This window comes from Hibiscus syriacus, unplaced genomic scaffold (assembly GCF_006381635.1).
Source record: "Hibiscus syriacus cultivar Baekdansim isolate YM2019G1 unplaced genomic scaffold, ASM638163v2 tig00111095_pilon, whole genome shotgun sequence".
Taxonomy (NCBI): Eukaryota; Viridiplantae; Streptophyta; class Magnoliopsida; order Malvales; family Malvaceae; genus Hibiscus; species Hibiscus syriacus.
The window spans coordinates 505,402-649,580 of NW_024062980.1; the positions used below are offsets into that span (position 1 = coordinate 505,402).

At 36.1% G+C, this 144,179-nt stretch overlaps 2 protein-coding genes, 3 long non-coding RNA genes, 1 other non-coding gene and 5 pseudogenes across 9 annotated transcripts; 8 read left to right on the forward strand and 3 right to left on the reverse strand.

The window, feature by feature from the left end:
- Positions 1-845: 845 nt before the first annotated feature.
- Positions 846-33,089, forward strand: LOC120152756 (annotated as a pseudogene).
- A 5-nt stretch (positions 33,090-33,094) lies between these two features.
- Positions 33,095-33,932, forward strand: LOC120152736. The gene is made up of 2 exons (XR_005518716.1): positions 33,095-33,167; positions 33,648-33,932. It is a non-coding gene; the product is annotated as an uncharacterized LOC120152736 (long non-coding RNA).
- A 5,157-nt stretch (positions 33,933-39,089) lies between these two features.
- Positions 39,090-40,622, forward strand: LOC120152757 (annotated as a pseudogene).
- A 4,884-nt stretch (positions 40,623-45,506) lies between these two features.
- Positions 45,507-46,975, forward strand: LOC120152758 (annotated as a pseudogene).
- A 2,228-nt stretch (positions 46,976-49,203) lies between these two features.
- LOC120152759 lies at positions 49,204-50,620 on the forward strand (annotated as a pseudogene).
- A 3,396-nt stretch (positions 50,621-54,016) lies between these two features.
- On the reverse strand, positions 54,017-55,809 carry LOC120152750. 2 transcript variants are annotated; one of them, XR_005518722.1, is made up of 5 exons: positions 55,703-55,809; positions 55,126-55,213; positions 54,824-54,899; positions 54,339-54,743; positions 54,017-54,256 (listed from the first exon to the last, which is right to left on the reverse strand). It is a non-coding gene; the product is annotated as an uncharacterized LOC120152750 (long non-coding RNA). The 2 variants fall into 2 exon arrangements; XR_005518721.1 differs by having other exon boundaries at positions 54,017-54,271.
- Positions 55,810-55,976: 167 nt separating this feature from the next.
- On the reverse strand, positions 55,977-66,907 carry LOC120152749. Of its 2 annotated transcripts, none has more exons than XM_039164904.1 (7): positions 66,673-66,907; positions 66,103-66,208; positions 57,498-57,584; positions 57,324-57,370; positions 56,812-56,869; positions 56,400-56,512; positions 55,977-56,103 (listed from the first exon to the last, which is right to left on the reverse strand). In XM_039164904.1, the coding sequence occupies exons 2-6, from the start codon at positions 66,182-66,184 to the stop codon at positions 56,412-56,414; spliced, it is 375 nt and encodes a 124-aa protein (XP_039020835.1). In that variant the 5' UTR covers positions 66,185-66,208; positions 66,673-66,907; the 3' UTR covers positions 55,977-56,103; positions 56,400-56,411. The 2 variants fall into 2 exon arrangements, with proteins under 2 accessions (XP_039020835.1, XP_039020834.1); XM_039164903.1 differs by having other exon boundaries at positions 66,103-66,215.
- A 14,782-nt stretch (positions 66,908-81,689) lies between these two features.
- Positions 81,690-90,534, forward strand: LOC120152748 (sodium/hydrogen exchanger 1-like). Of its 2 annotated transcripts, XM_039164901.1 has the most exons (15): positions 81,690-81,709; positions 81,961-82,260; positions 82,343-82,461; positions 83,201-83,298; positions 84,012-84,071; positions 84,159-84,205; positions 84,385-84,579; positions 84,663-84,709; positions 85,220-85,286; positions 85,379-85,479; positions 88,294-88,395; positions 88,473-88,611; positions 89,290-89,352; positions 89,669-89,752; positions 90,058-90,375. In XM_039164901.1, the coding sequence occupies exons 2-15, from the start codon at positions 82,084-82,086 to the stop codon at positions 90,373-90,375; spliced, it is 1,617 nt and encodes a 538-aa protein (XP_039020832.1). In that variant the 5' UTR covers positions 81,690-81,709; positions 81,961-82,083. The 2 variants fall into 2 exon arrangements, with proteins under 2 accessions (XP_039020832.1, XP_039020833.1); XM_039164902.1 differs by lacking the exon at positions 81,690-81,709 and having other exon boundaries at positions 82,084-82,260; positions 90,058-90,534.
- Positions 90,535-97,860: 7,326 nt separating this feature from the next.
- LOC120152844 lies at positions 97,861-121,931 on the reverse strand. The gene is made up of 3 exons (XR_005518733.1): positions 121,769-121,931; positions 121,640-121,645; positions 97,861-97,975 (listed from the first exon to the last, which is right to left on the reverse strand). It is a non-coding gene; the product is annotated as an uncharacterized LOC120152844 (long non-coding RNA).
- Positions 121,932-124,603: 2,672 nt separating this feature from the next.
- LOC120152680 lies at positions 124,604-129,061 on the forward strand (annotated as a pseudogene).
- Positions 129,062-136,960: 7,899 nt separating this feature from the next.
- Positions 136,961-137,032, forward strand: TRNAD-GUC. Its single transcript has one exon. It is a non-coding gene; the product is annotated as a tRNA-Asp (tRNA).
- The last annotated feature ends 7,147 nt before the right edge of the window (positions 137,033-144,179 follow it).

Sequence of the window (144,179 nt, forward strand, 5' to 3'; positions counted from 1 at the left end):
TATTACGATCACCGTGAGCCAATCAAGTTATCTGGGAGCGTTGAAGCCAATAAGCTTCCCTGGAGTTTAAATTTTGATGAAGTTCATGGTTGAGAGCAGCAAACTTGTTTAAATTATCATCCGACATTGGTCTGCAAAGTATCCGATTAAGCTGCGACGGTAATGCTCAATCCCACATAGTATTAGAAATACTATTAGGAATGGGTATTTATGGTTTGGATTTCCCACTTCCTTGTTGAGTGAAAGAGAACAAGAAGGACTCTCGCGCGCCGCCGCCATCTCGTCTCGTCTCGGCTGATTTATGAGTTATCAGAAATTAAACAACTTTTTCCTAAATTAAATCAAAAACGTTAAGATGTATCTGGACTGATTTTTAGCTTTGTACAAATGGGAGAGCTGAATAATGATGCAATGAACATGTTGTTACAAAGAATGATTTTAATCCTGGTTTTTTATGGATGATTTTAACTATATTTCTAGCCTATAAATAGAGAGCTGAATTCAGTTTCTCAACTCACTCTCAACATTCAGAATTCACTCTCCAAGTGTTTTCTAAATATTTTCTCTGTGTACTTTTCGATCAGAAGTTCAATACCACCAGCAGTCCTCTCCGGTTTCGGGTATACGAAATTCGGAGCGACCTTGTTAATCTCGGGGGACGGTCCACCTACTGCAGTGATTACACACATCGGGGTGAATTCATTTCTAAGACAGTGGTTATACCACGATACGATTTACGAATCTGTTCCTTTTTAATTATTGTTTATCTTTCCTGTCAGTGCTAAAGTGTGGTTTTGCAGTCTATTTTACCAACAATTTAGAAATGAATTCTATATACTGCAATCATGACAACACCTTTGAGCAAACTGATTCCCGATCTTTTCAAGCTCGATGCACTTGATGGAAAGAATTATAGAAGGTGGTCCCAACGAATCCTGATATTTTTAGAGCAGCTTGATCTTGACTACGTGCTGCTCAAGCCACCACCTACCATGCTGCCAACTTCAGCTGCTAGTAATGATATGGATGCGGTCTTGAATGATGATGCCATAGCAACTGTCGTTGCCGCTCTCGCTACCTACGAGAAATACGAGAAAGATAACAAAACGGTGCGAGGACATCTGCTCTCTCACATGTCAAATAAACTATTTGATATGTTTCTTAGAGAAAGGAGTGCCAAGGCAATATGGGACACACTCGAGAAAAAATACGGTGCGGATGATACGAGCATCAAGAAGTACATTATCGGCGAATGGCTCAAATTCCAGATGATAGACGACAAGCCGATAATGGATCAAGTCCATGATTATGAGAACTTAGTCGCTGACATCATCACCGAAGTGATACAAATGTGTGAGGTGTTGCAAGCCAATGTTCTCATTGAGAAACTGCCCAAGTCCTGGTCCGACTACCTCAATTCTCTTAAGCATAAGAAGAGAGAAATTTCGCTTGAAGAACTGGTGGGCCATATGAAGATTGAAGAAGCCAATCGTATAAAAAAATAAGCTTACTAATTCTATGAGTAATTTATCTTTTAGAGCTAACTTGGTTGAGTCTAAATTTAAGAAGATCATGAAACGTAGGAATCAAGACAAGAAGACAAAACCTCAGAAGGCTACCAACTTCAAGAAGTCAGGAAAGGCCAAACCTGAAGCAAAGACGCTCAAGTGCTATGTCTGCGGTTTACCCAGCCACAAAGCTTACCAATGCCAACACCGCTCAGATCGCCATAATGATAACAAGCCACAGATGCACATTGTAGAAGAAGATGATGAAATCATTGTTACGATGGTCTCAGAAGTTAATCTGGTGGAAAATAGTTCGGAATGGGTTATTGACACTGGCACTTCGAAGCATTTCTGTGCAAGGAATGAGTTTTTCACTGAATTCGAGGATGGAAACGTAGGTGAACATATGTATATGGGGAACTTTAACAGCTCTGAAATGCAAGATAAAGACAAGGTTTTACTCAAGCTGACCTCTGGTAAAACTCTGGCTTTAAATAATGTTCTGTATATACATGTCTTGCATAGAAATTTGATAAGTGGTGGGCTTCTGAATAAAGTAGGCATTAAGTTAGTTTTTGAGGCAGGTAAACTTGTACTTTCCTGAAATAGTGATTATGTTGGGAAAGGGTTTTTAAGCAATGGTTTATTTGTCATAGAAACTCAATTTAATGAAAATAAAGCTACCACTTCTGCTTATATTGTTGAATCCATTGATATGTGGCATGCTAGATTAGGACACGTGAATATTCATGCTTTAAATAAATTGATAAATATGAATGTTCTGCCCAAACTAGACACAACTAGCTTTAACAAATGTGAAATTTTTGTAGAAGTTAAGCATACTATACCTCACTTTAAGACTATTTCTAATAGAAAGACTGAGCTGTTAGAACTCATTCATACTGATCTAGCAAATTTTAGAAACATTAAAAGTAAATGAGGAAAAAACTACTACATAACTTTTGTAGATGATTATTCAAGATATATAAAAGTTTATCTCCTAAGGACTAAAGATGAAGCTGAAAACTTCTTTCTTATTTATAAGGCATAAGTTGAAAATCAGTCAGATAAGATAATCAAATGGGTTAGATCAGATAGAGGTGGTGAATATGGATCTAATTTCTTAAAAGATATTTGTGAAAAGAATAGCATAATTCATGAAACTTCATCCCCCTATTTTCCTCAACAGAATGGTATAGTCGAAAGGAAAAATAGAACTTTAAAAAATATTATGAATTCTTTACTAATAAGTTCAGGGTTATCTGATAACATGTGGGGGGAAGCCATTTTATCGGCAACTCATATCTTGAACCGAGTTTCTCATAAGAAATTAGATTATACCCTATATGAATTGTGGAAAGAATACTCTCCTAATTTACAATACCTGAAAGTGTGGGGGTGTCTAGCCAAAGTGGGCTTGCCAGACTTTAAGAAGTCCACCATTGGACCTAAAACCGTTAATGCAATATTTATAGGGTATGCTACAAATAGTGTTGCATATAAATTCATGCTTTTACAAGTTATTCTATTTGTGAGTCAAGAGATGTTGTTTTCTTTGAAAATACTTTTCCTTTAAAGGAACCGAGATTAAATGTCGAAACACAAATAGAATATATTTCATCCACTTCTTCTAGTATTCCTGCTAGGTCTTCTCAAGAAAATTATTTCGAGCATAGAAGAATTAAAAGACAAAGAGTTGAAACCTCTTTTGGTCCAGACTTTATTACTTCCTTTCAGATCCGATAGCTCAAATTTTTCTGTTAGATGAGGATCCTAAAACCTTTGAAGAAGCTATAAGATCTATCGATGCTAGTTTCTGGAAAAGCACTATTAATGATGATCTAGAATCGATAATGTCTAATCATACTTGGGAATTAGTTGACTTGCCTAAGGGATTCAAATCAATCTGCAATAAATGGGTCTTCCAAAAGAAACTGAGGCCAGATGGTTCAATTCAACGGTACAAGGCAAGGTTAGTCGTCAAAGGGTTCACTCAAAGGTTTGGTTTAGACTACTTTGATACATACTCTCCCGTTACAAAAATCTCAACGATTCGTGCATTATTTGCGTTAGCCTCTATTCATAAATTGCAGGTACATCATATGGATGTTAAGACTACTTTCTTGAATGGGGATCTAGATGAGGAGATTTACATGGAACAACCACTAGGTTTTGAAGAACCTGGTATGGAAGGAAAAGTCTGTAGACTTAAAAAGTCACTTTATGAACTTAAGCAAGCTCCTAAACAGTGGTATGAGAAATTCCATAAAACTATTCTTAGTTTTGGTTTTGTTGTGAATGGTTCGGATGCTTGTGTGTATTCGAAGATGTTTGACACTGAATGTGTCATCATAAGTTTGTATGTTGATGACATGTTGATTTTCAGTTCTAACATTGAGTCCATTAACAAAGTTAAGAATTTCTTGTCCACTAAGTTTGAGATGACCGATTTAGGAGAAGTAGATGTAATCTTAGGAGTCAAAGTTACCAAATCTGATAAGGGATTTTCTTTAAGTTAAGCCCATTATATAGAGAAAGTGCTAAAGAAATTTGACAGTTTTGATGTCGTCCCTATTCGAACTCCTTATGACCCTAGCATACATCTTGTTAAGAATAAAGGAAGTAGCATTTCCCAAACTGAATATACTATGTTAATTAGAATCTTAATGTTCTTAATGTTCTTAATGAACTGTACTCGGCCTGATATTGCTTATGTTGTGAGTAGATTGAGTAGATATACTCATAATCTGAGTGGTGAACACTGGATTGCACTTAAACACTTACTGAAGTATCTTAAGGGTACTTTTGGTGTTGGCTTTCCTGCGGTACTAGAAGGATATTGTGATGCCAACTGGGTTTCTGATAATGATGAGGTAAGCTCTATGAGCGGGTATGTTTTTATTTTGGGTGGAGCAACAATCTCATGGAAATCATCAAAGCAGACTTGTATTGCTCGTTCTACCATGGAGTCAGAGTTTATAGCTCTTGACCTAGCTGGGCAAGAAGTCGAGTGGCTCAGAAGCTTGTTAGCAGATATTTTGTTGTGGGGAAGACCGACTCCTCCAGTTTCATTGTTATGTGATTCACAAGCTGCGATATGTGTGGCTAAGAACTAAGCTTACAATGGTAAGAAAAAACACATTCGCATAAGACATGAATCAGTTAGACACTTAATAAAGAATGGAGTGCTCTCTTTAGAGTATGTAAAGTCGAAAAAGATATCCACTTACCAAAGGGTTAAGTCGGAAGTTGGTCCTAGATTTGTCGATGAGGATGGATCTAAAGCCCAATGGTTGAGGAATTCATGGTGGATACCCAACTTAGTTATCTAAGTTCCATATGGTCAAACGAAACCATTGAAAGACTCATAGTGCATATTTCTACTGCCTATCCCTATGATGAATAATGTGCATGCCCAGGATGAGCTTAATTGCTCTTAATAAATTAATATCCCAGGGTTTGGGTGGTCTTAGTGAGAAAGACTTGATGAATTTAGCGATTTTGGCTGAATATATATTCTTAATAAGTTAATAACCCAGAGTGAGTGGGTATTCCTAAACGAGAAGGAAATAATGAACTTACCGACAGAAAGGTTGAGTTTGTTAAACTCTTAATAAATTCAAATCCAAGTATTTGGATGGTTCTAGTGAGAAGGACTTGTTGAATTTACCGATAAATGAGGTTGAATATTTATTCTTAATGATTTCTTAGCCTAGAGTTTGGGTGGTTCATTTACAATGAACTCGAAGAAAATCATTGTACCCTTTGTGAGGTTGAGCTATTATAAAAGCTCTTAATTATTTCATATCCCTTTTTAAGGGTGGTTTATGTTGAGATAAACTTGATGAAATAACTTATGTAAGTGAGAAGGGTTAGCTGCCTTCTATGAAAAATGTTAGGCCATTTTTCTAGCACACTTACTAAAATCATGAGGTAAGATGGCCAAATATATACTTTTGTATATATATATATATATCTTACACATCGAGGACTCAGGTGGATGAAGGGGTTAATTATGTGTGATGAGTTCACCCCTATCTTAGAAAGTTCCAGACTAGTTTCACTTATCTAACAGAAGGATTGCTCATCATCATTATGTACTAGTTTTCGAGTTTCAGAAGAATTCTTTCGCATTAGTGGGGGAATGTTGGTAATGCTCAATCCCACATAGTATTGGAAATACTATTGGGAATGGGTATTTATGGTTTGAATTTCCCACTTCCTTATTGAGTGAAAGAGAACAAGGGGGACTCTCGCGCACCGCTGCCACTCGTCTCATCTTGGCTCGGCTCAGCACGACACGACTCGGCTCGGCACGACATGGCACAGCTCGACTTGGCTCGTCTCGTGGTCGTGGTAGTGGTAATACGTGTCTTCGACACGTCCGCTCAGATACTATCTTTTAAGAGAAAATTCTTGAGGAATTTCTCTTTGAAAGAAACAAATAAAAAAATGTGAAAGATTTCAACTGATATTTATAGGCTGCTAAGGACTGTTTAAATTCAAATGATAACAGCTAGTTTATGAGTTATCAGAAATTAAACAGCTTTTTCCTAGGAGTTACATGATATAATTTCAGGAGTTATAACAACTGAATAATGATGCAATGAACCTGGACTATTTTTTGAGTCAGGTTCATATAAACGTTTTAGTTGTTACAAAGAATAATTTTAATCCTGATTTTTTATGGACGATTTTAACCCTATTTCTAGCCTATAAATAGAGAGCTGAATTCAACTTCTCAACTCACTCTCAACATTCAGAATTCACTCTCCAAGTGTTTTCTAAATATTTCCTCTATGTACTTTCCGATCAGAAGTTCAATACCAACAGCAGTCCACTCTGGTTTCGGGTGTACGCAATTCGGAGTGACCGTGTTAACCTCGGGGGACGATAATGGGGATGTATTAAGTAAGAGATAGCAATGGTCCGAGACGACAGTGAATTCGATTGTAGCCTCCACATGCGAGAACAAATTCCACCAGTCACAGTTGGCAATGAACCGATCTAATCTCTCACAAATTTGGGCAGTTGTTGACGATCCCTTATTCCAAGTAAACCAGCTACGAGAAGGACGAAGGTCCCTGTTGAAAACATTTTGATGTTTCGATATAACAAATTAAATTAAATGAATTTTAAGATTTTACAAAAGATTTTTTATAAGTATATTCGACTTAATTAATCGAATATCAATTTATTACCCCAAGTCTTTCAAGATCAATTTCAAACCTTACTAAATGTGTAAATTTGTGTTTTATACTTAATATATTTTTGAAAAAAATTTCATAAAGTATTTTGAACCAAAATCAAACCTAAAATCAATTTTTTATAGTGTATGCATCGATGCATTGACGCTCCCAACTGATTTTATTAATTATTTTCACACTTAAACGACTCTATTGACTCCACTAATCGTCCCCAACGTTCAGAATCAATTGAAGGAGTATTTAAACAAGCTTAAAAGCCATTGATCAACAAAAAGAAAATACAAGAAACATGAATCAAGAGAGAATCAAAGAGAAAACATCAAACCTCAAGTTTGAGCTTTTCAAGCCTATTTTTCATTCAATATTCATTTTACTTTCAAGAACACTACTTGTACTCAATTGTATTCATTTTTTAGTGTTATTTTCTTTGTTCTAGAATTGTGCAAACACATATGCCTTGTAAGGTTTTTCATTAAGTTTGCGAATTTGTAATATTCTCTTTGAGAAAGAGTGTTCTCAAGAAATGGGGTATATTCTTGAGGGAGTTGTAAGGTTATCTCTTTGGCCTCAAAAGAAAGAACAAATTATTGAATTTGTTGGAAAATCCTTAGTGTGGATAACTAAGGTAGTGGACGTAGACTTTGGTTGAGAAAATCGAACCACTCTAAATCGATGTGCAATTTCTTTCAATTTTCTGCAAAAGCTTCCACCAATTTTTTAAATTTCCAATTCACCCCCTATTGGCCTATTCCATCAATCGATTAACTCAAAATTGGTATCAGAGCCTCACTCATTTGAAGGTTTAATCGCCTCTTGAGTCGATTCGGGAAGAGTTACATCGATTTTCAAAGTCATCAATGGTCGGCACTATAAACTCTGACTTCGGTCTTGATTCATTGCCCGTTAACAAGCCTCATTTCTTCAATGGAGCTAATTATTCTTATTGAAAGAATAGGATGATGTATTTTATTCAAGCAAGTGACATGAGAGCATGGAATATCATAGAAGATGGATACATTAAACCCTCCACTCACCCGAGGTTGTAGAGTGAAGAAGAGACAAGAATGTTCCAGCTCAACTCCAAAGCTATCCATATTATCTTTTGTGCTCTTAGAAAATATGAATACGGGAGACTTTCATCTTGCACAACCGCCAAGGAGATATGGGACAAACAACAAGTCACTCATGAAGGCATAAACGAGGTAAAAGAATCTAAATTAGTCTTCTAACTCATAGCTATGAAAATTTCAGGATGAAACCGGATGAAGATGTCAAAGCTATGATAGATTCTCCCCGATTGTCAATATTCTCAAATCATATGGAGAAATCATTCCAAATGACAAGCTTATAAGGAAGTTAGTTTACTCTCTTCCAAAAGCTTGGCAATCAAAGAAGACGACAATCATCGAGGGTAAGAACTTGAAATCCTTGACCCTCGATGAACTTATTGGCTCTCTCCTCCTGTATGAAATGATTCTTAAAGAATAGGATGATCTTGAGAAAAGAGACGAGCCAAGGAAGGAGACGGAGAATAAGAAGAACGTGGGAGTTTCTCTCAAATCAACAAAAGATTAGAGTGACTCTGAAGAAGATGATGATGACGAGGAAATGACATTGTTTGCCAAACGGTTCAGAAAAATGATGAGGCCTAACCAAGGAAGAAAATTTAAATGAAATGAAGGCTTCAAAAATGAACCAAAAGAGAAGGACCCGATAATTTGCTATGAATGTAAAAAACCGGGGCATGTCAAATATGATTGCCCACAATCGAAGAGAAATGGTCAATCAAAGAATAAGCACAAGGCTCACATGGCTACATGGAGCGATGAAGAAGGTTCCGATGAAGAGGAACAAGAAGTAGCAAACTTGTGCTTGATGGCATTCGGGGAAGAGTCTAAGGTAACCTCTAACTAATTTGATTTAGATGATTTATCTTATGATTTAAATGATATTTCAAAATTGAAAAATGAAAATAAACTCATATCCAAAGCCAACAACGATCTTGAAAGTAAAATCAAAGATTTGCAAATCAAACTAGAAGAGTTTGAAAATAAAAATATGGATTTGCAAAATTTACTTTCAAAGGTCAATGATGATCATCAAAAGAAAATTGATGATCTTAAAGCTTCTTTTGATAAAGTTAGAACAAAACGTTTTGAAAATGGAGAAAATTCAAAATCCAACTTTGTTAGAAAAAGTTTTAAAAAACTACAATCATAGAGGTCCCCGAAGAATCTCTAATGGAAAAATCGTTAGAATTATATGGGTTATTCCTAAAGGAATCGTTACTACTAAAGATAAGGATATCCTACACAAATAGATACCTAAGGGGACTAGGATTTTGGAAACTAATGAATATGTACCCAAAAGAATTTAGGTACCAAAAATTAGAAATTAATATATGTTTGTAGGAAAAGGAGCATTGCTACAAGGCACGGGAAACAAATTCAAACTCATGGTACCTTGATAGTGGATGCTCAAGACACATGACCGGGGACAAAAGCCGATTCACAGAGCTTAATGCCAAAAATAGAGGAGAAGTGACTTTTAGTGATAATTCAAAAAGTCACATCGAAGGTATAAGTACAATAGGTAATACCTCTTCCATACAAATTAAAAATGTTTTATATGTGAATAGATTAAAGCATAATCTCTTGAGTATTAGTCAATTATATGATAAGAGATTCAATGTCATGTTTGAAACTAATGGTTGTAAAGTTATTGACATTGCATCTAATCGGATTATGCTTGTTGGTCATAGAATAGGAAACATTTACATGGTGCATTTAGACTCTATTGATATGACTAATTTATGCCTAGTTGCTAAGGATGAGCATGATAGTTGGTTATGACATAAGAGACTAGAACATGCTAGTATGAGTGTTTTGCAACGGCTAATTCAAGGAGACTTAGTAAGAGGGTTGCCTAAACTAAAATTTGATAATGATAAAATCTGTGATGCTTGTGCTAAAGGAAAACAAAAGCGAGTTTCTTTTAAATCCATTAATGGTGTATCAACTAGTATAGTATTACAATTGATCCATATAGATATTTTTGGGCCAACTAGGACTACTAGCTTGGGTGGAAAACAATATGCATTTGTCTTGGTAGATGACTATTCTAGATATACTTGGGTTCTATTTTTAAGTACTAAAGATGAAGCATTAGAACATTTCATCACGTTTTCAAAAATTATCCAAAACGAAAAAGGTTACTCTATAACTAGTGTTAGGAGTGATCATGGAACTGAATTTGAAAATCTTGGATTTACTGAATTTTTTAATTCTAATGGTATTAGCCATAATTTTTCAGCACCTAGAACCCCTCAACAAAATGGAGTTGTTGAGAGGAAAAATCGAACTTTAGAAGAAATGGCTAGAACCATGCTTTGTGAAAATAATTTGCCAAAATACTTTTGGGCGAAAGCCACAAATACCGCTTGTTATGTTGTAATTCGAGTAATGATTAGGCCAATTTTAAGGAAAACTCCATATGAAATTTTAAAAAATTAAAAGTCTAACATTAGCTATTTTCATCATTTTGGATGTAAATGTTTTATTTTAAACAACGATAAAGAAAACCTTGCCAAATTTGATGCTAAAAGTGAAGGAATTTTTCTGGGTTATTCCTTAAATTCTAAAGCTTATCTAGTATTTAATAATAGAACTTTAGTTATAGAAGAGTCTATACATGTTGTTTTCAATGATAATCCCCTTCCAAGGAATGATTCTTATGTTAATGATGATGTAGGCATTATACAAGCAAATGACGTTAGACATAACGTTGGAGAATCATCATCAAAAGAAGAAACAAAAGATGAGGAAACTCATGATCCTCTCGAGAATCCAACCATTGAAGAAGGGAAGTATCTTACCCAAGAGAGTACAACTATGTCAAGGATGGTGAAATTATAAGTGATCCATCCAAAGGGGTAACAACCCAATCTTCTCTTAGAAATATTTGTAATTATGTTGCATTTATCTCATGCATAGAGCTTAAGAATATTAAAGAAGTATTAAATGATGAACATTGGATTATGGCTATGCAAGAAGAGTTAAATCAATTTGAGAGAAGTAAAGTATGGACATTAGTTAAAAGACCTAGTAATAAATCTACTGTAGGTACTAGATGGGTATTTAGGAATAAGCTTGATGAAAGTGGTAATATAGTGAGAAACAAGGCTAGACTTTTTGCTCAAGGGTATACTCAAGAAGAGGGCATAGACTATGATGAAACATACGCTCCCGTAGCTAGGATGGAAGCAATTATAATATTATTAGCATTTTCATGTTTTCATGAATTTAAATTATATCAAATGGATGTTAAAAGTACATTTTTAAATGGTTTTATAAAAGAAGAAGTGTATGTGGAACAACCTCATGGTTTTGAAGATTTAAAATTTCCAAATCATGTTCTCAAATTGACAAAAGCGCTTTATGGTTTAAAACAAGCTCCTAGAGCTTGGTATGAAAGATTATCAAACTTTTTAATTGAAAATGGTTTTTCCAAAGGAAATGTTGACACTACATTGTTTTAAAGCATAAAGGTAAAGATTTATTAGTAGTTCAAATTTATGTTGATGATATAATATTTGGTTCTACTAATGATGTTTTTTGCCAAGAATTCTCTAAGCTAATGCAAAGTGAATTCGAGATGAGCATGATAGGGGAGCTCTCATTTTTCTTGGGACTCCAAATCAAGCAAAAGATGGATGGCATCTTCATCAATGAAGCTAAGTACATCAAAGATATGCTCAAGAAGTTTGGACTAAAAAATGGGAAACCACATGACACTCCAATGAGCTCATCAACAAAGCTTGACATAGATGAAAGAGGTAAATGTGTGGATGTTAAATTATATAGGTCAATGATTGGTTCTTTGTTTTATCTAACTGCAAGTAGACCGAACATTATGTTTAGTGTTTGCTTATGTGCTAGATTTCAATCATGCCCTAAGGAATCACATTTACTAGCTTTTAACAGAATATTTAGATACATTAAGGACACTCCTAGTTTAGGACTTTGGTATCCTAGAGACTCTAGCTTTATCTTGAATGCCTTCTGATGCGGATTATGGAGGATGCAAATTAGATAGGAAAAGCACCTCCGGTACTTGTCAATTCTTTGGAAATATGTTGATTGTTGGTTTTCAAAGAAACAAAATTGTGTTGCATTATCTACCACTGAAGTGGAATACATTTCAGCCGGTAGTTGTTGTGCACAAGTTTTATGGATGAAACAACAACTTTTTGATTATGGAATTAAAGTAGGTACCATTCCTATCAAGTGTGAGAATACTAGTGCTATTTGTCTCAATAAAAATCCCATCCAACACTCTATACTAAGCACATTGAAATAAGACATCATTTCATTAGAGACCATGTCGCTAAGGAAGATATAGTTATAGAATTTGTTGATACTTTGCACCAATTAGGATATCTTTACAAAACCTTTAAACAAAGAAAGATTTGGACACTTAGGAGAGAATTAGGTTTAACTAACCTATCTTCACTTAGTGTTTAAAATATTTTTAGCACTTTTACGAATAAATGAAAATATTATAATAATAATTTTTGATTGCATTATTTGCTATTAGTTAGAGGGAGTTTATGTTCTTTGGTGAAAATTAATTTTATGTTCAAATGTAGTTTAAGGATTAAATTGATTGATTGAACATGATTAATTTTCAATAAATGAGTTGACAATACCACTACATCTAATTAATTTAGCATTTTGAGTGTTTAAAACGGATTTTTGACATTTTTGTGCTTAATGCATCGATACACCTAATAGTGCATCGATGCATCCCCTTGAATGTACTTCGATACACCATGAAGGTGAACCGATGCACGCCTTGAATGTGCATCAATGCACAAGGCCATGCATCGATATATCCATCGGGGTTTTGGTTAAAAACTCTGATTCTCTCTTTTGTTTCAAAACCCTCAAAAACACTCCCTTGCCGCCTCTCTCTCTCTAATTTCTCCTCTTACTCAAAATCAACGAAAATTTGTCGGAATCTTCAAGCTTTTCATCTCTATATCCTTCTACTATCATTAAATTGTGGAACACAACATCATTCTCATCAATCCGAAACTTTCAAGGTATTTTTCTAAAACTTCTAGTTTATCATATTTGATCTTAGGACTAGTTTTAATTAGTTCTAGAATGAACATTATATCGGGCATTGATTGTTTGATGATTTCAAACTAGATTTACAACCAATTTCATCAAAAACTCACAAATTGTCAAAGAATTTTTTAATTTTCGAAATTAAAAAAAATCGAAAATCTGAATTTAATTTTTAAATTTGATGTTTTTGATTTAATTATGTTGTTTTCATGAAAACTATACATATTATTATTTTCCAAAAAATATTTCAAATAGTTTCAAAACCTTGCCTATTAGGATTCGGTTTAGAGAACCTTGAATTATTGAGGACTCAATTGAGTTTTGGGATTGATTATTGTGCATACATGTGTTTCAAATTGCAGGTTTCATTCCTTATTCCGATACCTTAACCATGTCCAATTCTAAACGTCCTATGACTTCATCGAGTCGTTCAACCCGACCTCCTAATCCCGTTCCTCCTCCACCTAATAGTCTTGTAGATCATGTTTTAATATGCCTGAACGTCATAGAGAAGAATTGTACTCTAGTACATAAATTCTTTCCAATCCTATAGAATCCGAGAAGAGCATATTCCTTCTCTTCAAGCCATGATAGATATTAACTTCGAATACCTTCCGATTCTTTAAACATGGAAGTTTGATAAATGTTTCACCTCAAACTTACGTCTATCATCAGTTAGTCCACATTTTCTACTCCAATACGATATGCATTCAAAACCAAACTCAATGTGGGACTATAGCATTAGATCATATTTTAGGCCATATTAATATGACCCCGAGACTATAACTTTCCGTTTGGGCTAGATGATGATGGATTATATAATGAGAATAAAACTGGGAATATCCCTATATTCCAAACTCTAGTGTTAGTACTCTACGATCTCATCGCGATCGTTTTTTCATTTGATGATCTCTTGGTGGTTTAGACATCCGGAGGTAGGTACTCCACTTTCGTACTAGGATTTATGGTGGATACATTGTATCAAGAATAAGAACAAAATAAATCTGCCCCACATTATATTTAGTCAACTAGTGGATATCATAAACATTGTTCCTTCAAAACATGTCGAACTTAGTTTATGGATGTCTTCTTAGTAAACTTTTTATCAAACTCGATCTAACATCTCTCGAAATCCCATCCCTCTCTAAAATCAAATCAATCTCACCTCGTTGAAGAAAGCATATTGGAAACAAGATGAGGAAACCGGTCTTTGGGTCTTTCGACCCGGTAAGCAAACTCTGGGATCGAGTTCTTCAAGAGCTATTCCTAGCTTCTCTCGTGTTCCTCCTCTCCTCCGGCTCCGGCTGCTGACGATGATCCCAAATTCAAAAGCTTATGCAAGATCGACGATCAAGTACCAGATAATGAGCCTGCACCAGAACCAGCTCCACAAGAGGATCAAGTGCCTCCATATTTTTGTTCGTTTTTTGAGACATTTGATCTACGATATGCTTCCATAGAATCCCACTTGATTGCTACTCACGAAGCGGTAAATCATCGCTTAGACACTTTGAAAGCTCGAATGGAATTTCAAAGGGAGATGCTTGCACGTATGGATGCTCTTACTCTTGAGATGCAAGCATGATTTCCTCATCCTCCTCTCGATCCTTCTATGGATGAGTAGACCTTGTTTGTTTTGGATATGTAAGCTTAATGTTTATTAATTTTGCATCATTAGACATATATGACCAATTATGCCATTTCACATTTGATTATATTGATTTTAACTAATGGCTAATCTTTCTTTTGATATCTAGCAGTTAAGCTATATATAATCATTCGCTATGATTCAAAACCTTGTTTAAAATTTAAAGTCTTTTGATTTAACAAAAAGGGGAAAAGAAAAGTTTAAAAGGGGGGAGAAGTGTTAGAGTAAGGGGAGTAATTTCAAACTTGATTCAAAATTATTTTCAAATTCTTAAAATTAAACAGATGTTTTGTTATATCAAAAAGGGGGAGATTGTTGAAAACATTTTGATGTTTCGATATAACAAATTAAATTAAATGAATTTTAAGATTTTACAAAAGATTTTTTATAAGTATATTCGCTTAATTAATCGAATATCAATTTATTACTCCAAGTCTTTCAAGATCAATTTCAAACCTTACTAAATGTTTAAAATTGTGTTTTATACTTAATATATTTTTGAAACAATTTTCACAAAGTATTTTGAACCATAATCAAGCCTAAAATCAATTTTTATAGTGTATGCATCGATGCACTGACGCTCCCAACTGATTTTATTAATTGTTTTCACACTTAAACGGCTCTATTGACCCACTAATCATCCCCAACATTAGAATCAATTAAAGGAGTATTTAAACAAGCTTAGAAGCCTTTGATCAACAACAAGAAAACACAAGAAACAAGAATCAAGAGAGAATCAAAGAGAAGCATCAAACCTCAAGTTTGAGCAGTTCAAGCCTATTTTTTCATTCAATATTCATTTTGCTTTCAAGAACACTACTGTACTCAATTGTATTCATTTTTTAGTGTTTTTTATTTGTTCTAGAATTGTGCGAACACATTTGCCTTGTGAGGTTTTCATTAAGTTTGCGAATTTGTAATCTTCTCTTTGAGAATGAGTGTTCTTAATAATTGGGGTATATTCTTGAGGGAGTTGTAAGGTTATCTCTTTGGCCTCAAAAGAAAGAACAAATTAGTGAATTTGTTGGAAAATCCTTAGTGGGATAGCTAAGGTAGTGGACATAGACTTTGGTTGAGAAAGTCGAACCACTCTAAATCGCTGTGCATTTTTCTTTTCAATTTTCTACAAAAGTTCCACCAATTTTTTAAATTGCCAATTCACCCCCTATTGGCCTATTCCATCAATAGATTAACTCAACAGTCCCAAAGATCATAAAATGATCATCTTTTAATAATTAAAATTACCAATTATTAAAAAAATCCTTAAATTTATAAAAATTTATATATTTTATAACATAAAATGATCATCTTTAAATAATTCAGTAACATTTAATTATTATTTTATAATTTTTAAAATTTAATGATAAAATTTATTTTAACATAATTTAGTTATAATTTATACATTATCCATTATAGTATAATAAAAATATAATTAATATAAAAACATCCTAGGCCGCTTTTTCCCTCATCCTCTCTATTATCTCTTTTTTTTCTTTACAACTTTTCAATTTTATTGATAGATCCAACTTTTGTTCTTTAATTTTGTTTAACTGGCGGTGACACATATTTCATAAGGTCGATTTATACAAACATGTCGTTAAAATATGAACACTACCCCCATCGATCACAACAAAATGTGTAGGTTCCCCAGACCATACAACCCCACAACAGTAAGCCCTGAGCACAAAACCGAGGAGCTTGCATATATTCTTCCCCCAACATATAAAATCGAATACATAATTACAGAAAATAAATAAAATCGAATCATTAACGTACAATAAATCATATCAGATAAGCCATATTCAGAAATCATGTATAAAAATATACTGTAACCAGATATCATATCATAAGTGTGCCATAAATCGTATATCAAACAAACAATATTCGGATCGATATTTTAAAACAGTAAAGTAACACCTTCAGGAAAACACACCTCTAACAGTCAGAGAATTCAGATATGGAAGCCTATTACTGGGTCTGTCGATCACGCTCTGCTGTAGCGCTAGATCATACGAATTAGAAATTCATATTGGAATCCTAATATAAATAATCTAAATCTTATTTAAATAATATACGGAAACCTACGGGTAATTCTTGTAGTACGCGGTTCGGGCTGATCTGACGAACGGACAACTCTAGACCTAACTGATCCTCGCTCAAATGAAACACGAGTACCTTCATAAAATATTTATTGAATCAATTCATTAACCAAATCTCAATAAATAATCAAAATACTAAAATATTAAGCCTTTTTGGATTCACATGCTCGATTCGAGAATTTCGGGTCAGAATTTGGCAAAACGAACTTTGAAATCAGATTCAGGACGTCGAAAAATAAGTATGACCTTCCAAAATTTTGAATTTTGGTCAAAATCAAAGTTAACGGGTTTGACTGATGATTTGGAGACTTTCGAGTACGAATTGGCAAACGGAACCCAAAAACGGATCGAGAAGTCAAAAAAGTCAGGATAGGTATACTTGGGAAATATTAACGGTCGTTTAATGGCCGGTCAAAACTGATCAAAGTTCTGGTCAAAGGTGGTCAACAGATGATCAATCATTTTACGAAATTAACACCTTTTTTTAAAAAATTTACAAAATATCACCCTTTTCAAAATAATTACTAAAATATCATTTCTTAAAACAAAATTATCACTCTTTAAAAAATACGAAAATAGCGCTATTTTCAAAATAATTACCAAAATACCACCAATTTAAAATAATTACTAAAATATCACCCAGTCAACGATCAACGGGTCGGGTTACAACCAGTCAAATCGGTTCAAAATCGGTCAAACCGGTCAAAATCTGTGTAAAATTCACATAAAAATTCCTAAAAATTATTTAAGCTATTTTAAGGCACTTACAAAGCTCGGTTCAAAATTTTGAATGGCGAAGAGCTCGATTTCAACGAATCAGAAACTTTGACCGTTTTACCTCCTCACGCGAGCGGCCGTCAACGGAGACCAAGGATGACACGGCGGACTCGAAACGGCACAAGGAACACGATGGTGCAAGAGGTGTCAAAAACAAACAACGATTGGCGATGAATTTAAGATTTTCTTGGCGATGGTACTAAAAAAATGTCGAGACTTTGACTTGAAATTCACGGCGTTTGGCAGCGTTTACTTCAATTAATTTAAGAGGTTTATTCCTCTCTCGATTATGAACACGATGGTGTTTTCAAATCGACAATCGAAGGTCGGACGGCGTCAGAATCGGGTTTTAAAGGAGATTTTGGGAGAGCAAATTTGGGAATGGTTTTCTGTTTTTTGGAAACAGAAAACCCACGTATATAACATGGTTTTACCGATAATTCCAGGTAATTTTAGGGCTTGGTCCCTGAATTTCCTTTAACTCTAAAATATGCAACAAGTTTTAAAAACTTTCCAATTAAATATATTTTTTTCAAAATTCAGGGTTGTTACAATTCTCTCCCTCTACAAGAAATTTCATCCTCCGAACTTTGACCATTGGAATAAGCCTATTCCGAAGAACTCGCTCATCCCTCTCTAAAACCTGAACAGGCTCCTCATCATATGACAAATCAGGTCTCAGCTCTACCTCATCAACCTGGATGATGTGATCTGGATCTGGACGGTATCGCCTCAAAATAGACACATGAAAAATCATGAATACGACTGAGCTGGGGAGGCAACTCGAGCTGATAAGCAACAGGTCAACTTTCTTCAAATATGATACAGCCCAATAAATCGCGAACTCAGTTTACCCTTACGTCCAAATCTCAATACCTTCTTCCATGGGATACCTTGAGAAAAACCTGATCTCTAACCTCAAACTCGATATTCTTACATCGCTTATATTTGTATGCTTTCTGCTGCCTATCAAATGCATCTTTTAAGCGATCACGGATCAATCTGACGGTATCTTCAGTCTCTTGAACCAAATCTGGATCCAAAGTTTTTTATCATGCAACTCTGTCTAACATATAGGAGTACGACATCTCCGTCCATACAGAGCCTCGTACGGTGCCATGCGAATACTCGCTGATAACTATTATTGTAAGCAAACTCAGCTAACGGCAAGAAATCTTCCCAACTACCACAGAAATCAATCACATAACCCCGTAACATATCCTCCAACACTTGAATAACTCGCTTAGACTGTCCATCCGTCTGAGGATGAAAGTTATACTAAAATTCAAACAAGTACCCAAAGCCTCGTACAAAGCCTTCTAGAACCTGGAAGTGAACCTCACATCTCGATTAGATATGATAGACAACGGTACATCATGAAGTCTAACGATCTCAAAAATGTACAACTTAGCCAGTTTGTCCAGAGAATAATTAATCCGGATAGGAATAAAGTGCATTGACTTGGTAAGTCGATTAACAATCACCCAAATAGAATCCTTTTTGGAAGGAGTCATAGGAAGACCAGAAATGAAGTCCATCGTAATGCGCTCCCATTTCCATTCAGGAATCTTAATTGACTGTATCAATCCAGATGGATGTTGGTGTTCTGCCTTAACCTGCTGACAAGTCAAACACCTCGCTACAAAATCTGAAATATTCTTTTTCATACTAGTCCAAAAGTAGCACTCCTTGAGATTATTGTACATTTTTCCCCTCCAGAATGCATAGCATAAGGACTACTTTGAGCCTCTTGAAGAATAATCCCTCTCAACTTATCATCTTTAGGGACGCAATAACGACCGTGAAAACACAAAATACCATCATGATCCACAGTATACTCTAAACTCGATCCCTGCTTAACTTGTTCAATAATGGGAAGTAATGAGCCATCCAGAAGTTGTTTGGCCTTAATATTCTTGGCCAAAGTGGGTTTAACCTGCAACTTTGCTAACAGACTGTTATCATCAAATAAACTCAAGTTGGCGAATAAGGCTATGAGATATGTTTTTGTTTTAAAGATGCTGTCTCAAATTCAATTCTTTCTGAGTAAGCAGATACTTCAGACTCTTATGATCAATATAAATATAAACTTTCTCCGTATAGGTAGTGTCTCCAGATCTTTAAAGCAAAACCGCGGAAGCTAACTCCAGATCGTGAATAGGATAGTTACGCTCATACGGCTTTAACTGACGCGAAGCATAAGCGAAAACCTTCCCATCTTGCATCAAAACACATCCTAATCCAGAGTGAGAAGCATCACTGTAGACATAAAAATATTTCCCATATTCAGGCTGAATCAGCACTGGGGCTTGAGTTAGAACAGTCTTTAACTTCTCAAAGCTAGCTTGTTGGTTCTCAGACCAGACAAATGGAACATATTTCCTCAATAGTTTTGTCAGAGGAGCTGCAATAAGGGAGAACCCCTCAACGAAACGACGGTAGTAACCAGCTAAGCCCAAGAAACTACGGATCTCAGAAACATTCCTGGGTTGCTTCCAGTTCAGAATAGCCTCCACTTTGCTCGGATCCACCTGAATACCATCAGCAGAAACAATATGTCTAAGAAAAGTCACTTCGCTGAGCCAGAACTCACACTTGCTCACTTAGCGTATAGCTTATTCTCCCTTAGAGTCTGTAGAATAATCCTTAAATGCTTCTCATATTCTGCTTCACTTCTAGAATACACCAGTATGTCATCAATGAACACAACTACAAACTGATCCAAATAAGGTCGAAACACCCTATGCATCAGATCCATAAAAGCAGCAGGGGCATTTGTTAACCCGAATGACATCACTAAAAACTCATAATGCCCATACCGAGTACGGAAAGCAGTCTTCGTAATATTTGAATATTTCACTTTGTGTTGATAATAACCAGACCTCAAGTCTATTTTTGAAAAGATAGAAGCCCCTCGAAATTGGTCAAATAGATCATCAATTCTGGGCAGAGGATATTTGTTTTTAACCGTGAGCTTCTTCAGTTTCTTATAATCAATACAGAGTCTCAATGTCCCATCTTTCTTCTTGACAAGAGAACTGGGGATCCCCACGGTGATACACTGGGTCGGATAAATCCCCTGTCCAACAACTCCTGGAGTTGAACTTTCAGTTCCTTAAGCTCCTTTGGGGCCATACGATAAGGAGCCATTGAAACTGGAGTGGAACCAGAATAAAATTCAATCTCAAACTCAACCTCTCTATCCGGCGGTAATCCAGGCAACTCCTCGGGAAAAACATCAGAAAATTCCTTGACAATTTGGATGCCTTCAATATCAGATTGAGAACTCCTAGTATCCAATATATAAGCAAGAAATGCCTCGGGACCTTTCCTGATCATCTTCTCAGTTACCAAAGTAGATACAACATTCGTCAGAAATCCACGGCGTTCCCCGATCATTACAATCTTTTGATTATATGGGGTCTTCAGAACAACTCTCTTGGTCTCAAAATCAATATTTACTCGATGTTTGTCCAACCCATCTATGCCGAGAATCAAATCAAACTCTTCCAAAGGTAACTCCATCAGGTCAGCCAGAAAAATTTCCCTATTGATCTCTATAGGGCACTCTTTAAAAATACGATCCAATATGACGGACTTGCCTAAGGGACTTTGAACTATCACTGAATTCTCAGTATTCTCAACATGAATATTTAGACCCTCAGAAATAGAATGTGATACATAGGAATTGGTAAAACCATTATCAAATAATGCAAAGTAGGGAACTGAATGAATAATAATAGTACCTGCAGTAACATTAGGCCCATCACGATCCTGTCGAAATCTAACAGTGTAAACCAATGCAGGTTGTCTAGCTTCATATCTGAATGGACCCTTATTCTGAGATGCTCGGCCTCTATTAGCCGATCTATGTGCTCTCTCCTGAGTACGACCCCCAGCTGAAATCTGAACTGTACTATAAGAACTAATTGGAGTTCGAGATGGTGTCTAAACTGTAAGACCTGACCCTATACATCCTTTACAAAATGATCACCATAACCACATTTAAAACAGGTACCCAATTTTCTTCTGTATTCCCCAGGATGAGGTTTCCCACAATAATTACATGGCTGCGACCTAGAATCAACAGGTCTAGAAATTGAAGAACTAGATGCCACAGGCCTGGCACTTGCACCGCATCTCTGAAAAGATTCACCCCTGCCTCTCTTGCTGGGGGTGCAGATGAATAAATAGAACCAGAAGGCCTCTTGAATAGGGTTTGAGCTCGAACACTATCTCTCTTGCGCTCTATACCCAATGCTCTATTTCCTCAGCAGTCTTGGCTACCTCAACCAATGCATCAAAATTCCTCTCTCGGTGGGTAGCGTCTCGACTCCTGATCTCATACCGGAGTCCATTCTAGAATCTCAAACATTTATCTGTCTCTGTGTCAACAAGTCCATGAGCATAATGGCTCAATCGGATGAACTCAATCTCGTAGTCCTAACAGACATATTACCCTGCTCTAGATTCTGAAACACCTAGCGTCGCTCCTGCAGATATCTCTCTCCGATGTAGCGACTCCGGAAACGTGTCTTAAAAAGATCTCATGTTAACTGGTTTCTCAAAATACTACCAGAAATCGATTGCCACCATCTAAAACTTTCTTTCTTCAACATTGTTAGGACCCCCTTTAACTTCTACTCATGTCTCAGATCCATCTCATCCATAATCCTCTCTGTGTCCTCCAGCCAATACTCAGCGTCTGTTGGAGGTCCACTAGTAATACCCTCGAATGGAACTACACCAACAGCGACCAAAGAATTCGAAATCTCCACTGCAGTCATATTACTAGGGGCTCTGGCAGCTCTTTAAAACATACGGAATATAGCTCTATTAATGGCGTATTCGTTTATGTCAGTATCCTCATCTCCAGTGACGGAAGGGTCCCTCACAGGAGTAAACTGATCATCATGAGAAAGAGTTGGATTTACTTGCGGAACATCGGATCACGTGTTGACATCGGATCGTCTATCGTAATAGAAGGTCGAGTGACTCGTCCTCGACCACGGCCACGTCCTGTTCTACGACATCTAGCAACACTCATCGTTGGATCTATAAGGCTCTACAGAAAGAATTTGAAACATATGTCAGATTAGCATCAGGGATCTCGAGAAAACTTTAAATCATAAAATAAGGTGATATTTTTTTTTCTTTCAAAATTTCTTAAAAATCCAAAGTTTAGGACCCATATACAGTCCGAGTGTTTAAAACCTGGCTCTGATACCACCAAATATAACCCCTCAGACTCGGTCTGTAAGTTAGACCCAAACCTAAGTGGTCACATATCCCATTCAGAGATTTTTTTTTAAAACAACTTATAATACATTAATTATAATACAAAACAAAATTATAATACAGATATATCAAAAAAGATAGCAATACATGTCACCAAACACAATTGAAAAAATATAGAGATATACGTTCGTACAAAATAAGTAGTTGATCTCCCCTGATGCCAAATCTGCTAGCTTACGGTCTGTTGTTATCTAAAAAAAGGTAAAAAACTATAGAATGAGCAAAAATGCCAAGTGTGCTCCGTACAGTGTATATAAAAACATACTGATAAAAATATTTCAGTAAAATCGATTTATGCAAATATGTCGTTAAAAATATGAACACTACCCCCATCCGATAACAACAAAATGTGTAGGTTCCCCAGAACCATACAACCCCGACACAACAGTAAGGCCCTGAGCACACAGCCGAGGAGCCTGCATATATTCTTCCTCCAACATATACCCCCAATGATATTAATAACATGAATGCATCCGAGTGAAAACAATGATTAATCCTTTAAAACGTGAAAATGTTTCATGCTTAGAAATCATATAATTACATAAAACAAATAAAATCGAATCATTAACGTACAGTAGATCATATATCAGATAAGCCATATTCAGAAATCAGGTATAAAAATATACCGTAACCAGAGATCATATAATAAGTGTGCCATAAATCGTATATCAAACAAACGGTATTCGGATCGATGGTTTAAAACAATAAAGTAACACCTTCAGGAAACACACCTGTAACAGTCAGAGAATTCAGATAAGGAAGCCTATTACTGGGTGTCGATCACGCTCTGCTGCAGCGCTAGATCCTACGAATTAGAAAAATCCATATTGGAATCCTAATATAAATAATCTAAATCTTATTTAAATAATATACGGAAACCTACGGGTAATTCTTGTAGTACGCGGTTCGGGCTGATCTGACGAACGACAACTCCGAACCTAACTGATCCTCGCTCAGGTGAAATACGAGTACCTTCATAAATATTTTATTAAATCAATTCCTTAACCAAATCTCAAATAAATAATCAAAATACTAAAATATTAAGCCTTTTTGAGTTCACATGCTCGATTCAGGGATTTTGGGTCAGAATTTGGCAAAACGGACTTCGGAATCAGATTCAGGACGTCGAAAACATAAAGTATGACCTTCCAAAATTTGAATTCTTGGTCAAAATCAAAGTCAACGGGTTTGACTGATGATTTGGAGACTTTCGGGTTCGAATTTAGCGAAACGGATCCCAAAAATAGATCCGGGACGTCGAAAAATGTCAAGATAGGTATACTCGGGAAAGATTAACGGTCGTTTAATGGTATGTCAAAACCGGCCAAAGTTCTGGTCAAAGATGATCAACCATTTTACGAAATTAACACCTTTTTTTAAAAAATTTATGAAAATATCATCATTTTCAAAATAATTACTAAAATAACTCTATTTTCAAAAAATTACTAAAATATCATTTTTTTTAAAAAATTATAAAATTATCATTCTTTTAAAAAAATTACAAAATAGCACCATTTTCAAATAATTACCACCACTAATTTCAAAATAATTACTAAAATATCACCTGGTCAACGGGTCGGGTTAGAACCGGTCAAATCGGTTTAAAACCGGTCACAGGTCATTTTGACCTTCCCCACGCTCAGTGGCGGCGCGGGGGCGAGTGGGACCTCTTTCGTCTGCGTAAAATTCACATAAAAAATCCTAAAAATTATTTTAAACAATTTTAAGGCACTTACAAAGCTCGGTTCAAAATTTTGAACGGCAGAGAGCTCGATTTCAAGGAATCGAAAACTTTGACCGCTTCACCTCCTCACGCGCCGTCAATGGAGACCAAGGATGACACCGGTAAACTCGAAACGGCACAAGGAACGATGGTGTGGGAGGTGTAAAAAACGGAGTAACGATCGGCGATGAATTTAAGATTTTCCCGGCGATGGTACTAAAAAAAACGTCGAGACTTTGACTTGAAATTCACGGTGTTTGACAGCGTTTCACTTTAATTAATTTAAGGGGTTTGTTTCTCGCTCGATTATGAACACGATGGTGTTTTCAAATCGACAATCGGAGGGTCGAACGGCGTCGGAATCGGGTTTCAAAGGAGAGGTTTTGGGAGAGCAAATTTGGGAATGGTTTTCTGCTTTTTGAAATAGAAAACCCACGTATATAACATGGTTTTACCGACAGTTTCAGGGTAATTCAAAGTTTGGTCTCTGAATTTCCTTTAACTCTAAAATAGGCTATAAATTTTAAAAACTTTCAATTTAGTCCCCAAATTTCACAAATTTACTTAATTAACTCCTCAAATTCCAATTAATATTTTTTTCTTTCAAAATTATGGGTTGTTACAATAATTATATCTTTATGACTTCTTAGCCTTTATGACATGTTTTTTTGCCTTTGGTAGTTTACAGTTTATTGTTGTTGTTTTCGTTTATATTTTCTTACAATGTTGGATTTGACATCGCCACGACTGATCAAGATGGTGATTATTGTTTTCATACTTATCTTCCCTACTTTGGACCATTGGATTGATTTGGATAGCCGTTTGTGCTCGTGGATAGTTTTCTCGCATTGCTCGACTCTGATTTACGATTTTTCGGTGGTCTTTAATAGTTTCATCCCATTTTGCGATTCATTTGCCGATGTAGTCAGATTTATTTGTATCTTTATTTATTCGAGCATTGGTTAGATTTTTAACTTTTTCCTTTTATGGTCTTTGTGTAATGTAGGTGTCTAGTTTTGTATTAATAGTTAAGAAAATGTTCCAATTATAATTTATTTACGTTTATGATTATGCTCATAATCATCATTGTAATTATGAATATTTTTATTTTTAATAAAACTAGCGACTTTCTATAAAAACATAATTAATATCCGACTATAGCAAAATACACAAATAATTTCAGTAACAACACAACTATAGGTGATTCAAATTCATATTTAAATAAAGAATAAAATGTCACAAGAAAAAAAGCTATAAGGGTATTTATGTAATGAAATGACAAAATAAGGAGAATCAAGGGGGTATAAGGGCATTTAAGTCATTCGGACAACTTCAACACCGACTTCCAATAATTTGAAAAAACACTTACCCGAAACAATCAAATCCAAATTAGCAAACTAAATATATATATATTTTAAAAAAAATCCAAACTCTTTTTCTTTACTTTCATTTCTCATCAATTTTTGTTATCAATTTTCTTCAAAAATAAATAAATAAATCGCAGCGATCATTCCATCAAATTGAGTAACTGTTTATGCTTTTTTTTATAATTTTGTTTCAGTTTCAGATCTGATCGCAGATCTTGAATCTCCGATTAATCTCTTCATTTTTCGGATTTTTTTCCTTCTCTTATTAACTATTTTGAAAGCGTGAATTTGAGTGAATTTTGTTGCTAGTGTGAAAAGAATTGCACCACAGCTATTCGAAATCGAATTTTCCAAGGTCGCTTTTATGTTCTTCCTTGAAAGTGAAATTCTGTATTTTGTTTTTTTATGGTTATTGTAATTACACTTACGAAGTTTGATTCTGGAGTTATGGTGTTTTCTCGTTTTTATGGTAGGTTGGTAAACAGATCTTTAAAGTTGGCTCCTCAAAGGCGATCGCAGGCCACTTGGGTGGCCAGATGCAGCAAACCAATGCTGCAGCGACGGCGCTCTACGATCACACTGACGGAGGTGGTGGCGTGTCCTTCCATAATGGGGATCCTTCCGCTAGCGATGCTGGTGATGCCGTTATGGCGCGGTGGTTGCAGTCTGCTGGATTGCAACATCTGGCCTCTCCCTTGGCATCTAGCGGTGTCGACCAACGCCTCCTTCCCAATCTCCTCATGCAGGTAAACCATCGATCTCTTTTTAATTTCCAATCGCATTTATTTATGTTTTCTGTTGTTTTCCATTAGTCACAGTAATTGTTTTGTTCCAATGCATGCAATTTGAATTCGGTTATGTATATTTTAATTTTTTATTTTAAATTGTCATTTTTATGAACTTATTTGGTGACGGTGAACGAAATTGAATTCGGTTAATGTAGATTTTTAATTGCTAATTTGTTTTAGATTTTCATTTTTATGAACTTATTTGGTGAACACTCTCCTGTTGCATTCGAATGATGGAAAATTTCCTTTAAGTTTGTACATTGTTCTTCCCCCGATAATGTGTCCTTTTGAGATTTATTTTCCACTCCGTTTGACTGAATGCATAATTGTTTTCTCGTTTGCATGTAGAAAATTCATTTTTAGAATTGAAAAGTGTCATGACTTATGAGCCTGTTAAGAAAGTCAGAGTCCATCATTAATTGATCTTTGCTTGTTTCCTTGTTTTCTGTTAATTTAGTAATTTTCATTTCCTTTCAAACAAACATTCTGTATTTATATACTTTCTCATGCAGTTAATCGTTTTGTATTTTTGTATTCGGTGATGATGAAAAGTTACTATTACATTAATAAAGGGTTATGGAGCACTGCGGAAGAGAAGCAGAGGCTTTTAAATTTATGAGGAACCTCAATTTTAACGGGGAATCTGGGTCAGAGTCATACACACCAACTGCCCAAAGTTTGGGAGGACCTGGAACATCTGATGGTTTCTACTCTCCGGAGTTCAGGGGGGACTTTGGAGCTGGGCTTCTTCTTCATGCTATGGATGATACAGAGCTTCTCTCTGAGGTATGGTTATAAGGCACTGCACATAGCTTTCATGGGAGTTACATAATTACCATTTTTCTTTCAGTTTTTGTGGGGATATGGTTAGAACATTTTTGGACGTTGTATCCTCTTTGTGTTTTTTAAAATTCATTTTATAGTGTACTCCAATTTAAGTTTGGTGTAGCATCTTCTTTTATATGTTTTCGCTTTGGAAATAAATTTTGACTTGATTTATTTGCAGCAGTTATCTCAGAACCTTTGACCCATCACCATTCATGCCTAGTTTGAATAAAGAATTTGAAGATGGATGTAATTTAACAACCAGCCGGCAGCAAAGAGCTGAGTGATGCTGATGCCTCCACTTCATTATTCTCTACCAATGAAAAAGAGATGAGCTCGAGGGAAAACAATGTTGCCAAGATTAAAGTTGTGGTATGTTGGTTTCTGGCGATGGTGCTTCTTCCCTCTCATCTCTCTCAACTTTCTATGGAGATGGGGATATCCTTATTGCTTTTCTAGGATTAATGTTTATGCTCTCCAATTTAGAATCTTTTTATTCATTTCAATGTATATGCGTGCATGTTCATAGCACAACATAATGAGGCTTTCTTTTTAAATTTCCTGGAACTAAATTTGTCTTATATGTGGTATAAGGTACGTAAAAGACCATTAAATAAGAAGGATTTCTCGGAAGGAGGATGATATTGTAACTGTGAATGAGAATGCTTTAACTGTCCATGAACCCAAGCTAAAGGTTTGTCTTATTTATGGTTGTTAATGTGAAGCCACTATGTATTGAGATGATCATTAAGAACCATTGGTGCTTCTTTGATATGCCATTTCTTATATATGTTTTGATTGTTATGTAAAGGTGGACCTAACAGCATATGTAGAGAAATGGTTTTGTTTTGATGCTGTTCTGGATGAGAATGTTACTAATGACGAGGTAATATTTGGTTGAAAGTATTTCCATCCATATGTGATTCTTGAATAAACTTTAAGTACATTATGACCAAAGTTTTATGTTTCTTGATTTGTGAAGAAAAGGATTTATTTATTCTTTGTTTGTGTCAATAGGTGTACCGTGAAACTGTGAGCCGATTATTCCCATCATCTTTCAACGAACAAAAGCCATGTTTTGCATACGGGCAAACAGGTGCGAAGTTTTTGAACCTTCTTCCTAAATGGCGGTTGTAGAATTTTGAAATAGAATGCTTTCTCGTACATTTATTCATCAACATTATGGGTATAAACAAGTATAAAGGTCTTATATATGTAAAGTAATATCTTACATTAACTATTGTAATATCTTACATTAAATGTCATATATATTAATCCTAAGATATAGCCTACAAATTTGTAACACTTCCCCACAAGTGGAGCATTGATATTATTCACGCCTAACTTGTTACATAGTAATCAATTCGGATCTCTTTAAGAGCCTTTGTGAAAATATCTCCTAGTTGTTTCCAATTTTCACATAGGGTAGTAATCGAACCTTGAATCTTTCACGAATGAAATGAAAATCAACCTCTATGTGTTTAGTTGTCATGAAAGAATAGATTAAAAGCAATGTGAAGCGCAACTTGATTATCACACTATAGCTTTGCAGGTACGAAAACCTTAATTCCTACTTCATTGAGGAACTAATATACCCATATGATTTCTAACAAAGACTTGGCCATAGAACATAATGTGGTTTCACAAACCAATGAAATCAAGTTTCCTCCTGGTTCTTGAGACCACATTTTGCTTCTTACTTTTCCCTGAAATTAATTTTCCTTCAACAAACACACAATATCCTGAAGTAGCTATCCTATCTTCCATACATCCTGCCCAATCCGAATCTAAAAACATTCGATCCTAGTATGGTCATGTTTTCCATATAGAAATCATGTCCAAGTTTGGCCATGTTTTCCATATAGAATCTCATGTCCAGAAGCATTGTAGAACTTATTCTACTGCCTTCCAATAATTAAAAGTTGGTGATGACATATACTGACAGCGCACACTTATCGAATAAGCAATATTACGACATGTCACAATAAAAATAATTCAACTTTCCAATAAGTCTTCGGTACTCTCAAGATCTGCAAATAATTCTTTTACTTGGTTAATTGTAAATTGGGAACCATTAAAGTACTACATGGTTTGACATCTAGTTTTTCCGAATCCGATAGTAAATCAAACACATACTTCCTCCGAGATAGGAAGATTCCATCCTAACTTCTGCTAACTTCAACTCCTAAGAAATATTTTAACATCCCTAAGTTTGGGTATGGGATTGAGTATGTAGAAAAGACTTCAGAGATGAACTTCAACTAAAGTCACTCGTGATACAATATCATCCACATATACAACTAATCGAATAAAATGTCCATCAGACTTAACACTGAATGATCTGACTTGTTCTTCTGTATCCCAAACTTCTCAATAGCTTGGCTAAACTTCCCAAACCAAACCAGGGACTCTAATTCAAGCCATATAGAGATTTTGTTTTTCAAACGACATGCTTTCCCATACTTCCTTTGAGCAACAAAACCATGTGGTTTCTCCATATACACTTCCTCCTAAAAATCACCATGAAGAAAAACATTTTGTCTAATTGATGTAGAGGTCAATCAAAAGTTGTTGAAATGGAGATAAACTATCTGCCAGAAGCAAGTTTAACAACGAGATAGAATCATGATAATAGTCTGGGCTTATCCTTTTACAACAAGTCTAGCTTTAAAAAGGATCTAGACATATATTATCTCAGTTTCTTCCAACATTAAGATTAATTTATCATACTTTGGTGGAGATTATATTTGGATGTTAAAGTAAAAACATCTTTTTAGCTATGTTTGTTGTTTTCTATTCCATTGGTTTCCCCTAATGCCATACTGGGAATTACCGCTTGTTTATATAGATCATTTCAAAACCCAAAATCATTTTACAATATTCAAAGATCTAGGAAGAAATTAGATTCTAGTTTAGAGCCATAAATGTTTGTTAAATGGGTACATGGTATTGAATAAACGGATAAAACTATTTGGGAGGATTAGAATTATTACTTGAAAGTTGATGCATATGCTGGTCTTTGGATAGATGCTGCAAATGTTTGCGTGTGTTTCTGAGAAAATTAGTGCTACGAGAACATCTAATTCCTGAAAAAGAAGACATCCTCTGTTCAACCAAAGAAATCAAAAATCCGATACATGATGGTCATTTTCTCATTTTCCTTGTCCTTTCTTTGTGAACAACTCCTTACCTTTCTAGTTTATGGGTTATGTGGCATTGTTGCTAATTTCTGTTCTGTCATGACATACTTCAATTCAGGTAGTGGTAAGACGTTCACAATGCAACCATTACGCTCAGAGCAGACAAGACCTTGTTAGATACTTGCATCAGCCAGTTTATCGCAATCAGAGATTTAAATTGTGGCTTAGCTTTTTTGAGATATATGGTGGAAACTCTTTGACCTTCTGAGTGATAGAAAGTATTTCCCTTCTATTCCTTTGATTATTATGTGTGTGCATGTGTGTGTTTTTAACCTTAAGACAACCTGATTGGTATTGATGTGCATATATGTACTATAACAGTTGGGTCACTCAATAATCTAAATGTTCTCCAATAGGAAACTTTTAATGAGAGAAGATGGGAGACAACAAGTCTGCATTGTTGGATTGCAAGAATTTGAGGTGTCAGAGTCCAAATTGTGAGGAATACATTGAGAGGGGAAATGCTGCTAGAAGCACAGGATCTCTGGTGCAAATGAGGAATCTTCAAGGTCACATGCTATTTTACAACTTGCCATCAGAAGCACCTGGAGAGAAAGGATTCGAAGCGGAACAAGATGGGAATGAATCAAAACCTGGGAAGGTTGTGGGAAGATTTCCTTTATTGATCTTGCCGGCAGCGAAAGAGGTGCAGATACCACTGACAATGATAGGCAACTAGGTAAGCTTGAATGTTTCTGTGGGAAAAAGGTTCAGAAACTAATCCAAAGGGACTATCTACGGATTAGCTTTATTTGTCAGCTTGTGACTAGCTTAACATCTGGTGTTTTTTGGCTTGTTCTGATAGAATGGTTTTAATTCCTAGGATCGAAGGGCTGAAATAAATAAAAGTCTTTTGGCTCTTAAGGAGTGCATTCTGCTCTAGACAATGATCAGATCCATATCCCATTCCGTGGGAGCAAACTCACCGAAGTGCTCCGTGACTCTTTTGTCGGCAATCAAGAACAGTTATGATCTCTTGTATTTCTCCAATGCAGGGTCATGTGAAACATACTCTCAATTCTCTGAGATATGCTGATAGGTATGCTTGATTTTACAACAAAGTTCTACAAAACGGACTTCCTTTGTTTCTGTAGATGTGTTGTACTTTCGATTGAAGAAAGGTTATTACTCTCCAATGAACAGGGTTAAGAGTCTTTCCAGAAGTGGTAATCCAAAGAAAGATCAGGCTGGAAATCCTTTGCCACCTAAGGATGCTCTTCAACATCTTCCCTGTAGCTACTGCTGATGTAGAAGATGCTTATGAGCAACAACAGGAAGTAAAATTTGTTGATACGGGTCGAAAGATTGTAGAGAAAGATGTTTTGCTGCAGACTTCAACAAACGGCCCGCAAATTTTTCGTCAAGTTATCCGTTCAATGGGAGGGAGGAAAGTGTAATGGCTTCTGGCCCAGTGGATAGGGATAGATTTGAAGTGAATGGTAATTATGGTGGTTCTACAAGTCAAGAGTTTACTCTCAAATTCTGAAGATTCAGCTGATACAGAAGAGAAAATGCGAAGGTGTCACCACCTCGTAGAAAAGCAACAAGAGAAGAAACACCAGAGAAGATGAGGAATATGGCCAAGAAAGATGGTGGAACTTCTGATTTGTCCACTTCAAACTCTAGGCGAGCGAATGCTGTTAATAATTATGAAGCAAATAACTTTGGATATAGACAATATGATCCTGAGCCTTCCACTGATGATACAGAAGAGAAAGTAACGAAGGTGTCGCCACTCGTAGAAAAATAGAGAAGAAAAACTGGAGAAGATGAGAAATATGGCCAAGAAAGATGGAGGAGATCTGATTGTCCTTTCAAACTCTAGGCAGGTGAATGCTGTTAATAATTACGAAACAAGTAACGTTGGATATAGACAATATGATCCTGAGCCTCCCACTGATGAGAAATCAATGCAATACTTGAGGTAGGCATCAGTTATGGTTCATTTTGTTTTCTATGTTTATAATCTTGGGAGTTTCTTCATTCTGAGTATATCTTTGGTTTGTTGTAGGAGGAAGAGGCTCTAATTGCTTCTCACAGAAAAGAAATTGAGGACACAATGGAGATTGTTCGTGAAGTAAGTAAACTTACACTTTACCAAGGGTGAAAAATGCTCGTTTTCAAGTAATTATGTTGTGAGGCATTTACATTCATTATACTGAGCCCACATCAATAAGTGGACGTGTTCGACACTCCTGTCCAATATGTTCTTGGACAAGAGTATAGGATATGGTCAATCAAGGACCCTCCAAATATATATTGAACTTATTTAAAAATTTACATGTGTTGGACACATGCTGGTACCCAACACTTGCAGTTGACCGAGCATTACAGATTCGTACAACAATTGAACCACTGTTGATCTTGTTTTGTATCTATACTACAGGAAATGAAGCTTTTGGCAGAGGTGGATCAACCAGGCAGCCACATTGACAATTATGTGACCCAGCTGAGCTTCGTGCTTTCACGCAAGGCTGCTAGTCTGGTTAGTCTTCAAGCACGCCTTGCCACTTCCAGATCGACAAAAGAGTTCTGAGTCGTTCCTCGTTGATACAGCCATGTGTTCTGCTTTGGTTGCTGCATCAGACACTGTCCAGTAATTTTTTCTCCTAAGATTTTACTTACTAGTCCTGTTGTACATTTACATTAATATTTTATTAGATCATCTGATGGGTTGACCATAGGCGTAGGTGCAAATTAGTCCCTCTACCGTAAAAGCGAGCAAGTTAGTTAATTGAATGTTTAACTTTGAAGTGAACAGGTAAATTTGTAAATGGTGATAAGGTTAAACGTTAAAAATACTGAGTTGTATTTTTTAAAGTGGGGAGTATGAAATAAGTGAACAATTTTGCCTTCATGTTAAAGATGCTACATTTTGGTTCTCTCCACCCCCCCCCCCCCCCAAAAAAATCACATCACTAAACATGATAGGTTATAGTACAAGGACTTGATTGCTCACTTTTATTGTAGTGGCACCAATATACCCTTTTGCTTATAGTACAAGAACCCGCCTGGTAGTTCAATCTTAAATGTTTCTGTATACGGATAGTTAATTGAATTCACTCGGTTCTGGCAGCCGATGCACGGAGTTTCGATTTGGGCTTGAGAGGAAATTCAGCGGTGGAAAGATCCTGATCTTATTTCCTGGCATCAATTGTTGCCATGCTCATACATGTTTCCGGCAGACGCATCGGTGACGACGATTCAGGTGCCTATACTTATGATGCTTGGTTTATGGAATTGTATTGTTTAGATGAATGTGATGATGTTCTTGTTGAGATTGAATGGCTTGTGGTGGCCTTGTGTTGTTTAACGGGCGACAAGAAAAATGTGTTCTTTAAATCATTTCTAGGAAATGAGATAAAAAGGAAACTTATATTTGTTGTTCAAAACCACCTTGTGCATGTTATATATAGACCCAAGTGTTTAAAGCAATTTATATTTGCATATTCCATAATTTATATTATATCGATCTGATATTTGTGTTTGTTAATGTCTTGAAATATTTCGTGATGCAATAATTGTATTTGAAATAATATTTTTTTATTTTTGATACATTTGTTTATTTTTGCCATGTTCATGTTTTTCAATCTCATCTAACGTTTGTTTACGTTTTCATAAAATTAAATTTTTTATTACATAAATTTGGGACTTTTTTTTTTTTAATTTTTTAATGATGTTCATATTTTCAATAATATTTAGAGGATATAGTTAAAAGCTGTCGATTGACATTTCTTCTGTGTCATAGATTGGGGGTTCAAAACCCATCATAATAAAAAATAACCTTCTCCTCTATTCAAACATCATAAAGTTGAAATAAGATTTAGTGACACAATTCAAATGACTAGATAATTTTTTAACAGAAATAAGATTGTAAACCAATTTGGAAACATAATGGGCAAAGATAAAAGCTCCTCTGTTAATGAACTGATCTAGTTACTTTACAATAGGTTTCAATTCTTTGACCGTACGAACAGCGGGGGGATTATGCTGTGCTAAAATACGAGAACCCCCACTCAGTGGGAATTTTTGTTAGATTTTTACTAACATCTTCGGTTCAACTGAAAATATTAAAAATAATTAACATTTTAGATTGCGTCTAACAGAATGTCATGTTTTTTCATCACATTTCAGGTTACGTATATTTTCCGTCGTTCTTTGACCTAATTAGACCATTCTTCTGGATTTCCCCCGTCACTTGGTCGAAAACTCCACCAAGATTTCATTCTACCGTTGTCAACAACATAGATATAGTGGTTGATCTTTCAGGCATTACGAGGCTGAGAGATTCACCGGCGTCAATTCATTTATATATTTATTGTGCTCCAACTTCAGAAGTAATAATACAGATTTGTTAGCCAAATCTTAAGATTGGTATGTGTGGTATAACACATATATATACACACATATATATATTACATATTAATGTAGGATACTATTTTACATAAATAAAATATGACCCTACGACCCGGAACTCATGTCTTATATATATATAAACAAGTGTCTGAATTTTTCCTCAAAAAATAATTTAATGTTTAAAGATTTTTCGTAAAAATTGGTGCCTAAGTTTTTTTAGTTATATTTTTAAGTGTCACCGTTATATTTTTCAATATAAAATATTATTTTTAAAAAAAAAATTTTTATAAAAGAACCCTCAAACTTTTAATGAAATTATAAAAAAAACTAAAATATCATTTCAACCTGTTACCGTGGTGGAAAGCTGGAGGAGAAACAACGGAGCGATGGCGAGGATGGGTTTGAGCGGAATTGGACGGTGGTTCGAATGGTGACGGCGTAGCATATGGACTTCAGGATCGCCAAAATCGACGAATAATAGCGACGGTTGCTTAAAATCCTTGAAACTTTGAACGCTTCTCCACGACAAACTGTGGTAACTTACGATGAAGGTCAATGCGAGTTTGATAGGAGGTCGACACTAGTGTCGATGATAGTGACGGTGATGGTCACCACCGACCAACTGATGACCTATTGCAGGCGGCAGGGAAGGGGAAAGAGGAGCTCGCGGGAGCACTGTACCTTTTTTTAAACAAAAAATATTTTATTTTTTAACTAAATTCTCAAAATTACCATAATTTGACATGTCACTTAATGATTATTTTTAACGGCGGCACCTAAATGTATACCTTTAGAAACTTTAGGCACCAATTCGTTTTTTTAGACAAAGTTATGACACTTATTTTTGTATAAGTCTATGTAATATATAAAGACATGACCCTAACGATACTCAAAAAGACAAAAATATTTAAAAACATCTAACCACATTATAGGCTTATAAACAACTGAACATCAGTGAACCGTTCGTGAACCATTCGACGGGAAGTTCGTTTATGTTCTTTTATTTATTAAACAACGAACATGAACAAGATTTTATGTTCGTTTATTAAATGAACAAACACGAACAATGGCTCATTCATTCATTTACGTTCGTGAACGTTTGATAATATATCGTTTATGTTCGTTTACTCTCGTTCATTTATGTTCGTTCACCTTATGTTTAGCCTAATCTCTCTAGACCCATTTAAAGTATGAAGGCCCAAAAAACTTTAATTTGATACCCATTAATATTTTAAATTCAATAGATTTTAAATACAAATGAAAAAACCAAAACAATTAATACAATTAACTATAAAATTACAACTTATACTAATGAATTTTATGATTATTGTTGTTGTGGTTTATGTTCATTTATGTTCGTTTTCGTTCGTTTATGTTAATTTATTATGTTCGTTTACATTCATTCGTTTGTGTCATTTACATTCGTTCATTTGTATTCGTTTATCATTTAAATGACGAGCATGAACGAACACGGACAAACTACATTCCTTAACGAATGAACACGAACAAGAATTTTTCGTTCGTTTATGTTCGTGTTCGTTCATCTGTTCGATTGAAGTTAAACGAACGAATATGAACATACATTCATTCGTGTTCGTTCGATTCGTTTACAGGCCTACACTTTATGCTGGAAACATCTGTATACGACAACACACGCCTAAGTACAAGTCCGAGCAAAAAAAATGTCAAATTTAATTTACAATGACCACAACACTGCCGAAAGGATCCAAAAAGAGTTAATAAGTACAGAGTTCAACACACACCTTAATTTGATTAAGATAGTTAATGAACACAAGCTTGCAACAAAGCCAACATCTAAACAATGTTTCTCAAGTACAGTGTTCTACAAAAGCAACCAAGAATCAGATATAGGCTCTATAAATGAAATCTATACAGAGCAAGCAAGAAAAATAATTTCGAGTCTCGGAAAATCATATTAAGGTGGAAAAGAACAAACACAGATTCTAGATGCAATGCGTCACTATGCTGCTTAACTTTTCATTTTGCTTCAAATACCCTTGTCTGACACTTGTATCCAACACATTCAGACATGGTATGGAGATATCTCACTCCAAGGACCCTCTACACAAATTGAACATAGTGTGTCAGACACATATCCATATTCAACACTAACACCCAAGTCAGAGTGACATATGCACCATGCCCAAGAACCAGGCGTTTTGGTTCCATTAGGATTACTATAAGAGATTTACTTAGTTAAGAGGTTTGAGTCAAAGGCACGCTGATACCTTCACTCCACTGAAGTTGATAACATGGCTCATAGGAGGACACACCAATAACCTTGGATCAAATGCATCCACCACAGGCTGAATGAAAGGAAAACGTGTTAAACCGAAAGAAACATCAATGTAGTGCCCATAAACACATGAAGACCAGTACGGAGAATGCCAAAGAAATTTTAAAGGCAAACATCGAGAAAAACCGATTGCAAGCCTTGCATTTTAGAGATAATTCTATTTCAGTTCCGGATTTTCGCCCAACAGATCGATGCGACTGTATGAAACAAACCTGAGAGAAGTATCCCCGGAGGCCGGAATGCAGACCCATATAACGGTGTCAGATCCACGCTGTAATAGTTTTGTTGCTGCCAAAAAAGATCCTGCAAGTTCTTCCAGGTTAGGGAGAGGGATAGAAAGGATGAACCAGTAGGGTAATAGCAAATCAAGGAATGCAGAATGGATATTGTGTAACATCCATGCCAACAAGTCATGAGATTTTTAGATCAACAAATATTTTAAAAATTAATATTACCTTGAAAACATTAACACCAAATAAAAATTAGTACTCTTTATAGAAACCACACCTATTATTTGTCCTCATTCACTAAAAAGTTACAATCTTTAAATTTGGACACGGTAATTTAAAAAAATTGTATTTTTTTTTTCTAATAAAATCCTTAGTATTATTAAAAAATGAAATATCCGAAATTACATAAGAGTTATAGCTATCATCATAAATTAATACATAATTGTATTTTTCTTATAACATTAAAACTAGCCACTTTAGATCATATAAGACCATACATGGAAAATGTTAAAACCCAACCAAGAGACTTGAACAAAATAGATACGAATAAATTTGATTGTATCGGCAAACGAACAACAAAGAGAATTAAGCTATTAAAAGACCACCGAGAACTGCAGATCAGAGACGAGTATCGTGAGAAACTATCCACAAACGCAAAATAACGCATCTAAACTCAATCCAAAGGTCCATAGCAGGGAAGATTAACAAGATTTCAAATAAGTGCCATCTTGATCAGTTGTGACGTCGCCAAATCCAATCATGAGAAAAATAAATAAAAGATCGGACAAACGACTGAGAAAAAAATGAAAAACGTGCCACAAATACAGAGATAAACGTGCCACAAAGATAGAGATAAATGTGCAACACATACAGAGATAAACATGCAACACTGACAGAATTATTCTTATTAAAAAAACCAAAAAAAAACAAAGAAAAGAGAATTAACGGTCGATAACTAACGTTAAAGTCGATGCCGTCGTCGACTAAAGAAAACCGAAAAAAAAAAAATTGATCTGACCTATGAAAACGTACAACTCAAAGGAAATAAAAGGGGGAACAAGGAGAGAGGCTAAGGTGAGCGGATATGATTTAACATTAGTATATTATTGAGTGTTTGGTTGGTATATTAAAAGAATCAATAAACATGGAAAAAACTAAAGTTGTAATAGCTTATAAATTAATACGGGATCGAACGACTAATAATGATTAATCATTAATATTAATTATTTTTTAATAATTAAAATTTGATTAATAAAATTTAATAATTATTATAAAAGTTAATCAAATCATTTAAATTAAACTATACATTAATCAATCTTGAACACCTCTACTTGCTTGCACATGTACATGGTTAAGATGTAGTTATAGTTAGGGTATGCATATTCGATATCAATCTGATTCGATCTAAAAAATCGAATATTTAAATTTAAATATCCCGTGAAAGAGTTATTGGGCCTACGGTAAAAAGTTCATTCATGTTCAATATTCAGATCGAATATCCAAATATTTAAATCAATTATTAGATAAATAAATTAAATTATTCGAGATCAGATATTTTACACACCCCTTTATAAATTTGATACTTCACATTTTCGTTGTAGAAAAAAAGGAAGTAATGACTGAAGAGCCGAATAACATGACGAAGCCGTTAAGCCAAACTCTCATTTCAGCCGTCAGCTCCCATCATCTTTCCGGTCCAACCAAACCGAAACTCCCTACGAAAACCCGATTCACTCAAACCCTTAAGCTGCAACGACCTCGTTTTAGCAACCTTAACCCACTCTCAAATCCTTAATCTGGTCTCATTGATCACACAGTCATCACTAATCATCTCATCCACTGCTATGTGAGGTTCCGACAAACATCCTGAGCATATCAACTGTTCGATGAAATGCCTGAACCAAATGTTGTCTCCTACACTTCACTTATGTCGGGTTATGTCACCCTGAATAAACCTCAAGTTTGTCTTTGGATCTTCAGAGGAATGCTGAATACCACGGTTTTGGCCGAATGAGTTTACGTTCGCGACCGCGGTAAATGCTTGTTCGATAGTCGCCGACCTTCGAATAGGGAGACAAGTTCACGGCCTCGTGGAGGTTTTCGGGTTTCGGTTTAACCTCGTGGGTTGCTCTTCGCTTGTTGATATGTATGGGAAATGTGACTGAGTCGGTTTAGCTCTGCGGGTTTTCGATTCGATGGACAATAAGAATGTTTCATGGACTTCAATGATTGCTGCATATGCTCAAAATGGAAGAGCGGGTGAAGCACTCGAAGTTTTTTAGAATTCAGCTTCTTAGCTTGGGAGAATCCGAATCAGTTTATGTTGACTACCGTTATCAATGCTTGCGCAAGGTCGGGGAAGTTGGTTTCGGGAAAGTTTGTGCACGGTGCCGTGATACGACGTGGCCACGACTCCAACGATGTAGTTGCTGCAAAACACGGACTTGGGAATCCTTGTGTGATCCCATATACTTCCATGATTGTAGCTGCTGCAAAACACGGACTTGGGAAACTGTCTGTTGAACTGTTTGAGGAAATGATTGATAAAAGAATAAAGCCTAATGATGTTAGCTTTGTTGCACTTTTGCATGCTTGCAGCCATTCCGGACTTATCGAAGAAGGCCTCGGATACTTGAATTCAATGACCTGGAAACACGGGATGGTGCCAGAAAAGCATTATACGTGCATTGTTGATATGCTTGACCGAACTGGTCGTCTTGACGAGGCATATCGGTTAGCAAAATCGATTAAAGTGAATCCCAATGAAGGCGCTTCGTTGTGGGGGACACTTCTCTCGGCTAGTAGACTTAATGGTAGGGTAGACATTGCTGTTGAAGCTAGCAAAAAGCTAATAGAATCCAATCAACAAGTAGATGGTGCTTATGTTACATTGTCAAATGCTTACGTTTGGGCCGGTGAGTTGGAGAATGCTAATGATCTTCGGATGAAAATGAAACAAACCGGAGTTTACAAGGAACCCGGCTGCAGTTGGATTGGGATTAAGGACTCGACATACGTTTTCTATGCCGGAAACGTCTCGTTCGAGAGCGGGACCAAGGTATTGAGAACATCAAAGGAGTTAGAAAGGGAAATGAGGAAGCCATGGAGAAATATAGATGACCTTTGGGTCGATATCAATGTTAATTGATTGAAGCAGTTGAATAGAAGACTAATAATCCATTTGGTGTAGTATATCATCCAAAAGAAGATTTTCAATCCACCTAAGAACCAAATGCTTAGGCAACAAAAGAAAAAAACATCATAGGTTCATGTATTTATGAAATATTTTTAAATTGGTCTTTTAACTCAAAAAATAAATTCATTGTGATCTTTTGATCAACGTTTTTCTGTCGTTGACTGTATAATGTTGTTGGCGTGATAGTTCACAATACTAACACGACGGTCCACGATGATGACGTGCAATCCATCTGTAATGTTTGAGTTATCAATTCAACCTATCTGTCATGTCATCCAACTACCGTGAACTGTCAGTAAATTACCACTTCAGCACCGTAATGGTCAACGATAGAAAACGTTGGTCAAAGAACCACACTATATTATTTTCTGAGTTAGAAGATCAAATCAAGATAGAGAAAATTAATACGAGGGCCACATCAATTTTTTTAAAAGTATAAAATTAATACGATGATCACATTGATCTTTTCATCAATAAAATTATCATGGGTTAGTTTGTTCATAACTATATCTTCACAAATAAAATATAATGCATAGTACAATCGCAATGGAGGTAAAATTTTATCTTTATTATTTTGAATTTATCTATAAAATTATGAAAAAAATAATTTTATCTTTATTATTTGAATTTATGTAATAAATTGAATTTTCTTATTATTCTCAAATTCGTTATGACTATAATTAACTTCTATTTTACTTTTTAAATTTATTATGCTCAAACAATTGATAATGCTTTTTAAATTATGTTCATGATTTTTTGTTTACCATATTTTTTAAATTTTTATTTAATTAAGATAATTTTATTAGTAAAACCGTCATCAGACACCACACAAAAAATTAACAATTGCACTGCCTAGAATTATTTAACTTGAAAAACATAAATTTAATACATTTTCTCTATTATTTCATCATAATGGAAATATTCTTATAAATTTTACAACTCTATTTTAAGTATATAAAAAATTATTTTTTCAAATATAAAATGGTTGTCCCTCGTTCCCATATGTAATGAGATAAGGGAATGTAAGATAGTAGCTGCCCCCAACACTAGGTTGAGAACAGTTTCCGTAGGAGACCTCCAAATTATGAAATGCCCTTCATGAGACTCGATCCCCGACCTCAAGATTAAGAACCTTGTAGTCTACCTTCAAATATGAAAAGTACATATGTATAAAGTTTATTTATAAATAGTATACATTATATTTATAAATGATAATAATATTTTTATTAATTAATAATAGAGTACAAATTAGTTTACCGGAGTTGACTCGGTTGGATGTATGCTACACAATATTAATTTTTTACAAGTATTTATTATAAATTACTGTGAATTAAATGAAAAACGAGTAAACAATTTTTATTAAATTAAAAAATTATCTTAAATTGAGTAATTATTGGAAAAATAAATTTACGTACCAGGTCCAGTAAAGGAAATTAATTTTTGGCCTCCGCTTCTTGTATTCATTAAATTATAGTATTTTCTTTTCTTCTTTACTTTGTTTCTCTTCGTCTTGCACAAAATAGTCTTTTTTTTTCTTCTATTTGTTGATCTGCCACTTTGGATTCAATCTTTGTCGTAAATGAGAATTTTAGATAATCGAGGGAAGCTAAAGGAAAGAAGATTTTAAGGCGATAAAAGTGCTGCTAAATATAGGATTTTTTAAGGGAAATTTTGAGTTCCTTTTTTGGGGTAAGGTGTGAAAGTGAAGATGGTTTGTCGTAATCGTTGAATAATTGTGTAAAAATTAGGGTTTTCAATCCTGGGTTTTGTTTGATTTGGTTGGATTTTGATTATGGGTGGGTGTTTTCCCTTGTTTTGGATCATCAAACAAGGCTGCCAACATGGTGGAATCATGTGAAAGAGCTGCAAAAGAAAGATTCTGCTAAAGATGGCTCACTTGGACAGTTTCATCATGTTAATAGAGTTAATTCAGGTATTTTTTTTCATTTCTTAGCCTAATTGTTTTTTTTTTTGAATTGTTGCAAACTGTTGGTATTTTATCATCTGGAACATGTTGAATTCTGTTTTATTTTTTTCAACATTAGAATATGTTGCAAGTTTGATCTGATACAATTTACGAACTTAGGTACAGGTGCCGTTGCATAGCCAGATTCTCTAAGGTTTATAACGTATTTAGAGGATCCTAGGCGACATCTACTCATATATATGTGTCTGATACGAGTGCAGGACTCGGATAAGTTTAATTTGGTACATCTGTGGTCTATGCCATTCTAGTTTGTGTCCGATGAGTTAAGTTCGGTACTAGTATTGATTTTATTTTTTCAATGTATTGGAGGATTCTTAAAGGTCATATCCCTCTATCCATATGTCTTGATACGACTGCAGTACTTAAAGGAAAGTAAAGAATTTGTGATATATTCATTATAGTTGTTTGAGGTGTTTTGTTGTTGTTATTTGATGAATTGTTAGGTAGTGGATTTTTTAGGAGATCTACTCTTGGTTTTACTGTTTTAGGAATGTGGATTTTCCCATTTCCTAGTAAAAACTTGTTTAGGATGTTACCTAAACTCTGATACAAGTCTCCGATATATATATGCATCCAACTTGGGTATGTTTAAGTTTTTCCGTAGGTTTTTTCATGTATTTGGAGGATCCTTAAAGGGTCATATTCTCTCACATGCGTGGGAATATGTGTCCGAACAGTATGTTAGGCAAAATTAGGAGTCAAAGCAACATAGCTTGTTATCAGTAATTGCTACTCAGATTTGGCTATAGCTTTGTATATGGATGTGTCTAACATAGACATGTTCAATTTTTTTCATAAGTTTCCCATGTATTTGAAGAATCCTTGGATGGTCATATTCTCACCCCCTATGTTCGAATATATGCAAACACCATAGCTTTTTAATACGTAATTATTAATTAATATTGACTAAACTAGTACATGTATTCAAATGAGAATTTGGAATGTTCATAGAAGTGATAGAATGTATTTGAATTAAAGGTCAAAAGCTTTGGTTGAGATGTTTTATTCTTCCACTTAGAATGTAAAGGCAATGTCAAATCATAAATTTAATGGTAAACAATAATGTATACAAATAAATATACATTGAATGTATTTTTCTTGAAGTATCCATGTTAAGCATTTGTGTCAAAGACATATGACCTCCAGGTGACCTTCACATACAGGAAAAACTTAGAAAATCTGACCATACTTGTGTCGAACACATACCTCTACTGAATAGACTAACACTGACACCTGAGTCCAAGTAACATAGGTTTTTGTGCGCAAGAGAGACAATTTTAAGTATTCTATTGTAGAAGTGTATTTTGGTGTAGAATCCTATAGTTATGGAAGGGTCTTTCCTGTTTCAAGGTAACGGCTTAGTTTTATCGATGTTGCAAGTAATTGCAACGAGCAGTTATGTTCACAGGCCATATTGCTTTTACCTTTCTCTTGAAGCATTCATGCCTGATATATTTTCAACATTTTTATATATCATATGACCCTCCAAGCATTCTCCAATACATGAAAAGGCTTTAAAAAATTGTACATTCCCTTATCTATGCTTATACCCGAGTTGAGTAACCTAGCTCATAGGACCATTAACTTTTGTCTTGGTCTTTTAATTTTAATTCTATTATTCTCTATCTTCATTCTATAATTTTGTTCGATGTATCTGATTCACTTCATTGAACATTCAAATCAAAATCTCAGAGTGGCTCTGCCTCTGATCCTAGGAAGGACCTGCACTACCTAATGACGGAACAACGGAAAAATTGCAGCACAAATTTACTTTCAGAGAGCTTGCTGCTGCCACGAATAACTTCAGGCCAGAATGCCTGATAGGAGAAGGGGTTTGGACGTGTTTACAAGGGCCACTTGGAGAGTACAGGGCAGGTCTGTAACGGATGCTTGAATAGATGTCAAAGATAAACGTGATCTGATTTGATTTTTTCAGATTTTTTTTGATTATGGATGTGAAGAAGTGAATTATGTAGTTTAATCTTTTTCTTGAGTAAGATCTTTCTGTTTGCAGGTAGTTTGCTGTCAAACAGCTCGATCGAAATGGTCTTCAGGAAAGAGAGAATTTCTTGTTGAAGTTCTCATGCTCAGCCTCTTACACCATCCCAACCTTGTCAACTTGATCGGTTATTGTGCTGATGGGGACCAACGCCTCCTTGTATATGAATTAATGCCTTAGGGGTCATTGGAGGATCATTTACATGGTAAGTTAGCCTGTCTTTGTGTTCATTGTACTTGCAATTTATGTTACTCAGACTTGATATGATATTTGACATGGGTACTTCAAGAAAAATGAAGGGTTTGGAGTAACATATCTTGCATCTATATTTTGGTTGACCGCAATGTCAGCTTGAAAACTGAACCACATACTTATGATCAACTTTGAAGTTTATATGTGAATATGCATTGCAGTTTGCTTTTACCAGTTTTTAGGAACTACAATTTTTGGTTGCAAATTATGATAGAAGGTTTTTAGCCTTAATTACGAGTTGCCTATCGGTGAAACAACATTGAGTTGATTAGGGTGTACCGTACTTCCTTCTAGATAAGTGATTTTAACGGGCAATTAAGAGTTAAAGGTTTTCTGGACTCATGATATGAGGAGAATGATTTTTATTTCACTGATTTTTTGTAGAGCAAATTTGACATGTCTGTGGTATACCCATACCCGTATCTGGTACTCTCGGCCAAGTTCAATTAACATAGGTGATTATTGTGAGAATACTCATGAATAAAAAAATGTCTCTGAATTGCATGACATCAAAGTCCTTGCTCGATAGTTGTCGATCAACGGGGAATCATCTCGTACTTGAAACTATTCTATTGGGATTCATTTCTACTTGACAGCTATGACATGCATAACTTTTAAATTGCATTTCAATATACTCTTGTATTTAAGGTTTGCTCCTAACTTTAGCTGTATTCACTCACGTTGGCTTATTCCGCCCTTGTTCAGTAGCAGTTGCGGTTTAGTAAGAGAATTGCATTCCAGAAGATCACATCGATTACTGTGTTTTAATGCTGGTGCAGCCAAGGGATTGGAATACTGCATGATAAAGCTAATCCTCCCGTTATTTACAGGGACTTAAAATCATCCAACATCCTTCTTGGTGAGGGCTATCACCCTAAATTATCTGATTTCGGCCTTGCAAAATGGGTCCTGTCGGTGACAAAACCCATGTGTCCACACGCGTGATGGGCACTTACGGTTATTGTGCTCCCCCGAATATGCAATGACCGGCCAGCTCACCTTAAAATCTGATGTCTATAGTTTGGAGTGGTCTTGCTCGAGCTTATTACGGGGCGCAAGGCCATTGATGAAACACGTTCTCATGGAGACAAATCTTGTTGCATGGGTGAGTTTCTTTTTCCTTTTACCCAGCCATGATTCAAAAACGTGAGATTTCTTAAAAAAAATTATGCTTATGTGGAATGATGATACATTTTATTTATTAATTCTCTGACTTAATCGAGTTTGGTGTACCTTTTTTTGAACTTGCAAACATGGGGTTTTGTAGGCACGGCCACTTTTCAAAGATCGTAGGAAGTTCCCGAAAATGGCTGATCCGCTACTGCAAGGTCGTTATCCAATGCGAGGATTATACCAAGCTCTTGCTGTGGCGGCAATGTGTTTGCAGGAACAAGCTGCTACGAGGCCTCTGATAGGTGATGTCGTGACGGCACTGACATATTTAGCCTCACAAACCTATGCCCCTAATGCGCCCAACAATCAAAGCAACGGAGTTGGTCCATCAACTCTTAGGCTCAAGGATGACCAAAGAAGTATGACAGAGGATTGGACAGCCCGGATGGGCGGATATGGTTCACCTTCCACCCATAGAAATTCACCCGATTACCGGGCAAGGAACCATGTAGGAAGTTGAGCACTGGGGCCGAGCTTGGTAGAAATGAAATTAGTGGCGGATCTAGGAGGAATTGGGGTTTTGATGATTCAGAACGAGACGAGTCTCATCGAGGCAGCCCACTGAATAGTACAAGAACAGGAGAAATCCACGTAATCGCGATCTTGATCGAGAACGTGCTGTTGCGGAGGCTAAGGTATGGGGTAAGAACTTGAGGGAGAAAAAAAACGAGGCAATGCCATAGGTAGCTTGACGGTACGAACGAGTGATACTTGCATAGTATCATTTGCAAGAGAGGTTTGGCATATTTGTGGGGGCATTTTCATAGGTAAATGTTAAATAATCTTCACTTATATTATTTCCCCCCAGAGATTGATTATTAGAGTAAATGGTGGGAGAGGGTCATATTTTTTTGTATCATAAATGCTGTCGTCGTTCAAAAATATGTTTATGAATTCATATGAAATTTCAGAGTTTTCCCCATATAGATATATATACTTTGATGGAAATGGTTGCTGACTGCAGTAAGGTCATGTTGAAAAATACCAAATTTGTGATGTTCTCTGTTATTTGGCATTGAATCAACACATTGACAACAACAATGAAAGCATGAGTAGGAGAGCTACATTTGAGGGTTTTTGTTTGCATATCGTGAAGGAAAAAAAAACTACTTACATACCATGAAACAACTAATTACATGACCCTTAATCGTAAGAAAAGGAAAGGAAATGCCCAAGAAATATGGGTTGCTGCAATGGTGGAGTTGGGAAGCTGATTTTTTAGGGATAATGACTAGAGGGGGTTGATTGGGGCAAATTAAGGTTCAAAGATGACGTCCTTGATATCATTAATTGCGCGAATGGTAGCGTCTTTGATATCCATTAATTGGTCGAATGATAAAGAATATTCATATTATTCATCTAATGGGGTTCAAATCTCGATATTTACTTTGAGAATGTAATATCCTTCCACTTAATAAAAAAATAAAGATGCCCATTAGTTCGCAAAATAAATGAGAAAGAAAGGAGGAACGATGTTTCTGAATTGAAGATAATAGAGGGTTATTTAGTGTTGGTCACAACCGTAATTATTTAAAGGTAGAGCGATCAAAATATGATCAATCGAAAGTTGAGTGAGTAAAGTAAAAAAAATTAAACTTTAGTGACCAACATAAGAATGAGAAGATAGTTTGAGTGATGAATGATATAATTTACACTATAATTAAATGGTAACATAATAGTTTAGTGAGAAGCGCAGCCAAGAGGCAAAAGGGTAACTGAAATACAGAATGTATATTTGAACATAATTTCCCCACTTGTCTTTTGTCTCGAAGTAATTTCCGCTTCCATTTAGAAATTCACAAACTGTATGCATGTCCTTTGATCCCATCCAAACGCCATCGTTCTAGTCAACCGGAGCCGTACGGTTCCTTGCCAGAGAACCCAGTCTTCTATCTTAATCGGAGCTCAACGACCCTCCTTCTTACCAGGTCCGCTTCTTTGATTTTCCATTACTTTTTGGTGAGCTGTAATTCCTAACGATCTCCTTGTTACAGATCATGGCGCAGAAGACGTTGATTTTTTATGATTTCGACGTCTTTAATTGCATCTTCTTGTGGTAGAGGTGTTGATTAGATTCATTCTTCTTATTTCTGAATTTTCTTTTAAATAGTACCTCTTCCGATTGTAACAACAGTGAAGTATCCCTAATTTCTGCAATAAATGTTAAATTTTCTTTTAAATAGTACCTCTTCCGATTGTAACAACAGTGAAGTATCCCTAATTTCTGCAATTAAATGTTAAAACCGGCAATAATTGTATTTTTTATTCGTTTTTGTAGCTTATGAGAATTTAAAAAGAAAATTGTTCAATGAGGATTTGTTTTTGTTTTCTGTAGAATTGCAGGTGAAGCACGATGATAAACTTACCGTCTACAATCGTACACTTGCCACTATTTTAGTAGAATATGCATCGGCGGTAAAGTTGTTATTGTTACCTTTTTACTTTTTGATGAACTTGAGCTTCAAATTGAAAGTAATTATCTGAGAAAATTTGGTTTTGTGCTCTGGTTGTTGGTGCCATTAGTTCGTGTATTCTTCTGTGTGTACACGCGTGAGCCAACAAAATGAGCAGAAATCCATGATTGATGTAGATGAGCTGTCTCATTTGTTCTAGAATTCCTTGATAGAAGGCATAAGGTTGATTAAATAATCCCATTTTATTATGCTAGAGTTCCAATAAAACAGTCCTAAGATCGATGTAAATGGTTCCATCTCTTTTTTCTGGAATTCTGATAAAATGAGATTGAAGTCCTGAAATTGGTGTAAATGATCCCATCTCATTTGTTATGGAATTCTGATAAAATGAGATTGAAGTCCTAAGATCGATGTAAATGATTCCATCTCGTTTGTTATGGATTCTAATAAAATGAGATAGAAGTCCTAAAATCAGTGTAAACGATCCTATCTCGTTGTTCTAGAACTCCAATAGAATGACATAGAAGTCCTAAGTTCGGTGTAAATGCTCCCATCTTGTTTGTTCTAATAGACTAATCAATCAGTTGAATGTTGTTGCTAATATATTACATAGAGTTGTTGTGTGCTTCACTCATTTCTTTTCTTATCTTTGATTTGGTTGCTCAAGCAAATTTTCTCCCAATAGGTTTGCGTCAGATTTAACAACTTTTTACTTGGACGTGTGAAAGATGTGATGGTTTGACTAAGGTACTTGATTTTATATATTTTTATTTAATATTCATTATTTAAGTAGGTTTCGATTCGAATCAGTCATCCTAATGCTCCTTTTTTGAAACAGGGATTTGAAGTTGTTGAGCTTGTCATTGATGTTCAGAACTGTTTACAGGTGCATTTCTCATTGTTCATTTTGTTGCTCTGAATCCGTTTTTCCTAAGCTCCTGTGTCCGGACTGGAACATATTTGGAGAAAATATATGTGAAAACTTAGAGAAAATTGGGCATACTCGTGTCAGATATATACTTGTATCCGACATCTTCTAGTAACATAGATTAGTATCTGGATGAAGTATGTGTTTATTCATAGTACTTCTTTTGTAACTGACATGAAAATGACTATCAATTGATAGGGATTTGTTGGAGTGGCAAAGGATATTAATGCCATTGTTATTGCCTTTAGAGGAACACAGGATAACAGGTACTATTTTATTTGCCTGTATAATTTCAGTTCAGCATTGTTCTCAAAAAGAGTTGTCCAGCGGCATCTAATGATAAACGATAAAGAAGATTTGAAGTTTCTCAAACTAAGATATTGTTTTTTCTTACAAATTAATAAGGTTTTTTGTTCCTTCGGTTTTGATTGATTCATCTGTCTGTTGCAGCATACAGAATTGGGTTAAAGACTTATTCTGGAAACAAACTTGATTTGAATTACCCTGGTATGCCTAATGCTATGGTAGCATACAAACTTATCCCAATTTGTGAATATATGCTAGAGTGGTTGTTGTTAATCTTCAGTCTTTTCTGTCTGTTTCAGGTACACCACGGATTTATACCGCTTATCACAATACAACCATACGCTCTGGAATTCTATATGCTGTTAAAAAAACAAAAGAGTTTTATGGGGACCTCGACATCATGATTACTGGCCATTCAATGGGAGGGGCTATAGCTTCCTTTTGTGCACTCGACTTAACGGTAATCTTGACAGTTGAGCCTTTTTCAGTTCAGCTAGAAATATTTTATTTTGTCGTACTTATCTTTTGAGTTAATTTTCCTTGGTTAAATTATGGTATGGTCAACATGAATACTTCTTGATTGCTAAAACGAGTTTGAATTATACACCATGGTTTCTCCAATCTTTTGAGTTAATTTCCTTGGTTAAATTCTGGAAGATCTTTGGTTGCTATGTCCGAGTAATCTTGTATTTCCAGGTTAACCATGAAGCCAAGAATGTTCAAGTTATAACATTTGGACAACCTCGAATTGGGAATGCTGCCTTTGCTTCTTATTATGGCAAACTTGTGCCGAACACAATCAGAGTCACGAATGAACACGACATTGTACCTCATCTGCCACCATATTATTATTTCCCTGAAAAGACGTACCATCACTTCCTACAGAAGTAAGTTACACTGTTTGTTGAAACCAAAAACATATTCTCTATTTTTTTTTTTGGCTTTGACCGAGCAACTAAAATTGGCAATATTAGTGGTAATTCGGGCCGGGATTCTGCTAATTTGGTTGTTATCAGTATTTGAATATTGAAAATTTTAATGTTATGTAATCCCGAATGAGAAAAAAAAATCAAATGTTCAGGAAACTAAGGAGTTGCTAAGTTACATCCTTCTGTTATCTGGAGTCCAAACTAACACTAAAGGTGAATGCCAGTATTGCATGTTCTTGATCATTCTTGGAAGAGAATTTTTTTTTTGATTAATCACTGGTATCCGATCTATTGACCGACTAATCCAGCGGGTACTGCAGAGGCGAGGGTGACCGTCCCAACCCAGTTTGCTCCATTCGCAAATGCCCTGACCTTGCTTAAGGGACCTAGTGCCTCATCCCACTAGATCAACTAGTTGTTGGTAGAAAATCTTTATTTTCTTGTTTGTTCACTATTTAAAATTTACATCAGATTAATCTTTACCAGGTTCCTTCTTGTAGGTCATAGTTTACGTTTTAGGGTTTCATGACACTTAAGGGTTTGGAACCACATGAGTGTAAATATACAATTTACAAGGTCTTTGTTTTTTTAAGTCTAAACAGTTTAAGATACCTAAAATAATCATATGATTTGCTCTATTGTTTGAAACTAAAATTCCTTAAGGGGTGAGAGTTGGATATGGATTGTGTCCGATACGGGTCTGCTCAATTTTTTCTAAGCTGTCCACCTTTTAGATATTCAACCCTCATACCCGTATCCGAAATGTGTCGGACACAAGCTGGACAGGAGTACTTTGGGGAAAAAGAAGAGTCTGTGTAACATAGATTATAAATGTGGTGAATAGAGGATGATGATTGATGCATGTAATACAGCCCGAGTACACAAAGAACCGCATGGATAAGTTAGTTACTCTGCATCTCTGTTATTTGTAGGTGTGGCTGTATAATATTGGACTAGGAAGTGTGGTTATCAATATGAGAAGATCTGCGATGGTTCCGGCGAAGATCCACACTGCAGTCGGTAAGCCTCTTATGTATGTAGATTTAGACTTGTGAAGGAAATTATATGTAGTTTGTACTCCAGCTTGTGTTTAAGCACCTTTGTGCTCTCATATTTATTAATTGGGTAAAGTACAAATATGATAACCAACCTTTTTTCTCTCCCATATTCCACCCATTGTACTTTAAATCTTTTTATTTTTCTTATTGAACTTAATACGTTGGGTTTTTTTATTCACTCAATCGTTTCCTCACTAACGGCATTATGACATTGCTTTTTTATTTTATTTTTAATGGGTAAATTACAATTTTAACCACTGATCTTTACTCTCTCCTATTTCACCGCTATACTTTTAACTATTTTCAATTAATAACTAAACTTTATGCATTGGATTTTTTGGTCACTCCTATGTTAGCAACAGAAAAGCCACATCGTAACGCTGTTAGGAGAAACAACTGAGTGACCAAAAAACCCAATGTATTAAGTCGGTGAGGAAATTGAAAGATTTAAAGTACAATGATTGGAACAAGAGAGAGTAAAGTTCAGTTACCAAATTTGTAATTTACCCTTTTGTTCCGTTTTAATCACCCAACAATTTTTTTCCAAAATCATACCTAAAGTTACGTAAGTTTCATTTTGTCATTTACTGCTAAACAATTAACGGTGATGCTAACGTAGACGTAAGATAATGTCATATCATTGAAATAAAAAAAAAATATTTTTTAACAGTAGATGACCAAAACGGAATCAAAACGTAATGTTAGGTATGATTAAAAATAAGTTGGATGGCCAAACGGAACCGAAGTGATAATTGGGTGATTAATTGCATAGTTTACTTCCGGTTTATGAATATGTAAGATGAAGACATCTTTATGCATGTGTTCCTTTCCTACATCTTGGCAAAAGAAGGGAGAAATAATGGCCGGGATAGATTATGCGTTTCCAAATGAGAAGCGAGAACGAGTCATGATTAACGTGGAATTATTACTTTAGATATCTGTCATGAACTCTCTTCTCCTTTCACATTCTATTGCAGGTCAGTGTCCGGGAGCAGCATCACGGACCATTTAAACTACTATGGTGTTGATTTAACGTTCATACAATGGAGATCCTGCACAATCGTGATGGATCCGCGTGTTTCGGAGCATGCAAAAAAACGGATCACAAAGGAAATACCGCTTTGTCGAGAGATCCGGCTACACTTTTTGTTCCGAAAATGAATAATCAGTCAAGTGAGGAGGAGGTTGCATATAGTGCATTAATGTACAGTTTGTGCTTTCTTCCTCGTAGGTTTCCACCCCATAACCATCTCTTTCATTATTCTGTTGTAGCCATGTAAAAACCCCGATGATTGTGTGTTACCCGAAGGAGAATGTTGATGCTTAGGGCTTGGGTATTGATGGAGTTGGTGTAAATAACAAAGTGTACATAATTTATTTAAGATTGATCATACGTATGATAGCAATGCCAGCTAAAATTTGTTTACTCAGTCTTTAAGAGCGTGCATTGTAGAAATAAATGATGAATGGTTCATCATTCTGCTTACAAAACCAACATTTCAAATCCCATATGTTGAGAGGCAAGTTTAGTGTCCAACAAGAACGTCAATCCGGTTGCTGTTGATCATACACAAAGCCATAGGGCTGATATCTTGAAGCCTTTGTATACCCCATGCCCATGCAAGTAGAGGATTGCATAATATAATTTGGTCTTCACCTGCTTCTGTCTGTTTGTTGAGCACTCCCTATTTTCTCCAACTAACACGAGTAATGGCCTCTTTTTCCTATCGTTTATTTTTTTCTCGAAAGAAACCAACCAGGGGATCGAATTTCACAATTATATTGATTTTCCCAAGGCTTAGGGAACTTTCACGCCATTAGCCAATAGATTATTATATTTGTTTATATTATGGACAAATCTGAAGCTTATTCCTGTGAGACCCACCTCTCAATTGTCGCTGTAATCGAAAACAATGGCAAAAATTCCATGATCCCAAAGAAACCAAATGTCTTTATCCCATTGCATTTCACGACTCGAAAATCATATCCCCATGTGATGTGGAAATTTCCACTAAACAAGTACATCTTAGGGTCTCTTGCCAAACCTTAGGGCCAAAGACAAGAGTCTGTCCAAGTCTGTTGCTGTCAAACACCATTGTCAATGGCATCTCTGCTGGTAGCAACTTTCCAGGTTCTGCCTCGGTGCATCATTTTCTCATTGATCCGAGTATGGGTCACCCTGTCACGGTCCTACCGTTCTTCATTATCTGCAATACGAGTCAACAGATTATCTTGAAAGCTAATAGCCAAATCTTATATTCCTCACCTAAACCACTTCTGCGCTCAAACGGATGGCAAGCAATGGTAATTGGAAGGTATTTACTTTATTTCTATGCAAATATAAACAGAGGCCAGTTTCGAAAGTGTAATTCACAAGATTAGAATGAACAATTGAAGAGATGCTTTTCTAGGTTTTCAAAAATGGATCCTAAACCTCATGTACGGCTAAATACACCTTCACCAAGCAAAAATCGAACCCTGCATTGTCTATTCAACATGAACAATTCCATTTGGAGGCTGCAAAGGTCCCAGCAGTTTGTCTGCAAATAATCAACCTAATAGAAGATTAGTAAATAAAGAAAAAAATACAAGGAAAACATCACAACTTTGTTAGTAGACTACCTGAGTTGCCTGAAAAGCACATGCTCAGGAACATTTTCTTCCGGTCATTCCAACAGAATCAGCCTGAGGCCTTGGAATATCATCAACGGGATGTGGATTTGAAAAGTCATTGGACAGCAAGTACCTCTCGGATTTACTTGAGCATAATTCTGAAATTTGAGCAGATCTTGATTGGATATCTGCTTAGAACACACTTGCTTCTCAGTAAGCAGATTATCCACCTGTTCAAGAGGACTGACCCCTTGAGATGCCGTAACGTCATTGTGCTTTGCTCTGACACTTGTCGATTAGCCTTGTCACTGCAGAGTTCTTTGGTTGGAGTACTAAAGTACTGATGACTAAGCGCTAGCCGAAGACGAATATTCCTTTGAGAATATACATTTTGGTACAAAGGCCCAGGAAGATCTGATTTAATGGCAGAAAGAAAACTCATTGTTAAGTACAAGATTAAGAAACTATTATGGACAAGTGAAGCAGCAGACTACTTTTTGTCAGTTGACAGTTTTCAAGGGCTTTCATAGGGATTTCACTTTCTGAAACCGTTTATTGGAAAGTCCTTAGCTGCAAATGTGCATGATAAATATTAATGCAAGAGAAGCAAAAGCAATAATTGGCAACTGGATAGCCTTCTGTGAGGTATATATCTGTGCTCCAGAATTTTGATTGAGAGCTGTCCCGAGACCCTCGTACACAAATTGGAACTCTTATTGTGAACCAGAGCCTCTCTGCATTAGATGGCTCGGAAAAGTCAGGAAATAGAATGACAACTAATTCAACATGGCCTTACATGCATATACGTCATGAGAATTTAGAATTTTTCATGCCAGAAGCCGTTTTTTGGATCATCCAGAATGGGAAGGCAGTCACCAGGTAGCCTACAGAAATTGCAAAAAAGTAATTTAAAAAAAATGGCACCATCCACCAGAAAACAAAAGTCATTCAGAAAGAATAGCAAAAGCTTGAATAACAGAAATAGCTACCCTACTTTATAAGAAGCCAGCAAAAAGCCTAACAAAATTTCATAAATACAACAATATTACTAGATCTATCATCCCCAGGCTTGGAGACTGTAGAGCAAAAGAAATGCATTAACATAAATGCCATATGCTCGGCAACTTAAAATCATTTTCAAAATTTTCTTTTACAAGCTTCATGTTTGAGCTAAAGAAAAAGAATACACCAATTCTCATCCCAAAGAAAAGGAACAAAAAAATAAACAGGTTTCTGAAAACCGTGAGGCGGAAGAAAATAACAAGCATACTAAGGTGCATTTGTGTTTGAGAAAAGACAATTTGTCATGGTAAACCATAAACGGATGTCTTTAGATAAATGTAGTATTATTGAAAAGAAAAAACAAGTGATACAATTTAAAGCGTTTTGCTGAAGATGGCACAACAGAGGTTGATTGATCGGTATTCTGGGGACTAATTCCTGAGCCATCCATGAGATATTCCTATCTGTACAAGAAGAAAAGGAAAAGATGCATGAAGCGAAAATAATGAGGCACCTGCTGCGCGATGATAGAACTGAAATGTAAGTAAATAAATAAACATTTCAAATTAGACATTTTAACATCATAAAATCATACCGTTAAAATGGTGGGAAAAGCAAGAGAAAATCAACAATATCCACTTACGTTTTGCATGCATGGTTAAAGTAGAAGACATCCAAATTTGCCCATCCATGAGGGATTCAGATGCTGTAGTCTCATCATCAGCATCAATAATTTCCGATCGCTCCTGGTCCCCAACTAGTGTAGGTTGGTCTAAGAGAGGTTAAGAACTATGAAATATGAATCAACAAGGAAATATAAGTTTCCTGTAATGAAGCTGAAAAGGTATAATACATCTTTAAAACAAAACACAAGATAACCAAAAAATGAATTTTCATTAAAGAAAAAAGATCTAAAACTCTTTTATGTACTTTTGATATTCCTTTTTTTCAAGTACTAAGTACTAACAATAACAATGTAACAAATGAAGAAAGAAGATTGAAGCTTAAAAGTGAAGCCAGCAAAATACTGAAAAGCATTGAGAAAAAAAAGTGAAAAAATTGGGATACTAGCATAAGCAGCTAGTAACTTCTTCCTTTCCTTCCTTGGAGGCTTCCTATGGCCTGTACTACCATCAAGCTCCAAATAATTTCTTCTGTGATTTTTAGTGACCTACATAGTTCTGGAAAAATCATAACAGAGAAAAAAGAAGCAATTCAGTGAAGCACCAGTGACACCACTTAACAAATCATAGCTGTCTCAACTAGAGAACAATGCCAAAAGAAGACAATACGATTATGAATCGCTCAATCCTACTGCTTATTGAAAGATCATTGAGAACAATAATGCTTGATTGACAACAGAAATACATTAAACATAGATAAATGCATGTGCAAAAGTCTTTTTAAGTGTCTAACTGTTTTAAGTTGATAAAGATAAAAATTGGGAAAGATCGATTACGAAAGTAAAATGCCTCCAAACCTGCATGAGCAGCATATTGACTGGCCTTGACCGGCTTCTTACATGCATTACAACATACCTTCACAAGTATATTAAACAATTAGGCGAACAAAACAAAAATGGTGTACACATCAACAATTTATGTAAAAAACAACAAAAAGACTGTATAAAGAGTACATTTCTACCCTGGTGAAGACACAATCTTAAAAACAAGAACACCCTTTGGAGGCAAAAAGAAAATTTGGTAAATAAGAATGCAAAGGGCAAGCTACTGAGTGAGTATTCTCAAGTGGAAAGTAAAGTTTTGGTGGCATTTAATTAACCATATTAAAACCTGCGCAGACTCAATGTTGAACTTCTTCTTATTTAAGATTATACATCAGCATTCCAAAACCAAATATTGGGGGCCTTAATAGGCAAAGATAACATAGATATGGATTAAAGAGAGCATAAACAGAAAAAACTATTTTCATGAAAGAGAAAACAACATGATATCAAACAGAACTGAAATGTAATCACTCAGATAAACTCACCAAATTTAAAGGATCAGTCATAGGCTTCAAACCAAAGACATGCATATCTGTGAGTGAAAATAAACATGCCACATAAACAATGACACAACATTATAGCCCATATAATTTGGTGTAAGAGAAACATTATAAATTGTAAGACAAATAAAATAACATTATATTGAACATAAGCATCACCTTCTTCATCAAGTAAATTTGCCACATCTGCCCCACGTAATTCTCTGTAAATGTATTGAGCAGCTAACTTTTGATTGACAACATCCTCTGCCAACAGTCAAGGACAATGTCATGTCATGTTTTTTTGTCATGTTTTTTGATAGAAAGTAGGCCTCATTAAAAACCCCCTTCAAAGCCTCCATGCTATGAAGTAACATGAAGGATTTTTTTTGATAGGAAAAGTAGGTCTCATAAAAACCTCCTTCTAAGTAGCCCTTACCATGAGGTCAGAACCTACTAGGGGAAGGAGGAATAGAACCTTAATATGATAATGTAAAATTACATAAAACTAGAACCACTCCTTTAAGATACATAAAACTTAAGCACACTCTTATAACGCCTTGATTAAAACCTCCGAACTCAGTACTAAAAAAGTGACCCACTACCCAATCCCCTCCTTTGCAAGCAAATCTGCCTCGCAATTACATCTTCTCGGAATCCACCTCACAATGACCTCATACTCAGAAACCGCATCCGCAATATCCTTGACAAAATTTAAAAGAAAAGGAGGAACTGACTCCTGATATTTCAACCACTCCACAGCTAGCTTGCAATCAGATTCAATAATAAGCCTTCCCTTCATACCCATTCTGATGACACAAAGATGTCTATTCCCTTTTGATAGCTTTTAACTCTGCTAAAATAATAGGAGTAGCCCTATTTTTTCTGAAAACGACATCAATTTAATCCGATTCCAATCTCTAAGAATGCCCCCAATTCCTGCTAACAACCCAACCCTACTAACTGCTCCATCCACGTTAAACTTAAAAAATCGACTGGAGGAGGACTCCAGTAAACCACAGGCCTGTTAATCAAGAGAAGCTGAATATTAGCCAATGAAGGATCACCAATTAGAGAGTCCACTTGAATAGGATAAAGGATACTTAGCTAGGAACCATTTCGCAAGCCTTAACCTGACTGTGAAAACAATGAGATGTGTCCAGCTTGCCTCTTTCAAAAACAATTTCGTTTCTCATCTTCCAAATCGACCATAAAACAGCCCCCGGAATAAACTTCCACATATTAGAAAATGGCCTAAGAACAGACCATGAAATTATAATTGATGAAGGATCAGTAGGTAAGGCTAACTTGATACCCCAGTAGGCTATGATTCTGTTCCATAGTACCCAGGAAAACTGGCAGTAAATAAACAGATGCTGAACTGATTCCTCTGCTTGATTGCAAAAGGGGATAGAGAGTCCTCCCCTAAGTGAACCCCCTTTTCTTCAATTCCCCTCTAACCGCTACTTTATTAAGTGATAGTTGCCAAAGGAAAACCTCTACTCTAGGAGGAACCAGACCTTGCCAAACACATTTGTTCCACCTAAAGTTATCCTCATCCACTGAGTAGAAAGATTTCGTGCAAGCTTTAACGGAATACAAACCCTCGCCCGCACCAACCCAAAGCATGCAATCCTCAAAGATTCATTTAATTTGATAACATTGAGCTTGTCCAATAGATCAACCAGCTGAGCCACTTCCCAATCGCATAGATTCCCCTAGTCTTAATATTCCACTCCCAACCATTCAATCAAAACTACCAAATTCAGCAACCTTACCCCTTGATTTGTTGACAGAGCAAAATCCTAGGAAAGAACTTTCAATGGAAAACCCCCAACCATGTATCTTTCCAAAGAAAATCGAATTGCCATTCCCAACTTGTAACCTCGCATGAGATCTAATGCATCCTCCAAAGAAATCATCCTTCATGTAGCTATTCACAATACCTCTCCAAATCCAAGAGTCCTTATGGGAGGAGACTTTATTGACATCCATAGAAAGACAACTAACACTATGTTAGAACATAAGAACTTTTCCACAAGATTCTTTTTCGTTGGCAAACTTCCACACCCACTTTCCCAATAGTGCTCTATTAATAAGCTTCAAATCAACAACTCCTAGACCACCTCCACACTTCGGTTTACAAATTTTATTCCAACTCACCCAATGCATTTTCTTCTTTTCTTCTCCTCCACCCCATAAAAAATTCGCCATCAAAGAGTTTAATTTTTGACAGATTTTAGCTGGAATCTTGAAAATAGCGAGATAAAAGATAGGTAAAGAGGATAAAACCGACTTAATAAGCACCATCTACCGGCCATAGACAAAGAGAAGCTTTCCATCCCGCCAATTTCTTATCAAAGTTAGCTAGGACTGGCTCCCACAGTTTCTCACAGTTTCTTTTAGCCCCTAGCGGAAGGCCTAAAAACTGTCGGAAATGAACCAATAGAGCAGCCAATGTCCCTAGCCCAAATTCTCAGTGTGTCCTCCTCCACATAATACCTACAATTTACTCTTAACTAAATTAAGATGAAGCCCCGTCATAAAACTAAAATCATCAACACTCGTCTAACGTTTTTAATTTGAGTGATGGAGGCTCGACAAAAATAATTAGGTCATCCGCAAACTGAAGATGGGTCAAATTGAAACTGTTTTGCACATTTCCAAAAGAAAACCCTTGAAATAATCCTAATTCCACAGCTTTATTTAACATCATATGAAGGAGTTCACCACCACATTAAACAAAGAGGAGAAAGACTACATCCTTGTCGCAAACCTTTAGCAATATGAAACTCTTTTGTAGGAGACCCATTCAGTAGAATAGATATAGAAGCTGTAGAAAACATTATTTATCCAAGAACACCACCTTTCTCCGAAGCCCATCTCCTTCATAAGCCTTAACAGAATCTGCCAATCCACGGTGTCATAAGCTCTGCTAAAATCCACTTTGAAAACAACCCCCTGCAGCCCTTGTTTCCTCCAATAATCTATGCCTTCATTTGCTAAACAGGCGCAATCCAACATTGCCTCCCCGAATAAACGCAAACTGTGTAGGGCTAACAATATCTTTAACACAAGAGAAAGTCTTTTCGAAAGAACCTTAGAGAGAATCTTATACAAGCTGCCCACTAGACTAATAGGTCTATAATCTTCAATACTCTCAGGATTACCTTTCTTTGGAATCAAGGTAATAAAAGCATGATTCACTCCATGAACCCACCGCTTTCCATTGTAGAAATCTGAAAAAACTCCATAATCTTCACCTTCAACAAATTCCAATACTTCTTGTAAAACCCATTGTGAAACCATCCGGCCCTGGTTTTGCACTATCCGAAGATGAAATTGCTTGCCACACTTCTGCTCTGTAAACACCTCTTCTAGAGAATCACTTTGAACTTGAGACAACTGTTTAAAATCAAAATTCAAGCCCTCAACTTCCAGTGTAGTTTTTTCATTATATGCTTCTTGAAAAACTTAAACACACTGTCTTTTATCTTTTCTGGATCCGAAATAACTTTGCCTTTAAAATTGATCGAATGAATAGTGTTGAATCTATTCCTTTCAATGCACTAAGATGAAAAAACCTTGTATTCCTGTCTCCATCTTTAATCCATCTGTTTCTAGATTTTTGAAACCAAATTCTCTCCTCAATCCTTAACAGTCTCCATAATTCCTTTTTAGACTCAATCAATTGTGCCCAATCCCTGCAGACTGCTTTCCACCTTGACACTTTAAATCCAGACTGTTAATTTTAATTTCCAGCAACGAAATTGACTCTGACAGCCCTAAATGTCCACTTCCAGACCAGTTTCTGATTTCATTTTTTGCACCCTGCAGTATTCTGAAAATTCCACCACTATTGTTCTTCTTCTTCTACTTCCAGTGAGTCTGCAACTAAATCATCAAAACCTTGTTCTTCTAATAGAAAATTAAAGAACCTAAAAGGTTTTGGACCCCAATTTGTAGATTTATCCTCCAGCAAGACTGGATTATGGTCTGAAATAGATTTCGGTAAAATCGACTGCACAATGTTAGGGAAAATCTTAAGGAATTGCGCAGATAAGGAACCTATCCAATTTCACCCATGTTGAAGATTCTTATTACTGCACCAAGTGAAAGAACCTCCTGACATAGGCAAGTTAATGAGATTGGCTTTTTGTACGAATGACCTGAAAATATCCATAGTATGCCAATTTTGTGATTTGCCTATCTTTTCTTCTGATCAAGATACGCGTTGAAGTCTCCCCCTAGACACACTGGTAAATTTAGAGCTCTAACATACTTCAGCAACTCCCCATAAAAAACCTCCTCTCAGCTTCGACTGGAGGCCCATAAACATTAATAGCTACAAACTCCATAGAACCATGCTTAGATTTTCCTACTAACGCCAGAAACCTACTATGCACAAACTGATCAATGACTTGAACCACGTTCTCATTCCACAATGTAATCAATCCCCCCGATGACCCCTGTGCTGGAGAAACCAACACCCCCTTTAACAAGTTACCTCCAATCCTTCTAAAAATCGCCCCATGGCATCTTTCCAACTTAGATTCTTGAATGAAAAAAAAACTGGTTTCGTCTTCTTGACTAACCTTGCTGCAGCTACACACTTCTCCCTCCTCCCAAGACCCCTAATGTTCCACGAAATAATACTAAAATTATCATAAAAAAGAATTACTCCCCTACACTCAGCTAAAACTGAGCAGCCTTCATCCACCCCTAACTGCATCTGTCTCTTGACCAAGACATAATAATTTATCAATAAAAGCCTCCTTCCCTTCCTTAAATGAAATACCTAACATCTCACACACTTCCCAAGTATCCACTGCTTCCTTCAGTAATTCCACAAAAGAGGAAGAAGAAGCAGTCGAAATATTAACCAAGTCAATAGCTTCAGAAATTAAGGCTCTCCTCTTCCTTCTCTTCCTTCTCTTTTCATTTCCTTTCCCTGAAGCATTCACAGAAATAGCTTCCACCCTTTCAACACCATCATTACAAATGGTAGGGACCGTAGATGTATTCTGAAAATCGGCAGAACCATTGAAGTCCTTATCTTGTCCCTTTCCAATACTATTCGTAGGAAACTGCTGTATACTTCTAGGAACAGAATTGTTCTGCTTAAGCTTCGGAGAAGCCATGGGACAGAAGACATCATCTTCAATAGCTGGACACAAATTCTTCTATCTCTTGACCTTTTATAAACTCGGGCATAGCGCCTTCCCCTTCTGCCAACAGGAGCACTCCTAATTGACAAACCTATCATAATATCTTCATCTTCCATATCCCCATTTTTCCTTCTATTGATACACTTCTTTCTTCTGCAAAAAATTCAGACATTCTGCTCCTTATCTTGTTTGCTAGCCTAGCCCAATTCAACTTCACAGCAGGGCCAGCTGGAATAATTTTAGTAACAGGAAATAAGCCTCCCAATTAGACTCCGAATGGGCTGAACTCTGGGCTGCAACCTCTCTCAGCCCAAGGCCTGCAAACTCCCCCCTGGTATTTAATTCAAATTCAAACTTGTCTGACACCCCATTACTATTGGGCAGAGTGTCTGACTATTTTCCAAATCCTGATCTCCACCTTCTTCTAACGTCCTCCTTTCTTGACTTTTCTGAAGCCACGTGTCAACTTTGACCAGAAACCTTCCGCAGAGTTCTCCCTGTTGTCTCCTACCTTATCTTTGTTTCTACCATCTTCTCCTTTGACACTTCGTCATTGCAGTTGCCAAATGACACAGTCTGCCTCACGTCTCCATAAGCTTCAGAGAAAGCATTAGAGCTGGATCCCACATTAACTTTAACTTTAAACGATCTGCCATAAGATCCTACAATAACAGATTCTTGTACATCGAACGGACTTGCCACCCTTAGCAGCATTCTAGCCGAAGAGAGGTCATCTCTGTTTCTTGTTCCCTCCGGGATACAAACAACCTTTCCCCACTTTCCTCCAAGCTTCTCTAGAAAGGAATACTCCAACTAAGAAGCGGTAACCCAACCAACTCGACCAAGCAATAAGCCAAAGGGACTCCATCTTCACTCAACAATGGATCTACCCAATCAAACCAGCAGTAAAGTTTCTCTCTAAGACTCGACCACGCCTTCAGGAACTCTTCATTTGTATTGAAGATAATAATGCATGCGTCCTAACATATCCCACTTTACTATCTTGACCTGGAACCCTCTTTTGCCAAAGCTCGCACCACCATAACAGGCTGAAATGTATCTTTAAAATCCCTGTTAAGGAATTTTTCACCCAGCAAAATCTTCTGAAGGGATGTGCATATCCCAGACATTTTTACTCCTTTTGCTTTCTTTGACCTTCCCAGTTCACCCTTCTTTGTTGATCCACACTCCTACTGTTATCCACATTCACAACCTCCTTATACGTTCTGCCATCTCTCAAACTTCTCGGTGACTCCAAGTCAACCTGCTGTCTGCCATTAGCTTCTCTACATGGCTTAATTCCTTCCAGCTGAGATCTTTTAACCTCTGCATCTCTCTTCCGGCCCCTCTTATACTTAGCCACCCCCACAGTGACTCTCTTCCCATCAATCAACGTTCCATTTACATTCATAACTGCTCTTCTGCAACCTTCCTCCACCGCATATTGCACAAAAGCAAACGTTGATGACTTATAATTCGTTTTAACCATAAAACTTGGGATAAAGACCCTCACTATTCTACCATAATGGTTGAAAATCTCTCTTAACTCACTTCTGGTAACTCTCTTACTAAGATTTCCAACAAAAACAGTCCATTCCTCACCGGAGAATGAATGACCAAACGCACCCGCTCTCTTTCTCTCTCTACTTTTCTCACTCATGGTCATACCCCACTGTACTTAAAGTAACATGAAGGATCAAAGGAGGAAAAGAGTGCCCAGAAACTTTTATTCATAAGAGCCAAATTACATAGGCAGAACTGTCCCCTAAACCTTTAACTGAAGAACATAAGACTTAATTCAAACACCTAACACAACAGAAAGTTGCATTTCCTGTTAATCAACACAACCAAATAAACCAAAAATCACCCTATCCCATCTTTAGCTAGTTTGTCAGCTTCCCAGTTTGCCGCCCTCAATATATGCCTAATAATAACATCCTTTGCTTCCAAAAGCGAAACTATATCCTTCACCAATGATAGAAACAAAGAAGTGCATAAACCCAGATTCTGGATCCACTTCAGAGCATTAATTGAGTCAGATTCGAGAATAAATCTCTCTGATTAGGAACCGAATCTAACTCATCCATAAGACAAAGCCCCCTCTTAATTGCCAACAACTCTGCCATGAAAGGAGGACCACCCCCTACTGTTTCAGAGAACCACTGCAACAGCACTCCTCTACTATCCCGAATCAAACCACCAATACCTCCTTTATCCCACCCCGAAACCATCGCTCCATCAACATTTAACTTTAAGAACCCATCCGGGGGAGGAACCCAGCAAGTTGATTGAGAGCAGCCCTTTCCTGATCTTCCCACCGAATCAGCCAGTTTTAAATCGCCTACTAGGGAATCTAAAGGAATAACCAACTCGTTGAACCGAGCTACAAACCATGAAGCTACTCTAAATCTGACAATGAAAGACAATCTGACCAAATCCAGCTTTACTTTCTGAAAGATAATCTCATTCCTACATGTCCATACTGACCACACCACTGCCCTAGGAATGAATTTCCAAATCAAAGAATTAGGCAATAAATCATCCCACAAAATGAAAAAAATCAATGATATGTTTTGGAATCACCAATGACACATTCCACATTTTCAAAAATGATGACCACAGACCCCACACAACCCTACAATGCAGAAATAAATGAGACACTGATTCCACCTCCCTACCACACAATACACAAGTGATCAACAATATGACTACGAGTGTAGGCAGGAATGGTGAAGTTTAACATGCAGTGACATAAATTTGATAACATGCTTATGTTCTTTTTAACTATGTTAAAAGTGAATCAAGAGTTTCACAGGCATAATCACAAGTTTGAAATAGGGAGAGAGAACAAAAATAATAATGTACATGAATCAAAAGTGGGATATATTCATGGAGAAACAAAAGTAGCGGGTTCTCTTTTCATGGTGGAGAAGGGCTAACACCAACTTATCTGTAATAATGACAGAGTTCCTCAAAATGAAAGGAAAGACCAATTGTATGAAAAAATTTATTTATCTACCTTAAAGTATTCAGAAGATGACAATCACGATAAAATATAAAGAAGAGACCAATAGGTGTCGCAAAATTGAGACATTTCTATCACTACTCTTGTATGATGTATCACTTCGTTCTACAACACTATTTCACTAGTAACCAGGAACGGAGCTAGGGTCAAAGCTCAAATTGTCTTAACTTAAAAAAATAGAGATCTATTTAGTACTTAAACTTAGAGATACCTAAATTGCCATTGGAAAAAAATTTGGGGAGGCAGGACACCTCCCAGCTACAATGTAGTTCCGTTCTGCTAGGAACTACTACCAATTGGTCACAAACTTAGACCACATCATTTCAATTTTTGACCATGTAACCAAGGGTCGCAAATCATTAAAAGTTGTATGATACATTGGATATCGAAAACCAAGTTGCTCTAACTCTTCATTTTTCTCCAAAACCCATGTCTGACACCTACTCACACCTGGATATCCTCACTCCAAGAAATCTCCAAGTACAAGGGAAAATGTAGAAAAAATAAACAAACCCATATCTTTCACAATTGAATCCCAGTAACTTGTAAGTATACACATTCCATTATTTCATACCACGTAGTCATATTGTACCTTTTATAGAGGGCGAGATGCTTCCTGCTTCAAGAATCCTAGCCATAACAGCCATTCTACTGCTTCCCAGTGAGCATACCATTGAGACACAAAGCTAGCACCAAATCTATAAATTGCAATAAACAAGGCCAGATAAAATCACCAAAATATTCGTACAAAAATATATATACCTCGTAATTAATAGAACCAAAATCTAAACAAACAATAATAAATAAAATCCACGCGTATAATTTTTTTAATTAATGCTGGAAATTCAAGAAACTAAAAAGTTAGATAACGATCATGTTTGCAAAATCGAATATTACTGACATTTTCCTTTTCGTATTAGTTCTTTTTAATAAGAGAACTAAATTTTAAATAATTTAACGAAAATCAAGTGTCAAAAAATGTGGTTAAACAAGTTCAAACTAGAAACGACGAAATACGATATACATTGTAAAAGTTCCATGTAACAAGAAAATTTACGCTGTCATGCAGTCCAAATAAAGAAATAGCAGCAATTATTGTTCGATCAAAATAAAATAAAAACCCTATAAATAGAGCAGAAGAAAATAAAAAGTATAAACTAACCTCGATCTATACCAGAAAAATCTCGGGGGAAACCCTAAAATTGAGGAAAAAATTTAAAAATTCGAAATAGTTCTCAAAACAATGCGCCGATTCCGATGCAATGTGAGAGAAACTAAAGGTCAAGAAAGACCTGCAATGGCGGAAATGGAAACCCTAAGCGGAAAGGAAAGAAGACTTGGCATTTTTGCGGAGCAAATTGGGAAGGAAAAAAAACTGACGGTTTCTTTTCTGGATTTTGGTTTTGCGTTAATATAGACGCAGGGGGTTGCATTATATTAATGTGATCCGTGCTGCATTAGATAACAATATGGAAACGAGAGCTTTTAGGATAATATACGAATAAGGCATAATATAAATCAAATTACACTAACCTTAATTTTCTATTTAGTTGTTTAAATTTTATAGATCAATTTAAGTATTTAATGTTACTAATATTATTATTTATATGTTTGGTCTATTACGTTCATTAAAAAGAATTGTTATTCGACATGCGTCATATTTATAAAAATTTGAGAAAAAAATTATTTAAAAATATATAAAATTATAATTATTTTTAAAAATACCTCAAATTCATCTCGAATTTGAAAAACCTCGTAACTTTGAAAATTCCAATTCCAACCTCTTTATTCATGTTGACCATCACTTTTACCGTTGTTGCCATCGACGAGTTACTATCTGGTCCGAAGAACCCACCATGATTTTTTATTTTTTAAAAAAAGTTAAAATTATATAAATGTGAATACCGAATAAAGAAATTTTTAATGTAATTACAATTGAGGCACTTAAATGATAATATTAATAATGTTTGTCATCTAAATTGATCGAAAAAATTTAGACATCTAAATGAAAAAAGATGTATAGTTCAGATATTTTTTTATGTTAAGCCTAAGAATAATTAGGCTCGTTGAGTAGGATAAGATTTTATAATGAAGTAATTAGGTTAAAATATTTATTTTTAAAAAAAATTTTATATTATTTAATTTAAATTAATAATTTTAATGTTAATTATTATAAAAATATAAAAAAATTATTTTATAAATCAAATTTTGAAAAGAGATTATTCTTAATACGCTACAATAAAACATGACACAAGAAACAATCAAATTATTCTTTTTCTTAATCGTTGTAACAAATTATGACGCCACACATGAAATAATAAGGAATCATCTCATGAATCCGAAACCACAGAAAAACTCAATGAAAACCATCCGCTTATAATACTTTCTCTGATCATATAATCGACGGTCAACATCGTTTTAAAATTTTGAACTTTCTTTTCAAGCAATCCCTTCGCGTCAAAAACTCAGTCCTCTCTCCGCGATTCTCATTTAAATTCTAGTGTATGTATAATCTTAATCTCAGTCCCTGTAACTTTGTAACCTTAAAATTTAATCTCTTAATAAAGAGTAATTAAACAAAAAAATAGAAGTCAACAATTAATTTTTAAACTAAAAGGGTCCAAATATAATTAAACCAATAAATTTGGGAGGGCAATGACTTAATTGTAATAATTTTAAAAATACTAGTGACCTAAAATTAAACCATCAAGTTTGGTGTTGGGGAGGGGCCCATGTAGTTCGGTCCCTAATTATACAAATTCCAAAATAATTTATATTTGAATAAATTGTATTTCATTTGTATTAAATGAATATTTAATGGGGAATACTATATTCAAATCGTATTTTATAACGTCAAGATCTATAGAAACAACTCTCATGAAGATAAAATAGGAGAACGAGAGACAATACTCTCTTTTATATTTTCATTCATAAGACCATAATATTCAAGAGGAGACCGATTAATTTATACAAATTGATTGTAACACTCTAATCCAGTCTGATCCGAAAATCCATAGATTATAATGTTACACGAGACTACTGAATAGTGACCCAAAATTTTCCCTTAAAAAAAGAAATGCTTATAAATCGTTGAAAAATTAAGTCATCCATAGTAATAAAATAAACGTGGTAATAACGGTTTTACAAATCAATGGGGAGCTCCCAATATGCATCTAAAATACAAATATTGATGTACCAAATAAAGTTACAACTGAATACATAAAAGGGCCTACAATAGTACATGTCCTCTAAAGCATGACTCAAGACGTACTCTAAAGGTCTAGAAAGATGGTCTTGCACTAGAATGTGGCAACGATAACTCCCCACGATCTGTCCCTAAGAACCTGAGCACGGAAATACATTTCGAACGTTGAGCTTACGAGCTCAGTGCATCACTAATAATTGTAATATACTATATGCATTCATTTAATGATATGGATGGTACATGTCTGTACATACTAAATATTGAACTACTAAGCGGTGGCAGACATCATGGTGCGGTTGAGGGACTGCATCTCAGAGCGCACACACCCCTCTAGCCTGTTGGAATACCCTCAGGTGTCGTGGTGAGATCTGGAGCTGCATCGGAAGTGTATACCGGCCCCTTGGGTAAATGGGGTGATGTCTGAAGCTGCATCGAAAACGTACCCCGTCGACTTACTCCGTCAAGTCTTGTGAAATAGCGCCCAGACTGCTGAAGTGCCTTGGCACTGACTTGGATATCCCCTGATTGTCGTACTTATGCTAAGAGGAACTCGGGTGTTTTGATTGTTTCCCGACATTAAACAAGGCTAGTTTATGTAGTCATAGTTGTTACTATTTCTATTGTTCTGATAATTATTTTTTGTTATTGCTTGAAGTCTTATTTGTGTTATTAAGTGTATTTGGGGTACCTCGGGTCTGATCCCTTAATCCTTGGATTATTTATCCAAATCTGTTTGTGGGTACCGATATTGACTATTCAGTATCGTACTCGACTGTTGGTATCGATACCCTCCTGTTGGTATCGATATCCCCTGACTGAATAAGGTTGTTTGATTAAGGTAGTATCGATTGTTGGGGTATCGATATTGGACTAAGTATCGATACCAAAATTAGGTTCGATGATTTCAAAATTCCCCCAGTATTGAGACCCCTATTGGGAGTATCGATACCCTTGCCCTGATATCGATACTCTATATGAGTATCGGTACCGAAATTGCCTACTGTTATATTGGTCTCGATACCAAGCCAGTCGATATCAAAATCAGAGCATTCGTATCGAAACTCTAAAGATGAGTATTGATACTTCCCTTTAAAACTTGTCTTTTTAAGCCTGATTGAAGAACAATATCAATAATGTTCTAATATCGATACTACTACAATGGGTTGCCTTGTTTTAGTACGAAAAATCCTATCTGCCTACTCCAAATGTCTCATTGAGGTCCCCAACTTATGTTTAAGTGTTTTATGTATATTAGGGGCCATAAAGAGTCTATAAACATGCTAAAAACACTCAAATGATGAAATCTACCATGGCATGCTTAAAGCTTATGAAATCTATCAAAACTCTAATGAGCTACACATGGTATAGTTGAGTTAGAAATAAGTTACCTGATGACTCTAAGCTGCTAGGGGTGCCCAAAGATCAACCCAATGTGAGATTTTCTTTTCCTCTTACTTGAGAGCTTTCCCCAACTTCTCTCACTAGACAAAATCAAATATATAAATGACTAACGTTGCTGATTAAAGAAGAATTTAAAATGTTCTAAGAGGCCTAAATTTCCCCAAAACAAGCTGAAAATACTTGGGTTTCTAAAACCCCCACTAAACTCATTTTTGGTTACCTTGGTAGAATGAGAAAGTTGAGAGCTTAATTTGAAGCTGATGTGATGAGGATTATGAAACTTACCATAGTTTTCTTGAACTGAGCTTACGAAGCACAAAGCTTCCACATTTGTTCTTGCCAAAGGGAAAATGAAAGAGTGGGAGAAAAAGAGGAGAAGACAAAGAAGATAATCAAAAAGAGGAAGTTGGGTTCAGACGTGAGATCGCCAATCTTAATTGGTTTTCAGGCTTTATTTTGAACAATGGTATAATTACTCCCTTGGTCCTCTGATTTTTTACTGCAACTAAAAATACTCATTTTTACTCTCTATTGGGTTTAACTTAAGCCCAATCCAATTCAATTTGGGTTAAAGCTTCTTACAAGATAGAGATTTAATCCAATGCCTATGTTGGGTTAGCCTAAATCTCCTAACCTGAGATTCGGGGCGTTACAACTCTCCCCTCCTAATTAAAATTTTGTCTTCGAAATTTACCTGGGTAGAAGATGTGAAGATACTGAAACTGCATGTCCTTCTCAGTATCCTAAGTTACTTCCTCCACGCCATGGTTCCTCCACAACACTTTCACTAAAGGAATCCTCTTATTCATTAACTCCTTGACGTCTCTTGCTAGGATTCTGACTGGCTCCTCTGTATAGGTAATGTCTGAGTTGATGTTAATATGTTATAGGGGTATGACGTGAGAAGGATCTGAACGATATCTCCTGAGCATAGACACATGGAACATATTATATATACACTCCAATTATTGTGGTAAGGCTAACCTGTAAGCCATTGGTCTGACTCTATCGAGTTCTTCGTAAGGTCCTATAAAGCGCAGAGTCAACTTTCCTTTGCACCCAAAACAAAGAACTTTCTTCCAATGGGAAACCTTGAGGAATACCTTATTCTCAACTACAAACTCAACGTCTCTACATTTTAAATCTGCTTAAGACCTGTGTCTGTTTAAAGCTTCTTTTATCCAGCTCTGAATCAACCGAACTTTCTCTTCGGTCTCTCTAAACAAGTCTGGGACTACAATTTTACCCTCACCGAGCTCTTTTCAACGTAGCGGAGTTCTACACTTACGCCCACACAATGCGTTATACGAAGTGATCTGAATGCTCGACTGGAAGCTGTTGTTGTAGGAAAACTCCACTAATGACAAGTGGTCATCCCAACTACCCTTGAGATCGATGATCGTGCACCTGATCATGTCCTTAAGAATCTAGATAAATCGCTCTGACTGGCCATCTTTCTGAGGATGAAAAGATTATGCTGAAGTGTAGTTTGGTGCCTAAGGATTTATGGAGGGTTTCCCAAAAGTGAGAGGTGATTCGAGGATCCTTGTTTCAGATGATGGAAGTCGGTACACCGTACAACATAACTATCTCGCGGATGTACAACTGAGTCAACCTGTCTAAGGTGTAGTCCATCCTAATTAGAGAAAGTGTGTTGATTTGGTCAGTAAGTCTTCTATGACCCAAACTGCGCCGTACCTCTGTATGGTCATTGGTAATTTGGTCACGAAGTCTATGGTTACCTGTCCCATTTCCACTGAAGAATCTGAATGGGCTGAAGCAAACCTGAGGGAACCTGGTGTTCTACTTTAACCTGTTGACATACTAGGCATCTAGCGACAAACTCTAACACTTCTTTTTTTATGTCTGACCAAAAGAACATTTGGCGAAGTTCCCGATACATTTTATTACTACCTGGGTGTACTGTAAGGGGATTACAATGGGCCTCATGGAGAATCTTATTACATAATTGAGCATCTGTGGGCCGACATAAATGACCCCTAAAGTACAATACATTTATATCGCGTAACTCGAAACCTGGGGCTTCGCCCTGACGGACTTTCTCAATCTGAGTTCTCAATCGGTAATCCAAACTCTGCAGTCTCTTGGTTTCACCTAACAATTTTGGTTCAACTCGTAACTTGGCTAACAACCCACCATCACTGGATAAACTCAACCATGCTAGAAGGGCTTGTAACTCTGATATCGATTTCCTACTCAAGGCGTCTGCTACAACATTGGCCTTTCCTGGATGATAATCTATTACATAGTCATAGTCCTTGAGTAACTCGACCCATATATACTATTTGAGGTTCAACTCATTATGAGTGAGAAGGTACTTGAGGCTTTTGTGATCGGTGACGATGTGACACTTTCCCCAAAGAGGTAATATCGCCAAATCTTTAAGGCAAACACAACTGTTGCCAACTCTAAGTAATGGGTGGGATAGTTATGCTCATGAGTTTTAAGATATCGAAACGTATTGGCAAAAACTTTAACCACCTTTAATTATTCGAAGCTATCTTTATGCTTCTCATTCTAAATGAATGTGACTCCTTTCTAAAGTAGCTTGGTTAGTAGGACATCTATCATCGAAAAACCCTAAACAAATCGACAATAGTACCCGACTAAGCTAAGGAAGCTACGTACCTCAGACACATTTTTAGGTGGCCTACTCTACTATTGCCTGAATTTTCTTAGGGTCAACCTTGATGCCATCTTCTGACATGATATGACCCAAGAAAGAAACCTTTGATAGCCAAAATTCATACTTTTAAACGTGGCGTACAACTGTCTGTCTCAGAGAGTCTGAAAAATGATATGGAGATATTGGTCACGCTCATTTTCTGATCAGGAGTACACTAGAATGCCATCTATAAGTACCACCACAAACTGATCTAAGTAAAGGTGGAAGACTCGGTTCATTAGGTCTATGAATGTTACTGGAGCATTAGTGAGTCCAAATGGCATCACAAAGAACTCATAATGACTGTACCTCGTCCTGAAATCTATTTTTACCATATCCGTTTCCTTGAATTTTAACTAATAGTAGCCTGACTGTATATCAATCTTGGAGAAGATACACGCTCCTCTCAGCTGGTCGAAGAGCTCATATACCATGGGGAGTAGATAACGATTCTTAATGGTTAACTTTTTTAACTGTCTGTAATCACTGCACAACCTCATCGACCCTTCTTCATTTTTAACAAACAAGACTAACGCTCCACGATGAGAGATGCTCGATCGAATGAAAACTTTCTCAAGTAACTCTTGAATCTGACCCTTTAACTCCTTTAGTTCTGTCGGTGCCATGCGATAGGGAACAATGGACACCGGAGTGGATCTCGACATTACTTCAATGTCAAACTCTAATTTTCGCTCGGATGGCAAACCGGTAACTCTTCTAGAAACATCAGGAAAATATTGCACTGTTTGGATATTCTTGAGTGTTGGAACTGAAATTTGGGTGTCGACCGCGTGAGACAAGAAGGTCTTATACCCTCGGTCGATAATCTTTTGGGCTTTTAAAGCTGAAACTATCCTTATCTAGAGGGATCTCTAGCTAGTCATTTCTAACTTGGCCCCATCGACAGTCTTAAGTTTAAGTTGTCTAACTTTGTACCTCAAACTAGCATCGTACTATATTAATCAGTCCATCCCTAAAATCAAGTCAAACTCTCTAAAGGGTAATTCCATCAAGTCTGCTGGGAAGTTCTGATCATGAATCTCTACTGGGCATCACCTGTGGATCTTATCCACAAGGACATCTAGGCCTAGGGGTTGGAGACTCGAACACCCATCTCTAGGTTCTCTGTTGGGATGTCTATCTCTTGAGCTAGGTTGGAGTAGATATAAGAGTGAGCGGAACCATGGTATATCAATGCAATAACCAAAATTGAAAAGACTATGAATGTACCTGATATCACATCCATCACGTCGACCTCCACTCGAACTCGTACCGTATATTGTCTAGATGTCACTCTAAGCTCTGTACCGACTATTGATATAGTTATCCCATAGCTCTGCTGTCCAGACACATTACTACCACCCTTGGCTGGCCATCAGCCCCTCTGCACTGACAACACTGATATCTGAGTCGTTGCTGACGCTATACCCTGAGCTCCTAGGTAGTCTTTAACGAAGTAATCCAAAGATCTGCAATTGTAGTAACCCCCAAACTTTGCTGGCACGTCCCTGGGTACTTCCTCCCACACTGAGCACAAATAGGGTGAGTGAAGACTCGGGTCAACTCACTGGTGCTTTTCTCAAAGGTTAAGTTTAGTGGTCTCCTCCTAGAATCGAACCTACCTCCACGGTTAGAACTCTGCCTAGTCCTCCTCGATTATGCTGATAGGGTTCTTAACGAACCCTGATTATCTCTGGCCCTTTTAGTCAGAGTCTGAGAAGGCCTCACTAGCTCAGAAGCTCTCCTAGTTTGTCCAACAATATCTCTGGCCTACCTGGTCTGTCTATTTAGTGCTCTCTCGACTGTTTTCACCTGGTGGGTCAGTTGAGCGAAGATCCTTGGAGGATCGACTACGAGATGAGTCAAAATGTCGCAATGAAAGCCCTCTCTAAACCTACGGTAACGATGTGTCTCTATTGGAATCAGCTCTACCGCATACTTGCTAAATCTGAGAAATTCCTACTCATACTCCACCACTGAGCGATCACTCTGAGTCAGGTGCAGGAACTGCTCCACTAAGTTATCGATGTGGATATTCTCGATGTACTTTTTTCTGAACTCGGTGAGAAACTACTCCCAAGTCGACCTCTCTGGCTCCATCGCAATCTCAATAGTCTCTCACCACTCTACCATGTCACTCTTAAGCAGAGTGGTGATGTATTCAAGGTTACCTGTTGGGGTAAGATGCATATATATATAAGGGTACGAAGCGTCTCTTTGAGCCACTGGTCGCATGCTATAGGGTCATCATCCTCTGCCCTAAAGAACTCAGTGGTCTTATATATGCGGAGTCGCTTTACTAGGGACTTATAGGGAATGACCGTTAGTTGAATTGGAGGTACTGGTAGGGAGGTGGTTTAGTTGACGAGCTAAAGAGAGATCTAGCGATCTGCCTAAGTACGGAGGTGAGGCTCCTGAAGAATGTAGCCTTATCAACCCACACATCTATAGAAGTCTGTCGGTTGTAGGTATCTGGGATAAATCCCTCACTAGTATCTGTTGACAGTGAGGCTTGACTATCGCCTTTTCTATCCTGATTATAGGTTGGGTCATCTACCATACGTTTTATCTGAAATGAGAATAAAAAAAGGGGTCATTATCGTCATTCTAGTATTTATAGTACTCTGAATTCCCTAGAGGCATGTACATATACAAACGTTGATTGACTCTAACACGCGGGTCTTAAGAATGACTAAACCTGGATGCTCTGATACCACTAAATGTAATACCCTAATCTAGTTTGACCCAAATATTCATGGATTATAAGGTTATACGGGACTATCGAAATAGTGACCCAATTTTTTTAAAAAAAGAACTGCTTATAAATCATTGAAAAATTAAGTCATCTATAGTAATAAAATAAATGTGGTAATAATACGAGTTTACAAATCAATGGGGAGATCCCAAAATACATCTACAAAATACAAATATTGATTTACCAAATAAAGTTATGACTGAATACATAAAAGGGTCCATAATAGTACATGCCCTCTAAAGGAAGACTTAAGACGTACTCTGAAGGTCTCTGGAAAGTTGGTTTGTTGCACTAGAATGTCTGGCAACGATAACTTCCAAAGATATGCCCCTAAGAACCTGCGAACGAAAAAAAATTCCGAATGCTGAGCCTACGAGCTCAGTGCATCACTAATAATTGTACCATATTATATGCATTTATTTAATGAGATGGGTATTGGCACATGTCTGTACATACCGAATATTGAACTACTAAGCGGTGGCAGGCATCATGGTGCGGCTTAGGGGCTATATCTTGGAGCTCACACACCCCTTTTGCTTGTCGGAATACCATCAGATGTCCTTGTGAGATCCGGAGCTGCATCGAAAATGTACACCGGGTAAATAGGGTGAGGTCCAGAGCTGCATCAAAAATGTACACCCCACCAAATTACTCTGTCGAGTCTTGGAGCAATTGTGTCTAATTGGCTGCCGAAGTGCCTTGGCACTAACTTGGATATCACATGACTGTCATATTTTTACTAAGAGGAACTCGGGTGTCTTGACTGTTTCCAGAGCATCAAATAGGGCTAGTTTTATGTAGTCATAGATGTTACTGTTTCTACTATTCTGACGTTTATTTCTGCTCTCGCTTGAAGTCTTATTTGCTATTATTAGAGTGTATTTGGGGTACCTCGGGTCTGATCCCTTAATCCTTAGATTATTTATTCAATTCTATTTGTGGGTATCGATATTAACCTTTCAGTATCGATACTTGACCCTTGGTATCGATACCTACATATTGGTATTGATACCCCTGACTGAATAAGGCTGTTTGATTAAGGTAGTATTGATACTCGAGGTTGAGTATCGATACTTTGGTGTTGGGGTATCGATACCAAAATTGGGTTCGATGATTTGAAAATACCCCTAGTATGGATAACCCTACTGAGATTATCGATACCCCTGCCCTGATATCGATACTCTATGTGAGTATCGATATCGAAATTGTTTATTGTTATTGGTCTCAATCAGTTGATATCGAACCCGGGGCATCAATATCGATACTCTAAGGATGAGTAATGATATTGCCCTTTAAAACTTGCATGTTTTAAGCCTGATTGAAGAATATTATCTATACTGTTCTTACAGTATCTATACTATTACTACGGGGTGCCCTGTTTTGGAACAAAAAATCCTATATTTCTATCCCAAATGTCCCATTGAGGTCTTTAACTAATGTTTAAGTGTTTTATGTGTTATTATGAGTCATAAAGAGTCTATAAACATGCTAAAGACACTCAAATGATGAAATCTACCATGTCATGCTTCAAGTTTATGAAATCTATCAAAACTCATCTAATGAGCTACACATTGTATAGTTGAGTTAGAAATGAGTTACCTGATGATTCTAAGCTACTAAGGGTGCCCAAAGGTCAACCCAATGTGAGCTTTTCATTTCCCATTGTTTGAGAGCTTTCCCTTACTACTCTCATTAGACAAAATCAAGTATATAAATTACTAATGTTGTTGGGATGATTAGAGAATAATTTAAAATGTTATAAGAAGCCTAAATCTCCCCAAAATAAGTTAAAAATAGTTGGGTTTCTAAAACCCCCCACTAAACCCATTTTTGGCTACCATGGTAGAATGAGAAAGTTGAGAGATTAATTTGAAGCTGAGGTGATGAGGATTATGAAACTTACATTAGTTTTCTTGAACTGAGCTTACAAAGCACAAAGCTTCTACGTTTGTTCTTGCCAAAGGGAGAAGCAAATAGTGGGAGGAGAAGACAAATAACATAGCAAAAAAAGAAAGTTGGGTTCAATCGTGTGATCACCAATCTTAATTGGATTTCATTCTTTATTTGGAGCAATGGTATAATTACTCCCTTGTTCCCTTTGATTTCGGACTACAACTAACAATATCCCTTTTTACTCTCTATTGGGCTTAACTCAAGCCCAATTCACTTCAATTTGGGTCAAAGCTTCCTACAAGCTAGGGCTTTAATGAAAACCTATCTCGGGTTAGCCCAAATCTCCTAACCTGGGATCTGGGTCGTTACACTAATAGTTGAAGTTAGTTAGGAAACGGCCTAACATCCTAAACTGATAACTCCATAAAAAGGTCATATTTGAGACCTTTTCACTTAAGTTATTGACTGTCTAAGAGCTTATTTAGGAATATATAGATGCATTTAGGAGCATATAGTTAGATGTGGTGGAATTCTATTTGCTGCGACATTTTATTTTGTAATCGGTGCTGCTTTATGGGAAAGGTGCTTGTTTGGTGATGTACAAGATTTGGGAGCAAGGAAAATAAAAAGGGAAATACTGTGACATGATGAGACTGCTAAGCAGAACGCAAATGCCGATTCAGTTGGCATTTTGAGAGCGAACAAAATGAAATAAGATATTTTTTAGAGCCAACTATCCCTATCTTTATGTGATCTTTACCCGTGAGGAGATATCTGCCTAGAGGGGACCACGCGGTGCTGCAGCTGATCTTACTGGACCACTCCCTGTTGTAGCTGATCCTGCCGAACCACGCCTTGCTGCAACTGATCCTATCGGACCATGCCCTGCTGCAGCTGATTCTGTTGGACCTCAACCTACTGCAGCCTAATCTTGTCGGGTACTCAGCCAGCCTCCCAGGCTGGACCATTTACAGTTGCCCAAGGGGACCACTGCCACCTCTTCTCACCTTCACGTGAATAAAGCATGATTTGGGGTATCCTAGGAATTTTAACACAAATTCCTAGGTTTATTCTCCCCTATAAATAGGAGATGAAGTCACATTGTAAAGAGACTTTAGACATGTTGTCTTGAGCTTATTTTTAGAGAGAAAAATGTCTTTCCTTTTTCCATCAATCGTTTTTGCCGTGGCTTTCCTCCGTTAACAAGCTAGAGGGAGTGGCGAACTAGGCGTCCGAGATGAGTTAGCTCGCTAGGTAATTCGTGGTGGCCGAGAGAAGCTCTGGCAGTGCACGTCAAAGGCTTTTCATCATTCCCTTTGCTCTTTGCTTTTATTTTTATCATTTGGGTTGTAAGGAACATATTAACTTCTTGTTTTGTGCTTGAAACATTTGAACCCCACCATGAACTAGTCTTATTTGGTGGGAGTTCATTTTGGATATTTAAGTTTTACTTTAATGAATGGTTATTTTGTATGTTATTGTCTGTTTTGTTTATGAAGTTTAATGCCTTAAGGTTGTAGGAGCTATGAGAGTAGCCATTCCTTTTGAGATTACTTAGCGTAAGAGAATGTCTAAGTAGCACATATTTAGTGTTCAAGAGAAACTAGGGAATAACCACATAAGCAAGGGGTTCTAGGTAGTAACTAGGCCTAATCCACCTTAGAAATAAGGGTAGGATTTCAGTCGACTAAAAGGAGTAATGCGTGATCGAGATGTTAATATTGTCGCAAAAAGGTATTGACGTGACATATCCTGTTATCTGGACCAATAGGATCCCTGCAATAGCTAACGCCAACTGGTTTGCCAAGACATCTTCAACCTGTCGAGTCCCTTAACTAGATATAACATATGACACTCTTAGTAAACGCTATCGGGCAGATAAGGCATAGAAGTAAGACTATTCTGAGAAGTAGACTTAAATTTCCCAAGTGACTCCTATCATTCATTCCCATAATAGCTTGTTGTGTGAGGAATCTAAAGTCCTTATAATCAAATCCAGTATTTATATTTTGTTTTGCCTTTACATTTTCAATTGATTTCACTACACTCAATTTACTTTTGCCAAGACATTTCCATCTATTTTGCCACAACATCTCTATTTATTGCCACATTACATTACACCATCATTCAATTCCCACCAACATCCATTTCATTTTGCCATAGAATTCTCATTTGTGAATACCATTAGCTATACTTAGTCACTTTAGAATAGTGCATAAACTTTACTCAAGATCTCTCCAATCCCTGTGGATACGATACTCACTCATCACTGTATTACTTGTTCGATTGTGTATACTTGCACATATTTCACGTCCATATTAGTACTCACAAAACGCGGACATAAACCTTAAAAACTATCAATAGGAAACATTCTGAGTGATGCAACACACACACCTACTCTGCAATGCCACTTTACTATGACATAATACTCTAATATTCCCCTTACAAACCATTTTTTCTTTGAAAACAAAAACAAGGCCAAACCTATAGAAATATAGCAAGAAAAAACAACAAAATCCAACAGGAGAAACACACAACAACCAATAGCAAACAGAAGTAACAAACAACAACCAACAAAGAAAAAGACAACCATTTGAAAATAAGAAGAGCAACATCAAAAGAAATAGAAATCATATATACTCCTATAAACAAAATCAAACCTGTCAACAGAAGCTTTATTGACACCCACTTCTTTCATAAGGTGCATAGGATCCACACACAACTTAAGTAGATGTCTATGAAAAGACGGAGTAGACAAAGGCTTGGTGAAAACACCTGCCACCTGTTCATATGCTGGTATTTAATTCATACATTGGTATTTATTCACATGCAACTTCCCAGCAGCAACTTGTTCCCGAACAAAAAAAAAAGTCAAGTTCATCATGTTTAAACTTCGAATGTAAAACTGGATTTGTTGATACCACGATATCACTTGTGTTGTCACACCACATAACATGCTCACCTTCAGACTACACATACAACTCACGCAACAAAGACTGAAGCCATAAATCTCAGATGTAGCACATGTAACACTACGATACTCAAACTTCGCGGTTGACTGAGCAACAACCTGTTACTTCCGAAAACACCATGAAATAGGATTCCCACAAAAAAAGATAGTAACCCGTCGTTAAATGCCTATCATCAACATCATTCCCCAGTTAGCATCAATAAACCCTATAATAGTCGAGCAACGATAAGAAGAAAAATGTAAAGCAAAATCAATGGTTCCCTGTAAATAGCGAAGAATACGTTTAACAACCAACAAATATGCATCGCAAGGTGTCTGCATAAATTGACAAACCCTGTTAACAACAAACGTTATGTCGTCTAGTAATCGCAATGTAATGAAGAGCTCCAACAATACTACGAAACTCAGTCACATTCTCAATAGGACTTCCATCATTTAAAGAGAACTTATAACTCATGATCATTGGCGTAGGAAGTAGGAACACTCCCTGCACTTACAAATCCATATTTCTGCAAGAAGTCAAGAATATAGTTTTTCTAATTTATAGGTAAACCCCCGTTAGAATCATAGTGAACTTCAACACCTAAAAAAATATCGAAGCACTCTAAAGTCTTTAAGAGCGAAAACATTTAAGTTTGTAACCACACTCTGAACTTACTTCACTATGACATAATACTCTAATATATAAAATTAACGAATTGAGTTTTGATTTTTATTTTTCGTATCAAACAATCCACGTTTCACGTACCATAAAGTGGTCGTGTCAATAATTTGATTTGCCAGTGTAAGTTTCATGCTACTTTAAATTAATCACAAGAATATATATATATATATATATATATTAAATACCAAATAATTTAATCTAACGGTCAATTGAATTTCAGTTTTTAAGTAAAATACGCAAAATAAAACTCGAGATACTGAAATTTAAATGTATAAAGAGAATAGGGACATATAGTAAAGATATACCTTATTTTTTAAAATAATTAGTAAGTTATTTTCTCACCGTTGTTTTCAACTCGAATCAACATTCAGCATTTTATCATTGTGGGATAAGATACCGAATCAGATTCCAGTTGGAGCTTTGTGATCCAAAACGAAGGCGTTTTATTCTCAGTTGAACAGTTTTCGACCTCGGAACTGAAGTTGACATGAGTTGCATTCCGAGTTCTGACTTTATATATATATATATATATATGTATATAAATTCCTCTTTATATTTGAAGCCTTCAATTTGAGTCGTAGTAGTGGCTCTGTTTGGCCGACGAGAAAAAGAGTCGGGAGGAAGGTAAGATAATTTGATTTTGCGTGTTTTTCTTTTATTAAGATTTTGGTTGCTTTGAGAGTTTGAATATTCCGCCTTCTCTTTTTTCCCCCTTTTTCGCTCTGGAAATTATATTTATTTTGCATTTTATTTTCTCTTACTTTTCTGTTTCTCAGCAGCCAAACGAGAAATGTTTAGAAACTGAGCTTTGGTTAATTGACTTATCTAAGTTTAAATTCCGTGTATAATTTTATTTTCTTTTCTTTTTTCCACAGATTTTCCTTCTGAATTAGCAGCTGGAATGGGAGTTTTCGTATCTAAAATTAAGTTCCGAGTTATTATAAAATTAAACTCTTAGTTCGTTCTTCAGTATCATTTGATTCTTAGTTGTTAATACTATGGCGATAGGGATAATAAGCTCTGCTTTAGCAAATTCAGAGAAGATTTTAGCCTCTGATCATGGCTCAGTAGTTGCAATAAACTTATTTGTGGCGCTCCTTTGCGGGTGTGTCGTGATCGGTCATTTGCTAGAGGAAAATCGATGGATAAACGAGTCAATTACTGCCCTTGTCATTGTAAGTTTTAGTTTTTGTACACGCGCGCGCGTATGTTGTTAAAGAAACAAAAGCCATTAATTTTGATTTTTTTCCATTGCAGGGACTATGCACTGGAGCTGTAATTCTGCTTACAACCAGAGGACAAAGCTCTCATCTTCTAGTGTTCAGTGAAGATTTGTTCTTCATTTATTTGCTTCCACCTATTATTTTCAATGCGGGGTGAGTTTTTGATGCTTGCATTTAATCTTTACTTTTGTATTGAATTGATTTCTTGAGGAACTTGATTTTTGTTTTAGCTGTCCCAAGTGAAATTGCATTTAAATGTGTGTGTATTTTTTTTGGGTTTAATTTAGGACCAGACCCGTCCATCTACAAGTGTGGCCATACGTCACAAAGCCCCAAATTTAGGACCCAAAATGTCATGATTTTGGATCTAAAAGTGTTTGGAGGATGACACTTTTTAAATAAAATGTAACGATTATAGGGTTGTTTTGTGACATTGTCTTAGTTTTATATATTTGAAATTTTCTTTTATTTTATAAGAAATAATCGTAATATAATAAATTTTGATATTTTACAATTTCATCTTCTTATAAAATATTTTGAGGGCCTCTTTTTAGAAGGTGGCATGGGGCCTACACGTTTTTTTGGGATGGGACCCGTTTAGGACCATATACTGGAACTATGGTATGCCAACTCTTTATTTTCTAGAAATATTTTTTCCCAACATTCATGTGCAACCCATGTTTTAAATATGGGTATAGACATATGACATTCCAAAGATCTTCAAAAATCAAATGTATGGAAAACTTGGGAAAAGTTGAATATACGTGTGTTGGACACATACTGTTTTGACAATCACATTTGAGTCTAAGTAACATAGTATTGTGATAATGATTTTTTGCTAACCTAAAAGCTGCTGAGCATTGACAATAATTGGTATTTTTCTTTATATCAGATTCCAGGTGAAGAAGAAGCAATTTTTCCGCAACTTTATGACTATCATGCTGTTTGGTGCTGTTGGTACTTTAATCTCTTTTGGCATCATTTCTGTAGGTATGTTTAATGGTTTGATAGCCTCCGTATATTTCATATTACAATTTGCTGCTGAAACTCAGAGGTCTTACCCTGCATGTGTTGCCTTGAGCAACTTGATGTTTAGTTGAAGGTGGCTGGTTTATGAAATCCATTGGATTCAGATTACAATTGAAACTCACTGTTTATTTTACTTACAGTATCTCTGTCCAAACACCTGTTTCTAACACATACTGAGACGTGGGTATAGAATATGACCCTGTGAGATCCTTCCAAATACATGGAAAAACTTAGGAAAAATTGAACATATCAGTGTGGGACATAGTCCCTATCCAATGCTGACACCCAAGTCTTAAGCGCATGACACTTTATGCTAAATTTGTCATATCATGGCTGGTTAAAAGATTGTTCAGGATGATGATGGAATAATTGGAACCTTGCCCTTAAGTTATTTGTTTATATAACTGTACATTGCATCTGTATTACTCAGATTTGGGTGTGAGTGCTAGATACGGTCATGTGTCTGGACTGTGGCATTGATATGTTCAGCAGTTTCAAAATTTTTCGTGTATTTGAAGAATCCTTAGAGGATTATATCCTTGTGCCCATGTTTGAAAATGTGTCCGACACGGGTGTCTGACTTGAGTACTTAGGAAAAGAAAAGTCAGAGCAACATAATTAATTGAATAATTATCCTACTATCTATTAATTTTGCTTCAATTTTTGTGACTTAGGTGCCATACGTTTCCTCAAGAAGATGAATATTGGTGATCTTACCATAGGGGATTATCTTGGTAATATTTGTGCTGCTACCTTGTTCCTATTTATTGTTGAATTTTATGTTTTTGTCTTTTACTAATTCTTACTCTCTTAACTGGCAGCAATCGGTGCAATATTTTCTGCGACAGATTCTGTTTGCACTTTGCAAGTATGTATGTGTGAGATCTAGATTCTTATTAGAACTTTTGAAGGGCAGTTGTTCTCTATGTTGCTTTACTGTTCATTTTTCTAGGATTGTTTTTGTTCTACACCCGTATTCAATGCTCATACCCAAGTCCGAGTAACATAACTTGTACTGACCTATTTATCCTCTCTTTGTCTGGACAGGTTCTTAATCAAGATGAGACACCTTTATTATACAGTCTGGTTTTTGGAGAGGGAGTTGTCAATGATGCCACATCAGTTGTTCTTTTCAATGCAATCCAGAGCTTTGATCTTTCTCACTTTGACTCAGCCATTGCTTTGCAATATGTCGGAAACTTTTTGTATTTATTTATTTTAAGTACTTTGTTGGGAGTTTTGGTGAGGTTTTCTTTCTCTTCCCAGTTTGAATTTCCTTGATTTTGGTTTGGATATCTTTCATCATCTTTGTTCGTCTTCTACAGGCCGGATTGCTTAGTGCTTATATTATTAAAAAGCTCTATTTTGGAAGGTTTGTTTAAGAAGCTCTATTTTAGCGCTAATTGAATTATCCAATAATTTCATGGGATATGAATGTAGAATAGTTGAACTTCTCGCATCCACAATTTCGGTTGAACATGATAGGATTGTATATATACTTATTATCCTTAAAAGTTGGGATGACAATGGTTCAGTCGGCTCTTAAAAAGCTTTATGATAAATGTGCAGCTTTTTTTTATTGAACCTAGAATCCTACCACTTCAATAGTTTTCTAAAATTTAAAACAATACAGTTGTTTTATAAAGCATTTTCACTAAGTTAGAAATAAACTGAACTGAATACATTCAAGTAATATCTGAACCAAATACTACAATTAGAATCAGTTTTTAATTTTCTCCTTTTTCTTCACTGAATCCTACTGTTATATATGATTAGTTATATGCAATGGTAAATACTTGCTTGTGTGATAAGTGAAGGCAGGAAGTTTGGGTCCTTTTAATAATAGTGTCCTCATTCATAGTTTCCTCTTCTTGCAAAACAGGCACTCCACTGATCGTGAGGTTGCTCTCATGATGCTTATGGCTTACCTATCGTATATGCTAGCTGAAGTAAGGTTTCCTTGAACTTGTAAGGCACCCTCTCTCTTTCGTGTTATGCTAAAGGCGGTCTCACCACAATGTTTGGCTCTATTGTATTGCAGCTTTTCGATTTCAGTGCTATTCTCACAGTATTCTTTTGTGGGATTGTTATGTCTCATTACACATGGCATAATGTTACAGAAAGTTCGAGAGTGACAACCAAGTATGTCCAATATCCAAAAGCATTTAATTTGAATGGTTAAATTCTTTGTTGTTTCGATAGTTGGATCAGACACCTATTAGAATATAGAGATAGAGATATGATTATTCAAGAACCATCCGTTATATGGAAAACTTAGAAAAAACTGACCATACTTGTGTCGAATAAATATCCGTACTTGACACTCTCGTCCTAGTCGAGTAACATGTACATGTACATTTCCTCCAATAATTCAGAATTTCTTTCTGCCAATTTCTGCAATTTGCCCCCAGAAATTAATTTCACTACTGGTGTTTTCTGACAGCCTTGAATTACTATCTTCTGACCAATTCTGTCAAAGTTTAGGGTCATGGCATTAAAGTCCATGCTAATAGGGCTGAATTCCTTCGTCCAGATGACCCCGAGAACCGTGTCACTGCCTCACATATGTAGCACTCTAAAATCATGCTGAAATTCATGGCCCTGCATCTTCCAAGTCATTTTGTTGCTATTAGCTGTACCGAACAATTTCGTCCCATTGGCAACTGTGATGGCCAAAGAATGAGTCTGCACTACTTCTATTCCCTCTTTAGCCCCATGTAGGAGTCACAAAACTGTGGGTGCTTCCACTATCAATAAGAATATTCAATGGCTTCCCTTTTAGTAGTCCTTGAATTCTAAGTGTCTTGTAACCAATATTGCCCGTCAATGCATTAATGGATATTTTCAATGGTTCCTCTCCGCATTCTTCTTTGTCTTCCTTCAAATCAGCCTCTTCATCCTCTTCCATTGAATTTAATTGTTGAGGAAAATTTTTCCCAACATTTGAAACAAAGATTATTGGTTTTCCTATATTCCAGTAGACTCTGTTTAGCATTTGGTGCAGCAGGTGCAGGTCTTGAACTTTGGAGAGAGCTATAGTTTCTGTTGGCCACAACTTGGTTGGAATAAGATGTATTTCTAACCTGAACCCTGTACTTCTTGTTTTCTATCTCCAAGGATAACTCATACAGCTTAGATTGTCGGTATGCACCAGCTAGTGTTTTGGATTCATGAACTTCAACCTGATGCTTGAGTTCTTTCTTTAACCCATTCACAAAACTAGACAAAGTAATCCTCCCCTAAGTAAGTGTTCTGTTGCAGCATGAAAGGCCTCAATTCCTCAAATTTCTCTTGGTAATCTTCCACAGTAGTTTTCTGCAATAATTTGTTGAATTCTTCAATTATGTCTGAATAAGTTCGATCCCCAAAAAGATGGCATAGGTCTGCTCGAATTCATGCCATGTCACTCGATTTGTCTGCATTATGTACCCATCGAACCAAGTTTCAGCCTTGCCAACCAGGTACATGGATACCATTTCAAATCTTTGTTCTGCAGGAACTCCAAATAAGTTGAAATATTTCATGCATTTCCGAGTCCAACTTCTAGGGTTATTGCCATCAAACATCTGCAGTTCTATTTTAGGTCTGGGTATGGAAGTGTTTGAATTTCCAGGAATTTTTTTTTTGGGAATCTTTAGTACCCATACATTCTTCCCCCATATTGTTGACCTCGACAGTGCTTCCCAGATTGTTCCCCATTTTCATTTTCTGTGGAATGCTGGGTGAAGTCTGAAAAGGTATGGTTTTGTTTTGAGGGTTCTGTTGAGTTGGTAAGCTAGGTTTTGTTGACAAAATACCAGGTTCAGCAGGATGATAGGAATATCTTTCCTTATCACTAATAACAGTTGCCGGTGCAGGTATTTTTTTCCATCTGATTTAGCTTAAGCATTTGGTGTTCCATGATTGGGATCCTTCTGGTTACTGAAAAGGCTTTGTTGTTCTGACTCATCTTCCTTGCCTTGAAGTATCTGTAGTATCCTCTCCATGTAACTTTGGTGCTCACCCAACCTTGATTCTATGCTGCTCAACCTTCCTTCTTTCTCCTCCCACCATTTAGTCACCTTAGTACCATCGTTTAGCTGGTTCAGTCTATTCTGAATTTCATCAACTTGTTGCTGAATGGCAGTTGAGTTTGCAGGGTCTGCCATGGATGAAGTTTGCTTTTGTTTATCCTGTTTAATGTTGTCAGGAAGCTAGGCTCTGATGGCAGTTTGTTAGGACTTCAGGTAACTTTTAGGGTTTTTTTAGGAAGGATTGAAGAAGATGATAGGAAATAGGTTTTAAGAATTCAGAGAAAATAGTTCATTTCATTCATAAGTCCTCTCATTCAATACAGTTTCTTATATATTTACTGATTCAATGTCGGTTCCTTACTTGGTTCAGGTTGCCCATCCTCTAGCCCGTTTTGTTCAGCCATCTCAATCCCTAGTTGTATTTTCTTCCCAATTTTCCCTCTGCAATTCTCAATCCATTCCTCAATTCCCCCTTTCAAACCCTAATTTGGTTTCCACCGTGACATAGCATAGGTTGAATTAGTTTGTCACTTTTCTTGGTCTTGCGAGAAAGCAGCCAAGCCAACCAGTCATGGTATAAATTTATTACGTTAAGCTAATTCTTTCAGGAAAAAAAAGAGCTGATGCATTTTTTTGTTAATTATTAACTATTTTTATAATTTTATTACATTAATAAGTTTCTAAATGTTAAAAAATAAATAAACCATTTTGTTCAACCAATTGAACTGAGATCTGAAAGTCTGACCGGTTTGACCTCTGATATGGTTTTTTGACATTAGATAAAATTGAACATATCTTAATCAGATACGTGCTCATAATTGTCACTAATACCTGAATAACATAGGTTGAATTTATTTTCCGTTTTTCATTTTTCGATTTTGGAAGAAAGCTAGGCAACCCTGATCATGGCACTGGTGCCATTGCTCCCAATTGATTATTGCAGGCATGCTTTTGCAACTTTATCATTTGTTGCTGAGATTTTCATCTTCCTTTATGTTGGAATGGATGCATTGGACATTGAGAAGTGGAATGTTATTAGTGATAGGTGAGGCCAATACTAAACAGTTTTTAGATCTTACAGGTAACTTAAATGCAGATTTAGTTTATCCCTTTTCTTTGCAGCCCCGGGGAATTAATCGGGGTGAGTGCAATTCTTTTGGGGTTGATTCTTGTCGGACGAGCAGCCTTTGTTTTCCCCTTATCCTTCATATCCAACTTCACCAAGAAAGCTTCACATGAGAAACTTCACTTCAAACAGCAGGTACAATTGTCATATAGGGATATGAGGAGTATCCTTTACATGTATGTAAAAACTTAGAAACTTTTGATTAGAAACTTTTGATCATAACTAGGCTTGTTAATGAGACGAGACAAATTGTGAGTTATTTGAGTTCAACTCGATTAATGCTTAATCAACACTCGAATTGAATGGATTCGGCTCGAGTTTTTAACGAGTCAAAGCGAGCTACTTAATACCCGACTAGAAAAGCTAGCTAGCAACTCAAAAAAATCTATATATATTAAAATTTTAATTTTTTGAATTAAATTATTAATAATATTATCATTCATGTGTCTTTTTTTAAAATATAATATAAGGTTTTCATGCACTTAAGTTTTAAGTTCGAGTTCGAATGTGAGCTTCAATCGAGCTAAGTCTAAGAATGTTTCAAGTTTCAATTTTTTATTTCAAGTCGAGCTTGAAAATTTTAAGCTTGCAAACTTTTGAGTCGATTTCGGACTTAGTTTTAAACTTTTTAAATCAAATCCAGCTCAACAATACTTGAGCTTGATTCGACTTGTTTTGGCCGTAATCATAGCCATATTAGACACATACATGTATCCTGCCGCATTCAAGTTCGAGTAACATATGTGATTTGTATCTCGAGTGTGCCTGAGGTAGATTTGAGGAATTCATAGCTCTGTCGACGATTATTTTCAGGTTACGATTTGGTGGGCCGGTCTTATGCGCGGAGCTGTCTCGATGGCACTTGCTTACAATCAGGTATGAGATAAAAAAAAAGTTCAATTCTCATGCTGGATTTCAGGTTCTACTATTTGTACGAGTTTGAATTGTAACTTGTCAATACTTGTTAAAAATAAAATACATCTTAAATATAAAAATACTCAACTACACTAGAAGCTAGTCGAGTTGAGCATTATGAAAATCTGTTAGCTCGAGATCTTCGAATTTGACTAGAAAATGAACGAACTAGACTCGAATAGTTTGTGAACACAAATATTCACAAGTAATACACGCGACAAGCAGAACTAGTAGAGAGAAAATGTGTAATGATGGACTAAACTATTTGTCTTTGCAGTTTACCAGCTTAGGCCATACACAGCTACGAGGAAATGCAATGATGATAACCAGCACAATCTCTGTTGTTCTTTTCAGCACAGTGGTAAGACATAGTATATGTATGCTACTTGGATTCGAGTCGAGTGTTGAATACTGATATGTGTCCGATATGAATACCGCAAGATTTTCCAAGTTTTTTCATGTGTATTAATATGAAGAGTGACACAATTGTCGAATGCAACTATTTCACGAAAAATAAAGACACGAAACAAACATAACAGATTATCCCTTTCTTTGTCACTAAAAGCATTGATCATAATGTCTTGTTCACTTGTTACAGTCGTGTAAATAAAAATTATGCACGTTTTCTGCTACTTATGCATTTCTCTGCTCCTTTAAACCATGCAGGTTTTTGGATTGATGACCAAACCATTAGTGAGCATCTTACTTCCTTCACCAAATCATCTCACGAGAATGCTTTCTTCTGAGCCGTCTACTCCGCAATCGTTTGTCATACCTCTTTTTGGTAATGAATCAGAGGCTGATCAAAGCAACCAGAATGTCCGGCGACTGACCAGTTTGAGAATGCTCTTGACGACTCCTTCCCGCACCGTGCACTACTACTGGAGAAAATTTGATGACACCTTCATGCGGCCTGTGTTCGGTGGAAGAGGTTTCGTTCCATTCGTTCCCGGATCACCTACGGAGAGAAATGATCATCAATGACAATGAAAAGGTACTAGTATATTTTGAAACCTTCATAGACATTCTGGCTTGTTTAATGTTCACAGTCTACATTATTTTGTAATCTTCATAGACCATCTGGCTTGTATATAAATTTTTATAGGTTAATAATTCATATTATATAAATTGTGCCATTATATACATATTTTTTATATTATATTTTAACTATTTTTCAGATATAAGTTTAAATATGACGTGAATACAATCTAAAAAATTGATTAAAAAATCTAAACACGATCTCAAATATATAACATGAAGAAAACTGAGAGAGGAAAAGATTCTTTTTCACTATTATTTTAAGAACCAATTGTTTACAATTTATAGGAAAAACAGTCCCAAAAAAAAGGAAATAACTCCTAAAAAATCTGAAATAATACCTAAATATCAAGAACTAAGATTTAGCTAATATTTAGTCTATGTAACTTCTAGAAATCATGGATTAGATTATATGAATAATTTACACAATTCTATTAATTTATGGAATTCCAACACTCCTCAAATTGTTGTGTAGATATTGATCAAACCCAGCTTCCCATTAAGTTCTTCAAATAGAGTTTTGTTGAGACTTTTAGTTAACAAGTCTGCAACTTGTTGCTTAGTTGATAAGTAAGTTATGCACACCTCCCTTGAGTTGACTTTGTCCTTGATGAAGTGTCGATCTATCTCCATGTGTTTGGCACGATCGTGGTGGACAAGATTATGGGCTATATTGTCTGCTGTCTGTTTTTCACAATACATCTTCATCGGTCGTTTATACGGTACTTGCAGTTCCTCCATTAGTCGTTGTATCCCAATTCCCTTGCATATCCCATGGTACAATGCTTGAAACTCTGCCTCGGCACTACTACGAGCTACAACTGAATGATTTTCACCTCTCCACGTCACAAGGTTACCCCATACATAGCTACAGTATCCACTCGTAGAGTGTCAGTCACTTACTGAACCAACCCAATCTACGCCAGTATAAATCTCCACACATTTTCTTTCTGTTTCTGAGTTCCTTTTAAATATCGTATTCCTTTGTAGGCAACCTCTAAGTGTTTCTCTCTTGGTGCATTGGCTTAATACGAAAGCAATATCAGGTTGTGTGTAAGATAGATATATGAGTTTCCTTACTAGTAGTTGATATCTCCCCTTGTCCATTTCTTTTGCATCCTTATCGGTGCCTAGTTTCTTATTGAACTCCATTGGGGTCTCGACAAGTTTACAACCCAACATACTAGTTTTGGACAATAAATCAAGGATATATTTATGGTTGGGAAATTGATAAACCTATCCGAGTCCCTACTACTTTTATTCCAAGGAAGTATTTGAGGTTTCCCAAGTCTTTAAACTCAAATTATGTGCTAAGAAACTTCTTCAGTTGAATGATTTCACTTGGATTATTCCATATAAGTATGATGTCGTCAACGTAAACGATAAGTATTGCACATTTATCGGTTCCAGAGTGCTTGAAAAACATAGTATGATCAGCTTGCCTTTGGGTGTATCCACGACTGTCATGGCTTTGGCAAATTGACTGAATCATGTCCTTGGGGACTGCTTTAACCAATATAAGGACTTCCTTCACCAAAACATATCACGAGAATGCTTTCTTCTGAGTCGTCTACTCCACAATCGTTTGTTGTACCACTTTTTTGTAATGAACCCGAGGTTTATCAAAGCAACCAAAATGTTTGTAACACCCCAAAATATGGGTTAGAAGTTTTGGGTTTATTCGAATGAGCCTTAGAATAATTTCCTTATAGTTTATGAATCTTTGGACCTAAAAGGATTTGATTTGGGCTTGAGATGAGCCCAACAAACCTTAAAAAGGGAGTTTTAATCTTAACCCAAATGTAGAAGGACTAGAGGAGTAATTATTTCATTTTTCAAACAAAAGGATGAAACCTTTTAATGGTTGATGATTTCACGTCTGGCAACCTTCACCTCTTTGTCACAAAAGTTTGTCTCATTCTCCTTACTCTCTTTTTCTTCTTCCCTCCAAAGCTAAGACAAAGGTAGAAGCTTTTATTGTTGCAAGTCTCTATAAAAAATTATAAGGTAAGACTCATGAACTACAACTCCTAAGCTTTCTTTCAAGCCCTCTTTTGCAAGATTTAGCTTAGATACCCAAAAATATGTTTTAGTGAGGGTTCATGAAATCCTAATTTATAGTTCGTTTTATGGGATTTGAGTTGTAAGAAAACTTTTCTAGCCTATTCCTAAGACTTAAAATGAGCTAGCAACTCATTAAACTTGTCTTGATTAGTGCAAGAGTAAGATGAGAGCTTAAAGGCTAGAGGCAAGGAGAAACTAGTCATTGGGTGATTTGATGACGTTTTTTTCCACCTATCTTCAAAGTAACACGATTCTAACTTGTCCATACCACATGTAGGTCATTATGTGTGCATATTTGGTATGTTTAGGTCATGAAAGCATGCTAGAGTAAATTTATGGTGAAATTCGTATTTATTGTTCGCAAGTATGAAAGTTGATATCTTTTGACCTCTAAGACCTCAAATAAGATTTTAATAAGCTTCGTTAGTCTTAGGGGGTGAATGAGTGAGATTTTTATGCAATTTCATAGGGTCGTCAGTATCGGTACTGGAAGAATGATACCAATTTTGTTCTTCGTGAAAGGTAAAAATAAAGTTATTTTGTGAGGGAAATATCGATACTCTATACAGGGGTATTAATACTATAGGGTTCAATATCGATACTCAGAGGGAAAGTATCGATACTGAGGCATTTTTAAAAACATCAAAGTCATTTTTGGTGTTGCAACTCATGGGGTATTGATACCCATATAAGAGTATTGATACTCCCTATAGGTGTATCGATACCAAGGTATTTTACAAAACATCGAAGTTGATTTTGGTATCGATACTCAGGTGAGTATCGATACCCAAGGGTCAATATCGATGTTGTTGGACCATCGCTGATTTTTGGGCAATTTGGTTGACATGGTTTGGGGCGTTCGGGCTTGAGTGTTTTAAGTTCGACAAGTATTCAATACAACTGAAACCAATCAATATTACTAAATTCTCACCTAGAAATCAATCAAGTTATGATGACATAAGATTTACCTTTGTATGATGCTCGGGAAACTGTAGGACCCCCGAGTTACTTTAGCTTTATGGCGATTTTCCTTTGTTTGTGAATATCCAGATATTGTCTATTGGTACGCATTTGATGCACGTAAATTTCGGGTCGTACTGGTACAAATTCTGATGCACATAAATTCCATAATTGTATCTTATGCTCGACTAGGTTCTAAATGTGAGCTTCCGATGCATGTAAATTTCGGACCCCATCATGACCTCTCGAGTATCCGAGGTAGACTAAGGGCTATAAGTTTCGATGCACGTAAATTTTGGTTCTTACCCCGAAGTTATCACATTCTAGATATGCTAGTGTGTTGTCTGAGATGCGCGTAAATTCCTCCGACCACACCACTTGGCCTACCTCATGTTTGCTATGTACTTTTGCATGTTTATGACTCTGTAGACATGCATGTTCATGAAATGAATGCATTTAGTATTGCTTAGTTATTTTCGTGGCAATAAGCTTGTGAGCTTAGTGTATGGAATATGTTTCTGTGCGCAAGTTAGTAGAGGATAGTTAAGGAGCTTATCGCATCAGTACATTCCAGATCAGACGTTTGCAAAGTTTGAATTGAGTCTATTTTAGAGGGCACTTATTTTATATGGACCTTTTGTACGATCGAGTCATAACTCTATTTTGATTTATACTTTATGGTATTTTGATTTATACTCTATGGATGCATTTGTACGTATTGGGAGACTCCCACGTTTTGTAAACTTGATTTCGATTCCACTTATATTATGATGAATTATTTTGACGTTTATAAATGTTTTAAAAGAAATTTTTGGATTGACCATCTTTGTGGTTTCATGTGAGATCGTGATCCATGAACCTTCGTGTCAGACTGGATTAGGGTGTTACAATGTCTGTCGATCGACCAGCTTAAAACATTGATGATAGAGCAAAACATAAATATAATACAATTCTATGAACATTCTAATCTTCTTGAAAAATATATATATGATATGAACCAAGGATTGGTCCTAGTGGTAATGGGTGGTTTGTTGTTTACGTGATTTGGGTTGAAATAGTATTATTTGTAATGTGCGCGAGAGTTTTATTAATGTTAAAAATAGAATTGATAATATTGTTGAATCCATTGATGAACAAAAAAAGGTAAACTACTTGTTTGGTATCTTATTTATTCCTATGTTTCTATTTTAGTCACTGGTAGTTAGGCTTAATAATTGATTTAATGAAAATGGTGATATGATATGATATAATAACAGTTGTATTCATAAAATTTATATATTCTATTAGTTTGGTCTTAATTTAAAATAATTTAGTAAACTGAACTCATCAAGAGACCTCAATGGTCAAGAGGAGTGTTATTCTCCCTAGAGGTTCTGAGTTCGAATAGTTACGTCTGTAGGGTGTGTACGTTGTTAATGGTTAAAAACGATTCTAAATAAATAATAACTTGTAATCACTCTAGACTATTAAAAAGATAATTTAATAAATTTTACCATCTAATATGAAAAAAAAGTATTCCAGTAACCCCCAACCATTGAGCTAATCTCAATTTGTGTTAATTTTTGACGAAACATGTTATTTATGTTCCTCCATGAAAGCACTTCCAAGATGTGCTTCGAGAGTTAGACGCTTCCCTAAACATGAAGCATTTTCTGCACTTCCAAAAAACACTTTTTTTTAATATTTCGGGCTCTTTCTGAACTCTTGTTTTCATGTATCGTTAGACAAAATATTAATCTGAGAAATAAAATAATAATAAAACAAGTAAATATTATTATTGAATCGATCGAAACAAAATAAATTAAGAAATAAAGTAAAGAAATAGAATTGTTTATTTGTATTTTGACATGAAATCGAGGATGAGCGGAGTCAGATAATTAGAATATGAAGTTTTGTTGAGGCCTGCATGAAAAATTGCCTTAAGAAAGATTCATATTCTCCTCGGTACTTTGAGTAACGTTAGACGTCGGTCTCCCAGTACACAACAACAAACGATCACAACAATAAGCATAACCTTAATGATTAGTCGAACACAATCTTACCGTTCTCTATCACCAGACAAACGAATTTGGAAGGAAATTCTATGTGTTTTCCTATTCCAACGATTTGGAATTGTCTAAAATTGTGCCTTAACTAACCTATTTATAGTGGAGGAAAAATGAATCAAAAGGTTAAGACTTTTTGACGAAGAGTTAAAACCTTTCATGAAAAGAATTGTTGAAAAACTAATAAGTATAATTGAATAGATGCAATTTTAAACTAAAAGATAAGTGTATTCATCAAGTGACGTAACTTGTTACGAATAGCATCAATTTTATTTAATTATTATTATTTTTTCAACAATCCCACATGAATAAAATTGATGATTTCAAACTATGGCTCGATGTAATGATAGATTCTACGTTCAATATTTACATAAGATAGGTAGATGCCCCCTTTGAGCCTTCCCATGTTAAAATATGTTTATCTTACTGGCTATCCAATAAACGTGATATCCTTGAATTGACATATTATTTGTGTAAACGATGACATACCTTACACAATTATCTACCTGATAAAAATTTGGTTCTCATGATTATGTCTATTGACACTTGTTTTCATCCGAATTTTATCTATATATATTAATATTATTTATTTTATTATTATCATTAATATTATTATTATGTTAATATTAATATTAATTATTATTTTTTTGCAGGCCAACCGACCCAATTACATAGCAAGCTCTAACCCAATGGCCCAATTACAAATCCTAAGCCTATTATATTACAATTTTTTGGCTAACTCTAATTTTAGGGTTTTCACCCTAACTACTGTCGCCGCCAAGGAGAAGAAGAGTCGCGTCGCCATATTACGTCGCCGTCACCACCGGAGCTCCACACCGTCACCGTCATCAAGCCTGATTCAATTTGCTCATGTTCCATAAAAATCCACCAAAATAAAAATCATATCAAATACCAAATATCCCGGAAAATCCGGGATTTCAACAGTAAACCCATCGCCCACCATCATCACCTCTATGCCATAGCTTCACCATCATCGTCCCAATAGTAAACATACAGAAGCATTGTTTTAAAATTACATGCGACCATTCAGAAAGGGAGAAAGAGAAACGAACGGGGAGGGTCGAACAAAAACAGAACAGAAACTGAGAGAAAAAGAAGAAAATGTTTACCTTTCATAGTTGTGGTCTCACCGGAATCGAAGCTCCGATTGTCAGTTCGTGAATCCAAACTGAGGGGAGCAACATATCTTGAAACCAAGTCGATCTGACGGTCCGATAACATAGATCGGAGAGTGAAAATCGAAAGGTTTCGATGTTGTTTCGTCCACACCGAGTATTTTTCGGACAAACCAAGGTCAGATCCAAGTTTCCAGTGTTGAGACGAACCTCTCTGTGAAGTTTGACGTCGAACGACCACCAGAGGGTGGCGGTGGACAACTGTGGTACTTTCCAGGCGAGGTGATGGAGCACTCTTTCCCATTTCTTAATGTTTGTCATATTACTCATGTAATCATTTTAATTTTGGATGGAACTTGATTTGGCCCCTGTTCTTCAATTATGATATTTTGGTCCCAGTGCGAATTTCACTTTAACTCCTAGGATTGTTTCTGCATTCATTGTATTCCCATTTATGTTATAAATATTTATCATTATTAAATGCGTGATATGTCATGGTTATCAAGTTTTATATGTATATATATACCGTATATATATTATATATTATATATTATATATTATATTTGTGATATGTTTTAACTATTATATTTATATATATATTTTATGTATGTATGTCTATGTGTATGTATATTTATGTACATATATTTTACACATTACATTTCTGTACATATATTTTAAATTTTATTAATTATTTTTTATATTTAATAATACTTTAAATATCTTACTTGTGTAATTTCAAGAACGTTTATCGTACAATAGATGTGAAAAGCACAATTTGATAGAAGTAGTGCGATTTGATGACATTTAAACGAAAAACAAACTTGAAATAAATTGAGTCTATTTTTGTGTAATTTTTGTGATTCGAAATAATTAATCAATGTTCGCTAAAAATGAATATTTTTAATTTTTGACTCGAATTTACAAATTCTACTACAACGACAATGTATAAGCGATCATGTACTAATTTTGGACACTGTGGGGATGTTAATCCTTCTTCACGCCTAACCGACTCCCGAGCCTTTAAAAATGAATTTTTGATGAACGCATGTTAATTTTTGTCTTTAAAATGATTTTTCTTAAAATAATTTTATAAGACGTTTTTAGGTATTCGACCTACCTAGATGGTGACTCTAAATTCAAATTTAAAATCAAATTTCATAAAATATATCCATTTTCTCAAAATAAAATCATAATTATTTTTAATTCTTTAAAAATGGTTATGACAATGTGTATATAGTTGTGGACATCTCCTGGTTCTGCAAGAGCTTAGAGAATTATGTCCCAATAGTCTCCTTGAAGCGGCTCCACTTCACTCTCACATAGGTAACTTATGTTGTTTAGCTTACCAAAACACAAAATGATCATTAAAAGCATTGTTTAACCTTTTCCACATTATAGTTATTGTTTTCATCATAGGAATGGACCTGTGATAAGAACCCCACAGTGACCTCACAAGGTCTATATAAGTAGGTTGTCCCATTAAACTTAGATCTTGGGATCTCGATCAACTAGGTTGGATTTTCCTTCACATAGCACCTTAAATATTCATGGGCTTTAGTCATATTCCTTTAGATATTTTATCAAATTGATCTTGATTTAACCTTTTAGTTAGCAAATCTACAATGTTATCTTTTGATCTTATAGAATCAAGAAAGATAACTCTAATTTAAGATCATTTGTCTAATGGTATTTTACCGATGACGAATAACCATTATACATTGCATTATGTGCTAGACCAATTGTTGCTTGTTTATCACAATATATGCACATTTTGGGCACATATTTTATCCATTCAGAAATGTACTTTAAAATTATTTGTATCAATTACCTTTGAAAGTTACCTCTACACTTTCACGTAGTTGTAGGAAGGTTCTTTACCTTTTCGTAATTCATATGGAGTCTTGTTCATCTTCTTGTGGGGCATCTTATTTAAAAGGTAATTAACTTGTAAAACAACTCCCCTAACATGTCTTGTGACAACCCATAACATCTTAACATGACGTTTATCATTTCCTTTAAGGTAATTCTATTGCTTTGTATTGATATTCCAATACCACCCATAATTCTTTAGTCGTTTTATGGATACTATACACTTCATATAGTATATCTGACAATCCATTCATGATATAGTTTTGATATCGAAAATCAAAATATTCTAAAATTCAACAACAATGAATGTGGTAAAAATGTTTACCTCATCATCTCTAATAATAGGAGAATCATCTTATATTTAATTAAAATTAACATGGTCAAATAGAACTTTGTGATTTCTCCAAAGAACTTTAACTAACTGAATCGTCTTGTTCCTTAGTTATTTGGCTTCATGTGCTAAAATATGCAGTGGTTATTCCTCATATGTCAAGTCAGATTGGACCTTTATCTCTTATGGTGCTATAATGTGAGAATGATCTGATCTATATCTTCTGAGTAAATAAACATGAAAACATTATGAATCTTGAATAATCCTCACTTTCTCTTCGATTTCTTTGATTAGATCTTGCCCCACTATGTCTCGATCTTTCAATTAAAACCAATTTAATGGTGTCCGACACTTTCTTCCATATAAAGCTTCATATGGAGCTATCTTGATACTTTACTTTAACTCGCTGACATGTCAACCATTTAGAAACAAGCTTGATGATAACTCTTTTCATATCTACTTCTAAACACTTTCCTCGGTAATATAAACATTCATCAGACTTAAAGTCTTTAGTTTCTCATTTTCCTGCTTGTTCTATATTTGACAAGCACGAAAATTTTTATCTTTTCTCTTAAGATCCTTTATTCGATCCAACAACATAGGCTTTAAATTTAATTATAAAATCAAAACCATCTTTATTTAAAGACACTCACATATTCAAAACTCTCAGAATAGAATTATCTTTCGGTTTTATCTTATCATCCACCACATTAACTTTTCATGTTTGCAGTTGATAATCACGTCATCATTCTTTAAGGAATTAAATCAATTTACTTTCTTTTCACTATTTCAAGTCAATACATACTTTTGGCTTTTGAGATCCGTATAGATATAGCGTCATTCACCATGTAGATAATGATGTAATATCAACAAAGTAACCACACTTATTGCCAACTTGAGATCGTGAGCCAGATGATTTCTTTCATAATTCTCTAATTGCTTTATAGCATAAAACAAAACTTCCTCTTGTACAAACACACATCCTAAACCATTATGAGACATATTACTATAATTTACCTAATCTTTTCCAGATTCTAATTATAACGACCTTGGAGCTTATGTCAACATTCTTTTTAACATCTCAAAATTTTCTTGGCACTTAACAATCCAAATAAATAACATGTCTTTCCTCAATAACTTGGTCAGAGGGAATATAATCATTGGAAAATTCTTTATGAACCTTCGATAGTAACCAAAAAATCCCAAGAAACTTTGAAATTCGAAAACATTCTTTGGGATTTATCATCCGACTCTATCTCATACTTCCTTGATATATATTCTTATCCCCTTAGTTGAGTCTACATGGCTATTCCTTAGCCAATCAACATTTACACTTGGTCAACTTAGCATGAAAATTTTCTCCCGATCCTTTAAACTCAATCACACACTCCCTTAGATTTACTTCTAAAACCTGAATAATCTGCTCTGACTAACCATCTGTCTTATGATGGAAAGTGGTGCTAATATTAAGTCAAGTTCCTAAGGCCTTGTTCAAAGACTTCCAAAACCTTGAAGTAAACCTCGATCTCTATCAGATACGGTTGAGACATATACTTCATGCAGTCAAACAATCTCTTCCATTTCATACTTAAATAGTAATAAAAACATTAACCCAAAGTACATATTACGAAAACGCAAAGTTAGAAATCAATTACAACAAGTTTAATCCAAATTCAAAAGTATAGGTCACAAAACCCATAAAGTTGCAAAAAGTCCAAACCAAGTACATTTACAACTAAAAGATATTACACAATATTTGCAATTCCAACGCAATTTTTGCTCTATTCTCAAACTTTGATGTGGTGATGCCTTTGATGCTCTCATGACTCCTAGCACAAAGACAAATAAGTTATTACATGAACCAAGGATTGGTCCTAGTGGTAATGGGTGGTTTGTTGTTTATGTGATTCGGGTTCAAATAGTATTGTAGATACTCGATTTGTCCGGGGTCTTATTCGAAGTTAATTCAAATTTATTATTATTAATATTGTTATAAGTAATTATTAATATATATATATATATATATATGTGTATTAAGTAATTAAATAAATAAATAATTAAAATGCACTAATATTATCATTAATGGTACAGGCCTACATCAACTTAAAACAAGCTGGACCAGATAGGCCCAATTGCAAAACTAAACCCATTAGGGTTTCTACTGAAGAAGCTCACAGCGCCACCTTGTCTGAACCGCACGATCTGAGGCTCTCATCTAACGGTTGGAAATGAATGGTGAGTGATTTAGGGTTTTTTGCCCTATGTCTAGCGCCGCAGCAGGAAGGCCGTTGGATCTGGCTCCACGATCCAACGGTTCCCAGCCCTCTGTGATTCCCGAGCCGACTGCAGACTCATGTGAAGCCACCACCGCATTTCCAGATAGCGCACGACCAACCGAGCAATGGCTCAGCTACCCACAGCTGCTGCCCGTGATCTGCTCTCTCCAGTGCCCTGCGAACACACGAAACAAGAAGCAGAACAGAAGGCACAAAAAAACAGAAAGAAAAAATCAACTAGAACTAGCAGTGAAAACGAAACCAGAGGGGGATTTTGGGTCCGGGGAGTTATCAGTCATCACCCAAGCAAAAAAAAAGGGCTCAACCCATCAGCTATCATCGAAGAAAAAAAACACAATTACCAAACCAGGGATCATCGAGAGAACCAGAGTCGGAAAACCCATTAGCATATCAGTCAACAAAAGACGAAGCAAACAAAAAAAACCTTCACCTTCCTTAGTCGAAGAGCAGAACGTCGCCATCGCCCAAGCCCGAGCCACGTTGGGTCGTCAAGGGTAAGATTCGCGTGACTCTTGGTTCCTGTTTCGAGTGGTGGGTATGTAGGGTTTTGTTTTCGTGTTTATTTGTGGGTCGTAGGTCTCTAAAAGGCTAGATCTAGTTGGGGTTTCTGAGTCAGGACATGGGGGTTCTCGTCGGAGTATTTAAGTGGTGGAGGCCTGGGTTTTAAGTAAATAGACGAGTGAAAGGGGAAACCCACGGTTGTCGTGTGGTGTGGCAGTGAGGTTAGGGTTGTTTTTACCCCTTTTGGTTTTGGGTTTGGTCGGCAAAGGGTCAGGTGACGTCTAGGCTCCTCATCGGAGCCCTTAGGCGGCGGAGGCCACGGCGGTTGGGGGCTTCGGTGAGGGTTGAAGAAGAAGAGGAAAGAGGTTGAGAGAAAACGGGGTGAGGTTTCAGCTGTTTAGAGATAGGATGAATGAGGATTAGGGTTAAAGCTTACCCTTTGTTTCCATATATCCAAAACGCCAAAACGGCGTCGTTCATGTAGTTCCAAAACGGCAGCGCATTGAGTCTGGGAGTGATACGCCGCGTTTTAGGATAGTTGGGTTAATCTGGTACGAGATCCTTCAGTTTTGAAACTGTTTTGTTTTGGTCCTGGAATGTAATCTGTTTATTAGTAACTTAGTCTTCTTATTTTCCGAGCATTCTGTTTTGGTCCTAAATTTCTGTGTTTGTATTTTGGTCTGTGTATTGTAAACATGTTATGTTTTAGTCCTCAGCCTATGTTATTTTCCCTTTTTATTTGTTTTCACATTTAGCTTATAATTTCTGGTATTTGGTAATTCAATCCTAGTTGTTTTGATTAATTTACTGATCAGTTTGTATTTTGGTTGCCTAGCTTTAGTGTTTGTCATTTTAGTCCTATATGGTAGCATTAAATTTAGAATTGGGTTTTTAGCGGTAGATTTAATTTTTCCATAAGTAATGACATTCATATTACTATTTATGTATGGTATGTACATTTTTATGCATGTTATGCAATTTTTATTTTATTTTCAACCTTAAGTAAATGAGATAAATATTATATTTGCAGTTATTAAATGATTAGACATAAGAAAATATTTGTTGCATATTAACATAGTAGGTTTATTTGTTTAATATATAATTATATGTGCATTTTTAGATTTAAATATTTATTCGAATGAGTTGTATTATTTAACTAGTTTATGTATGATATCCTCATAAGCATGACTCGACATTATTACATAATTGGATTAAGGGTAATATCCTTTTAATTTAAAATTGTTTCAAGTGGGTTGTCTTAACTGATTAGATATCCACTTTCGACGATTTTAAATTAAAAGTGTATCCCATCAGTGACACCTAAGAAATTGATTTATCACCTTAAAATTTGGGAACGGAAGAAAAGAAATGTTCGTTTTTTAAATATATCGAGAAAAGGTTGTTATATCTTTAAGATCTGGTCTCGATATGTATAAATAATCGAACATTCTTTATCTTTCTAAAATGACTTGGTAATTTTCATTTAATTTGTTTGAGTGTTTTTGAATGTTTTAAATTTACATTTTTGTTTTATGGGATCAAAAATTAAATTAAGTTCGAATTTGTAAAGTTCATTGCAAAAACGTTAATTAATCGACTAGGTACCGATTTAGGGCGTTGTGGGGGTGCTAATCCTTCCCCACACGTAACCGACTCCCGAACTCAGATTTTGGAACGCAGACCTCAATTTGTTGTTTTAATTAAAATTAATTTTTATTTAAAATGACAAGGCATTTTTGGGTGCCCAATCACACCCTAATCAAAGATTGGTGGCGACTCCTTGAACTGTATTTTTCGATCGTAAAGGAAATCTAAAAATTTTCGAAACGAGAGGTCCTTTAAATCGCATTTGTTTTTAAATTAAAAAGAGATAATTAAGAATTAATGTGGTTTTTAAAATCTCACCCTTTTCTCACACTTTAAGAAAAAAATCGTTTCGACAGCTTGGCGACTCCGCTGGGGACTTTTTTTAGAGAGTCAGGCCTATAGTCGATTAATTAATTGTCTTTGCAAATGAAAGTTATAAATTTGTTTTAAGTTGGTTTTTGATCCCGTGTTTGGTTTCAGTACCTTTTTGTTCATATTTTGTCTAACAAATAAATAGTTGTACTGATCTGTTTGTTGTTGGTTTCAGATTATTTATGTGTTTAAAGAGGATTGATTTTGGAATGTTTTGTGATTCTGTGTTTGTTTTTGCTTTTCCTCACACACGGCACAGTTGCATTTGCATAACATGAGCTAAAACCCCGCTCTGTCCTATTTAAGTAGGAGTGAGAGACTACTCCCTCGTGTGGTTTTCACCTCCGCATGGGATAGTGGATCACTTCTGGAGCTCACGCCTTATGGTCCTCGTGATGGTATTCACCTCCGCATGGACATAAGGAGGTGTGTTCCCTCGAAATTGAACTCGATCCACTAAAGCCTGTGATGGGCCAGGATTGAGGGTTCGACAGCCCAAGGGGGCACCGACAAGGACAATTCGAGAACCTATTACTTTACAACCTAACCCGACATGTAGTGAATATAGAGCCCAAACTTAGGTTGAGCCTAACCCGAACCTTAAGAATCCCGTGAGGAGTGTACACAAGGAAAAGCTTTTTGGGTCATTTATTTTCTTTCTGTGAATAAATGCATGCGAACTAGAGATCATGTGGTTAGGTTAAATTAGATATCATGCGGCTAGGGTTGTGATGTTCAGGTAAAGCATGGGGGTATCATGGTGGGTAGGAAATGATAAAGAATGATTGGGTAGCCAGCATGTGAGGGTAGGATTCTTTAACAAATTATCCCTGATTAATTGACTAATGTTTACTAACTGATTTCTTTTGTCTTGGTTTTATTCCTTTTGCTTTGCATTGCATTATCCATTTCATGGTGTTGATTTGGGGATCGATGTCCATTAGAAGGCCAGAATATGGAACGAAAGGTTCACAAAGAGGTTGAAGACAATGCAGAGGTTTTGAGATGGTCGGAGCAATCCCAGTTGATTAACAGAGATAGTTTGAAGCCTGGTTACGTGTCGGAGTTGTTTAGCTACACTCACGTCAATGTGCGTCAGAATGATTTGAATGAGCTCCAGGAAATTTGGGAGAGATGTGAAGCAGCCGATCAAGAGATGTTCTATCAGTTGTATGGCGACATATCTTACCTTCTGGATTTCAATCGATCGAAATCTGTTTAGGACCCTGGCGCAGTTCTGGAATCCCGGTTACAGCTGTTTTACGTTTGGAAGAGTGGATGTGACGCCAACAATAGAGGAGTATCAAGCTTTGCTCCGGTGTCCGAGAGCTCAAGCGGATAGGGTCTATACCAAGCCCCCGGTCACTCCTTCGTTCAAGAAGAAATTGCTATCGATCATTGGAATGAGTGATGATTGGGTTGTAAAAAATATTAAGAAGAAAGGGGACAGTGAATGCTTTCCTTGGTCCGCTCTGAAGGAAATAATCAATCGTCATCCTGATCAAAGAAAGAAGCTTGACCTACTTGCTTTAGGGATTTATGGGCTTGTTATCTTCCCAAAGGTGTTAGGATACATAGACGTATCAGTGGTCGACCTGTTCGAAAGATTGGACAAGCATGTGGATCCTGTTCCCGCTATCCTAGCAGAGACATTCGTTCTTTGAGTTCTTGCAGACGAGAGGGAAGGACGTTTATAGGATGCACCCCTACTGCTAGTGTGGATCCTCAATCATTTCAAGCACGTCGAAAGGGCGCCAGGACGAGTGTTTCTAGACGGGTTTTCACCTTTGAAAGATTTTCTTTCAAAAGATTGGCCTGGAGGTTTTACCGAAGAAAAATGGATGGTAATCTTCAAAGATATCAGAGACGGTGATGTTCTATGGCGAGCTTCTTGGAATGTTACTTCAGACATACTTTATCGGTGTGGAGAGCGGGATTGGGTCCCTTTGCCAGGTATATGGGGTTCTGTTGGATATGCACCTCTGTTGGTTTCCAGACAATATGGGTCAAGGCAGTTCATTCCAGCTACGAGGGACTTGTTAGGGTCAGATTTTGCATTCAAGGGGGATCAATACAAGAACAAAGTCAGAGGGGTTGCCGAAGCTTGGAAGCAGACTCGTCGTGTGAATTTGTTCACCTACGATCTCGAGCCATCACGAGATTACGAGCAGTGGAGAAGCAATCGAGTAAACGACAATGTCCCCGTGGTGAATCCTGAAAACATTCAACCTGTGGAAGAACATTTGAGGATAGTACCATCTCCATTAGAGCTAGCTAAGCGCGATTTTGAGGCAGAGAGAAGGCAGTGGAGAATTACTATGCAAAAACTAGAAGATGAGGTGTATCAAAAAGGGTTGGAGATCGATATTCAAAAAAGTAGAGCGGATCGAGTTGAAGAAGCAGAGAAGCAACTTCGGTTAGATTTTGACGATCTTCAATCAACTTACCGACGAATGATGAAAGATCAGACAGCTTCCAGTTCAAGCAAATCATCTGTTGAGTGGAGACGGGAAGTGGCAAGCTTGAAGAGGGCAGCCGGGGAGAGTCAGGAAGAACTCAAGCAAAGCAGACATCAGGTAAGGATTTTGTCGAAGGAAAAAAGTTATTTAGAGCAGCGATTGCAAGAAAGTCAAGCCCAGAGTGAGAATTTGAAAGGGAAGATCTCGAGTTTAGAGGCTGCATTACAACGGTACCGGAACCAGGAGGGTAGCTCGAGTCGTGGAGAAGTCGAAAGTCTGAAGAAGCAAGTAAGTGAGCTCGAAGTCATGGTTCGGGGGTTCCAGAGGCAATCAAGTGAGCTATCGATAGTTCCTTATGAGGGGGATACTCAGTGGCATTTTCGATGGGAGCGAGCGCAGGCGAGAGCCAAGTGAGGAGAAGACCTTATCACTTGTTACCTGGGGCATGCTAGGGGAATCGCACAGTATTTGGTCGACCTATGTCAAGAAGCTGCCGCTATAGGCGAAGAGCTGGATCCTGAGGCTGAAGAGAACCAGAAGATTTTGGAACTGCTAGCACATATACTACAAATAGGCGAAACAGTGCAGATTTATCTGTGATATGTTTCAACTTTGTAATTGAACGTCGTTTCTAATATAAAGAGTTGTTCTAAGGGAATCGCCCCGGGATCAATACCCTGCATTTTGCATATACATCATTTTTCGTAATGCATCTTCATTTTTCCTACATCGCACTTTGTCCATTTATAATCATATACTTCATATTCATTAAATAAGATACAAACATTAATAAAAGGAACTGTGTGACAGAGAAATACTGGGAAATTCCAAGCATCACTATAACACAAGGAAGGCCATGGATGATAAGATTGCTCAAATTGAAAGAACACAACTGCAGTTACAAGATGATATAAGGAAAATGCAAGAAGATGCTTAAGGCTCAAGAGGATATGCTGTCTAAGTTGGCAAGTATGCTGGGAGGGAGAAATCCAGAGCACGGAAAGGCCCATGAGCAACAAGTGAAGAACCACTTTACCCTCCAGGGTTCACCCCGTATAGTCTCCGAATATCCAAAGATCTGTCCATACCAAAGTACACATAAATCCTGACGCATTGCAAGTAATCCACAACCTGGATCTTGTTCGCATCCCGAAGAAAGCCCATATCACCAGGTCCCGGACCTCGATGAAAGCAAAGAAGAGCGAAAACAAGTTGTTGCAGGAGCAATATAAGCAGCTAGCAATGAAGTACAAGCTATGAAAGAAGATACCAGCTTGTATGGTCTCGACGCTAAGGAACTGAGTTTAGTTCCTGATCTGGTCCTACCTCCCAAGTTCAAAACCCCTGACTTCGAGAATACGACGGTACCCAATGCCCTTCTGCCCATATCACAATGTTCTGCAGGAAAATGACTGGTTACGTAGGGGACGACCAGTTGTTGATCCACTGTTTCCAGAAAGCTTAGTAGGCTCGGCATTGCGATGGTATAATCAACTTAGGAGAGTTGGTGTCAGGACATGGAAAGACCTGGCCAAATCTTTTCTCGACCAGTATAAGCATGTGAAGGACGTCAGGCCTAACAGAATGGCGCTGCAAGCAATGGAGAAGAAGCATAATGAAAGTTTCAGACAATATGCTCAGAGGTGGAGAGAGGTAGCAGTACAAGTCCACCCACCGTTGGTAGAGGAGGAAACGAACCTACTTTTTGTTATACCTTGAAGGCTCCATTTTTCTCACATTTTGTTGGTAATCCTTCTCGAAGTTTTGCTGATATAGTTACGGCGGGAGAAATGATTGAAATGGCGATTAAAAGCGGAAGCTTGAGGGAGGAGATTCCAGCAAGAAACAGCCGATGAGGAAGAAAAAAAGTCAACAAATAAGGCAGTATGATTCCCATAATATCACAGTGTCCCGACCACAGGAACGGTAGCATCACCCCAAATTGACAATAGGCAAGGGGCAAGAGATCCAAAGAGAGAGGCCTCATTTGATCCGATTCCTATGACTTATAAGGAGTTATTCCACGAATTATATGATCGACATGTAGTCTCACCTTATCATGTGGACCCTATACAACCCCCGTATCCCAAGTGGTATGATGCTATGCTAAGTGCGAATACCATGCAGGGGTTTCCGGACATTCTATTGAAAATTGTCCCGCTTTCAAAAAGGTCGTCCAAGCTCTGAGAAGAAGAAACGTCATCAATTTTGGTGGCAGTGAACAGCCAAACATAGCCCAGAATCCATTGCCAAACCATGCAGGAGCCGGGATTAATGCAGTCGCTGAAGAGAAAGGAAGACTGTAAAAAATGTTAGGGAGTGATGTCACCCATGTCTTGGGTGTGGTGCCAAATGGTCAAGGTAGACTCTTAAAGACTAATCTGCCATGTGAACATTTCACAATGAAGAGATGTGCCACTACCATAACTGCACAAAACACAGTATACAACAGTGTTATTATCTTAGGGCTGGTACAAGAGATGATGGATAGTAAGGAAATCGAGTTCTTCAAAGAAGGGCTGAGAGAAGAAGCGGAAGTTTACACCCTTTGAGGGATCATCCAAAGGGGTCTATAGTGCTAGTTGTCCCCGTCATTACTCCCAAGAATCGAGTGGCTGAGAAGGTAGCTCCAAAGGTGATTATTACACCTCCCTCTCCGTTCCCGTACAAAAACAATAAACAGGTACCCTGGAGATATACTTGTCAAATAGGAGAGGTGGCAAAGCAACAGAAGAGGTAGATGAAGGGACACATGACCAGAGTGGTAGATTTATCACAAAGAACCTGAGAAGAAGATTGCTGTCGGAAAGGAAAAAGTATCGATGTGCAGATGAAAGAAGAGAACCCACCGTCAATGAGCCAGTAACGGAGAATGAGTGATGGAATTTTTTAAGGTTTTTGAAACATAGTGAATACAGTATTGTGAGCAACTACACAAGCTGCCTGCCCGTATTTCTGTCCTATCACTTCTTCTGAGTTCAGAGGCTCATCGCAATGCCCTATTAAAAGTTTTAAACCAAACCTTTGTCCCGAAGGAGATACCCACAGAAAGCTGGACCGACTAGTTGCCAACATCCAGGCCGATAATTTTTTATCTTTTTCTGAGGACGAGATCCCTTCTGGGATGATTGGCAATCATAAGGCTCTACACATCACAGTTAGGTGCAAAGGCATGTTCTATCCAGAGTACTGATAGATAACGGTTCGGCGTTAAATGTGATGCCCTTGGTGACCCTGAAAAAACTGCCAGTGGACAGTACTTGATGAGAAGCTGTCAAAGTGTGGTTCGAGCTTTTGATGGAACGAAGAGAGTTCTAGGCAAGATTGATATCCCTTTGACTATTGGCCCGGCGATATACGAAGTGGAGTTTCTTGTGATGGACATCATGCCTACATACAACTGCTTATTGGGAAGACCCTGGATTCATCAGGCCGGTGCGGTTCCGTCAACGTTGCCCAAGGATAAAATTTGCAATTGATGGGAGCTTATATGCATTCATGCTGAAGAAGACTTATTGCTTCGGTTTCTACTACTGCTCCATACGTTGAAGTGGAAGAGCAAGCTGTTGAATGTTCTTTCAGATCATTGGATATGTCAATGCCATGTTTGTGCAGAAGGAAAGAAGATCCCGAAGCCTAGATTGTCAAACTGCACCAAAATGGGGCTTAAGCTGACTCTTGGAAGATGAGCAAAAACTGGCAGAGGGTTTTGGAATTCGGTTGCAAGACTGATGGGCCCAATCTACCCTGTAACTAAAGAGACAGATTCGGTTTAGGGTATCAGCCGACTTAAAAGAAAACTGAGAAGCATCAAGAAGATTCAGGAATTGAGAAAGCAAGATTGACTGTGAGACCCGAGCTGGGAGCCCATGACATTCCCGCCATTGAGCAGCATTTTCGTATCAGAGGATATATGTTTCAAGGGACTGTGGAAAGCAGTAAAGTGATAGTTGAGAATGCCTTGAAGGACTTGGGCATTAATGTCCTAACCGATGAGGAGTTCAAAGAAATGAGAGCTACGGGCATTTACCCTGCGCCACCGGGCTTTGTGTTGAACAACTGACTGCGAGGAATTGCCTGTAGTTTACAAATCTTTTGCAGAGTAATACACTAAAACTTATCCCTATTGTTCATACCCTGGGACAATAGGTGATTTGGTGTAAAGGGTTAAGTTGTGTGTTTTTACTTGCTTTCAATAAAAGATGTGTTCTGTTAGTTCCAAATGGCAATTTTCCCATGCATTTCATTCATTCATTCATTATTGTATATATGTATGTATTTTTTCTTTCTATTTATATGGAAAATCCTCCCATTTGTATATATGTATATATCTCTCTCTTCATTATTTTTTCAGGAGCTCAGATATCAATAATATGAATGCCAATGACTCTGACCCGAAGATTGATTTCGAGAAGCCTATATGTCAAGGAGAGATCGAAGATTGTGATGATGATGAGGGATGTGAACTACCTTCTGAATTGCTGAAAATGGTGGAGAATGAAGATAAGCAGATCCTGCCTCACGAAGAGCTTACAGAGATCTTGAACCTGGGCACAGATGAGAATAGAAAGGAGGTAAAGATTGTACCACCCTGTCTGTTGAAGGAAGGCAAAGCTTGATAGAATTACTTCAAGAATTCAAGGATATTTGCTTGGTCGTACGAGGACATGCCAGGCTGGATACAGAATTGGTTTCCATAAATTACCGATAAAGCCTGATTGTAAGCCCGTACAACAGAAACTGAGAAGAATGAGACCCGAGATGCTGCTCAAGATTAAAGAAGAAGTGAAGAAAATTTGATGCTGGGTTTCTCACAGTGGCCAAATATCCTGAGTGGGTAGCAAATATTGTCCCAGTACCAAAGAAGGATGGGAAGGTACGAATGTGTGTCGACTATAGAGATCTGAATAGAGTTAGTCCAAAGGATAATTTTCCTTTGCCACATATAGATACGTTAGTAGACAATACTGCTGGAAATTCCTTATTCTCATTTATGGATGGTTTCTCCGGCTATAATCAAATTAAAATGTACCCTGAAGATATGGAGAAAACAACGTTTGTCACTATGTGGGGAACGTTCTGTTATAAAGTCATGCCGTTCGGATTAAAGATGGGCAACCTATCAGAGGGCCATGGTGACGTTGTTTCATGACATGATGCATAAATAAATTGAAGTCTATGTCGATGATATGATTGTCAAAGCCAAGACGGAAGAGGAACACATCAATAATTTGAGGAAGCTCTTTCAAAGATTAAAGAAGTGTCAACTAAAACTTAACCCAAATAAATGTACTTTTGGGGTGATATCGGGAAAACTATTGGGATTCGTAGTGAGCCGAAAGGGAATTGAAATAGATCCTGATAAAGTAAAAGCCATTCAAGATTTGCCAGCCCCAAGAACACAGAAAGAGGTTCGAGGATTTTTGGGGAGATTAAATTACATCGCTCGGTTTATCTCGCAGCTGACCGAAAAATGTGATCCCATATTCCGCCTTCTTCGTAAGAATGATTCAGGAGAATGGAGTGAGGATTGTCAAGAGGCTTTTGAGGCAGTAAAGAGATATCTTTCGAATACTCCGACCCTAGCGCCACCTATCCCAGGAAAGCCTTTAATTCTTTACTTTTCCGTTTATGACAATTCAATGGGATGTGTGTTGGGGCAACATGATCAAACTGAGAAGAGGGAGAGGGCTATCTATTATCTCAGTAAGAAGTTCGCTGAGTGTGAGGCCAGATACTCACCAATTGAAAAATTGTGTTGCGCTTTAGCGTGGGCTACCAGAAGACTTAGACAGTATATGTTGTATCATACTACCTGGCTCATATCTAAGCTGGACCCTTTAAAGTATCTAATGGGGGTACCTGCATTGTCGGGAAGATTAGCCCGTTGGCAAATCCTGTTGTCCGAATTTGATATCTAGTATGTAAGCCAGAAGGCAGTTAAAGGGAGCGCCATAGCAAATTCATTGCGAGTAGGGCTTCAGAAGAATATGAACAGTTGAACTTCGATTTCCCGGATGAGGATTTAATGGCTATCGGAAGAAGAAACAATTGCTCTCACCGGTAAATACTGGAAGATGAACTTTGATGGTGCTTCAAACGCCTTGGGGCATGGGATTGGGGCAATCTTGGTCTCACCAAGGGAAGAGCATTATCCTTTTACCAGTCGGCTCAATTTTGATTGTACAAACAATATGGCTGAATATGAGGCTTGTGTTATGGGTCTTAGAGCAGCTATTGAACTCAAAGCAAAATGCTGAGGTATGGGGATTCAGCTTTGGTAATTTACCAACTCAGAGGAGAATGGGAAACTAAAGATCCCAAACTTGTGGAATATCGTAAATTCTGGGACTTATTGAAGAATTTGAAGAAGTGACTTTCAATTACCTCCTAGAGAAGAAAATCAAATGGCGGACGCCTTAGCTACTTTGGCAGCGGCCTTTAAGATGAACGAGCATTCAAATGAGGCCTATTGAGATGAAGGCTTATGAGTATCCAGCCCACTGCTTTAACATTGAAGAAGAAGATGATGAAGGACCTTGGTACTATGATATCTTCCAATATATAAGATATCAAAGTTATCCCGAACAGGCAACTGAGAATGACAAAAGGACCATTAGAAGAATGGCAGCAGGGTATGTGCTTAATGGCGAGACCTTATATAAGAAAAGCATGGATCAGGTCTTATTAAGGTGTGTGGACACTAAAGAAGCAAAAATAATTCTTGAAGAAGTACATGAAGGAATATGTGGCACCCATGCTAATGGGCATGTAATGGCCAGACAGATTATGAGATTTGGGTATTATTGGTCAACTATGGAAACTGATTGCATCAATTATGCCCGAAAGTGTCACAAGTGTCAGATTTATGGGGATAGAATGCACACCCCTCCTCATCCGTTGCATGTGATGACAGCTCCGTGGCCGTTTTTATGGGGGCATGGATGTTATTGGGCAAATTTTCCCAAAAGCGTCAAATGGTCATCGCTTCATTCTGGTAGCAATAGATTACTTCACCAAGTGGGTAGAAGCAGCTTCCTATGCAAGTGTTACCCAATCAACGATATGTAAGTTCTTGAAGAAGGAAATCATCTGCAGATATGGCTTACCAGAGAGAATTATCTCTGACAATGCATTGAACTTAAACAACAAGATGATGAAATCTGTATGTGAGCAATTCAAAATAAAGCATCACAATTCCACGGTTTATCGCCCAAAGATGAATAGGGCAGTGGAGGCGGCTAATAAACATTAAGAGGCTTTAGAGAAGATGACTGAAACTTATAAAGATTGGCATGAGAAGTTGCCATTTGCTCTGTTTGCCTATCGGACTTCTGTACGGACGTTACTGGGGCAACTCCGTTTTCTCTAGTTTATGGGATGGAAGCTGTCCCCCTATTGAAGTGGAAATTCCCTCACTCCGGGTTTTATCAGAGGTGAAGCTAAATGAGGCAGAATGGGTACAGGCCAGATATGACCAATTGAATCTGATTGAAGAAAAGAGATTGAAGGCTATTTGTCACGGTCAGATATACCAGAAGCGGATGATACAAGCACATGATAAGAAAGTTCACCCTCGAGAAATCCACGAAGGAGGTTTGGTGCTCAGGAGGATATTGCCCATTCAAAAAGATTTCCGAGGGAAATGGATGCCCAAGTGGGAAGGACCCTATGTTGTCAAGAAAGCTTTTCTGGGGGAGCTCTGGTCTTAACTGAGATGGATGGGTCTGAATACCTCATCCAGTGAATTCTGACGCAGTTAAGAAGTATTTTGCTTGAAGAAAAAAGAAGAAGAAAAAATGAGTGAAAATGAAAAAAATAAAAAAAAAAAATGATGAAAAAAATGAAAAATGAGGGTTCAATATGAAAACTCGAAAAAGGGCGTCTTGAAACCAAAGAGGTCGAGTCGAAAACCCGTAAAGGGCGACTTGAAGTTTTAAATTCAGAGTTCGTGTATGGTGGAGGATCTGAATGTTTTGGGGAGTAGGAAGAGCTCCTGACATGGGTAACGACAATGGCCATTGGGGTTGAGACCAAAGATTAATGAGTCTCGATGGGGCAACCAGAGGAGGAATTGAAGGCACGTGAGATTTAATATTGGTTTATGGCATCTAATAATGGGAGATTTTGGGGTTTAGAAAGAGTTTTGCACTCTTAGGTGTCATCACCATTTTGGAGATCCTTTTGACAGAAGCTACACTTGAGTCATTCTGACGGCGTGCCAGCTCAAAAGCATTTGTGTTATTGATATTTGAAGACACCTATCCTTTGGTTCTTTTCCGATTAAAAGTTTGTCATGTAGTTGCCTAAAAATTCTTCGCATTTATATAAATAAAGAGATATTTTCCCTTCTTAATTTCCCTTTTACAAGCATCTAATTTTGAAAAAGTTAAAACGTATAGCTAACTTGTGGTACATGATATCATTTTGTATTATTATGCAAAAGGGTTTGGAAATGCAGGTATTCTGAAGCTAGTAATGGTTTTACCCATAAGCTTGTAGGTTGCGGAAAGCTAAAACTTTGGAATCGTAGACAATCTTAGCCATTAATGGATGACCCAAGGATGTTGTCATTTATCAAGAAGATTGGTCAGGGGTACTGGCAGGCCTCAGAAAGAAAGAAGTCAAAGTTTGTCAAGCCAAAAGTTATAGTATTGAGAGTATCACTGGGGTGAACGGGTGAAATGCTCTATGCCCATAGCAAAACCGAGTTCCATTGAAATCAAAGGAGATAGTATTCTTTCGAAGAAGAAAGTGCATTAAATTGCATAATTGCATACATCGTAGGCATGAATAGGATCATGACATTGCATGATTATTTTAAATGTTTGCAGATTTCCCAACGATTATTGAAGATTGTTCGAGTCCTATACTCTCTGAAGAAATAGGAGCAGACACGATTGTTGAAGATTGTTCGAGTCTCATACTCTCTGAAGAAATAGGGAGCAGACATGATTGTTGAAGATGTTCGATCTCATACTCTCTGAAGAAATAGGGAGCAGACACGATTGTTGAAGATTGTTCGAGTTTCATACTCCCTAGAGAAAGAGGGAGCAAACCCGTTTGAAGAAGATATTCGAGTTCTATTCTCCCTGAGGAAAGAGGGAGTGAACCCGTTTAAAGACGTTCGAGTTCCACACTCCCTAGATAAAGAGGGAATGAACCCGCTTGCAGAAGATTGTTCGAGTTCCATACTCCCTGAAACAATAGGGAGCGAACCCGTTAGCAGAAGATTATTCGAGTTCTATACTCCCTGAAACAATAGGGAGTGAACCCGTCCCCAGAATATTCTTCAAGTTCTATGTTCCCTGAACGTAGGGAGCGAACCCGATTTTGAAGAATTTTTCAAGTCTCACTTACCTGAAGTTGTAGTGAAACAGTTCTATCTTGAATATTTCATGACTGGACAAAATTGACCATCTATTTGATCTTTCCTCTATTCTCGTTACACATGAGCAAGAGAGGCAGCTGTAGATACTCGATTTGTCCGGGGTCTTATTCGAAGTTAATTCGAATTTATTATTATTATATTGTTATAGTAATTATTAATATATATATATGTGTGTATTAAGTAATTAAATAAATAAATAATTAAAATGCACTAATATTATCATTAATGGTACAGCCTACATCAACTTAAAACAAGCTGCATATAGGCCCAATTGCAAAACTAAACCATTAGGGTTTCTACTGAAGAAGCTCACAGCGCCACCTTGTCTAAACCGCACGATCTGAGGCTCTCATCTAACGGTTGGAAATGAATGGTGAGTGATTTAGGGTTTTTTGCCCTATGTCTAGCGCCACAGCAGGAAGGCCGTTGGATCTGGCTCCACGATCCAACGGTTCCCAGCCCTCTGTGATTCCGAGCCGACTGCAGACTCACGTGAAGCCACCACCGCATTTCCAGATAGCGCACGACCAACCGAGCAATGGCTCACTACCACAGCTGCCGCCCGTGATCTGCTCTCGCCAGTGCCCTGCGAACACACGAAACAAGAAGCAGAACAGAAGGCACAAAAAAACAGAAAGAAAAAATCAACTAGAAATAGCAGTGAAAACGAAACCAGAGGGGGATTTTGGGTCCGGGGAGTTATCAGTCATCACCCAAGCAAAAAAAAGGGCTCAACCCATCAGCTATCATCGAAGAAAAAAAACACAATTACCAAACCAGGGATCATCGAGAGAACCAGAGTCGGAAAACCCATTAGCATATCAGTCAACAAAAGATGAAGCAAACAAAAAAAACCTTCACCTTCCTTAGTCGAAGAGCAAACGTCGCCATCGCCCAAGCCCGAGCCACGTTGGGTCGTCAAGGGTAAGATTCGCGTGACTCTTGGTTCCTGTTTCGAGTGGTGGGTATGTAGGGTTTTGTTTTCGTGTTTATTCGTGGGTCGTAGGTCTCTAAAAGGCTAGATCTAGTTGGGGTTTCTGAGTCAGGACATGGGGGTTCTCGTCGGAGTATTTAAGTGGTGGAGGCTGGGTTTTAAGTAAATAGACGAGTGAGAAAGGGGAAACCCACGGTTGTCGTGTGGTGTGGCAGTGAGGTTAGGGTTGTTTTTACCCCTTTTGGTTTTGGGTTTGGTCGGCAAAGGGTCAGATGACGTCTAGGCTCCTCATCGGAGCCCTTAGGCGGCGGAGGCCACGGCGGTTGGGGGCTTCGGTGAGGGTTGAAAAAGAAGAGGAAAGAGGTTGAGAGAAAACGGGGTGAGGTTTCAGCTGTTTAGAGATAGGATGAATGAGGATTAGGGTTAAAGCTTACCCTTTGTTTCCATATATCCAAAACGCCAAAACGGCGTCGTTCGTGTAGTTCCAAAACGGCAGCGCATTGAGTCTGGGAGTGATACGCCGCGTTTTAGGATAGTTGGTTAATCTGGTACGAGATCCTTCAGTTTTGAAACTGTTTGTTTTGGTCCTGGAATGTAATCTGTTTATTAGTAACTTAGTCTTCTATTTTCCGAGCATTCTGTTTTGGTCCTAAATTTCTGTGTTTATTTTGGTCTGTGTATTGTAAACATGTTATGTTTTAGTCCTCAGCCTATGTTATTTTCCCTTTTTATTTGTTTTCACATTTAGCTATAATTTCTGGTATTTGGTAATTCAATCCTAGTTGTTTTGATTAATTTACTGATCAGTTTGTATTTTGGTTGCCTAGCTTTAGTGTTTGTCATTTTAGTCCTATATGGTAGCATTAAATTTAGAATTGGGTTTTAGCGGTAGATTTATTTTGTCCATAAGTAATGACATTCATATTACTATTTTATGTATGGTATGTACATTTTTATGTATGCATGTTATGCAATTTTTATTTTTTTCAACCTTAAGTAAATGAGATAAATATTATATTTGCAGTTATTAAATGATTAGACATAAGAAATATTTGTTGCATATTAACATAGTAGGTTTATTTGTTAATATATATTATATGTGCATTTTTAGATTTAAATATTTATTCGAATGAGTTGTATTTTTAACTAGTTTATGTATGATATCCTCATAAGCATGACTCGACATTATTACATAATTGGATTAAGGGTAATATCCTTTTAATTTAAAATTGTTTCAAGTGGGTTGTCTTAACTGATTAGATATCCACTTTCGACGATTTTAAATTAAAAGTGTATCCCATCATGACACCTAAGAAATTGATTTATCACCTTAAATTTGGGAACGGAAGAAAAAAATGTTCGTTTATTTAAATATATCGAGAAAAGGTTGTTATATCTTTAAGATCTGGTCTCGATATTTAATAATCGAACATTCTTTATCTTCTAAAATGACTTGGTAATTTCATTTAATTTGTTGAGTGTTTTTGAATGTTTTAAATTTACATTTTTGTTTTATGGGATCAAAAATTAAATTAAGTTCAATTTGTAAAGTTCATTGCAAAAACGTAATTAATCGACTAGTACCGATTTAGGGCGTTGTGGGGGTGCTAATCCTTCCCCACACGTAACCGACTCCGAACTCAGATTTTGGAAACGCAGACCTCATTTGTTGTTTTAATTAAAATTAATTTTTATTTAAAATGACAAGGCATTTTTGGGTGCCAATCACACCCTATCAAAGATTGGTGGCGACTCCTTGAACTGTATTTTCGATCGTAAAGGAAATCTAAAAATTTTCGAAACGAGAGGTCCTTTAAATCGCATTTGTTTTTAAATTAAAAAGAGATAATTAAGAATTAATGTGGTTTTTAAAATCTCACCTTTTCCACACTTTAAGAAAAAAATCGTTTCGACAGTATTATTTGTAATGTGCATGAGAGTTCTATTAATGTTAAAAATAGAATTGATAATATGTTGAATCCATTGATGAATAAAAAAGGTAAACTACTTGTTAGGTATCCCATTATTCCTATATTTCTATTTTAGTCACTGGTAGTTAGGTTTAATAGTTGATTAATGAAATGGTGATATGATATGATATAATAATAATTGTAAATTTATATATTATATTAATTTAGTCTTAATTTAAAATAATTTAGTAAACTGAACTCATCAAGAGACCCAATGGTCAAGAGGTGTTCTCCCTAGAGGTTATGAGTTCGAATAGTTACGTCTGTAGGGTGTGTAAGTTGTTAATGGTTAAAAACGATTCTAAATAAATACTAATTTGTAATCACTCTAGACTATTAAAAATATAATTAATAAATTTAACCATCTAATATGAAAAAAGTATTCCAGTAACCCCCAACCATTGAGCTAATCTCAATTTGTGTTAATTTTTGACGAAACATGTTATTTGTGTTCCTCCATGAAAGCACTTCCAAGATGTGCTTCGAGAGTTAGACGCTTCCCTAAACATGAAGCATTTTCTGCACTTCCAGAAAACACTTTTTTTTAAAATATTTCGGGCTCTTTCTGAACTCTTGTTTTCCTATATCGTTGGACAAAATATTAATATGAGAATATAATAATAAACAAGTAAATATTATTATTGAATTGAACGAAGTAAAATAAATTACGAATAAAGTAAAGAAATGAAATTGTTTATTCGTATTTTGACATGAAATCGAGGAAGAGCAGAGTCAGATAATTAGAAGATGAAGTTTTGTTGAGGCCTGCATGAACAATTTCCTTAAAATAGATTCGTCTTCTCCTCGGTACTTTAAGTAACCTTGGACGTCCATCTCCCAGTATACAACAAGAAATTATCACAACAATAAACACAACCATAGTGATTAGTCTAACACAATCTTACCTTTCTCTATCACCAGACAAAACAAATTTGGAAGGAATTTCTATGTGTTTTTCCAACGATTTGGAATTATCTAAGATTGTGTCTTAACTAACCTATTTATAGTGGAGGAAAAATGAATCAAAAAGTTTAAGACTTTTTGACGAAGAGTTAAAACCTTTCACGAAAAGAATTGTTGAAAAACTAATAAGTATAATTGAATAGATTCAATTTTAAACTAAAAGATAAGTTTATTTATCAAGTGACATAACTTGTTACGAATAACATCAACTTTATTCAATTATTTATTATTTTTTTCAACAATCCCACATGAATAAAATTGATGATTTCAAACTCTGGCTTGATGTAATGATAAGTTCGACATTCGATATTTACATAAGATAGGTAGGTGCCCCTTTGAGCCTTCCCATGTGAAAATATGTTAATCTTATTGGCTATCCAATAAACGTGATGTTATTGAATTGTCATGTTATTTGCGTAAACGATGACATACCTTACACAAATATCTTCATGATAAGAATTTGGTTCTCTGATTATGTCTATGACACTCGTTCGTCCGAATTATATCTATATACTTAATTATTTGTTTATTATCATAATATTATATTATGTTAATATTAATATTAATCATTATTTTTTGCAGGCCAACCGACCCAATTACATAGCAAGCTCTACCCAATGACCTAATTACAACCCTAACCCATTATATTACAATTTTTGGCTAATCTAATTTTAGGGTTTCCACCCTAACTACTGTCGCGCCAAGGAGAAGAAGTCGCGCCGCCGTCACCACCGGAGTTCCACACCGCCATTGTCATCAAGCCGAATTCGAGTCGCTCATGTTTCAGAAAATCCACCAAAATAAAAATCATATCAAATACCAAATCCCGGAAAATCCGAGATTCCAACAGTAAACCCATCGCCCACCACCATCACCTCTGCCATAGCTCACCATCATCGTCAACAGTAACATACATGAGCATTGTTTTAAAATGACATGCAACCATTCAGAAGGGAGAAAAGAAACGACAGGAGGGCCGAACAAAAGAACATAAACTGAGAGAAAAGAAGAAAAGTTTACCTTTCACAGTTGTGGTCTCACCGGAATCGAAGTTCCGGTTGTCAGTTCGTGAATCCAAACTGAGGGGAGCAACATAACTTGAAACCAAGTCCAACTGACGGTTCGATAACATAGATCGGAGAGTGAAAAATCGAAAGGTTTCAATGTTGTTTCGTCCTCATCGAGTATTTTTCGGACAAACCAAGTTCAGATCCAAGTTTCCAGTGTTGAGATGAACCTCTCTGTGAAGTTTGACGTCGAACGACCACCGGAGGGTGGCAGTGGACAGCGGTAGCATTTTCCAGGCGAGGTGATGGAGCATTCTTTCCAATTTCTTAATGTTGGTCATATTACTCATGTAATCATTTTAATTTTGGATGGAACTTGATTTGGCCCCTATTCTTCAATTATGATATTTTGGTCCCTGTTCAAATTTCACTTTAACTCCTAGGATTGTTTCTGCATTCATTGTATTCCCATTTATGTTATAAATATTTATCATTATTAAATGCGTGATATGTCATGGTTATCAAGTTTTTATATGTTTTGTATATATATCCCGTATATATAGATATTATATATTATATATTATATATTATATTTGTGATATGTTTTAACTATTATATTTATATATATTTTTATGTATGTATGTCTGTGTATGTATATTTATGTACATATATTTTACACATTACATTTCTGTACACATATTTTAAATTTTATTAATTATTTTTATATTTAATAATACTTTAAATATCTTACTCGTGTAATTTCAAGAACGTTTATCGTACAGTGGGTGTGAAAAGCACAATTTAATAGAAGTAGTGTGATTTGACGACATTCAAACGAAAAACAAACTTGAAATAAATTGAGTCTATTTTCGTGATTCGAAATAATTAATCAATGTTAGATAAAAATGATCATTTTTAATTTTTGACTCGAATTTACAAATTCCACTACAACGACAATGTATAAGCGATCAAATACTAATTTTGGACGCCGTGGGGGTGCTAATCCTTCTTCACGCCTAACCGACTCCCGAGCCTTTAAAAATGAATTTTTGATGAACGCGTGTTAATTTTTGTCTTTAAAATGATTTTTCTTAAAATTATTTTATAAGACGTTTTTAGGTATTAGACCTATCTAGATGGTGACTCTAAATTCAAATTAAAAATCAAATTTCATAAAAAATATCAATTTTCTCAAAAATAAAATCATAATTATTTTTAATTCGTTAAAAAATTGTTATGACAATGTCCATATAATTGTGGACATCTCTTGGTTCTAAAAAACTTAGAGAATTATGTCTCAATAATCTCTTTGAAGTGGCTCCACTTCACTCTCACATATGTAACTTATGTTGTTTAGCTTACCAAAACACACAATGATCATTAAAAGCATTGTTTAACCTTTTCCACATTATAGTTAATGTTTTCAACATAGGAATGGACTTGTGATAAGAACCCCACAGTGACCTCACAAGGTCTATGTAAGTAGGTTGTCCCATTAAACTTAGATCTTGGGATCTTGGTCAACTAGGTTGGATTTTCCTTCACATAGCACCTTAAATATTCATGGGCTTTAGTCATATTCCTTTCGATGTTTTATCAAATTGATATCGATTTAACCTTTTAGTTAGCATATCTACAATGTTATCTTTTGATCTTATAAAATCAATAAAGGTAACTCTACTTTAAGATCAGTTGTCTAATGGTATTTTACCGATGATGCATAACCATTATACATTATAGTAGGTGCTATACCAATTGTTGCTTGTTTATCACAATATATGCACATTTTGGGCACATATTTTATCCATTCAGGAGTGTGCTTTAAAATTATTTTGTATCAATTACCTTTGAAAGCTACCTCTACACTTTCAAGTAGTTGTAGGAAGGTTCTCTACCTTTTCATAATTCATATAGAGTCTTGTCCATCTTCTAGTGGGACATCTTATCTAAAAGGTAATTAACTTGTAAAACAACTCCCCCAACGTGACAACCCATAGCATCTTAACATGACATTCATCATTTCCTTTAAGGTAATTCTCTTGCTTTATATTGATATTCCAATACCACTCATAATTCTTTAGTCGTCTTGTGGATACAATACACTTCATACAGTATATCTGACAATCCATTCATGATAGTTTTGATATCGAAAATCAAAAAATTCTAAAATTCAACAACAATGAATGTGGTAAAAATGTTTACCTCATCCTCTCTAATAATAGGAGAATCATCTTATATTTAATTAAAATTAACATGGTCAAATAGAACACATTATAGAATTTCACATAGGCCACCGACATCATTGAATCTTATTCAAATCCCGAGTAGAAATCAACATTCCAGATCACGAGTAAGGTGAAATGGTGGGTTATCCATTGCTTTGTTTAAAACATGAAACTAGAATTCGTCATAACTCCAGCAATAAATTGAACATTAATTCATTTTATTTTACCGTCTGATTTTGTTGAACAACATTATTATTACTTTCAAACGATTTATGTTATTCAATCGAATAAATTTCGTTGAATGATAGGATTAAACTCCTAAAACAGAATTTTTCGAACAATAAACTTCGGCTTTATTTCTTGATCGACATCCAAGACAATGTTCTTATGAGATTCGGCAACATCAAGATACAAAATCTCAGTTGGAACGATGTTAGCCATATCGTCATCCACATTTTCCCCACAATAAACTACTCTATGTTCGAAGTAAAATGACTTAACTTAAAATTAAGTAAATCTCGGGTCGAAAGAAATAATTGAATCTGTCTTAAGATCGTTAGACAAAATATTAATCCAAAAAATAAAATAATAATAAATAAATAAATATTATTATTGAATGGAACGAAACAAAATAAATTAAGAAATAAAGTAAAGATATGGAACCGTTTTAAAAGAAACCACACAAAAATAAGATGCATACTCCACTGAACAACCTACTTTTAATTACATTATTAGAGTGAGAAATGATAAATTAATAAGTACGGTGGATGTATATGGTGTTAAAGTTGACTCTCAAATTCGAATTTAATTTAATTAATTATTTATTTTATTGACGGGTTCGTTCTAAAATTTTATTTATACCTACTTCATACAAAAGGTTTGTGTTATTGATATATATATATCAACTCTTAAAAATATTTTTGAATCTGCTACCGTTAACAAATTATTCAACATAAATGTCTTTCATATGCATGCGTTTGAATCCAATTTTCTTTTAAGATCATAATAAAAACTCTACACGCGTGTATTGGAAAAGACGAGCGGAAATAATCGTATTCTAAAAGTTTTAAATTCTCATGTATTTTAATTTTTTTATATTCATATCGACGATATATTTTTGTTCTTCAAAATTTTATAGCTTTATTCCTCTTAAAATTTTATGATTCACTCTTAACATAAAATCCGATATTTATTCTTATACATCGGTTAAATTAATGGAGCCACCTACAACTCTTGCACAATTTCTTTCTCAAAAGATAGTTTTAGATATTAAAATCATGGTTATTTTACATGACAATAATTATTTTTGACAAGTCTAATAAAATTTAGGGATGGTCTTTGGAATTTGTAAATTTTTGTCACGAGATTCTCAAATTTCACATCATCTATATACGATTTTTTTCAATTGTTTAGATAAAATATTTTAAATATATATTTATTGAGTGATTGAAGATAAGATTTATATACGTGCATTGTTATTATTTGACAAGCTTATACTTGTGCTGATGTTTGGGGGAATATAAGAGATAATATGTGTTCAAAAGACTTTAAACATGTGGATTGACTGACTTAAAATTACCAAAATTTGTAACTTTAAACACATGTCAATTAAAATATTTTGGTAATTTTGAAATTAAAATAGGGTTCTTTTTAAAATTAAAATATTTTTAAATTTTTAAACAATAAAATTTAAAATTCACCAAAATATAATACGTGACACCTAACAGATTTATTAACGACCATTACGATAGAGACACTTAAATCGATAATGTTTATAACGTTAAATATTTAAATTGATCGGAAAAAAATTAAACATCACTTTAAGAAAAGCGATATAATTTTTTATATTAAACCTTAAAACTAATCAATAGGTTCAACTATATAATCATTGACGAGGTTGTACACTAACACTGTAGCATAACATAAAAAAGAATAATAAGAAAAAAAAATCCAAATTTAAGGACCAATTTTAAAAAATAAACAAGTTGAGGTATTAAAAGTTACTTTATATGAAAAACCAATTATGTCCCTTATGCAGTTCAACAACCATATGGATCCAAGGTGTAGAATTCAACCAACGAAATCCCCCTACACCTCCCCAAACTGCCTAACTTTTTCTTCGAATTTTCTTACAACTCCCCAAAAATGGATACTGTGAACCCTTGGTGAATCTTCACTACTTTTTATTTTTTATTTTTCAGATTCTTTGCTAAATTTATCAATTGCTGAAAATTTGTTTAATTGTTTGTTTTTTTTTTGTTTCAATTCGATAGGTTGTTTCTGGTTTGAAAATGGAGGGGATTGGAAGTGACGCGAGGAAGAATCCCACGCTGATTTGTGTTCCAGTAATGGCGGATGACATTGATAAGATGGTGGTTAACATGGTAAAGCTAAAGCTTCAACTGCTGATCTTGTAGAAATTAGATTGGACAGTCTCAAGAATTTCAACCCTTTTGAAGACCTCAAAGTTTTAATCAAACATCCCCTTTACCTACCCTCTTCACCTACAGGTTTCAATTTTTTTGAACTTATTTTCTTTAGTTTGATTCAAGTTTAAATGGGTATTTTTAAAATTTAATTTTATGGGGATTCATAAATTCTGCCATTGATGGACCTTGCAAGCTCCTTCACAAACATATTTCAAGTTTTGTTTTTTTTCCCTTTTGTTTGATGCAACTTTCAATGGGTGTTTTTCTGATTCTCTTCTTTTCTTGGATTTCCCTGTTTATTCCTGTGTGAGTCTTTCGTAAATTCTGCCATTGATGGATCTTTCAAGCTTGTTCTGAGTTGTTTAATTTGTAAATTTGTGTTGCAGACCAGTATGGGAAGGTGGCATGTATGATGGTGATGAGAAAGAGAGATTAGATGTTCTTCAATTAGCCATGGAGTTAGGAGCTGATTACATTGATGTTGAGCTTAAGGTTTGCTTCAGAGAACTTGATTTGTTTTGTGCTTGTTTCGTACACTTTCATCAATGTTACTTGGACTCGAGTGTGCATACAGTTTACTAGTTCGTGTCCGACATGTATATGTTTAGTTGTGTTCAAGTTTTTTCATATATTCCGAGGGTCATATCTCTGGTAACTGTGTCCAGATACGAGTGTATGCTCCACACATGTACGATTAGTTTTTTCAAGTATTTAAGGGGTCATTTCTCCCTGCACATATCCAGATATGAATTGAACATGGATAGTTCGAAAGAAAATGAAGAGTCAAAGTATAGCTTTTGGTAGAAGCATCACATCTTTTGTATCTAATTGTTTTGTGAGTAAACAGTAAGTCTACTGAATTTAATAGAGTGGATTCGAATTGTATGGTGCTTGTTTCTTGCTGTTATTATCAATGTTTCATGGACTTGGTGTGAGTGTCGAATATGACAATGTGTGATCATGTTCAAAATTTTCAAGTATTTCTGTTCATTTGAAGGTTCATATGCTCATACATATGTCTGGACATATGCCAGATACGAGAACTTTTAAGGAAAATGAAGTGTCATCGTAACATAGCTATCAATTGAAACATGACAACTTTCTATATCATTATTTTGTGTGTAAACTGTATGCTTTTAGTGATGCAAATTGCTGTTTTTTCAAGGTTGCTCATGAATTCTTAAAATCCATCAGTGGAAAGAAGCCTGAAAAGATCAAAGTTATAGTTTCTTCTCACAATTATGAGAACATCCACTGTTGAGGAGCTTGGCAACCTTGTTGCACAAATACAATCTACGGGAGCCGATATAGTGAAGATCGCGACAACAGCCGTTGATATCACTGATGTTGCACGGATTTTTCAGATAACCGTGCATTCTCAAGTAAGAATCATTGATTTGTTTAAAACGATTTCTTTGTTAAAATCATTAAATTTTGCTGAATATGTCCCGGGTAAAGCTTAAGAGAGCTTTTAGATTTGCATTCTTCAGTAGATTCATTTTGGTTAATTCTGTGTTGGAATTTGCAAACCAAGTCGTGGCAGCAGCAGTAGTGTTTATGTAAAGTGTTTGATAATCTATGCCAAAACTTTTGGATACTGATAAGTGATGAGTAACTGAAAGGATCATTTTCATTACCTGAAATAGACATCGGTGAAATTTACCAAAAGAAAAAGGAAACAAAATGATTTCTCAAGTTTGTTTTACCGAAAGAAAGTGTCATTTTCATTATCCGAACTGGACATCGGTAAAATCGTTATTGTTTTCTTTAATCTTGTTGGACTATTATATGTAGCCAAGATTCATTGTACGGTTAAATTCATCAGTTTGATTTGTTGCTGAATATTCAGGTTCCTATAATTGGACTTGTCATGGGTGAGAGAGGGTTGATTTCACGGATTCTCTGCGCAAAATTCGGTGGCTATCTTACTTTCGGAACTGTTGAGCCGGGAGTTATTTCAGCACCCGGTCACCAACTATCAATGACCTGTTGAATCTATAAATTTCAGGCAGTTAGGTCCGGATACGAAAGTGTACGGAATTATTGGGAAGCCTGTTGGTCATAGCAAATCACCTATGCTCTTCAATGAAGCATTCAAATCAGCTGGTGTCAATGGAGTCTTTGTTCACTTACTAGTGGATGACTTAGCAAAGTTTCTCGGAACGTACTCATCCACTGATTTTGCCGGGTTCAGGTTCATTCCTGTCACATTTTCATTTCTAATACATAAACTTCGTTATATTCACGTAATCACTCTTGTGCCAGTTTTAATGAGAACTAATCTCTTGATTAGTTAAACATACTGTGCGAGTTACTGGTCAGAGCTGCAAAAGGATTCATCTTGTATAATTTAGTATGTGGTTTACTATGTTGCTCCAATTCTTCATTTTCCTTGAAGCGTTCGTGTTAGACACATTGGTATTTTCCAGGGCTATAGAAATACGTGGAAAACTTGAAAAAACGAACATATCCATTCAATCATGCACCTGTATTCGGCATTCTGAGTCCGAGTAACATAGTTTTAGCCTACCATTACACTTCTTTTATTGGTTTCATATTGCCATTTGTTGCTTTCATGCAGCTGTACAATTCCTCATAAGGAGACTGCCGTGAGGTGCTGTGATGAGGTAGATCCGGTTGCTAAGGTAATTTATGTTCTTTTTATCTAGCAACAGTAATATTGCCATCCACGACCATGTACTTTCTGATTATTTAACTTCTTCGGTGATGAGCATTCTCTGTGTGAAAGCAGTATGATCAGTCTATACCTTTTTGATTAATTATAACAGTCCATAGGAGCTGTTAATGCATTGTAAGGAGTCAAATAGATGGGAATTATTCGGTTATAATACGGATTATATCGGTGCTATTTCTGCTATTGAGGATGGACTGCGAGGTTTGTTGTTAGTTTTTAAGCAATTTATGTTTTAGTTAATTTGTTTGTCCAATTTTCTTAAAACCCCATTATTTCTTGACAGCTAGATATAACATAAGCAGTATCACCGGTTCGCCGTTGGCTGGTAAGCTGTTTGTATTTTGGTGCCGGTGGTGCTGGGAAGGCACTTGCTTATGGTGCAAAACAAAAAGGAGCCAGAGTTGTTATTGCCAATCGAACCTATGGTACAGTGTTCATTCTAACAAAAAGTAACTTTTGGTTTATTTTCCTCAATTTGCTTTGGTGATAACTTGAGATTTATTGTTCGTTTTAACTTGAAGAACGAGCTCGAGAGCTTGCCGATGTTGTCGGAGGAGATGCTTTGTCACTTGATGATTTAGCTCACTTCCACCCACAGGGCGACATGATTCTTGCCAACACAACATCCATTGGAATGCAACCTAAAATCGATGAAACACCGATACCCAAGGTTTGCCATATTTTTCATCTTGTGAATAGCACATCCTAATTCGAACATTTCCCAAGGCTGCTTTAACATGTTTTCTAACTCCTGCTACAGAGAAACAGGAGCCCGTAGTGTTCATCCTCATGTAGACACGCAACTATGAGAGAGAATTAACTTTTTTCTGTTATTACAGCATGCTTTGAAATACTATTCACTGGTTTTTGATGCTGTTTACACCCCGAAAATAACCCAACTCTTGAGAGAAGCAGAGGAAACTGGAGCCACCATCGTTTCTGGATTGGAGATGTTCATCAGGCAAGCCTACGGACAGTACGAGCGGTTCACCGGTTTGCCAGGTAACATACCATCTTACCGCCATTTCAAACGGCTCTACACGATTCATTTCCGTTCATTAATGCATTTCCCTTCATTGATTCACTGTCCCACCCCACCCCACCCCACCCCACCCCACAGCACCCAAGGAGCAATTTCAGAGAACCATGTCCAAGTACTAACAAGCTCGAATATCGGATCCCCTGCCAATCGTCGGTTTGTGTTACTACTATTCATTTGGCGAAAGGGCATTGAAATAACAGTTTGTTTTGTAATAACTTGTAATGCTTTTCAATAATCTCCTGCTTGATGTATTTTTATTCAGTATCAACCGAGGGTGATGGATATTTTCGGTTTTCTGGTGCAACGACGTAAAGAGCTATTGTTGAAAAATATTTACTTGCTAAATTTTGAGAAATAACTTCAGCGCAAATTCTTGGATTTAAAAGTCAGGAAGCTTACCTGCTTTTGGGGTCTATTTGGCCCATAAAAATAATTAGTGTATTTTGTGTTGATCAATTTAACGTAGTAAGTTTGTTCTGATTAAAAGAGAACAATTGTATATATGATACGCGCAAAATAATAAAAGACAGGTATAAGTCTATCTAGGGGTGTTTAAAATCGGACACTCAATTATTAGATGCTAAATTGTCGAATCAAGTTTCGGTTGTTAAATTTGGATACCTGTATTTTCGGGTAATAAGTATTTGATTCATATTTTTTTTTATTTTTCAAACTATATTATTTTAAAAAGAATTACGTAAAAAATAAAATTTAAAAATTTATGCATAATTCACACATAAAATTAAAAAAAATTGATTTACATAATTAAGATGCACAACTTATTAACAAATAAAATTAAAGAAATAAAAATAAATTTAAAATGTTTTGAAGTTAAAAAAATAATTTTGGTTGTAGCATGAAATAATTTAAAAAATTAATAATGCAGCAAAATAATCATAACATTTGAGAATGTTGTCAAATTTACTCGTATTGTTTTTTTGTGTGGAACATTTGACCACTCAACGTTTCATTTTGGGTCAAAAAACACCCTCTTTAAATGGAAACCGTTAGTTAACTGACGGTCAACGCCTGATGCTGACCAAGCGCGTACGTGTGGACGGAGATGCTGACATGGCTTGTTCAGCTCATGGTACATGATGATGTGGTAGATCCATGTGGACTAAATGCTAACATGGTATGTCCATGCAGACTAAATACTGACATGGCATGTCCACGTGGTATGTCCATTAACTATTATTAATACTATAAAACGTAGTAACTTAAAATGTTGGACGTTTATGATTAATTAGAATGACTAAGTAGAAGGTATTGGGGAGAAAAGCCGGTGAAATACAAAACGAGACACCAGATGATGCCTGTAAACAATGAAGAACCAACCAAAATGATCAGTTGAATACTATTACAGTTATACTTAGATTGCAGACTAGTTGATCACAAAACATTGCAGGTACATTATTTGTCTTCTTTGTGGAAGACTCTTTTTGAGGATGTGAATGCAGCATGTATTTCTTTACCATTGATATACTCATTCCTTCATCTTTTGATCATGACTTGGGTAGTACCAAGATTTTACTTCTAATTTGAAAAAAATGTATTGCAATTTGCATTCCTCAAGGGCGTTTGGGCTAGTGGTATGATTCTTGATTTGGGTGCAAGACGTCCCGAGTTTGATTCTCGGAACGCCCTCTTCTGTTACGAAGAAAAATTTAATTTAATTACTTAACTTTCAAATTACTCATAATCTAATCACTCTAATTTTCAATTTTCAATTTTTTAATTTTAATTGTATATTAATAAAATAATAATAAAAATGTCATGTCACAAAAATTATTAATAAAATAAATTAGAGTGATTAAAACATGAGTAATTTGAAAGTTGAGTAGCAAAACTGAAAAATTTTAAACTTTAGCGACCAAAATAGGAGTAAGAAGATAGTTGAGTGATAAATAATATAATTTAATCATAAAAATGCCACATGCAACAATTCCTTTAAGTTTTTAACGAAGAGATATTAATATGAAATAAAAGATGAATTTTAAATGTGATTTTAAAATAAATGAAAGTTTATGTACTAAAACAAAATAAAACCGATAATTTAGTAGTTTAGTTTACCCTATAATATAATAAAACACTGTGTACCTTTACCCAAACTTTTTTTAGTTTTAATTTGGGATAAATTATACAAATAATAATTCGCCCGTTAATATTCTTTTTTACTTTCAGTCAATTAATTATTAAAAATTATAAATAATCACTCGAATTATCATTTTTTTATTTTAGTCCATTTCCATTAAATCAAGTGTAATATAATGATATTTGTTTTCTAAAGTATAAAATAACAATCTTAACCCTCAAAATTTACATATATTCAACTATCATCATTTTCTCATCACTTCCACCAAAGCATCAAATTCATAAACTAGTATCGATATCGCATGAAATATTAATATAATTCTAAATGAAATGATATCGATACTCTATCATGAATTTACATAAATCGAACCTATACGTCGAAGCATGATCCTTTGAGATTGTCCAAATATATACTTATAGTTTATACAATGTATATAACGTCCAAAGGGTTTGAGTAAGGTAAGAATGACATTTGATCACTTTTAGAAGGACCATATGACTTGTAGAAAGAACTTTCTTTTTATCTTGTTAATTAGGTGACAAGCGTACTAAATCTTTCTTTCATGTATAAATTTGATGCCTCGGATAAATTGACAAGTCATAAACGTATCAAATATGTTTGTTTTCTTGCTTAAAGCTCGATTATGTGCTAAATAAGTCCCCCAAACTTGTATGACATTTAAAATGATCCCTAATAACACGAAAACATGCATAATTAGTAGTTTAAAAGGCTTGATGAATGACTAAATTAAGTTTGATTAACTCAATTTTTGTATTACAATACCACTTTCATCTATGAATTTGGGGTGAATACAATGTAGCATTTATTTAAAGACTCTCAACCTATTGACAATGAACGCTATCCAGAAGCCGTCGATGAAAGAGCAGATCGAAGATAGGAAAGGAGAATCTCAGCAAAACATAGCCCCAAGAGATGATTGTGACGCACTCCACTAAGGGGGTCAATCAGGCGCCGGTCTTCATCAGCAGTAGCAAGAACAACTCCTTGGCGTCCTCGATCCAGAATCTGTCCTCCTTGACCCGCTTGCCTTCACAGCACATGGCATGTGGGGCCGACTTGCGCTTTCTTGCTCGAATTTGAAAACACAAGACTGGAAATTTCTGGCTAGAGCTTTCGCATCACAGGTATACGGGCGGATGATTAAGAAATCCTCAGAAGGTGAATTTAACATTTGGATTACAGCTCTCGAATCCCCTTCTGATTCAATGTTGTGTGTAACCCCAGATCAAGAGCAAAACGCAAACCTTGAATCACCGCCAAAGCTTCCGCTGCAAAGCTACTTAGGACATTCTCGTTGTGGCGAAAACTAGAGCCTAAGATTAAACCAGCACTGTCGCGGCCGATGAAACCAGACCAGGAAGACATTTGATGTGGTGAAACAAGCATCGACGTTGACCTTAACAACAGGGTCTAAAGGAGCTCGCCACTGGGAATCCAAGTAGACCAAAGGATGGTGAAGTCTATGGGACAGAGTCTCAATTTCACCCACATAGCTTCTTATGAAGGTAACAACATTCTCTACTCTCTGATAAGAATTTTCATAGCCTTGCGTACCATATAGACCAGACGGTAATAGCTATTTCGTTATGACGAAACCTGTTGTTCTTTGAAAATAACCAATCAATCCAATCAGAAAACTCAAGCGAGTTCACACACTTCTAGGCCAATGAAAAGCCAAAGAGTTCCAAACATCAGTAGCAAACTGACAATCTCTAGTTACATGTTTTAAATCCTCAATTACCTGCTTACATCGGGGGCAAAGAGGGTTAGACACCACACGTTTGATGAAGAGATTCTGCATTGTGGGGATAAAGTTCTGGCAGAATTTCTAGAGAAGAATTTTGATCTTCATTGGACAAGAAATACCCCAAACATTTTTGTAAAAATGGCCCGAGTAACTGCTTTGGATCGTAGGTCGGATGAGCAAACGATAGCCGCTTCTGACCGAATAAATTCCATATTGTTCTTCACCCCACACCAGCAAATCATCCTGTGAAGAGGTTGAGAGGGGAATGGTAAGAATAGCCTGGACTATATCCCGGGGGGGAAATGGTCCGAATAAAATGAATGTTCCACGATCTTGTGAGCGTTGGATCAAGTCAGCTACACGGTTAACATTGGCAACCCGAAAAACAGATAGAACCAGGGGTGGGAAGGGGACAGCCAAAAATCGTTCTATAATGAAATGGATGAACCATTCCCAGCCTTCTAAATGCGGCCTTTGTTCAGGAGGCCTCTAGAGCTCCAAATGCTCGTTTAAATCGTTCTATAATGAAAATTTAATTAATATTTTCCTTTCCTTATAAAAATAAGGGTGAACTATACAAATAGTCACTAATCTTTGAATAAGTTTTTGTTTTTACCACTGAAGTTTCAAAACTAATGAATCGGTCACTAACATTATTTATTTATAATAAACCGGTCACTCGACGTTAACCACCGTCACTATGTGAGACAGAATGCTAATGTGGCTTATTAACTGACCGACTTGGCACACGACACTTGTGGTTTGACTCTCCTTGATAGTTCCCCACAATACATATTTACTTAGTTTCATTCTTCTTCTTTCCTTTAGTTTACCTAGGTTCTTTTTTTCTTTTGAGCCTCTGCCGTTGTTTTTTTTTTCTTCCTTCTCAGCCGCAACCATAGTTTGTTCTTCTTTTTCCCCTTTAGTTGAATAAAGATGCTCTTGCAGCAACCGGGTTCAGCAGCTCAAAAGTTATAAAATGTGGTCAAAGACTGAAATATATAACTTTCTAAACAATCCATACTAATAGCATAATTCTAATATTAAGGTGGTGTTTGTTTTTGCAGAGGTAAAAGGTCTGCAATCTGCGGACCACATCTGCAAGCATCTGCAGCAAAAGAAGTGGACCAAAAGTCTGTAGTCTGTAAGAAGAATACTGTTTGTTTTTTAACGTCTGCATACTGCTAAAATAAACTGAAATATAAATAAACTGATTTTTTAAACTTATAAGAGTTTTGCAATACTGAGATTTAAATAATTTTAGTTTTACAATACTGAAATTTAAATAATTCATACAACAATAATAATTTTTTTAGAAAAACAAACACCACCTTATTAATTATATTATAAGTCTCACATAATCACACGTATTATTAGTTTTATAAGTTTTATAGAATAAAATTTATAAATGATCATTAAATTATATGATATTTTCAAATATGCAATTATGTAATACTTTTAATTTTTTAAATTTATATTCATAATTTATTTTTATAATTATATGATATTTTTAGAAAATATTTTTTAATTTATCAAATTATTTTATGATTATTTTTTATTTAATTGTGATTATATTTTAAAAACATAATTTATAAATTTTTATATTTTAAAATCTTAACTATCAAACAATGAAATCATTTTTTATTAGAGAAAATAACCTCAGTGACCAAAAATCTCAGATAATATACGATTTTGACCAACTTTTTTTGGATTTGCGAAAATGACCAACAAAATCGCAATGCGATCTAATTCGCATTGCGATCTCCACTATCGCAAATTCGCGTTGCATTTCGCGTTGCGATTTTCCATTTCGCGTTGCGATAGTTGAAAATCGCGTTGCGATTTTCCATTTCGCGTTGCGATTTTCCATTTCGCGTTGCGATAGTCTACAGTCGCGTTGCGATTTTCCGTTTCGCGTTGCGATAGTCTACAGTTGTCGTTGCGATTTTCCAAATTCGTTGCGATAGTCTACAGTTGTCGTTGTGATTTTCCAAATTCGTTGTGATAGTTAAAAAAAGATTTTGTTTCTTAAGAATTTTCTCTAAAAAGATAGTATCCGCGCGGACGTGTCGAAGACACGTATTACCACGACCACGACCAGGACCACGACCACGAACACGACCACGACCACGACCCGACCCGACCCGACCCGACCCGACCCGAGACGAGACGAGACGAGATGGACGGCGGCGGCGGCGCGCGAGAGTCCCCCTTGTTCTCTATCACTCAACAAGGAAGTGGGAAAACCAAGCCTTAAATACCATTCCCAATAGTGTTTCCAATACTATGTGGGATTTGAGCATTACCAACACTTGTTCCCAATACTATGTGGGATTGAGCCTTAAATAGTGATATTATTTTTGAATGTTTTGCTTAAAATTGCAATAATCGCGATTGATTGTAGATTGACTTTTAATTATGACATATTTAATCGTATAATACTAATGTAATTGGTTGTTGATTCAGTTGTTTTAAGGTGCATGATTGTTAATTGTTTCCTGAATAATCACATTGTATTGGAAACAAGTGTTGGTAATGCTCAATCCCACATTGTATTGGAAACACTATTGGAATGGTATTTAAGGCTTGGCTTTCCCACTTCCTTGTTGAGTGATAGAGAACAAGGGGGACTCTCGCGCGCCGCCGTCGCCGTCCGTCCGTCTCGTCTCGGGTGGTGGTCGTGGTCGTAGCCGTGGTCGTGGTCGTGGTAATACGTGTCTTCGACACGTCCGCGCGGATACTATCTTTTTAGAGAAAATTCTTAAGAAACAAAATCTTTTTTTTAATCGCAACGACAACTGTAGACTATCGCAACGCGAAATGGAAAATCGCAACGCGATTTTCAACTATCGCAACGCGAAATGGAAAATCGCAACGCGACTGTAGACTATCGCAACGCGAAATGGAAAATCGCAACGCGATTTTCAACTATCGCAACGCGAAATGGAAAATCGCAACGCGACTGTAGACTATCGCAACGCGAAATGGAAAATCGCAACGCGATTTTCAACTATCGCAACGCGAAATGGAAAATCGCAACGCGACTGTAGACTATCGCAACGCGAAATGGAAAATCGCAACGCGATTTTCAACTATCGCAACGCGATTTTCAACTATCGCAACGCGAAATGGAAAATCGCAACGCGATCTCCAACTATCGCAACGCGAAATGGAAAAACGCAACGCGATTTTCAACTATCGCAATGCGAAATGCAACGTGAATTTGCGATAGTGGAGATCGCAATGCGAATTAGAGATCGCATTGCGATTTTGTTGGTCATTTTCGCAAATCCAAAAAAAATTGGTCAAAATCGTATATTATCTAAGATTTTTGGTCACTGAGGTTATTTTCTCTTTTTATTAAGCAATGTGGTTTAAATACTTACATTTTGTATAAAAAGTTTAAATATAATTTAAAAATAACAAATGCAAAAATATTATATTTAAACTTAAATCAAATAATTAAAATAAATATAAAATTTTAATAATATATAAAATAATTTATATATAAAATTAAATATCTATATATATAAAAATTAATATTTAATTTATTTAAAAAATTAATATAAAAATATCTATAATATAATATTAAAAAATTAATATTTAATTTATTAAAAAATTAATATTAAAATCAAATAATATAAAAATTAAATATAAAACTTCTTTGAAGAGGTTAGAAGACGTCTGCATACATAAAACCACGTCTGTAGACATAAGACTACGTCTGTGCCGTGCAGACCACACGCAGACGTTAGAAGAGCTTCTGTCTTCTAAAAAACAAACGGTCTGCGAAGCCCAATGTCTGCGCGTGGTTTTCGCGGTGCAGACATAAGAGTTTGGCAGACCTTACGCAGTAAAAACAAATACCACCTAAGTAAAGTTAATTTCAACCATAGTTCATTGAGAGAGAGAAACGTGGTCAATCTCAAGAAAAGAGCATGAAAGAAGACTCTAAACAGATAAAATGTATGCCAAGTTTAGAGATAGAAAGAACATATGCTTAGCATTGAAAGTATAACATATAAGCATCCTCAGTTTTGCTTCTCAAAAACCTTGATACTTACCAAAGAGACACCAACCCTAAAATATAAGCAGCTGCTTTTGGTATTGTATCTGATTTAGTCTTTGCATATAATATTCTCTGCAAACATTTAAACATTGGTTTCCATTATTCTAAGTTGCTAGATCCTTCTGTGACTGGCGTAGAACTTGAGCAGTCAGTCTAGAGCTTCTGGAGACACCACTGCAGCAGACGAACTAATGGAACAATACTTTGCTTTCCATGGATACTCCAACTTCCCGTTCATGGAGCTCGGTGCCATCGGAAAAACAGTATTGCATCGGAAAAAATAAATAAGGAAAATCTATAAAAGATATCTCTTGACAACCAAGTCGTTGTAGTATAGTGGTAAGTATTCCCGCCTGTCACGCGGGTGACCCGGGTTCGATCCCCGGCAACGGCGATACTTTTATTCTTCCCACTGGAACGAAAAAGCAAAACTAAAAATAGTTATAAATAGCGTCGCCCCGACTCGAACGGGAGACCTTCGGTGGGTTAGACTGACCTGGTAATCAAATACAACTCTACACCAAGTCAGTCAAATCTGCCGTTAATTTATATTACTAATATATAATACAGTGCCTAATAATTTATAATTTTAGAGGTTTATGGGATAAAATTGAAAGGCCGGCCACAGTGCTTTTGCTTTTACTGTTTTCTTTTTGTCTCTTTGGGATTTGTTTAATTATTTATTTTTTTAGCACCAATGATTTTTTTTTCTTTTAAATAAATGGCTGGCATTTCATTTGTCAAATTTTTTTCCCTTTATCAATATAATATATGTGAAATAATAAGATTTTAAAGTAGATGAATTTATATAAAAATCAAAGAAGATAATTTCTTGAGGTATTTCTAGAGAAGTTGCCCAAATTACCGCCAGATCGCGAATTAGAATTTTGCATTGATGTGCTACCGGATTCAGCCCGATGTCCATCATTTTGTACTGCATGAAATTGACCGAACTAAAAGAGCTTAAGGCACATATTCAAGAACTTTTGGATCGAGGGTTCATTCGCCCGAGTATGTCATCGTGGGGATGATTGGTGTTGTTTGTAAAGAAAAAAATGGGTAGATGAGACTATGCATCAATTACCGTTAGTTAAACTAGTTAACAATTAAGAACCGATATCTGCTTTTGAGGATGGTTGATTTGTTTGACCAACTTAAGGGAGCTAGAGTGTTATCTAAGATAGATTTGAGGTCGGTATGCTACCAGTTGAAAATCAAGGATGAAGATGTGGCTAAGATGACATTTAGGACTAGATATGACCACTACGAGTTTCTAGTGATGTCATTTGATCTAACCAATGCACCCACTGCCTTAATGGACTTGATGAATCAGGTGTTTCACTCATATTTGGATCAGTGCATCATAATATTCATTGATGACATCTTGGTATACTATCGGTCAGAGGATGATCATGATCGTTATATATAAATTGTGCTTCAAACACTCAATGAACGACAATTGTACACAAAGTTCAATGAATGAGTGGATTTTAAAAGATCCAAGCCATATTAGAGTGGGAATCATCAAAGAATATATACGAGGTACATAGCTTCCTTGAACTTGCTGGTTACTATCGTTGCTTCATGAAAGGATTTTCGATGATTGTCGCTCTCATGTCCAAGCCCCTTCATAAATATGAGCATTTCTTTGGAATGAGAAGCATTAATAGAGGTTTGATGAGTTGAAGGATATTCTTATGCATGCTCATGTCTTAACCTAATCCGAGCATGAAAAGGAGTACATCGTGTTTAGTGATGCTTTATTGAACGATTTTGGGGTGCGTCCTTATGCAAGAAAGAAGGTAGTGGCGTACACTTCACGACAACTTAAACCACACAAATGTAACTATCTTAACCATGACTTAGAGTTGCCCGCGATAGTTTTCGTCTTGAAGATTTGAAGGCATTATCTTTTTGGTGAAAAGTGCTACATCTTCACCGATCACAAGAGCCTCAAGTATCAGCTTACTCAGAGTTAAATATGAGATAATGTCATTGGGTTGAGCTACTTAAGGATTACGACTGTGTCATAGACTATTACCTGAGAAAAGCTAATGTGGTGGTCAATGCTTTGAGTCGTAAGTCGATGTCCGACCTACAAACACTTTTAGCTTGGATGAGTTTGACTTTGGATGAAGGCTCAATGGTAGAACTCTGAGTTGAGCCGAAGCTTGTTAAAGAGATAAATAAATTACAAGTGACAGATAAGCGTTTGAATACAAGGGTGGAACGCATCCATCGAGGTGAGCTACCAGAGTTTGAATTATGAGACAATGATGTGTTGTATTTCTGAAACTGACTTTGTATACCAGTCAATGCAGATTTGAGGGCAAGGATACTTGTTGAAGCCTATTGTAGTCCACTTTCTATGCACCCCAAAAGTGCCAAGATGTATCGCGAACTTCGACAGCTCTACTGATGCTCGTTTATGAAAAGAGAAATATCTGAATTCGTTTCCAAGTGTTTAGTTTTTCAGCGAGATAAGGCAAAACATCAAGTTCCCTCTGGTCTGCTTCAACTGATTCAAATACCTCAATGGAAGTGGGATAGGGTGACTATGGATTTCGTCACTTGATTGCCTAGGACTTGACAAAAGCATGATGTCGTTTGGGTAGTAGTGGATCGATGGATCAAATCTGCGCACTTCCTACCAGTTTGAATGAACTTCACTTTAAATAGTGTTGAAAACATTTTGATGTTTCGATATAACAAATTAAGTTAAATGAATTTTAAGATTTTACAAAATATTTACTAAGTATAATCGATATATTTATTCGAATATCAAAATATTACTCCAAGTCTTTCAAAGTTCAATTTCAATCCTTACTAAAGTATTTCGAACAAAAAATGAGCCAAAAATAAAATTTGTGAAGTGATGCACAGATGCACTCATTGATGCATCGATGCACTCACCATTTCGAATGCATTTTATGCATCGATGTACTTCCATGCATCGATGCACTTCCATGCATCGATGCACTTCCATGCATCGATGCACTCAGGTTTTTATGAAAACATTGAATGCATTTTATGCATCGATGCACAAACCATTCATCGATGCACCCATGTAACATCCCAAATCAGGGTCAGTGACTAAATTGCAAATTTTGTAAACTAGGTGCTCGATTTCGAAATAAGTTAAAAGTTCATGGATTTAATTGAAGAAAGTTGATGTTGGATTTAATGATTAAGTTTGGAAATATTAAGGGTACTATGGTAATTTTTCAGGGAAGAATTTTTATTTCCCTTTATAAAGGGTAATAAGCGTAGGAAGAAGAGTCCAGAGCATTCTTCAGTCTTCTTCTTCCTCCTCTCAACCGTGAAGCCTGGTATAAGGTAAGTGGGTCTTTAGTTGGTTAATTCTTTCGTTTTAAAGATTGTTTTGATTCTTGGGATATTAAGAAAGATTAAGGAAAGCTTTAGGTGGCTTAAACCTCAAAGATTAACAAGTTATGAGAAATTAAGAAAAATGAGTTTTTAAGTGAATTTTTGATATGGAAGGAGATAATAGATTGTGAAGTTGAATTTGACTTGTCAAGGGTTAAATTAAGAGATATGAAGTGATAGAATGGGTTTTAGAACATGTTGAAATTTAGTGTGATTCTTGAATGCCATGTAAATGATAGAATTTTGAGTTTAAGAAGTGATTATGGTAGAAATGAGTTTAAGTATGTGTATGAAAGTTAGGAATATTAAAGGGAATGAAGTATGATGTGTTGAGCTGAAAATGAAGGATTTTCGAGCTCAAAATATGATTTCTGGGCAAGGGGAATCGGTACCCATTCAAGGGGAACCGATACCCCTTCAAACGAACAAGAATTTCCAGTATGTCATGGGGGAACCGATACCCCCATAGGGGGGAACCGATTCCCCCTAAGGAAAAATTGGGAATATGGTTTAATAAGTTCGTTTAAGTTGCTAGTATCCAATTACAAGGTGTAGGTATCTAATGATTGTCTCGAAATGTACATTTATGTAGATTCTACGCATAAAGAAATTCCGGAACGTTTGGCAAGTAAGATCGATCAAGGGAAAGATAAGAGATTGGAATTGACTAGTGAGGCCAGGTGAGTGCATATTTAATAGTATACGATGTGCGATGGGAATAAGACTTGCGATGAGTCTATTTCCTAAAGTGTTACACATGAATTCATGATTAAAGGCATGAGTGGAATATGCATGTATGTGTTTGATTATGGATTGATCTGTTCTTTTATGTGTTAGCTGATAAGTAAATTACATAAGAAAGGTTATGAATTATGAGAGATAAACTATGTGATCATAGTAAAAATAATATATTATTATAATAAGTAAAATAAGCTGGATAATATTGATCTATAGGATGAAGTGAGAATAGTACACTAACTAGGAGATTTGAACATAAATGATAAGATGAACATATAAGATAAGCTAGATGGGAAAGATTCATGTTTAAATAAACTATAACACATGGGTTGTATGATAGAAATTTATGAAGCTATGAGAAGATTATAGGAGTTATATGAATTGAATTAAGTAGACAGATTAGATTATATATATATAGAAATAATAGAAGTGAGATGTGTTTATAAGTCTGCCCTAGATGAATATGAATTATAAGAGTGCTATATGATTATATTAGGATAAATCTTGAGAATATATATATATAGATATATATGAAATGAAATGAATGAGTTATATGAATACATAATTATGTGATGAAATGGTGGATTACCTGAACATGTAAATATATAGGTCTAAGAGAAGGCATAAGATTAAGATAAGCAATGTGACTATAAGTATATATGTGCTCTAAGTGATATGACTTTAGGTACTTCTATATAATGTTACATAATATGTTATGTATGTTAAAGGAATTATGATGGTATAAGAATTGATATGAAATATATATGTGAAACAAGTATATGTTATGACAAAACCTATGATTATAAGCTACGTGAAAGTGTTCCTATCTGTTATATGAAGTATGATCATATGTGAGCAAGATATGAGTATGTGTACATGAATAAAGGTGATTGGGTGAGAAATGATAGAAATTATATGAAAACATGACATATGTGACATGTGAACTATATGGAAATGATCTACGTGTAAGTGAACTACGTGACTATGTGATCATATGAAAGAAGCTATGTGAAAGTGAATTACAAGTTTATGTGAATATTTGAAATGAAATAAATGATAACGCCCATGTTGTGTCAGAGCTAGGGGTATAGTTGGCATGCCAAGAGTCGAGGGTCTACGCGGTCTTCGGGACATATGTATTTCTTTGGAACATGTGTGAAGTCTGGAAAGACACATACTTGATCCCTAGCATATGTATATGATTCTTAAAGAATTCTATGTGGTCCTTATGGACATTATTATATGGCACTACGGTGCACTTCTACGCGGTTCTTCGGGACATATGTATATTCTTTGGAACATGTGAAGTCTGGAAGACCATACTTGATCCCTAGCATATGTATATGATTCTAAAGAATTCTATGTGGTCCTTATGGACATTATTATATGGCATACGATGCACTTCTACGCGGTTCTTCGGGACATGTATATTCTTTGGAACATGTGTGAAGTCTGGAAAGACACATACTTGATCCCTAGCATATGTATAGATTCTTAAAGAATTCTATGTGGTCCTTATGGACATCATTATATGGCACTACGGTGCAATTCTACGGGGCACTTCGGTGCATTTATACGAGCTGTGGTGACAGCATAGTGCACAACCTCTATAGACTGCATATCGATAGTTCTACATATGTACATGGGCTAATCCAGAGATATGAACAATATAAGTTAGTGGTATGATAAATGCTATAGAAATGATATGATGTTGTGTGTATAATGTTTGATTGAAAAGTATGTGATTATGATAAACTGTTAATGATGAATTATGTGTATGTATGTATTTACTGCAATTAATCTGATATGATTTTATACGATATGAAAAATGCATGGAATTACTATAACATGATAGAACAGAACATGCATGTATCAATATATGTTTTAAAGTGCATTATAAGTTGTTATGCCTCACTAAGTCGTCGACTTAGCTTGTGATTGTTTCACACGTAGGTTTCGAGAAGAGTAAGGAGGGATGCGGAGCAAGACAGGTCAGTTTTCCTTACCAAAAGATCAGATCAGAAATATTTGACAAAGTATGTATTTGGTTATGTATAAAGTGTTGGCATGTAATAAGTCATTAAGTACGAGCACTCTGATTAAAGTCTTTATTTTGATAAAAAAAAGTTTTAAATTTCCCGGGATTTTTCATAAGAGTCAAGGTTTGAAAAGTCAATGTGACACTTCGGACTCGTATCCGGGTCGGATACGGGTTGGGGGTGTTACAACCCATGCTTATTTGAAACATCGAATGCATTTTATGCATCGTTGCACCCTTAGTGCACCGATGCACTAAGTGTTCCAACGGTCGAAATATTTGAAATTACACTTGATGCATCAATGCACCTTGACTATGCATCGATGCACACACGCTCCCAACTGATTTTATTAATTGTTTTCACACTTAAACAACTCTATTGACTCCACTAATCATCCCCAACGTTCAAAATCAATTGAAGGAGTATTTAAACAAGCTTTGGAGCCACTGATCAATAACAATCAACAAGAATTGAGAGAGAATCAAAGAGAAAGCATCAAACTCATTGTTTGAGCACTTCAAGCCCATTTTTCATTCAATATTCATTGTGCTTTCAAGAACGCCATTTGTGCTCTATTGTATTTATCCTTGAGTGTTCTGTCTTTGTTCTAGAATTGTGCAAACAATCTACCTTGTGAGGTTTTCCTTGTAAGTTTGCAAATTTGTGTATTTCTCTTTGAAAAATAGTGTGCTCAAGAATTTGGGGTATAATTCTTGAAGGAGTTGTAAGGTTACTCTTTGTCCTCAAAATAAAGAACAAATTAGTGAATTTGTTGGAAAATCCTTAGTGTGGATAGCTAAGGTAGTGGACGTAGACTTTGGTTGAGAAAGTCGAACCACTCTAAATCGCTGTGCAAATATTTTCAATTTTCTGCAAAAGCTTCCACCAAAATTTTTTTATTGTCAATTCACCCCCTCTTGGCCAATTCCATCGATCGATTAACTCAACAATTGGTATCATAGCCTCACTCATTTGAAGGTTTAACCACCTCTTGAGTCGATTCAGGAAGACTTAAATCGATAAAGATGTCATCCACTTCCTGTTCATTCTCTATGGAAGAATCCAGACCAATTGACGTACCTCCACACTTCAATGGAACAAATTATCGTCATTGGAAGAAGATCATGATGATATTTATCCAATCGTTTGATATGGAAGCTTGGATGATGATCGAGAAAGGATATTCTTCTCCTACAAAGAAGGCAAAGAAGTGAAGTAATCAAGAACGGAAAAAATCTCAACAAAATACAAAGGATATGCACATGTTGTGTTGTGCAATTGATCCTAATGTATATAAAGGAGTTCTTCTTGTTAAAATTCCAATAAGATGTGGGATAAGCTTGAGGAGATCTATAGAGACAAGGAAGAAGAAGAACC

Excerpts from the sequence above, each read along its gene's own strand:
- LOC120152749 (XM_039164904.1), bottom strand. The coding sequence starts at position 66,184 with ATGGTATGCTCACTGGGAAGCAGTAGAATGGCTGTTATGGCTAGGATT. Across the intron at positions 56,870-57,323 it reads TGACTGATCCTTTAAATTTG|GTATGTTGTAATGCATGTAA; the intron begins GTGAGTTTATCT and ends ATACTTGTGAAG. Across the intron at positions 56,513-56,811 it reads TCAATATGCTGCTCATGCAG|AACTATGTAGGTCACTAAAA; the intron begins GTTTGGAGGCAT and ends TGATTTTTCCAG.
- LOC120152748 (XM_039164901.1), top strand. The coding sequence starts at position 82,084 with ATGGCGATAGGGATAATAAGCTCTGCTTTAGCAAATTCAGAGAAGATT. Across the intron at positions 82,462-83,200 it reads CCTATTATTTTCAATGCGGG|ATTCCAGGTGAAGAAGAAGC; the intron begins GTGAGTTTTTGA and ends TCTTTATATCAG. Across the intron at positions 84,580-84,662 it reads GTACTTTGTTGGGAGTTTTG|GCCGGATTGCTTAGTGCTTA; the intron begins GTGAGGTTTTCT and ends CGTCTTCTACAG.